Source organism: Microtus oregoni, unplaced genomic scaffold (genome assembly GCF_018167655.1).
Source record: "Microtus oregoni isolate MIOR12 unplaced genomic scaffold, Mior012 000139F_ref0000186, whole genome shotgun sequence".
NCBI classification, from domain to species: domain Eukaryota; kingdom Metazoa; phylum Chordata; class Mammalia; order Rodentia; family Cricetidae; genus Microtus; species Microtus oregoni.
In genome coordinates, this window is record NW_024544789.1 from 150,812 (window position 1) to 294,616 (window position 143,805).

Genomic DNA, 143,805 nt, shown 5'->3' on the forward strand with positions numbered 1-143,805 from the left:
TAGCACAGGAGACAAGCCGAATTGAATGCCAGCGAAGGGAACAACCGAGGCCCTGAAAGCCCACGGTTGGAGGTTCCCCCATCCCTAGAAACCGCGAAGGGTTGCCGGGAGCTCAACAGTCAATCCCTTGGGTTAAAAGAGATGGTTAAGCTGGCCGAGATGGGGACACTCACGATTAGTTGATTTGTTGTTTGGAGGAGCTGCGTCCAGGCAGATGGAAGAGTGGGTTGTTGTAGAGAAGGTCCTCGAGTCCTGATTCTGCCCCAGGAGGGAGCTCAGAGTCCTGGACGGTGCCTAAAGCCAGAACTCCAGCCCCAGGTGGAAGTCCAGGGCAGGCGAATCATCCGAGTCACGGCACCAAAATGTTGTTCTTTTTAAAATGCTGCAAGATCCCCGTGGCAGTAGGCAGCAGAAATGCTATAGGTCCCAAATGGTGGTGGCGGGCCATGTGGTGGCAGACAGCGGGCCCTGGGAGCAGCCAGTCCCAGGCAGAGACAGCTGATGGTCTCAGAGCAGTGGTGGCGGGCCATGTGGCAGCAGGCAGTGGGCCCCAGGCAGAGTCGGCTGCTGGTCCCCGAGCAATGGCTGGTTCCAAGCAGGGAGACACATGGCGGGCAGGCAGAAGACAGAAACATGGATAGACACGACATGCAGGGTGAGGTTGAATGTTTATTCAGGGGGTTATGGAGGAGGAAGGGTGAAGGGGGGGACAGAGAGAGAGGGAGAGAGAGAGAGAGAAGAGGAGAAAGAGACAGAGAAGGGGGGAGCAGAGAAGTGGGGAGAGAGGCAGAAGCAAAGCTGCCTCTCCGAGAGGAAGATGGAAAAGAGAACGAGCTCAGGCTGGAAGCTGAAGATCAGCCTGCCTCAGCGGATGGGGAGGGGAATGGGTGTGGCTTGTCTCTTAAAGGGACCAAAACCATAACATTCCCAGGTCTTCCTTATAATAAAAAGCATGCACGTCAAGGAAGCAGAAAAGGAAGGGCCCAAGATGGCGGCAGGTAGGTCAGAGGTAATGGGAGTGGGCGTGGCTTAAAGGGACAGGAAAGCACAACAACATCCACCTGTGCAAAATATGTTACAGGTTTTCAGTACGTTTTAGGAGTATAGAGGACTCTTCTAAGTCAAAATGTTAAGAGACCAACTGGCCTAGGGTGACAATAGAGACAGTGCTGCCTGGATAAAGAGATAATTAAGAGGGGACATAGCCTGAACTTCATGACCCCCTGGAAGTGGGAAGTGAGAGATGTGATATTGTTGGCTTGTCTAAGAGGGTGAGAGCCTTAGCAGAGGGGTTGTGAGTGGCAGGAAAGATGGCAGAAGTGGCAGGCTGGTTTGGGACAGGTGCGTTAGAAGTAGCGTAGGGGATCCAAACTAGGAGAGTGGCTTAACAGTTGACTATAAGGGTCTGGAACCTGGCGAGAGGGTGATGGTGGCTGGAGCTGGAAGTGTGGGAGTTATTCCTCCGCTGAGTCTTTGGTGCAGGAAGTCAGGGGGTGGGTGGATGCTTGTAACCCAAGTGTGCACATAGAGGAACTCTTGTTACCCAGGTAAGCATGCACAGGAACTCACTGCAGAATGTGGGCAAGTGGGCTGGTTTGGGTGGCACCTTTATACTCCGGATCAGGACTGCCATTGGGAAAAGACACTGTGACCATCAAACAACAGGAGAGTAAGCAGGTTGGGGAGGGCCAGCCAGATGCCAGCGGTGCCATTTGCCATGATGAAACCCACTTACGTCAAAGGACACCTTCTGGTTTTCTTTTTCATAAGTAGCAAACTTTAATACTACCCATTAATTTCATTCACAACAGGAAGCAGGGTCAGGGTTCCTACACACCTCTTCTGTAATGCCTGTGGTACAGTTCAGTTCAAGTGCTAGTACCGTTCACGAGCTTGGCAAGAGCCTGGAGATTAAAAGAACACACAGGGGACATAGGTCATTCATGAGGATATGATGCCAAATGCCGTTTATTCAAGCTTAGGAAAAACCTTATATACCTAGCTGCCACACAATGTAATTCCCCCCAGACAGGTGGGAAATTACCACACCCAAGATGGAGTAAACAATGGCCCTATAGCTAATCACCAGGGGGGCAGAGGGAGCACAGGAACAAACAGGATGTTTAGCCAGAAAATGCAACAAAATAACTGGCCAGAAACTGTCCTCAAGATGAACCCCAGGAGGAGGGGTAGACCCATGGGCCCTATACCCTTCTTCATTAAGAGTCAAGTCTGGGGTGTCTGAGCTCCTGCAAGGCCAGTAACAGCACATGAAAGATTGGTTTCTTTCCGAGGTCATCGCTGAAATGTCGGAGGGGTTCTCAACCCAAAGGATGGTTGGAGAAAGTGCCCGGACCATGCTTAGTGGAAAGTGAAAGAACCTTGGCGAAGAGCAAAGCCCAAGGATTTCCCAGTGAGAACAGAAACTCAGCTGTGAAAGCCACAAAGAGGAAGAAGCCAACAGCACCAATGTCACAACAGCGTGTGGCTCTGTCCTCACTGCGGGTAGTGGGGATAGCTCCTAACTACTGGGCAGGGCTGACTGCAGCTTGGGGTGGGTCATCTTAGCAACCAGGAGAAGAACCAGAAAAGGGGCCAGGAGGGATGATGTGATAGACAGATGAGCTTGTCCCAGGGCAACATTAGGGTCAGCAGCCCTACTGGGACTACTTTCTGAGAGTCCACCCAGGGGGCAGCAACTGGAAACGAGCGGACGGGCTCTAGGCCACCTCAGCTAGAATAGCTGTACGGCAGGACCTGCTGAGGGATAGAGAGCTGCCTGGCAGCCAAGACCTCCCCTGACTTTCCCAGCACTGAGAGTTCCTCTTTGGTGACTGGCACAGTGGGCAGGACAGAGGACTCCATAAAGTAGCAGAGGTGGCATACAGACAGGTGCTTGTCTGCGGCACCAGTCACCTCCCCTACTCCCGGTCCCACCTCTTGGTGTATGGACTTCACGGAAGTACTCCAAGCACATCCAGGTCAGCTCCACACAGGTTTGGGCCAGCGACATCAGCTTCAAGGTCCTACACAAAGCCTTCCTCTGGAAAGTCTCATCCAGTGTGACCACAATCACTGTCTTGCTCTCCTGGGTCATAGCCTCACAGAACTCCAGGATGTCAAGGAGAAACTGTCATGTATCAATGACAGCAGCATCCAGGGTTTCCTGGACCACGTTCTGGGGCAGGCAGGCTGACAGTGCTGCTGTAATGCATATCTTTGGTGTACTTGATGACCAGGCTCTTGTTCTAGGTCGTTCAAAAGCACTAGACTTGTTTCATCAGATTGGTGTTTTTATTTTATTTTATTTTTGAGACAGTGGGTCCAGCATTCACCTGGATCAGCTCCTACGATCCTTTTGGGGGAGCCAGGCAATGTGGTGGGTAGGTTGGTATAATAGCTCATTTATAGCTGCTTTATATTGGAAGTAGCTCTAGGGACTCTTGGGTCCCTGGTGGTTAATCTTGACTGTCAACTTGATGGGATTTAGTATCCCCATGGAAGCAAATCTCTGAGCATGTCTGTGAGGGAATATTTAGGCTAAATTAATCTAAGTGGGAAAATACCTCCTGAATGTAGGTGGCGGCACCATTCTGTGGGCTGGGCTCCTGGACGATACAAAAAGAAGAAATTGAACTGAACACATTCATCCTTCTCTCGTTCCTGGATATGCTCGTAATGTGGCCAGTCACCTCCTACTCCTGCCACCACAGTGTCCCCTGCCATGTACACTTGTCCCTGGGAACTGGATACCAGGATAATCTTTAAGCTGTCTTTGCCAGATATTTTGTTTCAGTAATGAGACAAGTAACTAAGAAAGACATGAAGGGCAAGGCATCAACTTTTACAGTGTGTGTCACGGAGTTGGGTGGGGCCCTAAAAAGCCAATTAAATACAGACACATGGAAAACAAATCTGTCTCCCCAGGAGCTAATCTATAATGTAGAGAGAGTAATTTTGATTGACTTCTTGTTTGCGTAGGTAATATTATATCCTTCTGGAGTCTTTGATGGAGTTGAAGAATGGATAGATAGTTATAGTTTTACTTAGTTATGATAAAAGATAAAATAGATATAAATATTGTAACTGTAATTCTTGCTTGATAACTGTTTTGTTATATGTAATTTTACTATGTTAAATTGAAAGCCTTTCTTTTTTTTAAACAGAAAAAGGGGAAATGATGTAGGTGGGTCATCTGCCTATTTGTTGCTTTCATTGGTTAATTAATAAAGAAATTGCTTGGCCTTTGATAGGACAGCAGCTTAGATAGGCGGAGTAGACAAAATAGAATGCTGGGAAGAAGGGAAGTGAGGCAGTCACCATAGCTCTTTTCTCTGAGATGGAAGCAGGTTAGAATCCTTCCTGGTAAGCCACGACCTCGTGGTGCTACACAGATTATTAGAAATGGGTTAATCAAGATGTGAGAGCTAACCAGTTAGAGGCTAGAGCTAATGGGCCAAGCAGTGTTTAAAAGAATACAATTTGTGTGTTGTTATTTCGGGTTTAAAGCTAGCCGTGCGGGAGCCAGGCTGCAGCTTGCCACACTCCACACTACACCCTTCCTTTAGCCTCACCATGAATGGCAGGAACTGAAGAGCAATTAGAGAGCCAGCTGGCTTCATGTCCCGGGGAAGGTGGTCCCAGGAAGCACCAGAAGTAGGCCACACCTCACAGGAGGCCCCCTACCTGTGACTGGTGGTGGTGGTTATGGGTGACAGTGAGGAGACATCTGAGGTGGGACTTGAGCCCACGACTCACAGCGAAACACCTAAGTGGTGACCAGCTACCTCCTCTTGTGGACAGTGCTCAGGCCGTTTCCATTTGCTGGTCTGCTCATCTTCCTCTGCTATCCCTGGATGCTTTGGACAGTGCTGTGTGTGCAGGTATCTCCCAAGCCTTGAGTGCTCTGCCCTTTGGAATCCTTTGCTCTGGATTTCCATTTGCGTGTGTGTGTGTGTGTGTGTGTGTGTGTGTGTGCATGTGACACAATGTTCATGTGGCGGTCAAAGGACAGCTTGCACAATTCAGTTCTCTCCTTCCATCATGAGAGTCTCAGGGATTGAACTCTGGTTGTCAGGCTGGGCAGCAAGAGCAGCCTTTACTGACTGAGCCATTTTGCCTGGCCTCTTCCAGGTCTCCCATGGTTTGATTTCCTCCAGCGTATCTCCATTTCTTGAACACCCTGCTCATTCATGCTAGCATCTCACAGACATTCTAACTCTTTCCCGCATCTGGGTCTTTTTGCATGCCCCTCCCTCCGCATGGCACACTCCTCCCCACCCTATCTGCCTGGCAGATCGTCTTCTCTCAGTCTTGGTGTTCACTCTTGTGGAGGTCTCTTCCTCTCCTCACTTTCATCCCATCGCACTGGTCACCTTTCCTTTGATGTGGGAGTGTCATATCAATCTGTTGATTTCATTGGTTAAGTAATAAACAAACTGCTTGGGCTCATAGCTTAGAACATATGTGGGTGGAGTAAACAGAACAGAATGCTGGGAGGAAGAGGAAGTGAGCTCAGACTCGACAGCTCTCCTCTCGAGGGCAGATGCCTCAGACAGAGACGCCATGCTCCGCTCTCCCAGGCAGACACGGGATGAAGCTCCAACCCAGGATGGACGTAGGCTAGAATCTTCCCGGTAAGCGCACCTTGGGGTGCTACATACCTTATTAGAAATGGGCTAGTCCAGGTGCGAGAGTTAGCCTAGAAGAGGCTAGATAGAAATGGGCCAAGCAGTGTTTAAATGAATACAGTTTGTGTGTTGTTATTTTGGGGCATAAGCTAGCCAGGCAGCCGGGGTACTGGGGATGCAGCCCCGCCGCTCTTATCACTATATTCCTTGGCATCCCCAAGGTACTTTCTGCACCTGTGCCTGTTTCTCTAGTCATCAGAAAATGGCTCCACATTTCTTCCCTTCCCTTTCCCATTGAGAAGAACAGAAACCCTCTCTCCTCATGCTTGACATGTAGAATGTTGTAGAATATTCTGAGGCTGGTTTGGAAGAAGCCCTTGTGTATTTTTTCCTGAGACCTGGAGTGGTCACTCCTGGACACAGCAAGACACCCTAGTCACATAAAGATGCTACTGTGAATGATGCTGTTGACAGTCCTAGAGCACCTGGAAAACATCAGCTTCCAGCTGTGTAAGACCACCATCTTGGGTATCGGCAAGTGGCACCTTCACAGGACTCCAGCCCTTGCTCCTGTACGGTTGATTGCAGTCTCACAAGAGTCCCTAAGCAAGGGCTGCTGGTGGGGCCCACTAAACCCACAGAACTGGGGGAAGTAATGCAAATAGTTTTAGACCATTCCTTTTCTGAGTGATTGGTTTTGGGTACAGTGGGGGATGGAAGCAATCAACCTCATCAGACCAAAGCAAGGATGATGTCACTGCCACTTGAGAGTTCTCTGCCAGCCCAGGGACTGGTAAGGAGCAACTTTCATCCAGTATCCAGTTCTTGTGGGAACAAATGAAACCCATCAAAATGCACTGTTCACCCTGAGATAGAATAGATTTATTAGCAAGAGGTAATCAGGAAACATATATTTTTACAAAAATGGAAATTTTTCCCAAACAAGCTGTAAGTTGAAATATTTTAGGGCTTGAAATAGAATTCTCATACCACTAGGTATTGCTTACAGCAAAAGTTGTCTGTCTGCTGTAATGGAGCATGCCTGCCAATTCTGAGTGTTCTCTCTACTGTACAATGTAAAAAAAATCATGGTAATATTCACAGAATAAGCACTACCTCACTATATTCCTGCTAGAAGGCATTTAGACAGGACTACAGTATATGCAATAAAAACACTCGGTTATTGATTTCCTAATTCTACGTCATGGGACTAATTACCACAAAGTATACAGACTCAGGGCATCTCAACATAAGCTTGTAGTGACTGTCAGGCAGCTGAAAGAGGAGAAGTGATGTTTGTTGTGTTCCTGACTTCCAGCAGAGGCTGGGCAGAGGTCGGCCAGAGTCACCATGACTTGGTGGAGTGATTCCATTTTCCTAGAGAAGTTCCAGGGTTGTGTCCACTTCTGCTGAGCCTGCTTTTCATGCTATCTGGTGTTAATCCTAGAGCAGAGGGCAGCATGGTGCCAGAAGTGGTGGCATTTGGTGCAAGGGGCGTGGTTCTCAGTTGACAGGACTCCCTTCCAGCCAGCTTTACTGAGATTTGACAGATGGGGACTGTTGAGACCTGCGGTTTTGGCTGAAGAAGCTGCTTTGGAAAGGGGCATCACCATCAGCAGGAAGGGGTGTCAAGGACTGGACTTGCAGGTATGGCTTCCCCCTCCCACCTCCCCCTCCCCCCACCCAGTTATAACAACTACATGGAACATGCTGGAGAGGATGCCTGGGTGGCCTGAGCTAACCTGGGGGCCTGCGCTGGGAGGGACAAAGCAGGGCTGGAGTTTGAGACTTGTGTCACGTGGATTCTGTCTCTTCTTCTGATTGGAGTGAGGGCCTGGGAGAGCTGACAGGGTGTACAGCTGTTTGAAGGAACAGGCTCCGCAGGGGGCGGGGCAAAGTCTGAGACAGGGCAGAAATTCATATTCCGTTCTACAGGAATCTAAGAACAAGAAAAGATTTGTATTCTCGGAGAAGCACATAGTGAAGAAGAAATCCAGAGGAACCAAACGATTATGTACAATATCATATAGCAGGTGTCCACAAGGTAGCTGGGGCAGGTTGGGGGCAGCTTCAGGTGGGGAGTTTTGGTTCTATTCGGAGAGAAGACTCATAGAGACTTTCTTCGTCCATTACAAAAGATTGATCCAGTAAGTACTGAGTTACCTGAAATGAGAGAAAGAAACAATAGAATTACGGGATGTCCCAGCCTGCGGACACTGCGTTTCTTGCAAGAATTTTTCTTCTCTTTTGCTTTTTTTTGAGATAGGGTCTTAGTCTATAGCCAAAGACTGGTCTAGAAGTCACTATGTAGCCTAGGTTAGCCTTGAACTTGAAACCATCCTTCTGTTTTAATTTGCAAAATATGAGAACTGCAAATGTATAGCACCATGCCTGGGGGAGCCAAATGCTTTTGTAGGTTCAGGACATACACCTATGAGAAATAGTGTTTTGGTCTCCCACCCACAAGGGTCTTGCTATGTGACAAGGCTAACTCTAGCCTCAAACTCAGGATCCCCTGCCTCAGCTTCTCAAGTGCTGGCTCCATCATATTTGGCTGTGCTTTATTTTAATATAACTTTTCTATTTAAATTTTGTTTGAAGATTTACTTTGTGGGTGTTGCTGGGGTTAGAATTATGGAGTTATAGCCACAGTTCCTGTATTCTCTTAATAAACATCTTAATAGTTGTAAATCACATGTGGGAAACATTGCTCTTGACTGCTTTTCTTCTTTCTTTCTTTCTTTCTTTTTCTTTATCTGATCTCTTGAGGAAATGTTTTGGACTTGAACAAAGCAAACAACTCCCTGAAAAGGTCCATTGTTTAATCTAAGCGGCGGTGCGTGGGTGTTAACACTTCCTTCAGTGTTTCAGGTTGAAGAGTTCTCCAGAATCGTCAGGTGTACATGTTTACATCCAGCAGGGCTGTCATGGGGAAGGGTCCGCGTAGGCTCCCCATGGCTGAGTCTGACATAAATGTTAGTATGAAAAACTGAGAAATGTCGTTGTCTTTCCTCCTGACTGTCCAGTCTCCTCTTGAGTCTCAGTCCTTTGCTGAGTTCCTGCACACTCAATGAGAGGCCAGAGCTCTGACCTTACAAAAATTCTCTGGACCCAAGGTTCATGTGTTTGTCAATCTGGAGCCAAATGTGTCTTTCTCCACAGAAACCAAGAGCAAGAAGGGAAAGAAATGACACCTGTGTTCTGTGCTTGACAGTCCAGTGGTAGCTGCTGAGGGGAGATGAAGCCTGTGGCCTTGGGGAATTGACTCTGTCTCCAGGAAGGTCAGAAGCAGCTGGATGCTGATTGACAGGAACAGATGAAATTATTGCTATTTCTGATTGACAGCTCACACCCTGTACCTCTAGGAAGATGATCTCAGATGTCAGAGTCTAGGTTCACCCAGCCCTGCAGGTAAAGACATGGTGACCTATGACTGTAGGAAATGAACTAGACTTTTAGCCCTAGCCGGTAGCTCCATAGAAAGGGTTCTCTCTGGACTATATCAATGCACTCAGCTCCCAAAGCAGACTGACCAGGCCTTTCCAGGGGAGCATAAAGTTCATTTCCCTGTTTTTCTTGAGCTGGAGACTGCTGACAAATCCATCAGGCCGAGCCACTCAAGGAGTTGGAGGAGCAGTGGTGTTCATACATCTTGGACATCAGAGCTTGAGAGAAGGTTAGAGTAGCGGCAGGAGACAGAAAAGAGCCCTGATATTTTGTTGGGAACTTCTGGGACTTTCCAGGGGCCATGTTAGCAATATAGTGCTTTTTAGATATAGTGTGTGATGCACTAACAAAGATCCTCCAACACTGCTAAATTTAAGTGGATAGTTATGTCTTCTTTCTTCCTTCTTCTTCTTCTTCTTCTTCTTCTTCTTCTTCTTCTTCTTCTTCCTCTTCCTCTTCCTCCTCCTCCTCTTCCTCCTCCTCCCCTCCCTTTCCCTCCCCTCCTCTTCCCTCCCCTCCCCTCCCCCCCTCTCAATGATGTGTGGCTGGGGATATAGCTCAGTTGGTAGAGTTCTTGCCACGAAGGCAATCCTGGCTCTCAGGAGACACTTTTTAAAAAGTGCTAAATATGGTGGGAGGCAGAGGAAGGTCAAGCTCTTTGAGTTCAAGGCCAGGCTAGTGTACATATTGAGTCTACATATTGAGCTCCTGGCCAGCCAGGACTTCATAGGAGATCTTGTCTTCAATAAAAAAAAAATAAATAAAAGTAACTGACAGACTACACAGACATTTTTGGGCTGGTGTGTGTGTGTGTGTGTGCCTGCGCTCATGCGCTGGAGACTAGTGTTATCCAATATACAAGTCATATTTAAATTTCGAGTGCCTTTCAAATATTTTTATATTATTATTATTATGGGTGTATATGTGTTGTGTGTGTGGGGGCATTCATGTGCTGTGGGGTGCATGTAGAAATCAGAGGACAGTTTTGAGAGTCAGTTCTTTCTTTGTGGGTTCTGGGGATCAAACTGGGTTGTTAGGCGTGCTTAGCCACCTTGCTAGCCCCCATAGCGTTTTTAAACCTGGGGTCTAATCAACCTTCATACACTGAATTTAGATGTCATGTGTTTTAGTCTCCTTTAACCTAGAGTAATACTGTGTGTGTGCGTGTGTTTCATTTAGTTTTTCTTTTCGTTGCACTATGTGGGGTTTGAACCTCACGGTCTCAATCATGCTAAGCAAGCTTTCCATCACTGAGTGTGCTGTTGTACTGTGGTTTTTACTTCTTTGTCTATTTCCCTGCAGAGTACATGCTCATGAGGACCAAGGGCCTATCTATTTTGTACACTGTGCCTTGTGGCTTGAGAGAGCTGGGAGCACAGAACTCATTCAGTGAATGTGTGACTATTGGGTGGACAAAGAGCAACATACAAGTGGCCCAGGTAATTATTCACGGATCTTCTCAACGTGGCAGAACAGAACATGGCACAGAATTAACTTTTGTTGTTTTTTTGAGACAGGGTCTCTCTTTTATGTAGCTCTGGCTGTCCTGGAACTCACTATGTAGACCAGGTTGGCCTTGAACTCAGAGATTCACCTGCCTCTGCCTCCCAAGTGCTGGGATTAAAGGTGTCCATCACCATATCCAGCAACCATTTTTTTTTTTTTGAGACAAGGTTTCAGGTAGTCCAGGCTGGTCCCAAATTTGCTATGTAACTGAGAATGACCTGCAACTTCTGATTTTTCTACTTTTACCTCTCAAGCGCTGGGGTTTCAGGCCCGGACCACTATGCCTGGTTTTATGCTGGGAATTGAACCCAGGGCACCTCACATGCTAGGCAAGTACGTCAACATCTGAGTCACATCCCCAGCTCCAACACAAGCTATTTCTTTGGGCTTGATTTGTAGCAGAGAAAGACTAGAGTGAGGTAGATGTCCATCCACATAAAGGATTAGTGAGAGGAATGGGTTTCCTGCAGCTTTAAGCGGGAATGAGGCTAGTCTGTCTCCGAAAGGAGTGGCTGCAGACACCAAGGAAAACAAGGTGATGCTGAGCAGGGGATAGCAGGTGATACTGCGGTGGAGAAAAATGTGTGGTGTTTATGAACTGGCCAGATACAGACTTGAGAAGCAGGATACCCTCATCTTTGGGAGGAAAACCTGTGGTCTTTGAGGTACAGTGCTTTTCAAAACTAGCAGCATTTGCGGCTGGGCTATGGCTCGGTTTCCTGCCTACCATCTGCAAAGTGCTGGTTTGATCTCAAGCACCAAAGAACAGGAGCGTGGAGGTGCAAGCTTGTGTTCCCAGCCCCTGGAAAATGGCTGAAAGATGACAAGTTCAAGGTCGTCTTTGGCTACATAGTGAGTCTGAGACTAGCCTGGGCTATATGAGATTTTGGAAAATATCAATCATGAACCAGCAAGATGGCTCAGCTGGTAAAGCACTTGCGGCCAAGGCTGGGGATCTAAATTCAGTGCCTGGCAGGAGAAAACTGACTTCTACACGTTGTGCTCTTACTTCCTTAGGCTCTGTGGTACATGTGTATCCGAACACACACACACACACACACACACACACACACACACACACACCCTATAAAACACAAACTAAGCAAAGCCACAGCTAACCAACCAAGCATTGGGGATGTTTAGAGCCCTGTCTCTAGCCCTGTGAAAGAGCAGACATTGTTCTAGACACCCTGTGAGATGTCAAATCAGGCAAGAATCACAAGCAAGGACCAGCTTGCCTCTGGCCAGGGAAGAGGAACGGGGTGTGGTTTCTGTAAGGGTATGACATTTTATGCTGGACCATTAGGATCCTGGAAGGCATGAGAAGAGGTGTTCCAGGAAAGAGCAGAAGCCTGTGCAGACAGCAGCACTGTGAAGGAGAGGAGAGACCCCAAGTGTTGCCCTCTTACCTTTGCCTGGTGTTCGATTTTGTAGGCAGTCTGTTGAAATTGGCGAATTTCTCGGATAATATGGGAGATCTGCGGGAAGGCAGGGGTGTTTTAGAATAGTCTGCTCTCTCATGCTGCCTTGTCGATGAAAAGGGTCATCGGTAGCTATGTCTGAAGTCACACTCCCTCCTGAAAAACTCCACTGGCTTTCTTTACGCCAGCCCCCGCTTCTGAGGTGAAACCTGTCCGTTGGGATATCTGTGATAATGTGTATGTGTGCATGGTGTGTGTATGTGTGTATGTGCGTGTGTGTGCGCGTGTGCGCGTACACGCACACTGAGCACATACCCATGCTTGATGAAGAGAACTCTTTCAGGCAGGGTCAAAGGCTTCCCAACACCGCTACAACCAAACCCTAGCTGCCAGTCAAAGTGAAAGGCTTGTGGGTGTCTAATGTGTGCGTGCCTGGAGGCGAAACATAAGAACTTCCCTCCATCACCAAGATGGAGCTTCTCGTTTACGTTGGAAAGACTTGCTTTTTATTAATGTGCAAGCCCATTTTACAGAGTGGGTGCAAAGAGAGGCTCTCTGGGGGGTGAGTAAGAGAAATGGATAACCATAAGTCTTGTGCCTGCTCAGAGTGGTCTCCTTGAGTCCTCCTATCCCTATCCTATGTTCTGAATCTTTAGGAGCAGATTTGAAACTTGCTCTCTTAGGTGTTGTTACAGAATGATTTTTCTTTAGTTATGTTAAACAAGCATTTCTGCGAACGAACATTAAAGTGTGGGCTGTGAGGAAAGCTGTGGGCTCTGGGGTCAGACCCAGCATTCAGAACCAGCTCTTCTTTTAACTTGCGTGGGAGCCTTGAGCTGGTCTCTTGATTTTGCCCATCCTCCCCTGTAGGGAGGGGTGCTGGGCTAAAGTGGGAAAGGCAGGGGACACAGGGCTAATGCCATTAGTGTCAGTCATGGTTGTTACTGGAGACCTTCCACGGGATGAACCTGGAACAGGGGCAGGCAGAACAGGCTGTGCTGGGGCGGGGTCTGGGTGGTTCAGTCTGGAGTTGTGCCCCGTCTACCCAGGGAAACATACCATCCTCATCTTGGAGAAGTTGACCAGGCCGTCCTCTGTGTAATTGGGTGTCCCCTCCTCGATGAAGGCCAAGTCAGTGAGGTACATCCCCAGGTAAGGAACACAGGGTGGGTCACAACTTGGAAACAAATGGCATCCACAAAATTTTTTCACTTAAGGAAAGGAACTTTTGCTAAGAACAGAACACCCTGCATGCACATTCTGCCTGTCTAGAGGCAACGGGATTTCTAGTTACGGAGACTCATAGGGCACATCCAGACTTAGACTGCTAGCCAGGCTGGAGGGTGGGATAGTGTGGAGTTGCTTGAACCCTCACACAGGCTGGGGAAAGGGAATCTTACTTGTGTCTCCTCCTTCTGTGACCCAGAATGCCTTTCTTTGCTTCTCTGATGTCTGTGCAATGGAGCTCCCCAGCTGTTCCCAGCCTTATGCCAGGTCACTAATCCCCCCTCCCCACCGTTACTCTGTGCTCAGGAACTTCTGGGAAGGCTGGGCCACCCCCACCCAGGTTCCAGCAGTCATACAGTGTAGCCTCTCTAACACCTGTCCTCTTACCACCTAAGTTTAGGGGCCACCTTCCTGGAAGTGCCTTCTGGGGAAGGGTGGGTGATTCTTAGGGTCTATGGTTACAAGAGATGAGACCCTAGTGTGATGGACCAGGCCTCTGATGTGTGGCTCTGAGCAGGCATTTGTAACCTGTACTATAGCAGCTTTTCTGGTGCCTTGGGAGGGTGCAGGGGAATTGGGGTTGGTGATGGAGTGAGCCACCATTATCCTCCCTTCTGCATCTTTAGGGGATGCTCGAGATAGTGGTCTGTAACTTCCTCTCAGCACAGAGATACTAGAGGAACTGTTCCTCAGACTACTTGACACTCCTGCCATGCTGGAGGAAAATGCGGTATAGACCTTGAACTAGGCCTCCTGTCTCCATCCCCCTTGGCTCCCCACACCGGTGCTGGGGTTAAAGGTGTGTACTGTCACATCAGATTTTTATTGTTATTTTTGCTTTTTTGAAAGTGGGTCTCTCTACATAACCCTGGCTGATCTGACCATCACACCTGACTTTATGTGGGGTTGAGCATCAAACCCTGTGCCTCTTGAAAGTTAATGTAAGCACTCTATCAACTGAGTTATGTTCCCGGCCCAAGATACGACATTCTAAGCTGCCATCAATCAGTGGTCATCAACAGATAACTATCTAGTAAAATTGCTCTCAAACAATGGTACAGCATTAATCCAAATGGGCCTGTCAGTCACTTGGACAGGAAAATGCTTTTCAGGAAACTGTTCCAGAGACCTTTTAGAAAGTGCGAAGCCAACCTAACCGTGCAGGTCATTACACTGGTCCCTTTGGCTACCGCTCACTCTCATCTCTTGAACATGTATCTTAAGCTCTACAATGAACTCTCTATATCTTCTTCACTGCCCTGTGAACCCTGCCTGTGTCCTTTCGATGAAGACCACTAGGACCAGAAAGCTGAGGAGAGTTCAGACTAAGAGCCCAGTGACAACAGGCTGAAAAAGATTCCAGGGACAACTGAAACAGTTGAAGACCCTCACAGGGGAGCCACGGCAAGACTCTGACTGGGTCTTACTCTTTCAGTCTGCCTAGAGACTGTTGTCAATTATCTTCTGCTTTCTGGCCCTTTTCTTGTGAAACAGACTCCCCAGCATCACTGGACATGGTTTGTTCTCCATCTCCACAGGGCAGATCTGCCTTACATAAAGATCTTGGTACCCAGAAAGCCCCTAAGCCTTCTGCCCTGTGCCACAGGCAGCAGAGGGTTCTAGGGGAGGCACTTACACAGGCATACAGATGACCTGAAAGGGAAGACAGTCAGGAGAGGGACTCAGACAGAATGGGAGCCACGGAGACAGTTAGGTAGCAGTAGTGGCTGCGGTGGATGAGGAAGCCGTGTGAAGGAGGCAGATGGAGCAACGCCCAGAGGCAGACGGACAGTTGGTGAATGCACAGTGGGGCAGCTCCGGACAAGCACAGTCCACAGGGGCTCCTGAGAGCCCGGGCGGAGGAGAGACGGCCGGACAGCACAGATGGGTTCAACATCTGTCTGAGGACATAAACAAAGTGGAAATGGTCAAGGCGATGGCACACTGAGCTAGTGAAGGATGGACAAGAAGTAGGGTGGGAAGAAAACAAGAAGAGGAGGCAGGAGAGGCTGTCTGGGAAGACGAGTGAGCAGGGCATCCCAGCCAATGTCAAGGGCTGGAGGTGTTGGCTGTCCCGTGACTATGAGTGGTGACCTCCATTGCGGCTCTTATGGGCTGTGGTCAAGAGGCCCCTTATGAAAGGGAGGAGAGTATTCCTGAAAGCTACAGGGACCCAGCATCTCCAAAGTCCATTGAGAAGCCAGCCAGCCAGCAGAGAGACAGGGACAAATGGGGGTGGGGCCTAGTATGGAAGCCTGAAGAAAGCAATAAAAGCAGTTTTGTTTTTTTAGAGCCTGTATCTCATGAATGTGCGGCCAAAGTGATCTGAGTCATGGCTTTCTTGTCAGAGGTACCTGAACCTCATAAGACAGTGCCCAAGGCACACAGCAAAGTACTGGTCTTGCAAGCCAGCTCAGGCCAAGTCCCAGGTTCTAATGCCATGGTCACATGACCTTGGCATGGCCCCTAGGTCTCTGTCTTTTGTCTAGGAAGACAGGATGGAAAGAGCTGCCTTCCAGATGTCATTAGAATCCCATGGGTTGAGGCCAGAATGTACCTAGAAATCCCACAATGCATCGGCAATTGTGTTACCAACTGTCGGTAAAATGTATTTCTTTGATTCGAAGATGCAGCTGTCAATCACACACGCACTCATTTTGATGACTATTTCTCCTCGTGAACAAGAAACACAGCCACATTAAATAAACCGACTTGACATGCCAGTTATTGGGATATTAAAATGGAAAATTGTATTTAAGAAACAAGAAATCTGGCACCAACTCTGGTCAAGCACAGATCGGTGCTCTGACATTTCCCTGGTAAAGAATGGAGGGCAAGGCTGACCCGGTGCCGGGATCTGGCGAGTCTATGGGTCTCACGGGCAGGCAGAGGGGCAGGCAGACCTCCTGCTCTGACTGGATGTGGAGAGAAGACGCCTTTGTAACATGCTCTACAATTTCAGACACACAAGGAAGAAGCAGCACTTACTTTTTCAGGGCTTCTCTGAGGTTCTTAAATCTGCCCTCTGATGACACAAGCTTTTGGAGTTTGTCAATCAAAGCTTTCGTCTAGAAGGAACCAGAAGCATTTACTAACATTCAACACACATCCAGGCCCCAAGCCCCAGGCTCTGGCCCGTGATCCAACATGCTGACCTGAGGGCTCCAGGCCACGTTTGGATCTGGGGACTTTCTGTGCCTGGTAGTCTCACCCGTGATCTCCTTAGGACTCAGGCTTAATCCCTGCCCTATGTTCCCCTCTTTACACACATCTCCTAGAGGACCGAAGAGAGTAATGACCCTGGAGACTGGTGCCATCCTGAGAATGATGGTTTATGAGGACTTGGTGGATGACTTGAGGGAGCCTGCACTGAGAGCAGGGAATATCTAAGTTAGAATTTTTATATTCATAATTGCATTTTTCAGTCCTGGGAACTGAACCTGGGGATTCTGACATATGAAGCAAGTGTCCTCCACCGAGCTATATGTCAGCCTTTAGGATTTTCCCACGAGCTGGACCGAATGGATCTGATCACTTTTTCACACCTTCACTTTGATGGACCAGGAGCACCATCAATGGTCAAGAACTGAGGAAAAGGGTGGCAGAGGAGCTGATCATCCAAGAAAGGATGGAAAGGATGAAACCCTTGGCCAAGGGTATGTGAAGTGATCAGCCAGACCTGGGCTGCATGAAAGCAGGGCAGAGGATGGGCAGCTGGGTTTGTCTGGCAGGGACTGCTACATTCCCAGGGGAGTATGCTGCCCTGGGTCTGTCTCTGTGCTCCTTTCCCTGTCCAGTCTATGGGATGTCTCTTTGAGGTCCTCAGTGCCCTCATTTATAGAAGGACATGAGGAAAGTTTTTCCTTTCCAGATATGGCCTTCATAATCCAGAATGCAGGTGAGAAACCGAGCTGAGGGCAGCCAGGCATCACAAGACCGGGAGTACTCATCGTCCCTAGAGGGACACAGTCACAGCCCATGGTGTGTGCAGTCGTAGAAGATGACAGTGTAAGTGTTGATGCTGATGGATGTTCCCTGTGTACCCTCTGAGGGGGAAGAGAGGACAAAGACATAGCTATAAGGAGAGGGAACACTGGTGTTAAATTGACCCTGCTCAAAGCACAAATGCAGTCTGACCTGATGTCAGAGCCGTGCGGCAGCAGGACAGAATTCACACTGAGCTAAAGCATCTGACTCCAAGTTTCCTTTAGAATTGGCTTTCAGCACCCTAGGAAAGCCCACATTGCCAGGCCAGTCTCTACCAGGATCTTGGTGACTACCTGTACCAGTCCTTCTGAGGATGAGGATGGTACTCCCCTCCTCTCCATGCCCACTCATCTGCAGAGGAGGGACCCAAGATGGATTCAGGTCAGATGTGGGGATTTAGTACCAGATCTGGGTCCTCCTCAGCCTCTTTCACCCATTCTCAGCCTGCACAAGAGCAATGGCCTATTCCTCAGACATTCTCTAAGGGGAAGCACTATTTCAGTTATGGTGGATTTGGGGAGACAGAAGCTAAATCACGAGGTCTAGTCATATAGTTCTGGCTTCAGAGGTCCCCATACTTTTAGGTCGTGGACACATATACAGATTATTGTGTGTGTGTGTGTGTGTGTGTGTGTGTGTGTGTGTGTGTGCTTGTGTGTGTGTGTGTGTGATTTGTAGGTGTATGTAGAGGTCAGATGACATGCCTCAGGAGTCTTTCTACTCTGAGAATTGAACTCTGGGCTCTGGGGATTGAACTCAGGTTGAACTTCACCACTTTACCTACCAAACCAGCTCACTGGCCCTATGTAGGCTATTTCTGATGTATGGGGGAAAAGCACTCTAGCTCTGAGAAGGGCACAATCTGATTCCTTCCACAGCCCCGTGCCTACTGTATACACAGACTCTCTTTGGGCTGCCACACTCAATCCAGGATACAGTGAGATCAAGGAGTTTTCCCATAGTGTTTCACTTTTAAAATCAGGTCACATGCCTAGGCTGGGCCACCTAGGCTTCCACCTTCTAACGCTCCCTGCGGGGCTAGCCCCGGGTCTTGAGGTGCTCTGGCTAAATGAGGATATACTAGCAAGAAGAAAAGGGGGAAGCTTTAGATATGGCATTGGGATCCAGGATCAAGCAAAGAACCTGTGTCAGGAGCCCTGTCAAGAAGAAAGATGCTTCTGTGGCCTCCAAAGTACCTCCCTTTCCTGCTTATCTGACAGAAACCACCGAGTGATGAAGAATGTTTCCTCCCAAAGGGACAAAGACAAGTTGTGTGTCAAGAGCAGGTTTTTGTCCCTACAGATACAACTTCCTGGGGTGAAGAACCACGGGCACATCACTCCTAGCTGCTGCCACACCAGACACCTCCCCAATGGACAGAGATGGTTTGAAAGATGACGGGTAAAGGAGCTGAAATTAGAAAAGAGGAACAAAAAATTTCAAGGTACATTTGACCCTCCTGTAGTGCCGGACTCGATCTGATGCCATGATTTGTTGAATTGGGCTGACACCCCGAAGAAAGCAATGAAAACAAGACTGTGTTTCAGGGAATGTGGCCATCTTGGTGCGTCACAAGAGTCCACGGGCTGCCTGCAGAGAAGAGATAATGAAGTTGGCTTTGTCCTTCCAGAATCCATCGGTGCCAAGCACAGGGTAGATGAATAACTACTTCACAGGCTGGAAACATCTGGAGGGCTGGCCGAGTCAGCCGATTCAGTCTACCATCTAAAGTTGTTGCCAGAGGCATCTTTGACTGTTATTAGACCAGGCCTGCTGGTTCCTGGTTCTGAATGGTGCTTTAGATTGCAGACCAGGCCACATACATGGACTGCTCTTGTTTTAGACTGTTCTTGGAAGAGAATGGAAGATTTCAGAATGGCCGTGGTGTGTCCCCATCCCCCTCAACTCCCTGAGGAGAATGACACCGAAGAATGTGGCCAAGAAATAGAGCCTGTGCATTCTAGGAAGAGTCTAGTAGGGCAGGGATCTAGTCTGGAGGGTCCCTGGGAAAGCAGCCATCAGCCAACAGTGCAAGGAGGGAGGAGTAAGATAGTAAACTGGAATGGACTTCCTATAACCCTGTCTAAATCCTGGCAAGCCGTATGGACTCAGACAACAAGGGGCTTTTCCAGGTTTCTTTTTTTTCCTGCTCAACCTCTGACTTCAGTTTATGACAGTATGTGCCTGTGTGGCCGGTAGTCCCTAAAGCTCCCAGCTTCTATTCTTTTCCGGAGTTGCTAATATTAAAGACATCTCCCATGGCCCTAATCCCGGGCACCCAATGTGCCAATAAGGATGAGGCTCAGCCTCCCTGAGTGTAAGGGGGTGGTCCTAGAGACTCAACAGCTCAGCTGTCCACAGGGGCTTGAGTGTCTGGAGAGCAGAGAGGGACAGAAGAACGAGCATCCCAGAACTTTCCTGGACTGGCTATTTATCTGTGTAGGAAGATTTGCAGAGCTGATGCCTGTTAGTGGGTAAGACGACTACCTGCTCTGGCTCAGGGAAGATAACGAGAGACAGGCGAGGAAGGGAAAAATGAAGGGGATACAGAGCACAAATCTAGGGTGTTGCAGACAGGCTTCTTGGCGGTGCTGGGTCCTGCAAGACTCTCTCACTGAAAGACCATCATAGGTGCCTTTCGAGGTTTCCCTGTCTCTGGTGGGGCTTGTCTATCCTCGTACAGGCACTTAAACCAGGGTTGGGGCATTGACCAAGTTCACCCAGGAAGTGCTGAAGTGTCTCAGAGTGTGCTCTGCTAAGGAGACCTCTCCTTTTGAGCTGTCCCCCAAGGCTCTACAGTACAGAACTTCATCCCAAAGAATTTTCAGCTTATGCCTTTTCAGAGCTTTATGAGGTCACTACTCTTGTCCCAAACCAAGAAGAGTGCCGCTACCACATTCGCGGTCTTACAGCTCCCACTGTGGAGTCTTAGCTGCCCAAGGAGGCACTGAAGTCCCCCAGGTCCATTGCCACATCTGGGGGCCTGATAGCTGGTCCCCGCTGACACAATTTTCCTGGAAATCTGGGTCCTCAGCTCAGTCCTTTGCTCACACCCAGAGATTCTGGTTTCCCTGCCCCCAACCCCAGCCCAGGCCCATCTGGCAGCAGTGCCAGCTTCCTGCCCGCACCTGCTTAGAAACTTTGAGCCATGTCTTTTTGAGTCGGAAGATTGCACTGCGGTTCATGGAGGAGGTGATCTCCAGCACGGCATTGTAGTTGTGCAGGCAGCGGCATATGTCAGCCACAGCTACCCACTTCTCAATGGTGCTCACCCTTGCATTGATATCCTCGTTTCGGATAATTTCTGAAGCAATCAAGTTACTGATCTTTAAGCCAACGCAATAAGACAGGAAAAAAGTAAGAGGAATAAATATTGTAAAGATAATATTATCATTATTTACAGACACAATTTCTTGTTAAGAGTCCCCAAAACAATAAACTGGAAAACTATTAAAAACAAATGCTTAATATAAAGAGGAGACATTTTCCTATAAATTGGCAATTGTCAATTTAAAAACACAGTGAAGCTGAGTATGGTGGCATGTACCTGTAATCCCAGCACTTGGGAGGGAGAGGCAGGAGGATGCCCAAGTCTGAGGCCAGCCTGAGCTACATGTAAAACTTTATCCCAATAAAATAAAATAAAAACAAATAAGCAAAAATATAATGACAAAGATTTCAAGAAAAAGGTTACCAAAGGATGTAAAAGGCTTAAATAACAGAGAAAGAGATCATATTACCAAATAATAGTATAAGTACCATGTATTCATAACTCTGAGTTCAACGTAAACCAATTAAACACCCAGTAGAAATTGCTTTGGAACCTAATGGAGTGATTCAAAAGTTCATCTGGAAGAATAAACTGTATTACAAGCCCAGCTCTGAGGGAACTTCCCATCGTGTCCCCTTCTGGAAGAGGACACACACTTGGTCTCACATATACAGTAGGCCAGACCTTCCTGGAATCCTGCACCCTGCCAACAATCACAATCACACAAACAAATCACATGGAGTTAGAAGTGACGTGGCTAACAGGGAGGAAGCTGGGGCCTAGACATTGGGGAACTCGAACTGCAAGGAGCTGGGAAGGCAGGAAACATCCGCTTCCTTGCACATTGCCTGAATCTATAATATTTTAAAATAAAAAGTAATGAAGTATAATACTAGCTAAATACACATGTATGAAAGCATCACAACGAAACTCATTTCTTTGTATGCTAGTCAAAAATGAATTATAAAAAATCTTTTAAAGAATAAAAGACATGATGACTTGTTATTTATAGTGGCATTTCATTTGTACTTTCATAAATAAAGCTTGTCTGAAGATCAGAAAAAGTAAAACAGCCACACTGGCCAGCCTTACAGACCAGGCAGCAATGACACACGTCTTTAATCCCAGTAGCTGCAATGACAGACATTTTTAATCCCAGTAGTCACAACGACACAGATCTTTAATCTCAGTAGCCACACGAGGTTGCCATAGAAACCAGGCAGTAATGGTGCATGCCCCTAATTCCAGAACTAGAGAGGATTATTAAACGGGAGGAGATAGCTCTCACTCTCAATCTCTTTCTTAGGTTTCCTGGAGGTAGGATCGCCATTTTCAAACTGAGGTCAAAGTAAGAGCCAGTGACTGTCGGCTTTGCTTTTCTGGTCTTCAAGTTGAACCCCAATATCTGTCTCTGAGATTTTATTAATTGTGCTTCAGTTATTGAAAGAATAAAGGTGTGAAGATGCTATTACATATAAACAAGGAGAGCTGCACCACCAAGAAACCTTCCCTAAAGTACTTGCTGTGGCATGGATGCCAAGGAGGGATGTTGAATGTGAACTTTCCTACACCTGTTTATTATTTTGTGTGTATGTGTGCTTGCCAGAGGGTGGGTGACACTCCACAGTGCATGTGAGAACAACTTGAGGGAAGGGTTCTCTTCTTCCCCCATGTGGGTTCCAGGCATGAAACTTGGGTTATCAGCCTTGGCAACAGGTTTTCCCACGGATAACATTCATGTGGGTTCCAGGCATGAAACTTGGGTTATCCGCCTTGGTGACAGGTTTTCTCACTGATAACATGTTGTTGCCTGGGACGTTGAACTTTAGTATGTACTTCTGGAGAACTAACTACTGAACTTAGGGGGGATGAGAACACATAAGACAGTGTGCGTGTGATCTATCACTAATTAAACTGAAACAGTTACATCTCTCCATATAGACAATGCTGGAATAAAAAAACTTTAAAAAAAGAATGTAAAAAAAGAAAAGAACAACTTTGAAAAAAAAGAAAAAAACCAGGTCAGTGAGATCCTCTACAGGATGGAGAAACAAAACAAATACTTGATAATTTATTCTACAAAAGCACTGCTGTGCTATGTTCCAGAGACGGACAACACAAGAAAGGAAAAAACTGGGCGCCTAGCTGTTTACATGCCGTGGCTGCCTCGGGTTTGTACTGGAGGTACACAAGAAACTATGTAATTCTCATTTACCATAGCAACATATTAAACAAGGGAAGGATCACATGACCGTCTCAGTAGCTGCAGAACAACAGCGGAGAAAGTCAATGTGTGAGTTGGAGAGATGAGTCAGTAGTGAAAAGCACTTGCCACTGGCTCAAAGGACCTGGATTCAGTTCTCCACACCATGTCATGTTGCTCCCAACCACCTGTAACTATAATCTATATTAAATCTAGGGGATCTGATGCCCTCTCTGGCCTCTGTGGGCACCTTCATGCACGTGACACACATAAATATACTCAGGCATATACACAAAGGCATTAAAAAGAAATAAAAAATTAAAAAGAAAAATTATGAACTTGTGGCAAAAATTATTGGCATTCACACATATACATTAAAATAAGAGAAGATTAAAAAGGAAAAAGTCAACATTCATGGTAAAAATGATTGATATTCAAGGAATAGAAAGGAATTTTTCTAACTTTGTCTCCTCTTACATAGGGGAAGATTAAAAGCTTCTCCTGAAAACGCAAGAACAAGGCACACTGTCTCCATCTCTGTTCCACATTGTCCTGGAGAGAGCCGGGGTGACAGAGGCACCACGGTGCATATGCGGTTGGTGGGCAGCTCCTCTGGCTGTAGGCCTGTCTCACCCAAGTCTGATCCTAGTGCTGGAGACGCTAGCCAGTGCCAATCAACAAGATAAAGACATTAGAGGCAAAGGGCTAGATAGCAGAAAATTGAGCTGTGCCGGAGATTAAGAGACCCTCTGTCGCGGAGGCACACGTTCTGAATCTGAATAGGATGACGGATGTGAACAGAGATGCCAAGTGCCAAACAGTCACAGGGTAGCCTCTGTGTGGGCTCAAAGGGGGACTTTTCTGCCGTGTCACATGGGCAGCGCCAGGTAACTGCTTTCAGCCTCAGGTTCTTCCTCTATGGAGTCAATGTCGTGGGTTAAATGAGGTGGAAAGTCACTCCACAGTAGCACACGGTACCAATGAATACACACCCTGTTTCTGGCTTGTTCTTATGCCCTTCTGGGTGCACAGAGTGCCAGGTCAGAAGGCCTCTCCCTCCCTGGCACCAAAATACTGCAACTTCCTCATTTCTTCCTGGCTGACAAGGGCCCTTCTGGATGATGTTTGTCGGGGGGACCCATTTTTTTTTTTTTCTGGAGTTGATATGTGATGCTGTCTGTGGCCAGGCAGTCAGGACAAGTGACATCATGTGCTGCCACTTCTGACCATAAAAAGGCTCTTTATTTGTGTTGATTAAACTCAGAAAATGACAATGCTGTGTGCAAAAGCTATTGGGGCTGGCACAGGCTAGGAGAGGATGAGTCCCTTGGGTGCAGAGATTGGAGCACCATATGGGAAAATTGTGGGGAGAGTTTTTTTTTCAGTGCTGGAGACTCAGCTCAGGACCCTGTATGTGCTGGGTATGCACCTGAGCAATAAGCTACATCCCTCCCCCTTGATTTTTTTTTTCTTTCTGAGATAAGACATTGCTATGTAGACTTGATTGGCCTTGAACTTGTAACCCTTTTGCTGAATGTTGGGATTATAGGTGTCTACACAGGAGTATTTTTTTTTCTCTTACATAGTCATCCTCCATCATGCAGCAATGAAAAACACATGTGCTACCTTGTGCCAATCAGCAGACCTTTCCAGAACCTCAGCATCTCCGGATCTTGAATGTCAGAGAAGCCCTCATCTCCTGGGGGTGTTGTAAGCTTTAAATGAGATTGCTATGCATAGAGAGTTATGGAAAATATTAGAGGCTACTTTTATTCAAGAACTTTGCAAGGGCCCCTTGCAGCCATGACCCTTCCTAGGAAGACTCGGAAGCGTGTTTGGCTCCCAGTCCTTTGAGAAGAGATCCTGGGAACATTGTATGCCTGTGTGTATGTCCCTGTGTGAGTGTATGTGTATGCATGTGAAAGTGTGTGTGTATGATGCACCAATCTGATCTTAGTGTCCTGATCAGAGTCAGTTCAAGCCCTTTTTGTTGAACACATGGACCACTTTTCTGCTTTTGTGTTTGGTCCCCTCTTAACCACTCTCCATCAGGAAAGTCAATGGTAGAGGGAGTTCTGAGAGATGGGGACTGGATGGGCCAGATGCAGGGCCATTTCAAGCCTGCCTAGGGGCAGTCTCAAGCCCTAGGCTCAAACCTAGCCTTTTTTTTATCAGCAACTTCAGGGTCTCTAGTCTCTTCAGTGCTGAGTTGTTGTGCAATCTTACCAATCATGAAAGGCACTGTGGTGGTTAGGACATTACATCAGCATGAAGATGAAACTCTTAGCAAACACTTTGGAAAGTCAGAGAGTTTGAACACTTTGAGTAGTGTTCATATCTGAGGGAAGATGTTTGCCATTTCCAGACTCAGTTTGCTTATTTCTAAGGCTGAGATGAGGTAAGAAAATAAGAAACACAGCAAGAACACTTTTGGTCTTTTCTGTCCAACCCTTCCTTCTTTCCATCCTTTCTGTGGCTGGTCTGCCATGACCCTACTCTTAGGAGGAGCTCCTTGTGGTGATCATAGGCCTGAGGAAGCTCCTCAGGAGCCATTGCTGGCTGATGGCTCTGGAGGACTCCCAGCTACTCTTCACACGGCCCTTTTATGTTCACCCATTAGCAGCTGAAGGGACCAAGAACGAGGCGAAGCGGGCTGGCTCTGGTTACACAGCTGAAGGTGGGGTGCAGCAGAGGGTGTGGTGCCAGCCTGCCCTCCACTCAACCCCTTGGCCGTCCTGCCAATGGAAAGCCTGGCAGAAAGCCACTGTCCACGCATGTGTACTCACGTCATTGAAATGCTTGGTGGTTTTTATGATATAAGGCGTTCTTTCGTTTTTCTCTACCTTCATCCAGCCCTGTCCGAAGAACTCCCTGCAGCGAGGAAAGGGAAACCAGAGCAGATGAAATCAGCGCTGCCTTGCTCATTCAGTGTTGGGTCACTTCTTTGCTTTTCAAGGTGATCATTTATAGGTGAGCAGCCCTTGGCAGAAGCCCAGAGAGGAAGGAACCTTGAGCTCGAGCCCAGCTCTCTGTACCCTGGGTCTTGGATGCTTTACTCATCTGTGAAATGGGAGTGTAACAGTAACATTTTCCTCATGGGACCATCATGGGGCTGAAAGGGGATGAGGTATGAGATGACTGAGCATTGCTGTGAAGCGGGTAGGCACACCAGGTTTTGCAATGGTTCTTGTTTCTACATTTTAGTCAATTGGTAGTGGCTGGTCTTCAGAACAGAGGTGATAGATAGATAACCTCTGTTGACAGAGTGTGTGCTTAGCATGCACAAGGTTCCAGGTTCAATTCTCAACACTATACAAAAGCAGTGGGTCATAAGAGGATAAATGAACCAAAAACCAGTTTCAAGCAGTGTGTTCTGGCATAGGGAACCTATTGGGGAAGCCACAGACTGCCCATGCTTCTAAGTGATTAGTAGAGGTGCTTAGGTGAAGTCCCACAGGCTGGTGCAGCCATGGGGAGGTGACACCAGTGAACATCTGTCCTGGTCTTGCTTCTGGCGGGAGGTAGGAGTAACACTGCTTCCACATCCTGGGGGTTCCTAATTATCCAGGCCAACCCTGTCATTAGGTGAGGCTGTATTCATGCCTGTGGGGCTGTGAATATGACCCTGGAAAGCAAAATAAATGCACAGAATGTTCCAGTGATGTGTGGTCTTAGACATGCTGATGGCAGTGTTGGAAAATAATTATGTAATAATTATTGGAAATTCAGAGAAATGCCTTGGTTGGGAGCATGCTTAGTTTCAGCTGTAAACGTAAAAAAGAAAACTACCTTAATTTACAATGCTAAGGAGCGCCACATACATGAACAGTGTTCGCAAATAAATGCTGGTTATTAGATGAGGAGAGACAAAGCAGGGATTACCAGGGAGACTAAAGACAGGGCAGGACAGACAGTAGCAGGCCCGAGGCTTCATTTAAATCAAGAGTCATTCTGAAATTTGTTCCTACGGCTTGTACACACACACACACACACACGAAACTCACACACAAATGCGCATACACATGAACACACATAAACACACATATGCATACACATTCATGCCTGTGTGCAAATAAACATGCATTCTTTCTGCACCCCCAGAAAGAGGAATCTCCTGGAAAAGTGTGTACATGGTGGGGGGGGGGGCTGCGCTTACAGGAGACAGGTAAAGAGAGAGACAGGGGAGGAGCATTCTTTCCAAGTTTTGGAGAGTTCAAAGACAGGGATGTGCTGAGGAGGGAGAAGGAGGGAGAGGAGGCAGGCAGCCACACCCACTTACTCATAAGGAATCTTCTTGAAGACAAGGTGATCCAGCAGGGTCAGCTGCTCTGCTATCTCCAGGGCTGAGTGGTTTTCGAAGGGCTCAGCTTTCACACCCTCTGCCTGGGGAAGCAAGGTCAGAGTCAGGCCACTGGAGTGATGCTCTGGGCTTCTGACACGTTTCTGAGGATCTCCTCTCAGTTCTGGTGGGTGGATGGGGTACCAGCGAGGAAGCTGGGCCTCACTGCTTGTTGCTCCCTGTTCAGATGTGTGTTTTGTGCTGCCAGAGGACTCTCCCCATCGGTCGCCTACCCTGTAGGGAGCCACCACTACATGTGTAGGAAGGAGTCCAAAGCCTGCCCAAGTCACTCAGGTGTAAATAGGCTTCCTGGGTTGCAAACTTGGGTATCTGATCCCAGCTGTGATGGGCCTCTTCCTCTGGGTTCTTCCTGGTCCTAGGTGGGCTCAACACAATTTTTCTTTAAAACTCATCAGTAAGTGTGATTTGGGGGTTCCGGGGTGTGATTTGCTCCGGGAGCAGTGTTCCTGCCTTGTGAGTAGAAGACAGCTGTCAGCTACCATGTCCCTGACCTATGAGGTTCCCTCATGGATATGACAGGATCTGTCACCTGGGCTTCCATCTGGAGGAACCCAGAAGTTCCAGCAGCTGGCTGAGTGCCCAAGTGGCCTGTCTGCATGGTTGGAAAGGGAAGTGGGGTCCACCCACACCGAGAAAACATGCCATTCCTTGAGGCCGAGTGCTGTTATTCACCTCCCCCCATTTCTTTTGCAATCGGTGAGGTCTGTATTGCTAGGCTGGTAGCAGACACTAGAGATATGCAGAGCTATTCCTGGGCCAGAATGTAGTGAGGCTACTGTTCTCCATGAGGGATGAAAGAAGAGAGGAGCCAGGGCCCAGAGTCCTAAGCTCTTACACTGGATACTGCTAATACATTAGTCAGCCTGGAGCTGAGCTGATGACATGGAATCCACCCCGGGCAGGTCAGAGTCTGTCTTGAACATTCCAACCATCATTAATTCAGTGGCCAGCGGCTTTGGTGGGATTCACAAAGGTACTCAGGGGATCCTAGTTTAGCACTGAAAGCACAGGAGGTCACCATTCTCTTATGGTGTATGGAGTGCAACCCCTAGCTTGTGCTCTTTCATGTTGAACACAACTCATCCCTGGGGTCCTGTCATTTCAGGGCAGGTTCAGTGAGCACACTGTGACTCCTCAGGATGCGGTGGCATGGCATAGGGTTTGAATTCTTCTCTGGGGTCAGCTGGACCTGAGTGTGAACAGCTTGCATGACTACCACTTCCCGCTGAGTGAATGATTGAGATCTCTGGGCCTCAGTGGCCTCATTTGTAAAATGGGAATAATGATACAAACTTGCAGCATTACTGACAAGAGGGTCTGGAGTCTTTCAGAATCTCATTTGGTCCAGCACATAGGTGTCTATGACACCTATGAGGTATGACAGAGAGAGGGGAGGGGTAAGGGAAAGGAGGAGGCTCAGTGGATGAAGAAAAGGGAAGTGGCAGTGTTATTGGTTGGATTTCGCTCCTCAATAATGGAACAATTTCCTAGGCCCTGGGGCTTGTCTAGAATCTTCATCAGTGTAATGAATTTACAATGAGGCCAGCAGAGTGGGCCAACATGACAGATGTCCTTGTAAGATGGGACATATGGACACAGTGGACACAGACACATACACAGAAGGAAGACAACCCAGGGATACCAGAGGATATGACCCCAGGACCATGGAGACATGAACGGGGGGAGGGGTAGTATAGTCAGAAACTGAGGGAACACAAAGCTACCAGACGCTGGCAGAGGCAAGCAAGTGTCCTCCTCTAGAGCTCCTGGGGAAGCATAGCCCTGCACACATCTTCTCTAAAGACTTCCAGGCTCCAGGACAGTGGGAGGAACACACTGCTTGGTTTGTGACACTTAGCTGCAAAGCCATAGGAAATGCATGCAGGTGATGACTTGGTCAGGGAGTCACGGAGTAAAGAGGCTGGGGAGGACGTTGCCTTGGTGATCAGGTGCAATGGTCATCCTGCTCACCATCTGTGTGATCTCTTCTAGTGTGATCTGGTTGTCGCCTGGGTCCTCCTGGGTCAGAGTCCTAGGGAGAGGAAAGCATGTGAGCCCCAGAACACCTCTGACCCTCACCTGGCTGTCTTCTGCAACCTCTGACCCTTGCTTACTGCCTTTACCCCGAGGCACTACTTCTCTCTGTTTCCCTTGTCCTCGTCTGCTTTACTGACTTATTCTTGATCCTTCTGTATGGGGAAGGTCTCTTCCCCAGCCTCCAAGCTTCCTACATACTGTTATGTATGTATATGTCAGGACCCAGAGAGACATGGGCAGGGGCCTCTGAGGTCAGGCTGGGACTGTGGCAGGCACTGCTGTGTGCATATGGAATGATGGGACACGCACCGTGAAGTAGTGCCAGACTTGGCGGATCAGAGTGAACAGGAGATGTTCCTAGATGGGATGCCCCTCAAGCCTGGCTTCATCAGAAGACAGGTGACGTAGTGGAATGGAGGCCAAAGAACCCAAGATGGGATAGTGTTGAGTGAGAAGTGAAGAAGGGTGTGGTCAAGCTAACTAGAGTGAATATGGGAATGTATGAGAATATGGGTGGGTAGGACGGTAGGCCCTTTTGACAGACTAAGGGCCAGACCTGGGAAGGCATAGGGAAGCAGAGAGAAGTCTTTAGGGATTGGCTGAAGGGAGTGGAACTTTGGAGATCAGCCCTGGGAGCCAATGTCAGACTAGGAACTGGACATTCCGAGAACTGGCTCTCCTGAGGGTCCACAGCAGAAAAAGTCCTGCTAGTCACAACCCTCCCAGCCCCCAGGAGAACCTGGAGGGAGACACCAAGAGCCTGGGACTGCTTGTGTGCATGAGTATGCCTGTAGGCACTCCACTTAGCTTCTTTCTCTCGTCTTCCCTTTTTCTCCCCCCCCCCCACATGCATGCACACAGAATATGTTGTAGATGAGGGAAGGCCAATGGTATCCTAGGACTGTGGTGGAGTGATAAGGTCTCCTATCCTTGGGATAGGAGAGGGGCTGGAGACTCGGGCTAGAAGTAGAAAATGCCTCAGCTGGATTTGGGAGAAAGTCCTGAGGCAGATGCAATGGCTGGGGTGTAGAGTTGGCTTGCTGGACATGAGGAGGAGAAACCTCCCCAGCCTCTGGAGAAGCCAGTCTAGGTGGAAGGATGAGAGCAGGAGGTAGGTTACCTTCTGAGAACCTGCAGAAGCCACATGCACCACCTCGCCTGAGCCTTACTACACCCTTGAAATCAGCGTTGTTCATTCATTTTAAATAGGAGAAAGTGAGATTTGGCTAAGGGCCGTTTTCTGGTCAACAATGAATCACTGCCTGAGGTAGCTCAGATGTTGGACTGTCTGAACCCTGACCTCTGCTAGAAGAGGCAGGCTGTGGATCATGCTCAACACAGGTCTGAGGACAGACAATTTAACAGAGTTTAAGCCAACAGACATTCCTTGAATGCCTGTGAGCATCATTCAGTAGAACTCTCTGTAGTGAAGAGATGGGCTGGCCTGTGCTGTCTAAGCTAGGAGCCTCTGGCCAACTGAAGCTATGGGGACTGAAGGACACTATTTTATTGTATTAAATTTTAGTTCACTGATATTTAAAACGTTGTATGTAGCTAGTACCTATCACATTGGATAGCACATGCTGGACAGGTATTAAAAGCCATGGACATACATGGAGAAGGAGTACATGCCCCCAGCCCCAACAGGGTCTCATGTAGTCTAGGCTGGCTTACTATGTAGCCAAGGATGATTTTGAACTTCTCAGACTTCTGCCTTCCAAGTGTTGAGATTACAGCCTGAGAGATGGAATCACAGACATGCGCCACCAAACTCAGCTTATATGGTACTAGAGATTGAACCCAGGCCTATGTAAGTACTCTACCAACCGAACTGCATGACTAGCTCCATCAAGGTCTGGTGAGGGGTGGGGAGAAAAGGGGTAAGTACACAGAGCACCCATGCTTGACTCTAGAGCAAGGGACATGGCTCCCAGACATCTGGGGCTTATACCTACCCTGATAAACTCCTGGCCAGTCTGGCTACTGTGGAGGTATAGGGCAGGACGCTGTCCTAGAAGGTCATCCTAGCAGGAGGTCCTGCCAGTCTGGCTACTGTGGAGGAATAGGGCAGGACCCTGTCCTAGAAGGTCATCCTAGCAGGAGGACCATGCAGCTCTTACCTGATAATGTTGGCTGCTGCCTTTCGCTCCTGTGTCAGCAGCTCTGGATCATGCATGACCTCTTCCAGGAAGCTGATCACCTTGCTTTTGAGCTTACTGTTGCTTTCAAAGTCCTGTAGGAAGACGGGCAGGTAGCTCTGGCTACAGTCACCAGACTTTCCTGCAGTACTGAGGCCAGGCTGAAGGAGGGAGTTTCTATTTCCGCCCACTGTGGTTGCCTGCTTTTCTTGTCTTGTCACTACTTCCAGCAAGGCCACAAGTGGGGCTTCAAGCCTCCTAGGCACAGGGCACTGGGACAAGACCAAGACCACCCCCTAGCTGTTGCACCCCTAAGTTAGGGAGGCCTAAGTCTACTTGTACTCTCCTTGCAGACAGGTGGCCAAACAGGCCCCTTGTCTTCTTGACGGTCCTTGTTTCCCTTTCCCAGGGAACCTGAGCAGGTCCTCCTGGCAAAATGGGATCCCCTTCCTGCTGTTGACCTACTACATTGTCTGCTATCACTTCCAGCCACTGGGAAACAATTGTTCCTGGAGCTAGGTCCCACTCACCTGAGAGTGCTTGGAGACCCAGTGGCGGAGCACATTCAGCACACGGTTGGTGGCAGCTCTGCGGATCACAAACTCCTTGTCGCCATTTCTCTGGTCAGGGGGAAACCCTGGCAGTGCTAGAGGTAGGGGGAGAGAAGGACAGGAGGGGGAGCTTGCTTAGCAGACATGGTTTGTCAGAGAGCCTTGGAGGGGACACTTAACTGAGTTCAGACCCAAATGAGAGGCCATGAAGCCTCAGGGGATGCAGTTCTTCAGCACCCAACCTCTTTTATACCTGCTCCATTTAGAAGGTTCAGGAAGCTCCCACCAATGAAAGTATACAGGGTACCCGAGACCAGAGCTCTCCAGGAACCCCCCTTCTAACCTTTGGTGTGGAACCGTTGCTGTGGAAGTGGGTGCCGAGGGCTCTCTCGGTTGGCGTTCTTTGCTGTGAGTAGAATTTGGCCAAGGATCAAAGGGGACTGGGGAGGGAGAATGGGACTCCAGGATGACAGGCCAGCACTGGCAGGGCCTGCAGGAAGAGTGGGAGGAAGTGAGTAACAACAGGTCAAAGTGGATAGAGAAGAGGGTAAATAAATCTAGGGGCGGGATGTGTGTGTGTGTATAAGGATAACCCTTAGGCCATCCTTCTAGGGGTTGAGGTTGACAAGCAACCCAGCTAAGACTTTACTCCACTGATGATAGGACGTGGGAACAGACTGCATACTAAACACACAGTGGCCCTGGCTACAGGCCTGGGTGTGCAGAGCCTAGCTGGTGCCGAAAAAGGGGCTCCATTCCAGCCTCCACGAGAGGAAGGATCAACAGGGCAAATAACAGAAAGCAAGGCTTCATGTCCAGTGAGTCAGGATAGCTTCCTGGAGCAGGGAGCTCTCCAGAGGAACTGTAGAAGGACCCGCTGTGACATCTGCAATGCGCATCAAACACTTGAGGAAGGGAAGGTCTCATGCCTGTGGCTGTCACCCGTGCCACAGAACCATGGAGAAAGGGGGTACCCATAAGCAGAGACGTCCACACACCTGTGGTGGCCAAGGACATCCTGCGATACTGATACTTCTCCTTGGTTGGGGTGCCCTCGTTGGCTCCCGCCGTGGCTATGGCAAAGGCAGAGGAAGCTGAGAGGGCGCTGCGGTTATTGTCCAGTTCACGACATGAGGTCATCACGACTCCATTGTTGAAGTTAAAGAGTGGGAATTCTGTGGAGAGGAGGGAGCTGATCCTCAGCCATTCCTCAGTCCTTTAGGTTGGCAGACATTCACACAGCCCAACCTCAAGACTGGAAGCTCTTCCTCTTTGCCCAGGGATGGAGAGGGGCTCAGGGGGTACTGTGTGTGTGTGTGTGTGTGTGTGTGAGGCTCTGTTCCCTGTAAGAGTGATGCCACAATAGTCCTAGAGAATATTACCTCAGGGAAGGAAGGCTCAGCTAGCCTTTTGCTGCTTAGAAGGTTGGGAGCACCTTTCTATTTCTAAGACTTGTCAATTCTTGGCTTTTCTGGGCCCAAAGCATCATGAGATGTCTGCTTTCAGGGTACTGGGTCTAATGGTTACAATTTATATTGACAGGGTTATGGGCATGGTGGGACTGAGATGATCTTGCACTTGATCTTCTACCTGGGTTGAAATTCTCCCACCTCTCACTGGCTGTGCAACTATGGGAAAGTTCCTTCAACTCTGGAGCCTCAGGGATCTCCTCTGGACAGTACAGATATGTCCAAAGGTAATCATAAAAAGGAGATTGCAGAAAAAAGTTCAAAAAGCTGTATAAACATGGACACCTGCTGAAGGTAATGATAACAATGAGCTGTGCGGTCAACTCCGGAACCCTTTGGCTTCATCTTACAGGATTTTAGAGCCTGAGGGGTAACTGGCTTGCTTTAAAGACTCTAAACTAACTTCTTCCCTTTCTTTCCCTTCTTTTCCCTTCCCTTCCCTTTTCCTCCTTTCCTTCTTTGAGATGTCTCCTTCCCTTCTTTCTGAGATCAACTCTCTTTTGCCTTTATTTCTTTGCCTCTGTCTGTCTGTCTGTCTCCCTGAGATAGTATTTCTCTCTCTCTCTCTCTCTCTCTCTCTCTCTCTCTTTCTCTCTCTCTCTCTCTCTCTCTCTCTCTCTCTCTCTCTCTCTCTCTCTCTGACTGCTTCTAGGTCAAAGACAGCTCTCAGTAAGCTGCCCAGGCTGTATTGAACTTTCTCTAGGCCAGGCTGCTTTGGCACTCCCAATTTCCCTGCCTCAGTCTCTCAATTGTCTCAGGTGCTGGGATTACAGGCATCACTTCCCCCCTGGGCCTCAATGCCTGTTTCTAAAAATGGGTTCTCCCAGGATCTACTGCTGTGTAAGAAGCCAGGCAGGGCTGCAGGGTGCTCAGGTACCTTTCCTCTAAAGCCTTGTGCCTTACTTGTTTCTTCCCAGACTTGGAAAGCAGGGGATTCTGGGATTTGAGCTGCCCCGTGTTTGGCGAGCTTGGAAATAGTAAGGTTCTTTCCTTGGGAAACAGAAAGACTGTCCTGGTAGTTGAGGAGGCCCCTGAGTTCTTTTCCACCCTTGGGTGTCCCACAGTCCTCCTGGGGGTACAATAGTCTTTATGAGGACGAGAAAGGTAGGTAGGCTGTTCAAGAATCCTGCAGAATTGTGAGTCAGAAACATGAGTGGGCAATGCCACTATTTTCTGGAGCCTTCCCTTGCCTGTGATGGTGGGGATAGAACACAGAACCATATCTATGTCAGGGAGCACTCTACTACTGAGGCACACCCCAGCTTTGCTTTCCTTATCTGAAAGATAAGAGCAATCTAGGTTCTCTTCATGTATATTGGAAGGATGAAAGAGCCCACCACACAGCCAGAAACATGGGATGCCAGGAAACATGTCCGACTTGAGCTCTCCCACATACGAGTGCTGCTGGGTCACTGCTAGGCAATGCATTCCTGCCTAAGTTGGGGTGACTTCACAAAGTCAAGATCAGGGCCTGCTCAGCCAATGTCTCAGCAACCACATCTCTCCTATCCCTGGGGGTTATGAAATAGAATAGTCACTGCCCTCAGGAGTCACTCATAAAACATAAGGCAATACCAGCGTGCCTCCCCTTGACCTGACCTGCAGCCCTCTCCTCCCCTGGACATCCAACTGCAGCTCCATGCTGAGGAGTGGTACCTGAAGAGTTTTTGCTTTTGACTGATTTTGGTGTTGATGGAGATTTCGTAGGTGACGCCTCAGCGTCGCCCTCGTCACTCTGGTTCTGGTCCACATCAGACTCTTCTTTCACGGGGACTTCTGAGCCTGGGGGAACAGAAAGACTCATGCTCTTCTCAATTATTCATCGATTGGAGAACCCACATCTATAATTCATCAAAGTAAAGCGGAGTAAATTACAAGGGCCTGGCACCCGGATGAAGACAGCTGAATAGTCTAGTTGGTGTAGGCTTATCATAACCTTCCACATGCTCATCCGCGGTGTGACTCTCCAAGACTTCTTTTTCTTTATCAGGACTTCCGAAAACGTAATGGGCACACCTAGGTTCCTGTTAGAATGCAGGCTGTGTGGCCTAATGGTAGAGCACTTGCTTAGCTTAGCATGCTTAAGGTCTTGGGTTCAATTGTCAGTGGTAGGCACCAGGGGCAGGCTGTAACACAGCTCCTCTCTACGTGGAACAAGGAAGTCTTTCTTTCCTTCATTTTTTTTTTAAAGAAAGGATCTCATGTGGCGCATGCTAGCCTTGAACTTGCTACGTAGCTAATGATGACCTTGAATTTCTGATTTTCTCTCTCTCCTTTTATTTTTGTTTTTTCGAGGCAGGGTTTCTCTGTAGCTTTGGAGCCTGTCCTGGAACTTGCTCTGTAGACCAGGCTGGCCTAGAATTCACAGAGACCCTCCTGCCTCTGCCTCCTGAGTGCTGGGATTAAAGGCGCGAGCCACCACTGCCCAGCGAACTTCTGATTCTCTTGCACCTGCCCTCTGAGTCCTGGGACTACAGGCTTGAACAACCATAGCAGATTGTATATAGTACTGGGTATTGAATCTGTGAGTCTGTGCTAGGCAGGTACCCTCTCTCTCTCTCTCTCGTTTAATTGAAAATAGATTTTTCATACAATATGTTATGATTTAGGTTCCCCCTAATTCCTCTCATATCCTCCCTACCTCCTTACTCACTCAAATCACACCCTTCCTCTCTCTCATTAGGAAACAGACATATTAACAACAACAGCAGCAGCAGCAATAATCAGAACAGGAAAAAAAAAACAGAAAAAAAGGGCCAAAGAAAAACCACAAGAAAACAAACATCTAGATTCAGAGACACATATACTAGAACACACAGAAATTCCATAAAAGCACAGAACTGAAAAACATAATATATAAACCAAGACATTATGGGATAGACATTAGGAGACAAAAGAAAACTCCAAAAATGCCACTGAGTTCATTTTGTGTTGGCCATCTACTACCGGGTGGTGAAAACTGGTTTTTCCTTTGCAAGTCATTGTTATCAATTGGAGACAGCAGCACTATCAACTGAGCTACATCTCCAGCCCCTATTATCTGCATTTCTAAGCTTCTGGTGATGCTCATGTGGCCGAGCAATGGACCACACCGAGTAGAAAGGGGTTTCTGCTTTTGGTAAGATATCTTGGGTACCCACCTGCCTGATTTGCCAAGGGCAGTCTTGTTTCCTAGCTCATCTCTTGCTTCTGGTCTGAAATAAGTATTAGTCTCCAATCATGGGAGAGTCAGGGCCTACATTCTCTCTGGACAGTGTGAGTTTTTGCTAAAAGAGGCATGTGTGTGTGAGCGCGTGCATGTTCAGGTATGTGCGTGTGTACCGGTGTGTGTAAGTCAGAAGTTGACATCTTGTGCCTTCCTTAATTGTGCTTCACTTAATCTTTTTGAGACAGGGTGTCTCACTGAACCAGTAGCTCACTAATTCAGTTAGAGTAGCTGTCAAAAGAGCCTTATGGAGCTAGCTTTCTGGCTCTGCCTGTTCAGCACTGGGATTATAGGGGTGTCCCTCTGAGCCTGGCTTTCTCATGTAGGTACTAGAGATTAATAAGTACAGGTCTTCATGCTTGTGTGGCAAGCACCTTACCAACTGAGCCATCTTCCTAGAGCCTTGACGGAGGGGACTTAACTGCTCTGGGTCTCAGTTTCCCCAACTAGAAGGTGAGCACACTTGAGCCTGTTTAAAAAACCAACTGGAAGCCAAAGGTCTCTTTAGAAAATGCACCCACCCAGCTCACAGAAGTGCATAGTTAGACAGACCAGGGATCCCTGGGTCACTCGTCAAGAACTCTGGTATGAGGTGGCTTTGTAGGACTGACTGGGGCCACATTCCTTCCATGAAGTAGCAATGGAATCTCCCTGCAGGTTTGTGCTGGGCAGAATTCTGAGCCTCACACTGTCTAAGATCTAATACATTGCACACACTGAATGGTATTTAGGTTCTCTGGCAAGCTGTTACCTTGGTTATCAACTTTTAGCTGTGTGAGCCACCACACGTTACCTATGTGTAGCATGTACTATGGGAATGTCCCTTAATGATGGAATCTTGTGTGGCTTCTCTTCTTTCTAATTACTCCTCCTTTTCAAAGGCTTGTGATCAAGTATGTGTATATACACACATGTATACACACAGACACACGTACAGACACAGGCACAAACACATAGACAGACGGACACACACACGAACACATGGCAAGACTATGCTGGTGGCTCCTAGCATATAGTCTGATCTGAGCTAACAGAATCAATGGGACCCTTCTAGAATGGCCCAGAAAGGCTGTAGATAGGAAGGCGCTGGATGCTCCAGCAGCATCGTGGGCCATTGCTACCACCTCTGTGCTCCAGATGTGCTGAGCTCTTTCCAGAGCATACAATGCCTTTCTTATTCTTCAACATTTTACATTTCATTATTTTTTTTTTCTAGAATGTCCTCTCTTTCTATTGGCGAACATAAAATCCAATGGACCCATTAGGAAGCCTTCTCCAACTCTCCTGATGGTGCCTCTAGTCTATCCTTTGCCCTCTTCTAGCACCTTTCAAATGTGCCTATTCAGTGTTCAGTCTGGTCCCAAGCTAGACTGCAAACCCTGAGGGCAGGAGTCAATGGCATGACTTGAACAGAGCAAGCAGGATGGTACTGTGGTAGGGAGAATGAAGGCACAAATCTGAGAACTCCGGCCAAGACTCATATAAAGTGTGATGATATCATGGGAGCTTCTTCTGTCCTCATCTTGGCAACCTATCTCCTCTTCATGGCTACGGGTCTGCACTGCCTGTATCCTGTACAACAGAGGCCGCCCAGTCCAGCTACAGGTCTGTACTGCTTGTATCCTGTACAACAGAGGCCGCCCAGCCCAACCAAGTCTTACTGTGATGAGTGCTAATGGGGTGGGTGGTTCTGCTCACGTATCTACTCACTCTGCTTGTTTAGGGCTGAGGACTCCTCAGGCTTCTCTGGAGTTGCAGTTGGAGCTGAAGCTGGGGTTGAGGTCTGGGTTGGGTTCCGGGTTGGGGTTGGAGCTGGGGTTGGGGTATGGGTTGGGGTTGAGGCTGGAGTTGTGGTCTGAGTTGGGGTCCAGTTTGGGGTCTGGGTTGGGGTCCGGGTAGGGGTTTGGGCTGGGGTAGGGGTTTGGATTGGGGTCCGGGTTGGGGTTGGGGCTGGGGTAGGGGTCTGGATTGGGGTCCGAGTTGGGGTTGGGGCTGGGTTTGAGGTCAGATTTGGGGTCTGGGTTGGGGTTTGGGCTGGGGTCTGAGTTGGGATACGGGTTGGGGTTGTGGTTGGGTTTGAGGTCAGGGTGGGGGTCTGGGTTGGGGTAGGGATTGGGGTGGGAGTCGTGGTCGTGGTTGTGGTTGTCGTTGTATCAGCTTCATCAGGAGTCTTGTTGGTGAAACTGCTGGTCATACAGAGCTTGCTGGTGTCCAACGTGGACTTGCTGATATCCCGTGTGGACTTGCTGATGTCCAGTGTGGACTTGCTGAAGTCCAGCGTGGACTTGCTGATATCCCGTGTGGACTTGCTAAAGTCCATCATTGACTTACTGGTGTCCAGCGTGGACTTGCTGATATCCAGCGTGGACTTGCTGAAGTCCATGGTGGACTTGCTGGTGTCCAGCGTGGACTTGCTGATATCCAGCGTGGACTTGCTGAAGTCTAGCGTGGACTTGCTAATATCCAGTGCGGACTTGCTGAAGTCCATCGTGGACTTGCTGGTGTCCAGTGTGGACTTGCTGAAGTCCATGGTGGACTTGCTGAAGTCCATTGTGGACTTGCTGAAGGGAGACATGGGTGAGTGCATGCTGGTAAAGCCGTTGGAGCTGCAGCTGAGTGCTGCCAGGTCCAGTGCCTTGCCGCCTGTGATGATGGGGATGTTGAGAGACAGCTTCCGTCGGCGGCTTGGGGATGATGTATTGATAGACAAGGGTGGTGGCGAGGAGAACTTGCGTGTGGCACGAGGTGACTTGGGGGGCTCTCCGTACAGAAGCTTGTTGTTCTGGCCACTGGCAAACAGGAGTTCCAGTGACCTGTGGGGAGGGAAGGCAAGAAGGAGAAAGAACTGTTGGTGTAGGCTTGCCCACATGGCCTGCTTCCTACAAGGCTCAGGGGGACTGACAGCAGTGTCTCCCTTATGTACATAATGATCCCTGATGCTAGGGGTAGGTCCCTGCTGTGGGAACTCCTTCAGCCAATGGCCTTTAAGATTACAGCCTACTTGGGCGTGATCTGTTATAATATAAATGCAGCCATAAAGCTCGCCCCCGCCCCCCCTCCAATTTGGTTCCTGCTCCCCGCTCATGCAGAGGACTGTGATCTGTAAGTCTATCCCTGAATAAAGAACCCTCTGTTATACTCAATTCTGATCTAGTGTGGGATTACTTTATAACATTCTTCTTCAGGTCCCTGCACAGGGTTGTGATTAAAGGGCTTGGGGACAAATGTCTATATCCACAGGGTTTGAATAGGCTGGATGAATGGTGGTGGTGGGGTACTTCGATCTGAGGTTGCTACCTTTGCCTCCTTCCTGAGGTACTAAGCCTCATCCACATGAGGTTTCTCTTACCTGCAAGTTCTGCCCTTGTCCACACAGTGGTCCTAAGGGATGCTTTGTGGCTGAGGAAGCAGAGGCTTAGGGAAAGGCAGTGACTCATCTAACGCCTCTGGCTCTAAACCCAGTGTCTACGCCATGGCACCTGAGAGGTTTTGTGTATCCACTGGGTTTCAAGAGGTTGGAAGTGCACTTAGGAATCCAAGGCCAGGCCTGCATTGAAGACCATTTCAGCAAGACTTGCGGAAAGTCTCTTGGCCTTGCTGGGCCCTACCTTATGCACTGGAGAGCTGAGCTTCAGTGAAGAAGGCACAAAAAGATGGCCTCAAAGTCAAGGTGACTAAAGGATCCTGTCCACTGAGGCTTGTACCTTGAACATACTGTAAAGGACTCCCCTTCTCTTCAAAGCATGATGGGTATACATAGAGCAGGGGTACCTTCCTGCCTATCTCTCTTCCTTCCATCCTTCCATCTTTCTGTAAAGGCCAGGCCTCTAGGGTCTTTGGACTTTGGGGAAGGGAGGGAGAGCAGAGTGATTCCTCCCTAGAGAATGGAGTCCTCCAAACAGACCTCTAACAGGTTGTATGGCTGAGGATGACCTGGTGCTTCTGCTTTTCCAACCCATAGCTTCAGAGCCTTGGGGTTATAGGCTTGTAACACCATGTCCAGTTTCCTTTGGAAAAAACAAACTTGGAAGGTACTCTCTCTGTGTTCTGGGAATGCTGTGTGCCACCACACCTTGCTTTGGGGACAGCCTCTTCTCCTGGGATCTCTTTGGCCTGGAAGATCTGTGGTTTGGGGAGGGGGTGCACTTACTACGGAATGGTGCTGATGGGATTTCTTTAAAAATATTAAGTATTTGTGTGTGTGTGTGAGAGAGAGAGAGAGAGAGAGAAAGAGAGAGAGAAAGAGAGAGAGAGCGTGTGCCTATGCGCGTGTGTATGTCTGGGGATGTTCAGGTCATAGAGTGAACGTGGAAGTCAGAGGACATCTTGCAGGAGTGAATTCCCTTCTTCCGTCATGCTATTTCCAGCTGAGCTTAGGTTGTCAGGCTTGGCAGCAGGTACCTTTACCCACTAAGTCATTTTGCCAGAACCCAGGGATTCTTGTAGATGCTGATGGCACGGGACTTGTATGCACCTGGCAGGGATGGCACTGATGGGTTTCTTGTAGATGGTGATTAGCTTGTCTAGGACCACCACAGCAGTGGTGAAGACACGGTAGGAATGCAGGAAGGTGTTGAGGAAGTCGATACTCAGGAAGCGAAGGTCCGTCAGCCGCTCTAGCAGCCGCTCCACACTGGCATACCGGATCTGCAGCACTTTGCAGGAATTCATGGTTTTGCTGAAGCGGATGTCAACATCATCACAATATAAGGAGGCATCGGACCTGTGGAGGGAGGGAGCAGGAAGAGGTGACATGTGCGCAGATGTTAACATCAGCATGATATAAGGAAGCATTGGTCCTGAAGACCAAGGGAGCAGGAAAAGATGGTGTATGTCTAAGGTTGTTTGGGCCCATGGCATCTCTTCACCAGACGAGGGCTGGGGCTACCCCAGGGCAACCCGCACCTCCCAGTCAGAAACAGTTGTACTAAATGGTCACGGGAGACTTCAGAAGGATAACACTAAGAAACAGCTGAAACTCTTTCACCCAGGTTTCTAAAACCCTTCACTATATAGCACCAATCCCCAAAAGTATAACAAGCTTTTAAAAACGTGTTTCCCAATTCCCAGCACACAAGAATTCTATTCACATAGAATATGCATATTTATGTTTACAGTGGTGTTGTTCATAATAGAGCAGATTGGAGACAACCCCAGGATGTCTACCAGCAGATGAATGGACAAATAAAATACAGTGTGATGTTACTCAGCCACGAAAAGAAATGAAATACCAACACACACACTACAACATGGATAAGCCCTGAAGACATTCCGTTAACCGAAACAGGCCACTTATGCTATCATTCCATTTATAGAAAGGCATAGTACAGACAAATCAGTAACAGGAAGCAGTCTGGTGAATGTCAGTTGCTGGGTGGGTGCATTGGGTCCCACTGTCCACACGTCTACCATCTCTTTCCTTGCTGAGTGGTGACGATAGTGTCTTAGAAGTAGGAGCCTGAGCCAGCTTTACAACATAGTGAGTACTCTTAAATCTACCGACTTGTACATTTTAAAGTAGAGAAATTTATGCTGTATGAATTATCTCAATTAAAAAAAATAAAAAATCGGGCCAGGTGAGGTGGTACACACTTTAACATCAGCACTTGGGAAGCAGTGAGGCAGATCTCTCTGAATTCAAGGGCAGTGGTCTCCATACTAAGTTTTAGACCAGTCAGGGCTACACAGTGAAAGAAAAAAGGTAATACGGGGTGTGGGAAAAGATAAAAGGGAAATTCCAGTGTTCTGAGTGAAGAGAAACCAGGAGATCAGCTGTTGTTTGGGCTGCCTGGAGGTATCTCTGGAGTTTGGAGACTAGTTTTTCTCTAGGTTTTCCACAGAAACCTGGTCTGCTCAATGAGAAGCTGGATGACATCACTGTGTCATTTCGGGACCCATGAAAGGTACACATTTCAGAGAAGGACCGTGAGGGACAAGCCTGTCCTCCAGCAGAAGGGGATGGCAGCTCTTTCTATCCTGGTCTTGAAGTCCAGTATACGGCTGTTGTGATCTCTGCTCTTCAGACTAAGGGCAAAGAGGTATCCCAGATGTAACACCCCGGGGACACTCAATCGAAGAACTCTGAAACCTTTCTAGAATGATCCCTTTCCACCAGACTCTCTATGTAGTCATAGGTAACTCCTCAGTGACAGTTGCAAATGGAGAACCAAGCAAGGACTTAAGCCCCTCGAGATAACGGATAGCTGAATGTGATGTCCCCCATATGTTTTTCCTCTTCCCTTCCCCATCTCTTCCCTTACCTTCCTAGTTTGGGACAGTGTTTCCTTGTGTAGAGTTTAAAATCCTTCTGTCTCAAGTGCTGGGGTGATGTTGTGTGCCATGCTTGGTTCCCCCCAACCCCTGACCCCTCCTTTTTATTTTTTTTTTTTTTTTACTAAATGTGAAAAGTCTGCCTTTTGGCTGCAAACTAACCAGCAGTCATTTTAAAACCTCTTGGCCTAGAAAGCCTTCAGTGCAGCTGGCCTATTGAGACCTCTCTCCTCCTAGCGCCCACAGCTACTACTGATGAACCTGGCTTTGCGAAGCCTCTCATCGCGAACTTCCAACTTACAGGCCAGTGTGAGCAGGCAGTTCAGGAGTGTGTGTTTCTTCCATCTTCCTAGCTTTTGTAGCATAGGCCATTCTACCTTGACCTCACCTTGGTTACTCCTTGAGCGTTAGTATCAGCCGCACTTTCAACCCGCTGATGGAAAAAGAAGTCTTCAGCGCCTGTCCGGCAGCCCGAGTTGGACTCACTGATGCCTTTGCCTCTGACCAAAGGTGATCACAGTATCGGTGGGAATCTGTCCCAGGCAAGACCTACCCACGGCCTTTTCTAGGACATTCCAAACTCCTCTCTGGGCTGCCAGGATGTGAGGATAAGAGTCATCACCCAGGCCACAGGGGACTAGAGGACTGAGGAAGGAGCTGTGCATGGAAACTGTATGAACCCAGCATCAATGGTGTCTTCTGGACGTGGTGGGAATCAACAGCCCCAAAGGCCGTGTACCCTGCGGTGCTAGCTGGATGCTGAACGACATCAGACTCAATTTAAGGGCAACGGGGTGGGGGAATATTGAAGCTTAAGCAATGACTCTAAAGCTGTGTTTTGTTATTCATAATCATGTTTCTTTTTTGACAACTGAAAAATCTGAGAGTGAGATGCAGTCTTCACTTGATTTTCCTTCCTTATTTTTATTGGCCTGCGTTCCCTATACACTGGAGGCCGTGTGCCTGCGTTCCCTATACACTGGAGGCCGTGTGCCTGCGTTCCCTATACACTGGGGGCCATATGCCCGTGTTCCCTATACACCGGAGGCCGTATGCCCGTGTTCCCTATACACTGGGGGCCGTATGCCTGCGTTCCCTATACACTGGAGGCCGTATGCCCGTGTTCCCTATACACTGGGGTCCATTTGCCTGTGTTCCCTATACACCGGAGGCCGTGTGCCTGCGTTCCCTATACACTGGGGTCCATATGCCTGTGTTCCCTATACACCGGAGGCCGTATGCCAGTGTTCCCTATACACCGGAGGCCGTATGCCAGTGTTCCCTATACACCGGAGGCCGTATGCCAGTGTTCCCTATACACCGGAGGCCGTATGCCAGTGTTCCCTATACACCGGAGGCCGTATGCCAGTGTTCCCTATACACTGGAGGCCGTATGCCAGTGTTCCCTATACACTGGAGGCCGTATGCCAGTGTTCCCTATACACTGGAGGCCGTATGCCAGTGTTCCCTATACACTGGAGGCCGTATGCCACTGTTCCCTATACACTGGAGGCCGTATGCCAGTGTTCCCTATACTCCGGAGGCCGTATGCCTGCGTTCCCTATACACTGGGGGCCGTATGCCCGCGTTCCCTATACACTGGGGGCCGTATGCCCGGAGGCTGTATCTTTGTAGTTGTTTTCACTTGCAACTAGTAGCTGTCTTAGACCTCTGTGTTTCTGGTGGGCTGTTACTAGAGGAGTGTATAAATAAACAAATAAATATAAGCTCCTATCGAAAGGGTAAGCTTGAAAATCTTGTCATAATGAAGTCCCAGAGCAAAAAGTACCTACAGAAAAAGGAGTTCAACCTTTGCTGACTGCTGAGGGGAGAACAGGCTTATACCAGCAATGGTTACTTACTGTGACAGCAGTGACTTAAGGGAAGAGAAATATTCAGGCCACCACAGGCTAGGGACTGGGTGGTGGCATGAGTCATGGCACTGCTAGCTTACATCTGGATGAATCCAGAAGTGGGGCCTGGTTATAACGCTCAAGCTCTTTTGCCCTCTAGGGATTCACTTCCTCTAGCTGGGTTCAGCCCTTTAAAGGTTCTGCAGTTTCTCAGAATAGTGTTACCAGTGGGGCACTAAGTATTGAAACACATGAAATAATGGGGGATACCGTATTCAAATCATAATGGCATCCTTGGGGCCAGTGTGAAGGACATAGCTTGATGCCAGCTCGGCTCTTATTTCCTAGACAACACCCATTCTTCACTTCTTAGTCTCTTCATCTGTGAACTGGAAAAAAAGGCCTTCCACAAAGCTTTCTCGAGAGTGGACTGGATGAACCAATTAAGAGGCCTAGCATGGTACATGGAACACAGGAAGCTGTAAGTAAGCCCTGGCTCTCAATTCACTGGCTGTGCAGAGGGTGTTTCCCACTCCAGGATACAGACAGAGCTCTGAGGAACTGAGCAAATGGACTCATTTTCTGGTGTGTACCATTTCTAAGGCAATTTTTTTTGGGGGGAGAGCTGGTGATTTGCTGGGCAGTATAGTACTTGCCAAGCGTGTGTGAGGCTCCAGATTCAACTCCCAAATACTTCATCTAGAAGTATGGGAGATTTGAAATATCAATAAAGAGCCTTTCCCCTAGAGTCTCCAATGAGCAGGGGTGAATCTAGAAGGTGGAGAGATGGAATAGCAGTTTCGGGTAGCGTGTCGACAAATGGCAGTCCTCAATACTGGCTATCCACTGCTCTTCTGTCTCGCTTCTCCCTGGCTGCATCAGCCTTCCCTCCCTGCTGCATGGACCAGAGGGGAAGCTGGACAAATGGGTTCAACCCATAGTATGTAGACTAAACCACAAGGCTTCCAGAGACAACAACACAAAAGAGACCATCTCAGAGAAACAGAGGGAAAGTCTTCTAACTCAGATTTGCTGTAGGACATGGATCCTTTTAGACACTTGCTGGCACCAAGTCCCCAGCTCAGCCCATTGCCTTTTTCCAGCGGATACCATTGTTACCCAAGTGCTCTATCAGAGTGCCACCAAGGGGCTGGGGCTGATACCCTTGGGGTACAACCGTACCACCTACAGAACAAAACCCAATAGCTTGCCAGATGCAATGTTGCTAACCGAGTCCCGCATCCCTCACCAGTCCCATCTTTCACCACATGGTGTAGACTGCCACGTTAGTTAATAAAGTCTGACTGTGCTATATAAAGCTCAGAGAAATGAGAAGTGAAATTAAGTATAGGAATAGCTCCTGAACGTAGCAGATACGCATATAAACTTCAGCATTTGTAGAATGAAAGCAGGAAAAGGGGCATAAGCTAGCGAGGCGGTCGGGGTGCTGGGGATGCAGCCCCGCCGCTCCTATTACAACAAACAGACCACAAGCGCGTCAAATTCATGGTATGCTTAAGATACATGAGGCGCAAGCAATGGTCAATATTCATGAAGTCTTAGGGTGGACACCTACATGCAGATGACATCACAGCTGTTGGTTAGGTTAACTGACATGCTCGGCTGTGGTTGGTTGTGAGGGCAATTGTATACCGCAAACCCAAGCACCTTCTGGAGGTTAGGCCTCCTCATCTAACTTTCACTCTGGTCTATGTAGCAGGGAAGGTTGACACGACATGGGGGAGGGGCAGGGCAGAAGAGCACTCTGTAGCTCAGCTGATGTGGGGCTGGCACGTGACCATAAGCTGCCCTAACCTCCTGCTCCTTTTCTGCACTCCTATCCATGCTTCTTAATATGTGTTTTAAATGGACTCCCCAAACCCTAGGGTGAAACATCTTAATCTGATCCCTGGCCTGTCTGCTCCAAAGCCTATGGGATAATTGGTCGAATCAGGTGCCTAGAGAACAAAGCTCACTCAGGTTATTGCCTGCATGCCAGTCTAAGTCCCACAACCCCGATGGGATTAGTCATCATTTCGCAAGTACATTGCACTGGCCTGCCTTTGTGCAAACACTCACATCGTTCCTTCTTCCCAGAATGCCTTTCGATTGAACAAACCATGACTGGCCTTCAATGTCAGCTCTGGGTTCCTTTTTCAGGGAAGCCTTTTTCAACTGTGCCAAGTGAATCAGGCCCATATCCATCCTCTGCACCCTTCCGGTACCACACAAACTGTCGGCTGGCATCCTCCTGACTCCCCATAGTGGCATTTCACTGGGTCTCCTTGGTTCACTGGACAGCTCTTCCTACTGGTCCCACTGCTCTCCCCTCTGGTCATTCAGCAATGCAGTGGTGAGGGGAATGATTGCTGACCAGTTTCAAAGAGGTTTAAGGGACCTGGTGCACCTGAAGCTGTCTCTGCTTACTCCATGGTGTAGGAGAAACTCGTGGTAATAAAACTGATGGTATAAAGGATTTACTCTAATACTTCAAAGATAAGTGTTACACTAACCAGACTTGCTAGAGATAATTCAAGTTTAGCATTGCTGGGAAAACCCTTTGGTCAATGTTTGTTCACCAGGATTGATCTGCAATTAGGCTTCATTCCCATCTCAAAGAAGATATACCCCCCAAGTTACAGCCAGGCATTAGGCTCATTCTCCCATCAAAGACCATACCTCTAAGGGGCAACTCAGGTGGGCAACACAGGTGAAAACTGTCATTATGACCCGGCACACCATAAAACATAATCCTGCCAGGTGAGCAAGACGACCCCAGTTAGCAAGTACTCAAAAAGAACACTACTGTAGCCCTTGAGAAAATATCTTTGCTGTGTAGATCTCCCACCTGCCCAAGCGGCCAGACTTGTAGTCTCCTGTCTCTGTTTAAATTGTCAAAGTGTAACCTCCAATTGGGACCTAAAAGAGACTTGAGGATAACTGTGCATTTGGAATGAATAAACTAAAGGCATACATAGGCTACTAAAAATCTGTTGGAGACTCGTTCCCTTTTGGGCATTAGCCAGAACCACATGCTATGATTAAAGGGTTTTCTTTCATTAATCTCTCAATGTGCAGAGTGACTTCTCACTGTGAAGACATGTAACATTAGCATACAGTAGGCTCATCATGTGCTTGCCTTTATCTTGGTGTCAAGTGTGAACAATGAGGGGCGGGGGTCTGGCATCTTTCAGATACTAAGTCCTGCGGTATGCACTGTCCCAAGGCACTCACTGGGTATAGCAGAGATTCATATCATATAGCAGCCATAGTCATCTAGACAGAGGCCAGTGGGCAGTGCGGTCCTGGGAGGTATCTAGTGATGTTATCAGGTTTGGAATTCACAGTTGAGATGGCAGCCAGATAGCCAAGGTGCTGCAGGGTTGGGGGAGGAGGGAGAGGGAGGAGTCCTGTCAGGTGGGAGTCACTGGAGGAAAGATGTTTTGCTCAGATTATGGAAGCTGGGTTACACGGTGGCAGTGATGGAAAACTGTGTCCAGCAGGACACTAGCTCCTTGTCCTGAGAGACTGCTCAAATAGACGCACTGGCCTGGCAGCTGCAGCCTGCCATTAGGTTTTTGTGTAGTTTTGAAATGTTTATGTATTTATTTTGTAATTAGAAGAAAAATTCTTAAGAAACGATAAGTGAAATGTTCATTCCTAATATTATATTTTAAATAGCTCAATTTAAAAAAATAACCAACATGTAAATAAAAATTTAAATTAAAAAAAAAAAAGGCAAGTTGTGCAAAGCCAACCAACCAGGGAAAAATCTACACCAAAGCAGCCATCCAAACATTCACTAAAAACATGAAACAGACATTCCAGCCGTCCATCATGAAACCCTCCAATGAGCCCCAGGGCTGACCTGCTCAGGCCTTAGCTAGCTGTCTCTGACTGGTGCTTAGCTTCTGGAGTACAGGCAGGTTAAGGGCACTTACTTGATCATCTGCGGCACCGTGACCTTGGAGTTTTCTTCAAATGCATTCATCATGAGTCCATTGCACCGGATATTATCCACACACTGGAAACAGAGGGGATCTGGGGCTCAGAACTCCATCTCTGTACTGGATCCCGGACCCACCTGGAACTCTCCCAGCCTGCACACAGGGTTGTCAGGCTTCAAGGACACTGTCCAGGCAAGGGCAAGACTAACACAGCATCATTTGAATTCTGGAAGTCAAGTGACCTTGGGGGGCTGATTTGACCTTCTTGAGTCTGTTTCCCTATCTTCCTAGATGGGTTTAACGACCCCTGCTTTACTTGGGTGTTTGCCAGGAAGATGCATCAGCTCTGGCCACTCCGCTGTATCCTTTGAGGCCAGTGTCAGGGATGAGGTTGTCCCACCATGCTCTGAGCTCTCTGGGAGGCTGCCTAGCAAGCCTCTGCAGCAGTGTGGATATACATGTGTCCTCTGTGTAAATAATCCCCTGCCCCCCGTACCAGTGCTGTGGTGCTGGAGGTGGTTTCTACATTTCCAGTCTATACATGGAGAGTGCACTTAGGAGACAGGAGGATCGCATGTTTGAGACCAGCCTGGGCTACGTAGCGAGACTCAAACAAAAACAAAACCCAACCAAATATAGAAAATTAATCTCAGAGGAGGGCTGCCCCTTTTCACCTTCCGGCTTTCTATCCTGGGCTTAACATTTCTGCTGTGGAGGGGTCCCCCCTGGACCAAGGTTTTGGGGAGCTCCAAGCGTATCCCAGAGTAGATGGCTCTGAGGTTGTGTGTGAGTGGAGGCCAGTGCTAAGGCTAATGCGAAGTGGAAGGCAGAAGACAGGGACAGTGGGCGACAGGTCTCCTAGGCTCTGTCTGTCAAAGCCAGGCCCCCAAAGGAGGACACACACAGCGGGAGGTCTCTGCCATTTGTGTTTTCAACCTGATTTCTCCACCATGCAGAGACTCTCATCCTGCCAGCAACTCCAGCTGAGGACCTCAGGAAGCTGTCAGGATGGATTTTGAAGGGAAGGTGAGTGAACCCTACTCAGGGACACCAGCAGTGTTGCTAAGGGCAAAGATCTCTGTGGATCCCTTTAGGAGAACAGCCAGCACTTTTGATTATTATGGCTCCCTGTGGACAGGAAAGGGCTGGGTTTGAACTCTCCATTTTCTCCAGGGGATGCTGGCTTTTTTTTTTTTTTGGAGGGGGGGTGAAACCCTAAAGAGTAGATTTATATACTATGTGCAATCCCATACTGCCTTGGTTCTCAGCGGATCCGAGAGGGGGCAGATTGCCTAGCCACCCGACGTCCCCTCCATCAAGCAATGTTGATACCTGCAACTTTATGGACTGCCTGGGCATTCAGTTCAATTCAGAGTTCCACAAGATGAAAGTAAATCCTTGGTATTTTACTATCATTCTTTATCTGGAATGTTCTTTCAGCTCTTTTTTATTTTTTTTTCTTCAGTGCTTGAGGTCAAACCGTGCTTTGAAGCAGGGCACAGAGGTCAGAAGGCAGGGAACTGGTGAGGGGGGCCCTCTAGGCACACTGGGTACCTTGCTCTCTCTTCCCGAGGCACAGGGAGGAAAGCCAGCCATAGCTGTCCCTTTCTGCTGCCAGCGGCTCTCCTAATACACCTGCACAGCCCTGCAGAGGGGATGGCCACAGGCAGACACCCTGGGACCTGGCTCCCATCTTTATGGGACTGCTCTTTGCCTTCTGAAGCACAAGCCAGGAGCAGCTGACAGCCCTGATACTCAACTCAACTTCCCACCTCCTGTACTTCCAGTGCCCAAAGTCACGGGCTGCTGACTTTCCAGGAGAAGCCAAGGCTTCCTGCTTAACGGTGAAATGGGGGTAGGACAACGGGAACAGCTACTGCTTGCAACAGGCAAAGGACAAAACTCCATCTTTCTCTGGCACGTGATGCTGGCTTGGACTTCAGGAGCCTGCCCTGGTTCTCTGGAATAGGTTCCTAAGTGTCTCTGGGCTGTGAAGCTCTCTCCTCAAGCTCTTCTGTATCTAACATTCTTGGATGGTACCACCAGGACATTTTGTGTGTGTGCACTGGCGATGCACCTGGAGATGAGACTGACGTGCAGACACCTTTGCCATTCACAGGTCTGGGGAGCAGGAAGTAGAATCCGGCATGCTTAAGGGATTAAAACATATTGCAAATGGCATGTATTGGCTGACTCAGTCTGGGCCGGGGCCATGGACCTGGTCTTCTCTAATAGAACAATCCTGCTATTCCCCGTCCATCTAGGTCCCCCACAAAGTCAAGCATGAAGCAACAATGTGCTCTGAGAAACAGGCAGTGCTGCTCACCTGGCTGATGTCACTGGTCCATGCTGCCTTCTCCTGCCTGGATGAGGCCACCAGGATGACTGTGAAGGGTGGGGAATCCTTTGGCTCCACCCCGATCTTAAAATCCAAGTGGTCTATGTCCGGGGCAGTTCCTTTGGCTTTTCCAGCGACAAAATATGAAGTTAACAGAGTGAGTGTGGGGGCTTGTGAGCTGGGTAAGGTTCTCTGGTCCCTGACTTAGACACAAGTAGATGGATGCCAAGCCACTGGCTGCTTCTTTTAGAGTCATAGTGTTTTATGATTTTTCTGGGTAGGTGAAAGTCACCATTTCGAACAGGGGAGAACAGAGAATCTGGCATACCCAAGTCATTTACAGGCACACAGATTCTTGATTCAGAGCCCAAGTTATGGAGTAGTACATCCTCTGCCCTCACTGTACCAATGGGTTCTGAGCCAGGACTCAGTTAAGACTCCTAGCAGAGAGGCAGCTATGCCATGGTTAGATGGGGCTGCACAACCCAGCCCTTTGGCTAACACCTGGGACAAGCAACATTGACATCTAAACTTTTATAGACTGGGCTGAACATTCAGTTTGGTTTACAGCTCCCCACTGGGAAAGTAAGTCCTAGGTATTTTATTACTGATATTTAACTCCCGTTTTCTTTTCTCTTTTTGGTGCTGGGGATCAAACACAGGGCACCACACACGCAAGGCCCTGGAACTCTGGAGAGTTTACTGGAAAGAATAAGTTCACACGGTCAAGATCTCCTCTCTGGGGACACACAATTGTGAGCTGTCTGCCCTGGTCTGAGTTGTTCTCTTGTCTTTTTGCATCTGAGTCAGGGTCTATCATCTGCTCTTTCTGCCAACCTTGATGAATGTGTGTGTGCATGTGTGTATGTGTGCATGTGTGTATGTGTGCATGTGTGCATGTGTGTATGTGTGCATGCGTGTATATGTGTGCATGTGTGTGCATGCATGTGCATGCATGTGCATGTGTTATGTGTGCATGTGTGTATATGTATGTGCGTGTGTGTGTGTGTGTGTGTGCATGCACAGAAATAAGCAGCTTGTACACTGACCTTCCTCCTCTGCGTTTTCTGGTTCCTCCATTAAGGTGCAGTCAATGAGCGATATGACTCCATTCTGAAAAAGAGCAGCAGGAGTCCATGTGCTAGAGTGGGGGTCCCAGAACATCAGGGTTGGAAGGGCATTGCTGCCAAGCATCCACACATCCACATCCATGTGTGTAGGTAGCATATGCCGAGTGGGCATTTTGCTTTTTAAGTAAAGGATGCTGGCTTCCTTTACAGATCCACAGAAGTGGCCGACATGAGATTTTTCTCAGGGAGACCACCCCTGGTAAAGGCTGGGGTCAAACTGTGGGCAGACGAGCCAGAATCTGTCCTGTCTGGCTTCCTATCATCACATCAGCATCTCTGAGTTACGCCATACCCCGAAAGCTATAAAACCTTGAAGTCCTCTGTTCTTGGGCAACCCCTCCTGCTAGCAATGGTGAAACAGGCCAACTTTATGGATCCATTATATGGATTGCTAACCCCATTATATAGATTCTTAAATGAAGTCAGAGAAGTTAAGTGGTTGGTCAAGTCACATGGTCAGCTCTTGGTGGGGTCCCGAGAAAGCCTCAGGGCTCTCGCCCCAGGCCCAGGTCAACAACTTACTTCCCGTTATCAGAAATAAAGACAGGGCACCTCTCCCTTTGACACCCGTGAGAAGGGAATCTGTGGCTGAGTGGAAGCACAACCCCCTCCCTCTTAGGCGTGGCTGGGCTGTGATCATGGCAGACTGAAAAGGATCAGATGGCCCTGAAGGTGTGCAGCATTGGGGACCACAGCCTCCGGCTTGCTCTCTGGCTCTCTCCTGGACAACCTGTCTCAAGGGAAGTGGCTGCCATGTTGTGGGGAGAGAAGAGCCGAGGCCTCTAGCCCACAGTCCCGTGAATGGACCACCTCGGTTGGGTAAGCTCCTAGAGCACTGTGGCCTGACAAACATTGCTATTGCAAACTCGAGCCCTGAGCCAAGACCACTTTGAAGTCGCTCCTGACCTCCTGACCCACAGCAACGGGCAGGCACTAAGTGTTTGTCCTACAATAACTGATGCTAATATAGACGGGGCCACATGACTGATCTTTATATAAAAATACTGGGCAGGCTGCCCACTTTTTTGTTATGAAACTCAGAATTTATTTTTAACCACCTGCCTGGATTATGGTCTCGTGTTATATTGGCTGCCACTTATGAGGAGAGCATCGGAGGGGATTCCCAGGCCCTGGGGTCTGCTTCTTGCTTCCTTCTTTAGTGGCTTTGAGAAGTTCCTAGGACTTTTGAACAGCAGCCTTGCCCTGTGATTTCACTGGGCTTACCAATCCTAAGAGCTTCCCCGCCCCAGCCCAGCTCTGACATTCCCTTATTTATTTGCAGTGCTGAGGTTGGAACCCACGGCCTTCTGCACGCTAGGTCGGAGCTCTACCACCAAGCAACACCCCAGCTGGCACTCCCTTACTGGCTTGTTTTACTTCCTTTATCTGATCTGTGAGCTGGGAAAGTGATAGTGTCTGCCTCAGAGGTATTCTAGGAACTGAATATGTGTAGAACACTTGGGGCAGGGACAGGCCACGGGAATCATTATTCGAGGCCTTGCTGCCAGTAATATGACAAGCTCATTACCATAGGATTTACAATGACTGTTTAAGTTACTGAGAATATATTGTACCAGGCACTGGGACTCCCTCAGCATTCCTGGGAGGTGTTTTCATATCCGTTATGCAGATAAGGAAACTGAGGCTCAGTGAAGTCACATGACTTGTCTGAGGTCTGCCTGGTACCCACACAGCAGTGCTCTGATCCTGTGTCCTTTTCTAGCAGCTATTCCTAAAATACATTTTATTTTAATTTGTGTGTATGTGTGTTTGCGTAACATGTATGCAGGTGTCCAAGAAGGCTAGAGGAGGAAGTCAGATCTTTTGGAGCTGGGGTTACAGGCAGTTCTGAGCTAGCTGATGTGAGCACTGAGAACCAAACTTGAGTTATCTGGAAGAGCGGCAGGGGCTCTTCACTGCTGAGTCCTCTCTCCTGCTCCCAGGCTAACCCTTTAAAACTCAAAAATAAATAAAAGAAAAAGAACCAACCTAAAATCATGAACTTCCAGCCTCAGATCAAGAAACCACTGTGGCGTCTCCAGTGCAACCTGCCCGTGCTCACCCCACAGCTGAGGGACAGGAGACCTGACCCTCCTGACCTGGACAGAGACATCTGGAGTGGAACTTGGCGCTAACAATTACCGAAAGCTTCCCTTGACACCCAGTTTGGTTGGAACTGGAGTGTTTAATATTTGTATATTAATTTCTCCATGTGCAGCCAACCCGCTAATTTGTTGACAAGTTAACATGAGCAGGGGATTCCCCTGAAGCCAGCGCTTGATCTAATAGCTCAACGGGAGGCTACGGACCAGGCCTCCAGGTCCCCAAAGGAAGGTTTCCCCGATGCTCTCACTTAATTAAGGGCACCTTCTGGCCCTTCCTTTCCAAGCTGCTGTCTGCTCACATTTGAAATCCCATCTGCTCGCACAGGATGGACAGAGTACGCAGAGAGATGGCAGCATAGAGAGACAAGGTCCTTGTAACCAGCATAGCAAATTCACAGGCACTGTCAGCTCTCTGCCAGACCCTGCATGCAGTGTTTCTGTGAGGACATTTATTTTTGTTTGACTGATGAAGTGTACACAGGACAAGGACATTTGTAGGGTCACATGTGTGACAGAGTTGGGGCCTGTTGGGGTTCAAAGCAATGGGACCAGCAGTGTTGGGGAGCAGGAGTTTTGGTTTGAGCCCCAGGCATCACAGCAGACCTGCATTTGAACCGGTCTCAAGGACATGAAGGAGGCTCGCCACAGAAGAGGGGAGCTGGCTGTGCAGTTGAGTACACAGCAGGAGCAAAGCCCTGGGGTCAGAGATGCTTCTCCCCTCTACCTACTGGGATGAGTTCAGGCCATTGAGGTTGTCCTACAAGAGGGCACATGAGGCGCCAACAGTTCAGCAGCCTCCCAGGGCCACCTGACCCGAAAAAGGCTTCCTGGGATAGAGGAGTGGGTGTCTGAGAATCTTTGCCTGGAGATGACAGAGAAGGAGGTCATGTGCTGCTCTAATTCTAGGTTGCAGGGGAACCTCCATTCTCCCCCACACCCCTATCCATATACCCCACACAGAGCCCCCTGACACACTCATACACACTTGCACAATCATATGCTCACACTTGGGTCTTGAAGGGCTCGTTGGAACTCTTGACCAGTAGCCGGAGTCTCTGGGGTCTGATGCCACCTTCCCAGTTCCCACGATTTCTCCAGTAGAAGATACCAGGGGATGTTCTGCACATTCCCACCCTTGGCTTAGCCACGGTGAGCGCGCATGTGTGTGTGTGTGTGTGCGTGTGTGTGCGTGTACAGGTGTGTGCTCACATACTCACAAAATCCCACCTAATCGCTTCAGTGGCCTCTTGTACCTTCACTCCCAGTTCTGCAGTGAGGGCGCAGCCAGTGTGCCAGAGCCCCAGGCCTGGAGCTCCTCTCCATGGCCTTACCTTGGTCAGGTGCAGTTTCCCTCCAGAGCCTCTGGTGCAGATGATGAGGTGCTTGGAGAACAGGAAGCACTGCCGCTCACCCTCTTTCTTCAGGGACAGCGATCCCAGGCGCCCCCTGGTGATCTTGCCCTTTTCTGACATGGGCACCTGGATGAGGGAACCTGTGGGAGCAGGGGTGGTGGTGAGGACGCTCTGAGCCTACCCTCAGATGACATCAATGACGCCAACCCCCTGGCCCAGCTGTGGAGATTGAGGTGCAGCCATGGGACAAAGTAGTTGAAATACCCTGGTCACTCCTCCCAGCCCAGCCTCAGAGTCAGTGGGTGGGGATAAGGAGAGCCCTATAGAGGACCCTACAACCTCCCAACCAGGGAACAGGGTCTTGGCAAGCAGAGGAGCTCTAAAAGAAAGGGAGAGCCGAGCTGAAGTCTGGAGATGGCACTGAACAACTAAGCTGAACAAATGGGGAGCTGAAGGTGGGTTCTCGTGTATTAACATGATACATTGCATAGCGCTGGCCGCAGCAGATAGCACCAATTAATCACGGCACTTAGCTTCTGAGCCCAGACTGAGCCCAGACTGAGCATGTGATCCTCAGTGTGTTGCAGTGAAAGCCATTGCTAGATTGAGTAGGCGGCTGTCTCTACTCTGGCAGTCCCATGCATCATGTGCTCTACAGGTTCCTTCCTCATTGTCTTCACTGTGTTCTCAGGGATTAGGTATTCAGGGCTCATCAGCTTGGATTGGGGGCTCAGCTCCCAGCTCTCTCTCCTCTCTGTCGCTATCTCTCTCCCCCATAGCAAATGTCATCCTAAACCGCACTGCCTAGATTATTTGGGAAAGCCTCCTTCTTTGACTCCCTTATCCGGTTCTGTGTCTACTGCATCTTGGCTGCCCATTAGTGACAGGTCTTCTCCTGCAGGTGAGGCTGGCTTCATCCTGGGGGACCTTAGAGCCCTGTGGAGACTTGGTGTGCACAGGGAAGATGTCAGAAATGGCTATGTGGCTAAAAAGTGGGAAGGGCTGGGAGGGGCTCCAGGTCCTGCTCCAGGATGGAGGAGTAAGAGCTTCTCTTGGTTGATGGAGCAGCTTCCGGGTCTGTGGGGGGACTGCCCACCCCAGGAGGGGCTTCCTTCCAGGGTTTTCTTCAAAAAGGCAGGAAGAAGCTACATGAGAACGCTTCTGGCAAAGGACATATCTAGTGCAGCTCAGGGAGACAGAGACAAAGCTGACTCTGGGCTCCAAGTGTCACAGGTGGGTCCTTGGGGACCACATGCAGGCACCGTCCTTGAAACGCAATGGATATCAGACCCTTCCCTCATTCTGAGGCCAAATTCTGAGGTACAGGCCAGTGTAAACCTCTCACAAGGTTATTTACTAGTTAGAGATTCCAGAGCTGGGTATAGGGGACGCTGGACGTCTATCCCGGGGCAGACATCCATCTGAGGCACACAAACAGTGCTGAGTTTCCCATAGAACACGAGAGCTGCAGGAGGTGACCTTCAAATGCATCACAGCTTTGACATCTCTGAGCCACCAGAAGCTCAACAGGGCCACACCTTCCAGACCCACTCTCAAGGGAAGCAGGAGCCAGAGGGGAGAAGACTCACTTCAGTGAGAACCGCTGAGTGCAGCCTCCCTCCCACTGCCTCCCAACACTTGCCATATCCAGGGCCAGTCACTATCTGTCCTCATCCTGTCTTCCACTTTCTCCCCCAAGGAACAGGTCAGTGCTTACAACCAAAAGCCAGAGGCTAATCTAGGCAGGAGACTCATATTCGTCATGAGGGAAACTGTGGAAAGCAATCATGTGTAAGTGTGTGTGTGTGTGTGTGTGTGTGTGTGTGTGTGTGTAGATAGAGTCTGCCCCCATGTAGAGCTACTGCACTCCCAGCAAACTAGAACACTTCACAGTCACAGCTGAAAGCCAGCCCTCTGGGGATGCTCCCAAGTGCTTCCAGGGACCCCGCGGTGGGCGTGCAGAGCAGGCACCCTACCTTGCCGCACGAAGGTCTGGCTGGTATCAAGGAGGATCTCACAGCCCTCGATGATCATGCGCTCGATAGCCAGGTTCTTCCGGATGTTCTCTGTCTCGCTGACTTCATCGTGCATGATCCTGGGGAGACAGAAAATAAGAGGCATGCTCTCCCGCTACCAGGGAGGGGAATGCTGTGCTCTCGCTTTGGGGTGGGACCTGCAGTTCGGAAGGTGAAGGCGATGTGTAGCTATTGAGTGCCAGCTGTATGCAGGACACTTCCCAGGCTCCATCTGGCTTAATACCCTGGCAGCCCAAGGAGCCAGGTGCTTATTTGAGAAGAACTGACATGGAAATTGGCAGCTAGGAAGCAGGCCAGTCTTCCTATCTCAGTGTTGAACATTGTAGGGTAGATAGCAGGTCCAGCCCAGGATGAGGTGTGAGCCCAGGACACCCTTGTTTGTTATTCATGTCTCATTTTACATGATTCTCATCCATAGATCAGGCAAAGTCCATTGCCTCTGTATTCTTTTCCTCAGGCTGCCCTTCTCCCCCCTCCCTGGAATTTGAACTCAGGGTCTTGAGGATGCTAGCCAAGTGTTCTACCACTAAGCTACGCCCTAGATCTTTCTCCCATATCTCTGTATGGATGCGCTTTTAATGTTGCAAGAGCCTTAGAATGGCCTGAGATTTGGGAGCTCCTGCCAGTTCTGTTGGCTGAGGGAAAGGCTGGCTTCCACCTTCTAACTTTCTGCCTTCTTGGAGGAAAAGAATTTGTTCCTTCCTGTCTTCTGCAACTTCCATAGTCTCCAGGAGATGGCGCCATTTAATTACTTTGAAAAAAATATTGCCGGCGGGGGAGGGGGAGGAGGGGGGAGGAAGGAAGGGTGTTCTTTGGCAATTTTGCCCTGGTGGGTTTCCAGGCTTCTAATGAATAGTTTTGGGAAAGGGGGAGCTCTGGAAAAATACCCCACCCACTTCAAGAAGATCACATCTTATGCCTTTCTGCTGATTCCTAAAATTCTACCGTCAGTGTCACCAAGAGGACTGGTGACCATGTATGGTTTACCCTCAGGGAAGCGGACTCTGCTTGGGTGGGCCACAAGATGAGCAAACCACTCAAGCCTCGCGCCGGCTGATACTCAGCTCCCTGTGTGCAGGATGCTGGGGAAGAGGTGGCCACCAGCATTCCAGTTTGTTTTCTTCCTGGTGGAGGACTACCATTTTAGCTCAAACTCTCCAGGACATCCAGACGGCCTCTAGTCTCTAGTAGTCTCAGCTTCCCCCTTTTCCTCTCAGAAATGCATGTCTTAGATGCCCAGTTCCTGTTTGAGAAGTGGCCAGTGGCAGAGAGAAGGTTTCTCACGGCTAGGGTGAAGCTTTGCTGGGGAATGCTTGACTCTGAAGGGCCCCAAGGGGCAACGCCACAGGGGCAGGCAGATTTGACAAGAATAGCCCAATAACTGGTCAGGACAAGTTCTGCTACAGATGGAGTTGGAGTTGCATGTGCACACATAGCTAGACGGCTCTCTGAGAAGCCTCGAGGGACTGGAACTGATGGCCTGTGTTATCAGTGGTGTTACAATGGTTGAGGATAAAACAGCAAAGGCCTGGTCCTTAGAGAGAGTGTGGCTGGGGTTGTGGTTAATCGCTGGTGTTGGCAGGAAAAGGGGGTGTATTTCCTAGCCCAGACTGGGCAGAGCTTGGCTATCTGAAGGTTTCTGTCCTGCCAGGACAACGCCATCAGGCGGGGAGGGTGAGAGAACGCTCCAATGTGCCGTTAGGGCTGGGCTCAGGTGAAGGTTCAGGAGGTAGGTGGAACGAAGAAGGGTAGGATGCATACCTAGGTCTTAGGCCAATGACCTTGGCCTCTCACGCCATTTGCAGCCCTATTTGCTCCAGGACCTGCATCTCTCAATGATGCAGAACCTCGGAGTGCATTCTAGGCTTTTTTTTTTTTTTTTCCTCCTGGGGAGCGAGGAACATGTAGGATTTGGTTCTTGAACATGAAAGATACAGAGAGAACTCTCTCTGCCTCTGGCTCTGCACCTCTGCAGTCACACCTGGATTCGGTGTCTACTCTGGTCCTCCCTCATGCCTCAGTAACTCAGCTGGGGCTCAGAAGATCAGGCTAGGCAGCATGTCCCCTGCCTATCCCTAGCCTGTCCCACTGCCTAGCTTGGAGCTAAGACCTGCCTGGCTAGCTTTTGCTGGCTTCAGGAAGCTGAGCCTCCCCACCCCTCATCCTTAGTCCCCTGTGTTAGACCACAGGGCCCATCTCATGTTGTGACCTCCACCCAGGCTCAATCCTAAGCTTTGGTGTCTTCTTGTTTGAAGTCACTCCTGTGGCAATCTCATAGCACTGGGGATGTCACTGAGCTGATGATGGCTCTTAATTCTAGACTTTAGAGCCCTTCTTTCTGGTCTCTTCCACTTGTTGTATTTAATGGTCCACATGATCCCCAGGGAAGGTCTGGACCATCTAACATACCCCATCTTGGTTAAGACCCCACAGATCTGGAATTTTTCCCATTCTCCCACCCAGTCCATCGAGAAGTCCTACTAGCTCTGCCTTTGGGCTCCAGTTCTGACCTAGATTACTTCCCACCTCCTCAGAACTTTGCAGGGTATGAAAGGGCTCCCCCTTCTCTGGCAGCTCTTGCAGAGGAAGACCCCTGCCCCCGGTCTATAGGACAGAAGGAGAGCCAGATGAGGAGTCTGGACTAGAGGACTAAAGTGTCCTGGGCACATGAAGGCTAGCCACCTGGAACCCCATCCTTGGGGAGCTCTTATCATCACAAGTTTTGCGACAGGGGGGTCATGGATTCCAGGGTAGCCTTAAAATTTTGACTTCTGGTCCTCCTGCCTCCATTTAGAAAGTGTTGGAGTTAACAGGTTAACAAGCCTGGTTTTATTTAGTACTGGACACTGATCACAAAGCTTCATGCATGCTGGGCAAGCACTCTGTCCACTAAGCTATATCTCCAACCTTGTTTTCTTTTTAAAATTTTATTTATTTATTATGTACAGTGTTTTGACTGCCTGCCACCATATGGTTGTTGGGAACTGAACTGTAAGAGCAGTTAGTGCTCTTAACTTCGGAGCCATCTCCGCAGCTGCCAGCCTTTCTTTGAAGAGAGGCAGGTTATGCCTTCCTTCAGATCCCCTCCTGAGGAAATTCGCAGCCCTGCCCTGCCCACCCTCTACCCTGTGGCTAGGTACTCACCTGGAAAGTTCCTCTAGTTTGGATTTGGCATAGTCCAGGCTGTTGCGCTCCACGTGCTCATGAGGTGTGTGGGCCAGCAGCTCGTGGAGTGTCAAGATGTATCTGGGGATCTGTGAGTGGCAGGGGACATGGAGGGACAGAACCAGAGAGGTGACGAATGGGTGGAAAGACAGAAAGGAACAGAGAGCCGAGGAAGGCCAAGGCAAAGAGGGAGAGATAGCCATGGCGGACAAGAAAGGTGGGGTAATGAGGGAGAGGGACAGAGGCAAGAAAGAGAGACAAGAATGGTCCTTTGAACCCAGTGGGCCAAGGAGGAAAGCTGGCTGCATTTCTGACATGCCTGGATATCCAGGAAGATAGGGACCCCCACGGTTCTGTCTCCGGGGACCCCCTCACCTTCCCCACTGCTGGAGTGGACAAGTACATGGGTGGTCAGCTTGTTCTCCACATGCCAGGGTTGTTGGGGACTGTGTCCTGCCAGCTGAGCCCTCAGTGCCCCCGCCCTAGCCTGCTCCCTTGAAGATCATGGCAGCCACCTGGAACATAGGGTAGGTGAGGAAGGTCTCCAGCGTGCGCTCTTCGCAGTCTGGCTTGGCCTCGTATTGCTTGAGAAGCTTGTCAAAGTCCCGGTTCTGCTTGCAGTGCGCTAGGATCTGGAGGCTGTACTGGTGGTTGCGGACGAACTCCTGGTAGATGTTGAGCATGGGCAGCAGGATGTCGAACAGGTCGGCTGCAGGGCAGGTGGGGTCAGCAGGCCAGAGGGACCCTGGGGCCAGATGTCCCCAGGCCTTTGGCCTATTGGCCTACCCAGAGAGGCTGTGAGCTGGGTTCAAATCCCCACTCCAGAGAGACCCCTCTTTGGGGATTACACTGATCTACCAACCTTATCCATGAGCAGAAGTGGGTTCAGAGATGTGAGCTGTCTTGTGACTGAAGGGGCTTAGAGAGTCAGTATAGAGTCCCATACCCTAGGGGCTGTGGCTCCCAGGGGGCCTGCTCCAACTGAAGAAAACAGTCTGGTGTAGATTACACCTTATCTCATGATGTGTCCATGTGGAGTGTGCCCAGCCCCTGCTTCAACCCAAGTGTCTCTGTAAGAGGCAGGGTGTGTGTGTGTGTGTGCGTGCGTGTGTGTGCATTCGTGTGTGTGTGTCTCTATGTGTATACACATGTGTATGAACACATGTGGTGCACCTCTGTGTGTTTGTATGTGGAAGCCAGAGCTCAACCTTTGGTGTCACTCCTTAGGACTCATTGACTTTGCTTTCTGAGATACGGTCTCTTACTGTTACCCGGGGCTGGCTCATTAGGCTAGGTTAGCCAGGAAGCTCCAGGGATCAACCGGTCTCTGCCCACCCAGCACTGAGTGGGGATATATGAGCATGCCATCAGTCCAGCTGTTAAAAAGTTTATTATTCTTTATTTTATATATGTGTTTTTTTAGGTGGCTAACTGAGGTGCCTTTTAGCAACCATGACAGACACCAGCTGCCAGATTCTCCCAGCAAGGCAGTTACTTGCTGCAGGGTCCTTGCGCTTCCCAGCACTGCTCACTCCCAGGCCCAGCCTAAAGTCTCCAGCCCCTGAGCTGCCCTCCCCTCAGCTTCTCTTCCCTATGGAACTTAGCCATTTTGGCTATGTGCTTTCTTGGGTCTCTTGGCTCCTGCTTCCTTTCTTGGCCTCCTCCTCTCTCCTCTCTTCTCTTCCTTCCTCATGCTCCCCTCCTCTCTCTCCTCTTATGGCTCGGTTCAGTCGGCTGGCTGGTTCAGTCTGGGCCCTTCCATATATCTTTGTCTGTTTTCTCCTTTCTTCCATGATAAAAACCTTCTCCCCAACCATACCTAGGAACAGCCATGTCGTCATTTTTCATTCTTATTTTGCCTATATGTAAATATACCATGTGCATGCAGTACCGGTGGTGGCCAGAAGCTTTCCTCTGGAACTGGAGTTACAGACAGTTGTTAGCCTCCATATGGATGGCTGAGAACCAGATCTGAGTCCTCTGCATGAGCAGTAAGTGCCATCCTCCAGGCCTCTGGATCCAGCTTTTTATGTAGCTTCTGGGGACTGCTCAGGCCATCATTGCTCTGAGGCAAGTGCTTTACTGACTGAGCTATTTCCCCAGTGTGACAGAGCAGGCTTTTTCACATGAAAAACATCCGAAGGGTGGAGGGGACTTGGAGAGCTAAGTCTGACCCGACAGTGGGTCTCCCCCTGTAGTGAAGGGAACACTGGTGGCCACCTTTCCTTACTAAAGTGAGAATGTGAGAAAGAGACAAAGAAGGCCAGCCTGACCCAGGTGTGGTACAATGTAAGGGTGCAGCTGTGTCTCGTTCCTGGGACCCGGCAGTAGAGCTTTCGAGGCTGTGGAGATGAAGCCAGGGCCTTTGTTCTAGTAATTCAACTTCTCGAAACCTATCCCATGGAAATGCCCCAAAAGTTTGTAACAATTTAGAACCAATAGAAGAACTAGTGGATCATGGTATGTATAGTTGGGGACACTGGAACATTATACGGCCACCAAAAATGCAGAATGAGAAAACTGGGCATGAAAAATAAAAACTTCACCTACAAAGTTAATTTAAAATGTAACAGCATTGTTTAGGGCAACTAGGGATACAATAGAGACCCTGTCTCAAAACAATAAAGAAAAAAAAACAAAAACCATCCAAACCAAAGTTTCCAGTGTAATGTAATAATCTTGTGTAAGCAAACAAATGACATGTCTGCTATCGACAGGCTTCAAACTGTTTAGCTCGCTCACTAAGTTTTTTGGCTGTATAAAGACAGGAAAATAAAACTCTCAGATGCTCAGGACCTCTGTGTAGGGAAATGTGGAAGGGAACGCAGACAGTAGTATTTGGGGTGGTTTTCTTTGGGGTACAGAATGACAGTGACCTTCTAAATGTTTCCCACTTTTCCGGAGTTTGAGACGTTTCTGAGTGTGCATGTACTTGGGTGGGCATGTTGTCTTTTGAAAGGGAAAGTGGATAGGCAAAGAGAAAAACCTCATTTTCTCCTAAGAGCACGTGGCGACCGTCTTTCTCCTCTCAGGGACTCTGGGGTCTACAGGGTGCCCCACCTTGATGATCTAGAGGTACAGAGTTGTCTCCTGAGCTGAGGATGGGGTCTTAGGGGGTGGCTACTCACCCAGCACCAGGGTGGGCCAGCTGGAGATGCGGGCCTTCAGGCCTTGGTAGAAGATCTGATGTAGGAACATGATGGTCTCACTGAAAGAAAAAGAACCAATGAACTCCTGCTTGGGTTTCCCACCTCTCTGGCGAAGACCCTGCTGAACACATTAGTGCCACACCAAACATGGGGCCCTCAGTAGGAACTTCTAGTCACCTAGTGATGGGGCATCAACCCCCACACAATCCCCTCTGCACAGAGGATGTCAGCTTACGGAAAGGCAGAGGAGACCTTGGGGGTGGGGCTCACTACATTTAGGGTTCCAGAGGCAGAGGGAGACTACCTCACTACTTCACTTGAGTCACAGAAAGCACAGGTTCTGTCTTTCCTCCTTTCTGGAATATCAGTATCTTTCTTTGGGCCATTTCCTAGGCTCTGCTTTCTACTCAGATGTGGTCTCCCCCCCCCCCATATCAATTTTTGATCTGAGGGGGTCTTGTATCCACACTACCTGAGCAGGGGAAGAGGTGGAGAGAGCAGGGAGCTGTAGATGGTGTATGTAGAGCAGGGCCCAAGGACAAAGACCCTGAGAAGATCTGAAAAGTCCTCTGGAGGGTAGAGACACTACATTTACTTACAGGGAGGGTGGGAAGGTGGAAGGAGAAAAAGAGACCCGGTGAGCCGAGGGATAGGGAAGAGAAGAGAAGGAGAAGAGAGAAAAAGGGAAAGACAAGAGAACTTAATAGTCCATGCCAAAGAGCTAAGCTGGCAACGCTGGGGTAGGCCACAGGGCTTGGAGGAGGAAAGCCAATCCTACAAAAACGAAAGCCAGCAAAACTGGGAAAAGGGGGCTGCAGAGAAAACCTTTCTGAGTGAGAATCGCATGGTTACTGACTCATCTGCCGTCTGAAAGCCTCCTTAGTGACCTGGGGGAGACTGGCTTCCATCTGATATCTAGTTGACTCTCAAACCAGGTTAAGAATTTTGATTTTCAGCATGGAAAGACCCTTGGATACCAAGAGACCAGCCTGGGGTGCATAAGAATGCACAGGAAAAAAAAGAAAGAAAGAAAATTGGTCTGTAATGGATGGCAGGGAACCTTTAAGGTTCTTGAGGAGCTTTGTGTTTGCATCCTGTTGGATGGCGCTGAGCATGCAGCCATCAGTCACAGGGAAGCCACCTCAGACATCCAGAAGACACGCTCTAGACACCTGGGCAGGTACCAGTGAGGAAAGAAAGCTCCTTAGATACAACACTGCATGGGTCAGTGCAGCAACAGACCAGGAGCATCACTAAAAGGATGGTAAAACCAGCATGAAGACATTGCAAGGGATGATCCAACTCCACACAACCAAACAAACAAGCTAATTAATCAAGTCACGAAACATTTTACCACCCTCAGTGTTTGTTAAATGTGCAGCAATGTGATGTCTGTGTGTGTATGTATGGTGTGCATTTGGTATATGCCCACCTGTGTATGCCAGAGCATGAGCCCATGTGCACGTGTGTGAAGGCCATAGGAGAATGTCCTGCTCCATCACTCTCTGCCTTGTTCTTTTGACACAGGGTCTCTCACCGAGCCTGGGGCTTGGCTGGCACCCAGCAAGACCCAGCCATCCTTTTGATTCTGCTCCCTATGGCACTGGGGTTAAAGGCATGTGCAGCCATATCAGCTTTTTATCTGAGTGCTGGGGATTTGAACTCAGGTCCTCACGCTTATGTAGCAAATATTCTTACCTGTGGAGTCATCTTTCCAGCCTAAGTATGATGCCTTAAAAATCCATATACCCTAACTGAGAATTATTTCCTTGCTGAAAGATGTTGCCTGAACCCCCAGCAAGCCAATCTTGTTGGCAGAGAGTCTTGCAGCAACACTGACCACGGCTAACGAGGTGGCTGAAGGTTGAAGAGTGGCTGTGGTCACTTCTTAAGATAAGACAACAGGGAAGTTTCCAAGATCCACTGACCCCTCCTCTTCAAGACAAGAGTTCTCAGTTTCATATTTTATGGCCAGGAGAACTCCTTCCAAACTTAGAACCTTAGACCTTGCTGCTGCCACCAGCCAGGTTTTTGTGGCATTCTCAATTCTTTGCCCCGTTAGAACAGTGATTCTCATAAAATTATTTTCATTGCTACTTCGGACCTGTAAGTTTGCTGTTGTTATGAATCATAATGTCAATATCCATAATGTAAATATTCCAAATGATCTTAGGCGATCCCTGGGAAAGGGCCATTCCACATCAAAGAAAGGAGTTGTAACCTCCCAGGTTGAGAGGATCTCAGGGTCTCCAGGAGTAAGAGCTGCTATGGTGAAGACTTCATCTTCTTTGCTTATATCCGAAGATTGCAACCCTTCAGTCTGGTTCTTTGCTGTGTCCACCACACCAGTGGCGACATTCCCTCTGTGGGAGTCTTGGGCGATTCCAAGTTACCCGTGAGAGTTGGAACCATCTCCTCCCAAGCTCCTGTTAACATCAAAATCTTGTCCCATATCTTAGGTGACCCTAGACCCAAGGATCGCCTAAGATCTTTGGAATATTTACATTATGGATATTGACATTACAGTTCATAACAGCAACAAACTTCCAGGTCTGAAGTAGCAATGATAATCCCATATCTTGGATGCTCTTCTCGCTATCTACAATCATATGTGTTTTCTAGAAGCTCTTGAATTAACATTGACCAGATTCTCCAGCAGAATCCCTATCTGTGTCAGCCTTATGAAAATCTATGATTCAGATAATCAAATCTGAGAGTTGATATTCCTCCTCAAGGCACCGGCTGCAGAGCAGACTGTCATCTTAGCAGCATGAGGTAAACATTCTCTTTGTATGTCTCCATCATAGCTCTGTAGTGACCAGGCGCACTGTCAATCACTGGCACTGTTTTGGAAGGAATCTTTGTTTTTCCTTAGCATTAGGTCTCAACAATGGACTCCCATGTTATATATAGATGTGCCTGGCTCCATCGACAGAGCACAGGTGAAGGAGTTTCAGGCTCTTGGCAATTCAGAACTCTAAATGACCCTGGCTTAGACTTCACATCTAAGCCCTTAAGAGGTCTAAACCCTTAATGAGACAGCCCATTCTCTGAAGCTCTGAAGCCAGGAACCAACTTCTCTGTAGCTGTGACAGTCTTCCATGGGGTCGCCTGTTTTGTTGGGCTCTCTGGTCCACATGGAGGATTGGGTGTGGGGTGCAGCTGTCTTTGAGGGTTATCTCTGGTCCATCTTCTGGATGACTTACTCCATTTTCCCCATCACCCGATGCGTGTCCTCGCTCTGCATATATCCCATGAGCCACTGCAAGCTTCTGCAACTTCCTCACCTTTCAACTTTGCCAGAGTTAAGGGTTGCAGCATCAGTCTGGGTTAGGTCATGGCCTCAGGCAACACCATTGCTTAGTTGGGCTTCCCTCTGGACCACTCAGAAAATGGCTCCCTGACAATTAGAGGGCTGCTAGCTTTCTTAGCATTTGTGTGTTTACTGGACCAGCACCTTCTTTCTTATAAAAAGATTTATTTTTATTATTTTAAATTAAGTGTCTGGGTGCGGGTATGTGCCCATCAGTGCAGGCACCTGAGGAGGCCAGAGGCATAGGATTCCCTGAAGCTGTAAAAGTTACAGGTAGTTGTGAGCCACCGTAGGCGGGTGCTGGGGATTAAACTTGGGTCCTTTACAAGAACTGGAGGAGTACTTAAGCACTGAGCCATCTTTCCAGGCCTGGAGTAGCTCTTTTAATTCCCCTCCAGGCCTCTCCTTTGCCTTCACAACCTGTTTATCTGTTGCAAGAAGCTTGGCTCTCAGGCCATTCAGCTCTCAGCATGCTTTTCTGGCTGAGTGATGTTTTTGCTTTTGATTCAAAATAGTATCCTTACACTGTGCTTTGCTCTCACACTAAGGGGCCACTGTAGAGTTATTGTTCCAATTTCAGTGTTTTATCTCCAGGGACGGGGAGGCCAGAGAAAGAGAGAGCAATGGCCAGATGGTGGAGCAGCCAGAACATACGTGGCATTCATTATATCAAAAGCATCACCTTAAGGTTTGTGGCACCTCAAACAGTTAAGCCATAACATCAAAGGTCACTGATCGTGGGCCATCATAACATAATAAGGTTTGAAATTACCCTAGGAATTACCAAAACATGAGAGACACAAACTGAGCCTGTGTTGTTTGATGGATATGCTCTGTGAAGGGTGGTCACAAGCCTTGCATTGTGAAAAGACACTTCTGCTCAGCACAGCGGAAGGAACCTGCTGCAGAAAATGAAGCCTCCCCCCTACAATTAGGGACTCTGAAAACTTCATGATAACCTTACAAGCCAGAAATCACCATTGTTTTTCACCCTGTAAGGAAAAAAAATAGCAATGGTTTCATCTTGACTTGATGTGTTTTAAAAAAAATTCACTGCTGGCCTGCTGGCCTGCGGAGACAGTTCGGAAGATAAGGTGTTTTCTGAATTATCATGGTGACTAGAGTTTGGATTCTTAGAACCTAAATAAGCAGGCTATGGTAGCTTACGCTTTAACCCAGCACCCCTGTGGGGAGCATACGCCTTTACCCAGTACACTTGTGGGTAGATGGGAGGTAGAGACAGGTATCCATGGTAGTAAACAACTGAGACCCTGACTCAGACATGGTGGAAGGGGAGGACAGGCAGACACCCAGCATTTTCCTCTGACTGCACACGTATGAACCCACAGTCACACATAGGCGCACACATGATTAGCACATCAGTAGAACATTTCCCAATTTGTCACATGTCTCTATTCTGGGAACTGTGATGCTCATTCACTATTTTCTCTCAGGAAGTTGAAACAATTCTCTCAAACACAGCTCTGACACGTGTGAGCCCCATCATTCACTTCAGACTTATCTCTGGTGGTGATGTGGCTTCTCATTTGACTACAGAAGGTTCTGTATTTTCTTTCTGCCTCGACCTTGGACACCAAGCCTTTCCCAACTCCTACACTGCATCCGTATTCACTTGCAGTTTATTTTATGGGAAAATAGGTAAACAGAGCTTGCTTTTATCCATCAGTCCATCCATCCATCAATCCATCCATCCATCCATCCATCCATCCATCCATCCATCCATCCACCAATCTATCTACCTATCCACCCCACCCCACCCACCTTTCTGTGTATGTGGTGTGTGCAAGTGTGTATGCATGCTTGCATGGGTGTGAAGACAAGCTGATGTAAGATGTGGTCCTCAGTTGCTTGCCACTGTATTTATTGTGGCAGGGTCTCTCACTGAACCTGAAACTTGTTCTGCTTGTCTAGCTAGCTGGTGACTACAGGTGGACCACTGCACCTGCCCCACATTTGTGTGGATGCTGGGTATCTGAATTTCAGTTCTCATGCTTGTATAGCAACTGATTTGCCTACCCAGCCATCTTCTCATCCTCTTTATGACGTATTTCAATTGCAGGTAGGGTGTGTCTTTCATTGTTCACGGAAACTTTAAAATCATTTTGTTAGGTTATACTTTGAGTAGAATTATTTTAAATTTAGAGAATATTTTTGGTGAAAGGACATTTGTGATATGGAATCTCTTTATTCTGGAATCTTTCTAATCTGGACACTGGTGCCCATTCCTCCCTCCCTCCCTCTCTCCTTCCCTCCCTCCCTCTCTCCTTCCCTCCCTCCTCTCTCCTTCCCTTCCTCTCTCCCTCCCTCCCTCTCTCTCTGTGTATGCACATGCGTTTGCAGGCGTGTATGCATCTGGAGACCAGAGGTCAAGCTTCAGTGCATTCCTCATGAACACTGTCAACTTTAAGTTGAGACAGGGTCTCTCACTGGCCTGAAGTTCACCAAGTAAGCTAGGCTGGATGGCCATCAAGCCCCAGGGATCTACCATCTCTGCCACCTCAAGGCTGAGATGACAGGCTCACAGTACCACCTTCAGAGTTCTCACAAGGCTGAGATTACAGGAACACACTACCACCTTCGGTGATTCCACATGGCTCTGGGGATGGAACCCAGACCTGACCAGCAGCGCAGCCATCTCCCCAAACCCCACTCATGTGTTTTCTGAGTCCTTCTTTGTGTCCTCATCATTTGTGTCCTCTGCTTATTTTTACTTAGTCACGCCATTGGTCCTATTAGAAGCAGGATCGTTTTCTTACATTTTTAAGTTGTTCTGTAGACAATGGAAAAACTACCTATCTGATTAAAAACTACCTGGACTCTAGACTCACTACATGTTCCTATCAATTGTGACCTCTGACTTAGCCAACACAGCGACTCCCCCATGATCGGCTTCTCTTTTCACTGAACAGCAGCTCCTGCTGGCCAGCCTCTCAGGCCTTCCACTTAACCCGATGTGTTGTAGAACCCATGCTCCGCTCTCAATAGCACCTGCCTCTGTATCATCTCTGCCAAGCTGATTGCTAATGAATTCCTCACTGGTCCTCTGCTTCCCCTCCTGTGCCCAGCTCCCCCTCTCTCTGAACACAGCAATCTTGAACATCTACACTGATTACCTGGAGTGGCCTTAGTTTGGCCTGCCCCACTCCCATCCCCCGTCTGTCTTATGGATCCTTCCCTCTTTCTCATTTTGCTTCTGCCGCTCTGCCTTTATCTCTGTCTACTGCACTCAAGGTTTTCTTGCATCAGTTTTTGCATAGGCTGCTCTCTTGGTATGCACTGACATTTTTCGGTTGGGAGAAGGAGAGTGGGAGAGAGGAGGGAATGTGAGGGGGAGAGAGTGGAGTACTATATACATGCAAGTATACTTTAAAATTCATTTTTATTTTATTTTATGTGTATGAATGTGTTGCTAGCATATATGTCTGTACACCACATGCATGCCTTGTGCCCATGGAATCAGAAGAGGACATTGGATCTCTGAGACTGGATTTATGGGTGGTTGTGAGCCATCATGTGGATGTTGGGAATTCAATGTGGATCTTCTGCAAGAGCAGGAAGCGCTCCTAATCACCACCTCTCTAGACCCAAGTATGCTTTTTTTTTTTAAATCAAATTTTTATACGATTAATTGGAAATCTTTCCACTTTGTTCAGCTCTTTCAGTTTAGGTAAAAAATGATTGATTTTAGTCAGTTCTGTCAGTTTAAGTAAAAATGATTGATTCTTTTGAACTGCTAAGCTTATTATGACTCCCTAAGGAGCACACACAATCCCGCTCCCCTAAAGCTCCTTTGAAGGTGGAAAGCTGCGAGCTGTGGGCAGAGCTCAGCCACCACACGGGCAGGTGCCAGACCAGAAGTTGGTCACTCCACATCCAGTCCCAGCAGTAGTGAAGACAGGGATTGAGCTCCTGACCCCCCAATTCCAGTGGGTATTGATCACAGCCCAGCCTGTGTCAGAGGTCAGCAATTGTGGCATCGGGGCCAAACATGATGCACCCCATCTTGAATGACTCAGTTAAGAATGACCTGAAGCCCACTATGCAGTCCAGACTGGCCTCGAACTCTGAATCCTCCTGCCTTTGCCTCCTCCGTGCTGGCGTGTTAGGTATAGGCGCAACCACATCTGGGTTTTGTTTGTTTGTTTGTTTGTTTGTTTGTTTTTACATCTTAAATGACTAGGGAAACCCTCAAAAGGATACTTTGTGATATATGTATTATATGAAGTTTATATTTTAGTGTGTATAAATAAAAATAGGACCAGTGCTGCCCCATGGGTTTATGTCTCTATTATTGCTTAGTTGCCATGGGGAACGTAGAGCCCACAGACTATAAAATATTTATTTTTTATTAATTAATTTTTTAGGGAATAAAGCAATGACATTTTATGTGTCATTGTACTTGGCTCAGATATGTCCCTTCATTACTCTCCCTTTCCTTCTGCCACGTCCCACTATAAAATAGAGGAGCTCATATCTGGCCCCTTGCAGAGGGGATAAAGCACCTCTTTCACAAATATGAGGATCTGGTTCAATCTCCAGCACCCATGGGGAAAATGGAGCATGGTGATACAAGACTGCAATTCCAGCTCTGGGGAAGCAGACAAGTAGACCCTTGGTGCTTGCCAGTGAGCAGGCAAACTGCTCAGGTCCAGTGTAGTGAGAGACCTTGTTTCAAAATATAAAGGAAAAAAATAAAATGGAGAGAAATTGAAGGAGCGAGCCAGTGAGGACCTTTGGCTTCTACATGCACACATATGCACACACTCACACATACGGAAAAGAACTGGCTGGTTAAATATAGTGAAGGCTGTGGCAGCAGAGGCCCTCTAGGTGTCTGCAGCAGGGATGTCTGCCAATAAGGTAGCAAGGGAGTCTGGGGGACACTGAGGGCCATACCATTTACCATCTAAGGAAATCAATGAGGAGAAAGAAGTAGTTCATCTGAGTCCTGTTTGCCTGTCTCCTCCTTCAGCCATCAGGAAGGAGGCTTGACCAAGGTCAGCCCAAAGTGGAGAGAGTGGGGACAGAGCTGGGCAGAAGCAGGCCTGTACCCTCTGCATTTTATGGCAGCTTTGGTGCCCACTCCTGTCCACTCTCCAGATCACTCAGACACGACAGATGGGCTGTGGCAATTTCTTCCATGGATTTCTTCATTGGCACAAATCAGGAATTCAGGCACTCACTGTCAGTCATCAGAGTGCACATCAGGACACACGCACCTCTGTCACTCAACAGAGGGGCCTCTTAGCACTACTGGGGCTTTCAGCACTCAGTGCCAGGCGTGGATTTTACCAGAAGGGAACTGCTCAGCTCTGTAGGCAGACCATCCTGGCCACTCAGAGCCTGCTGCAGCTGCTTAAGAGAGGCTCTTTCTGAGGTATGGCATGCAATTAACACCCTCCATGACGCTGCCAACCTGGAGAGTGGTCTCTTTCTTCTTCTCCAAGACCCTTTAAATGAGCACCAGTAAATTAAATCACCAAAGTGACATCAGGTTTCTAATGGGGTTGTCCATTTCCTCTCACAGGCAAGGTTGCTGGGCATCACTGTTTGCAGTAATGCCATCCAGGAAACAAGCAGGTAGCCTCACTCTTCACACGTGGTTCCCAGACCTCTGCCCCATGGGTGAGGTGGAAGGCAGGCAGGGTCAGGTTCTGGAGCCTGTCCCCAAGACACTTAAAGTAGGAGGGAGATGGGACTCACATAGAGAGGGAGACTTCAGATAGAAGGGATATTTGGAGCCCTGTGCTGTGATCTATACTCATCAGGAGAGTGGAGTTAAGAAGAGGAGCCTAGTTTTAGGCTCCTCTGATTTAACAAGATGCCCAGGGAAAGCATAAGCCTTAACATCAGACAGACCTAGGTTAAAATTACAGCCCATGTCCCTGGATGTGTGCCTTTGAACACTTTCTAGCACTGCCCTGAGTCCTAAACCAGGCTTCTGGGAAATCCCTGAGGGTCAGAAAGCACAAGGGCTGGCACAAGGAGCCTGAGTCAGGCAGGTCCCACAGAGCAGTGCTTTCGCATGGGACCTGTCCACAACACTCAACTGTGCAGCGCTTTGAGTTGGGTTAGGATAGGGGACTAGCAAAGAATTCCAACTGTTTTTTGTTTTGTTGAGATAGGGTCTCACTAGGTAGCTCAGGCTGTCTTGGACCCCAACTCAGAGAGATTAACCTGCCTCTGTCTCTTGAGTGCTAAAGGTGTTCACTGTTACACCTGGCTTGTTTTGTGTGGTCTTTAATCCAGCTGTTTGTAGGCTCACAGGGAGCATCAAGCTTAAGACAGTGAAGACAGTGCTGTATGTATCTGGCCATGTATCTAGGAGGGCGAACAGGAAGTAGGCACCAGCTCTTGATGGAGAAACGAGAAGTAAAGAGAGGAGAGAAGCTAAGTGCTGCAGGTTTGTACACACCAGTAGGACCATGGGTCTTTCTCCTTAATACACACATGGCTTTCTACACCTCTTGGCTCCACACCCACAGATTCACCCACATACACATCCAAAGTGCTTTAAATAAAACTGTGTCTGTAGGGGTTGGAAAGATGGCTTAGTGGTTAGGAGTGCCTGCTGCTCTTGCAGAGGATCCAGACTCAGTTTTGAGCACTTATACGGTGGTACAACCATTTGTAATTCCAGTTCTCGGGGATCTGATAACCTCTTCTGACCTCCTCTGGCACTGCACATACATGACATACATACATACATGCAGGAAAAAATACCCAGACACATAAAGTAAATACACGTTTAAAAATTGTGTCTGTAGTGAATATGTACAGACTTTCTTGCCATTGTTCCTAAACATTATATCATAATAACTATTTGCATAACTTTCTCTTGGTCCTGGTTATTATAGGTCATCAGTGATGATTTAAAATATACAGGAGGGCTGGGGGTGGTGGCGCAGGTCTTTAATCCCAGCACTCAGGAGGCAGGTGGGTCTCTGTGAGTTCGAGGCCAGCCTGGTCTACAAGAGCTAGTTCCAGGACAGGCTTCAAAGCTACAGAGAAACCCTGTCTTGAAAAACAAAACAAAACAACCAAACAAAAATATGCAGGAGGATGTGAGGGTTATATGCAAATTCTAGGCTATATTACATAAGGGGCTGGGTATGTGCAGTCTGCAGGGGTCCTGGAACCAGTCCGTCATGATTACTGAAGGACAGTTATAGCGAACTAATACTGTAAGTTATATTGATTAATTTTCAACATCAATTGAACTTTACCTTCCTCAAATGAATCCTACTTAGGTTCTATTATTCCTTTTCTATACTACTGGGTTCAGTTTGATATATTGCATCCACATTCATGAGAGATACTGGTCTCTGGTTTTCTTTTCTAGTTATGTCTTTCCTTGGTTTTTATATATAAAAAAGCTGCTTTTACAATGGGAATGTTTCTAACACAGATATGAAGCTGCTTTCTTTCAGGCTCTATTATTATGAGCACTTGGGATATCCTTGACTAAATGCTTAACACAAGCCAAGTCCATTTCTGTCTCTCTTGGCCATGGTCTCATGATGATGTAGCTCAACCAGTTTTGAATGCTTGGGTTACTGGTGTGGGCCACCATCTCTATAGTATGAGCATTCAGCCAAAAATTTCAGGTTAAAAGAATTCTATTGAAGTTTGAGAAGTGACCCATATCATTATTCCAAGCACTTCAGGCAGAGGCAGCCCAATCTCTGTCAGTTCAAGGAGTTCAAGTTTGAGGCCACCCAGAGCTACATAGTGAAGTTGCCAATAAAACCATGGAAAGATAAATAAAAGCAAAAAGGCAGAATTATCTCTTAGTGATAAAGTTAAACAGTACCCAAAGTTTGCAATCATGGCCTAACCTGTTAGCGAAATACAAATATCGCAGAATTACGACTGTTGCCTTGTCCCCAACAAGGGCTTAGTGATTCAGCTCCTTAAAGGTCTCATGAGGCCAGAGGCCATTTCCTTCCTCTTGCCCACATCTCTGTTTCTCTGTCTCACCCTCTGCAGCTCAAATGTCCCATCTACATACATTGTGCCAGTCCTGCTCCACGCACTGACTCTGGGCCACTTCGGACCACTCTCCTGCCTGGGCACCAGACCCACATCTTGCTGCCTCTCTCATCACCTCATGGTGTCCCATAGGCCTTTAGAACTTGTCACACTCCTTTGGCAGAAGTGGCAGGTACAGAGAAATTGACCCGTGTCCCAAGAATCCATGCAGAGAACCCAGATGAGGGTTTGATCTGTTAGTAACATAACAGAACAAAGATTCGGAAAGAAAACACAGCTACATGAACCCACGGCATCACAAGCGAACGGCCTTACTCCTAGTGACAACCATCCCAGAGCAACTGTCTAGTTCTGGGTCTTCTTTTCTGTTGCTTTTATCTAGTTTACACAATTTTGCCCATCACAGGAAAGTATACTCAAATTGTCTTCTAAGAAAACTAGTTCTAGGATGAGGCTGATGAAAAGTGTATAGTCTTCTGAAAGGCTGCAGACCCTGCACGAGGGCCGAGAGCCTGCATGTGGGAAAGAAACTATTTCCATTAAGTGAGGGGTGCAGGGTCCACAGCAGAGCTCTGGCAGTTGAGAACTGAAGTCTGAACCTGGTCTTCAGGTCACTGGGGTGGCACCAGGGTAAAGAGCATGCTTCATCGAACCTCTGATACCCTTATCTGAGCTATGGTTTGTTCCTGACAAAACTCTCTGATGGTACAGGAAAGTGGGATGTCTGAGGGGTGTGGCCTAGTGGGACTGACTTGGTCCGGGACACTCTTAGGAAGGGGTTGGGAATGGCTTTGCACTGGGTCTTACAGGCAAAAGTGTTGACAGAGGTTTCTGCCCAGTCCTGCAGCCATTCAGTCCCAAAGAAACACACAGAGGTCTACATTAATTATAAACTGGTTGACCTATTTATTAGCTCAAGCTTCTTATTAATTGTTATATCTTACATCTTAACCCATAATTCTTGCCTGTGTTAGCTACGTGGCTTGTACCTTTTATCAGCAAGGCATTCTCATTTTGGTTCTTCTTGGTCTGGGTGAGCTTTCCCTCTTCCCAGAATTCTCCTGTTCTCATCACCCTGCCCCTACTTCCTGCCTGGTCACCCCACCTATACTTCTGCCTGGCTACTGGCCAATCAGCATTTTATTAAAGTATAAGTGACAAATCTTTACAAAATACAGAACCATTGTCCCATAGCATAGGAGTGGGTTGGTTCTGGGGAGAGGGGGTTTGCTGTACGAGTGAAGTGAACCCCTCCTTCCTCTCTTGTTTCCTTGTTTACCACGGGATGCCTCTCCTTCAGGAGCTTCTGTCCAGCAAGGCTCTGATACAAGAGCCTCTCAGAGGCCACAGTTGCTGCTAAGTTCCTAAACTTCCCAAACAGGAGTGCAAAGAAGCTGTCTTTTCTTTTCCTGCCTTCATTCCTTCAGTCCTTTCTTTTCTTCAGTGTTGGGGCCTCAACTGAAGATCTCCCACATGTTGGCAAATGTGTTCCATCTGAGCTGTATTTCTAACCATTTTTAACAGTGAGTATTCAGCTTCAGGTATTTCATTATAGCAATTTTATAACTCTTAAATATTGAAAACGGAGTTTCTCAACAGTTGTGGGATTGGTGCTTTGGGAGGGATAGTTTCTGAGCATGTTAGGAAGTATCCATGCCCTTTGTCCATCAGATATCAGTAATAGCCTCCTCAAAACCGTCATTGGTAACTGTCTTACCAGTGTCAAAATGCTTTAGATTTAGACTATGTAGGCCTCAGTTTGTATTCCCCTCTCACACCCTGAAACTGCTTGACCTTATGACCTCAAATTATTTCCTTCCTCTCTGGGCCTCAGTTTCCTCAGTTGTACTTTGGGGGAAACAGATGTGGGTTTGTGTCAGGAGTCAGCTCAACATCTGTTGATCAATTCTTCCGGGCCTCCTCTCCACCTTTGCTGTCCGTCCTGCTTACCTGTTCAGGAAGATGCTGCTGACGTCATCGTGTGTGATGGGAGGCTTCTTGGAGCTGGCCGCCATGCGTAGTGGGCGCAGGAAATTATTGACAAGGATGTGCAGTTGCTGCACGTACTCAGCCTCGGCTTCCAGCATACTGAACACCACCTGGTTCCTCTTGCGCATGCTGTCGGCGTGGGGAGACCGGATGTAGTCCTGGATAACTGTCTTCCACTTCCGCCGGCACAGCCAGCCCCGAAGGAAGCTCTGTACCTGGTAAGACCAGTGGGGGAGGTTTATGTTAGTATCAGTTACTCTTGGTTTTGTGAGCTGTGTGTACCTCAAGGGCAGGGAGTACCGGTTAGTCATCCCTGCTGCTGGGAGCATAGGGAAGCAGAGCTGAGATGTAGAGCAGGCTCTGCTGCCTGTGAGATGCTGAACGTGCTCTTTGGGCCCTCTGAGGCAACTTTTCTACCTGTGAAATAGGGTCAGGGAGCATCACCACAGTATGGATTAGATGGCTTAGAAGTGTGGATTCTAGGGCCTGCTTCAGGCCGCTGCATTTGAACAAGTTCCCTGATTGCTTTAGAAGAGCAAACGGAGGAAAAGAGGACTAGCGTGGGGAGGACTGCTAGGCTGTGCTTGGCATGGTTGCGTCTCGTCTAATGACTCTTCTGAGAGCTCAGAGGTTTCAATTAAAGTTTGTCTGGAGAGGGTAATTATCAAATTGAACAGAACATGGCAAATCTGCTCATCTCCAGCTTTTCCGTGGCTTTGGAGCCCAAGTGCCAGCCTGGAGCCTCTCCCGAATCAGCAGGGAAATGAGTCGGGCACTTGCTCAGTGGCCTTGAAGTTGGCTGAGAGAAGTGGTCTCTGACAAGTGGCAGGAGCTCGGGAAAGGGTCTTCACTCGCTCCCGTGCCTGGACACACACACGGACACACACAGAGAAATACATACAGAGAACACAGACACACATAAACATACATACAACACACATACACACAGAAACAGAGAAACACACACAGATACATGCAGATATATACATACACATACACACAGCCACATACACATAGCCACAGGTCATGCATACACAGACATATAAACATAGACATGTATACACTTACATGACAGATACACATAGACACATAAAGACACACAGATGTACACTGACATACTCATACAAGCACACACATGTGAAGACCCAGATACAAACAGACATACACGCAGTTGCTGTCTAGTTTTATGTCATCTGGATGCAGCTAGAGTCGTCAGAGAGGAGGGCCTCAAATGAGAAAGTGACTCCATAAGATTAGACTGTAGGACATTGTCTTAATTAGTGATTGATGTGGGAGGGCCCAGCCCACTGTGGGTGGTACCACCCCTGGGCTAGTGGTTCTGGGTGCTATAGGGAAGCAGTCTGAGCAACCATGGGGAGCAAGCCAGTAAGCAGTACCCCTTTATGGCCTCTGAATCCAGTTTGCTTCCCTGTTTATGTTCCGTCCTTTGCTTCCTTCACTCAGTGGATTATGAGATGGAAGCAAAATATACCGTTTCCTCCAAAGATGCTTTGGTCATGGTGTTTCAACACAGCAGCAGAAACCCTAGTACACAAATATACACATAAAGGCACAAGTACACACACACACACACACACAAACACACACACACACACACACTTTCCTCAACTGCATAGGTTTCTAATCCAGGGTCATCTACTTCTTGAACTCTTGGGGCTTCTGGGCTGTGCATAAGCTCACGATCGGCTCAGGGAGGGACACAGAGACCGGGCCAGCATACTTTACTTTACCGAAGGACCCTGGCCATGGACAGCAAATACGCCTGCAGTGCAGATTCACCTCCAAGGACAAGGGGTCTTTGGAGAAAAGGGAGTGCTTTAAATCACCAAATCACCAAGAAACAGATATGGGGGTGGATTTGAGCCAGCCCCTAACAAATGCTGCAAGCAGAAAGGGCTGCCCTGAGTTGAGGGGTGCACTGACACGTTCAGGGACAGTAGCAGAGCCAGCTGTCCCTGCCTTGGTGGGACCTGGTGTCAAATCTTCATGTTTGCTGATATGAGACTGACAGCTCCTGTATCCCCATGTGGCTGCCTAGGCAATGGGAGAGGGCAACCTCTTCTGCCTGCGGCTGGCATTGCTAACTGTCCAGGATGTAGTTCAGGCTGTTACACCTCCTGCTTCTCCAGGAGGCCACATGGTCATGCAGCTGAGTGCATGGGCTTGAGAACTGGTGTCAGGGCTTGAATGTCTCCCTGCAAATATTTAGCGGTGTCAGCTTTGACAGGTTACCTGGCCTCTCTGTGTCTCAGCTTCCCCAGATATGAGACAGGGATGATGATCAAATCTTAGAGGCTTTTCCTGAAGATCCACTTAACCTGCCTCAGGCTCCCAGAATAGCATCTGGCACGCAGAAAGTGGCTAATGAATGCTGCAATTTCTATTTTTGAGAAACTAGATATCCAGATTTCCACATGAACTGTTTAGCTCTTAAAGCACTAGCAACAAATATGAACAGGAAAATATACATGGACTGAAAGCCATATGCATTGGGGAGGGCTGGACTTGGCCTGTGGGATATATTTGCAGTTTCTGGTCTGCATGTCATGGTGTCCTTCCTGAAAACCTTACAAAGAAGATCTTCTTTTTTCATTTGCTGTTCTTAGGATGAACCATTTTTTTCTTGTCTTGAGTCTGGTACGATGAAAACATAGCCAGCCCCCTTCCCTGTGTTGTGGCACTATAGGGTGGTCTATGGTATTGTTACTATCCTGGCTACTGGGCAGGTCCCTGACATCTCTTCCCTTGGGAACTCTGTTAGAGCCGAAGTAGAGGCTAGATGTGGGGTCTTATGAAGGCCAGCTCGCTTTTGAGCCCTGCTGGGGAGTGTGTAGTTGTGAGGTGTGTGTGTGTGTGTGTGTGTGTGTGTGTATGCGTGCGTGAGGGACTGAAGAAGGGACAAGCAGATAAGTGATGACGGAAAGATGCCCCAGGTGTCTTGGTGAGGCTGCACAGTACTTGGAAGAAAACTCTTAGAGGGGACTTCCTAGACCTTGGTCCTGGCCCCATCGCCTTTCTTTTCATTGTTTCTATAAAATGGGGCTAGATCACCTTCACTCACAAGGACACCCAGAAAGTATGGCAGGTGTTAAAAGAGGCAAGTGGCTTCTGGGTCCATCTCTGGAACTGAGGTGACTGGGTGAGTGACATGGCATAAGGACACATCGGATGGCAAGTGGGCACTGCCAGCCAGGGACGGTACAGACCTTCTTAATTTTCTTGATGTCACTGTCCTCGTCATTGGGGGTGACAATCTGGGTGGACTGGATGCGGTCTTTGTTCTTGAGCAAGGATGCAATCTGCAACAGAATCACAGGTCAGTAGCGGGCAGGGGACACTGACCAGCAAGCAGCGGCAGCACCTGAAGCCTGCTTCCTCTGCCACAAGAGACAATGGTGCTGTGCGCTGAGACTCCCGTCCCTAGCATTTTGTCAGTGAACCACACAGGTGCCAGATGCCTAGACAGCAGTGAACGCCACACTGGAACAAGTCCACCTTGGAGACCGTGGGGGCCATCGGAATGTGGACAAGCTTCTTCTCGGTGTGAAGTGTTGGCTATAGCTGGATCTGTGTTTCTCTTCTGTGTTTTGTAAACCACAGGCTCCTTTTATTTTTATTGTGGTAAGATATATAGGAAGATAAACATTACCATGTGAATCTTTGGTTTCCATGTATGACGTAGAACATGTGTGTGGTATGTGCATGTGTGTGCAGGAGGATGTGCACTTGTATGCTCCTAAAAATAGAGGCCTGAGGTCTTTCCTTGGTTGCTCTCCATCTTTAATTTTTGAAACAAGGTCTATCATTGACAGTGAAGCTCATAAATTTAGTTAGGATGGGTTGCCCATGAATTTCATCCATCTTCACCTAAGGCGGGGATTACAGGCATGTCTCACCATGCTTAACTTTTGACTTGGGTTCTACAGATCTGAACTCAGGTCCCTGTGCTTGAGTAGCAAGAACTTTACTGACTGAGCCATTAATTATTTTTAAACAAGAGTTTATTTATGTATACACACACACACACACACAGACAGACAGACAGACACACACACACACAAATGTGTAGATCAGAGGACAACTTTCAGGGTCCAGTCTCTCCTCCCACCACGTGGGTTCCAGGATGGAACTCACATCGTCAGACTTGGAGGCAAGTGCCTTTACCTGCTGCACCATCTAACTGCCCTCCCCAGTGAATCGTTGTTGAGAGGCTCCCCGTCTGTTTGTAACGTGCAGCCTACATCACCGCCCCTCCCTGGGGTCTTCAGGTGGAAACCCTGTGTCCATTGCACAGGAAGTCCCTCCTCCTCCAGCTGCTGTGCTGCTTTCCATGGCTGTGACTTTGACACCAGGCAGCTCATGTGGAGTTACTTGGTATTTTGTTTAGCATTGCTCCCTCAGGGTTCATTTATTTTGTAGCCTGTGTCAGAATTTTTTTTCACACATATTATCATCCCTAGTTTTCATATATCCCCTTCCTCCTGTCCTTCCATGATTCTCCACCCCTTCAGGCTGTTTCTCTTCCTTCTCCTAGACAGTCCCCTCTCTGCCTTTTGTATCCATCACTCATGTTCCTTCCAATTTCTTAAGATCTCATCTTCCCCTCTTTATGGCTGATTAAAGTTCCACGTGTGCTTTGTACCTTTTCCTTATGCATTCATCTGCTGCTTTCAGGTCCTAGCTATTGTGAACAGAGCAGCAGTGAACATGTATGTACACGGATCTCTGTGGTAGGCAACACTCATCTACTTACAGACACTGGGCTGTCCTTTGTCTGTTCAACAAAAACACGTGGGAGGATAAATCAGATCAGAGCTGGTGGTTCAGAGTTCGGCTCTGTTGGTTGGTCTCCTCCCTGGGTTACCCTGAAGTACTTCTTGGTATCAAAGTCCTCTTTGGAGCTTAACTACTTGCCCTGAAAGCTACGGTAGCCTCTAGAATATCTAAAATAACTTTCATTTGTCTTATTTGGGGATCATAGAGGATCAAGACCAAGACCCAGGGCTGGTGCCCAGGAGCCGGATGCCATAAATGTGTCTGAAACTGTCCCAGAGGACAGGCCAGCTATCATTTTGTACTGGCGTTCACATATTAAAAAGAAAGAACTTTCTATTGAAGAAAAGCCGCCCGTTTTCGCTCCCTGCTTTGCTGAGAGTTCTGTGGAGTAGCTAGAGTGGTCTCATTCATTACAGCTCCTGGTGGCTAGCACAGGACCCAGCATGCAACGGGCCCTTGTTAGCTGGAAAAATAAGTGTATTAAAAACCGATCAGAGCAACAGTGACCTCCAAACCCCCAACCACAGGAAGCTGCAGCAATCACCGAGCCCAGCACATCTAAAGGCAGAAGCTCAGGGAATTCTCTAAACACAGCTGCCGGCAGGCTGCACCCACCTCAGAACGTGAGGCCGTGTGCCCTCAAGGCTACTTGCTGAACCTCTGGATGAATGGCTCTCAGAAATGAACCATTGAAGCCTTTGAAAGTGGAGTGAGCAGTTGCAAGCTCTTGACTCCTAGGCTGCTAAAATTACTCTGGCTGGCCTTCACTTGAAGAGTGTCTGAAAACATCTAACTAGAATGTTCAGTGGAGAAATCTGTTTGCCTGTTCACTCCTTTTTCCCCCCCTCTGAAATACTTCCTTATATTTTCTCCTTCATCCTTAAGTTTAGAACACTTACATGTTGAAATAAAAGGTCAATATTTTGTCATCTAGTCTAAAAGGCTTATGGTACAGTCACACACACAGACACACACACACACGAGGCACACAAACATGACACAAGCATAGAGCTCTTGGTGAGCTCACAGGCTTCTGCTGCTGGGTCAACACCCCCCCCCCCCCCCTTGGCCTGCAGGTCTTTATCTTCATGCCATCTGGCTTTCTTCGCCAGTTTTTTTTTTTTTTTTTTGTATTTGCATGGAGGATGGTGGTGATGGTGTTTGTTGGGGGCTAGTCTGCATTTAAAACTGATGATGGGGCCTGGAGAGTTGGCTCAGTGGTCAAGAGGGCTAACTACTCTTTCAGAGGATCTGGATTCAGTTTCCAGCATCCACAGGGTGACTTATTACCCTCTCAACCTTCAGAGTCAGGAGTCTGATGCCCTCCTTTGACCTCCTTGGACACCAGGAGCACACATAGTTTACAGACAAACAGGCAGGCAACACTAATACACATAAAATAAAATAAATATAAACAAAAAATTAAAAAGCAATTAAAACTTGCAGTGTGCTTCTGACAGGCCTTCTATAGGACATTCAATTCAACCAGTGAGGACCAGGGCAGAAAATAGGTACAACCAGGCCTCACACTGTGCTGTACTGCCCAGTGCTCAGATAGCCCTAACAGTCTTAGAGTCTTTAAAACTCCTTTGTTTGTTCATTTTAGTTATCTGGGTATGTGGTGTTTGTGTGCACGCAGGCACACATGCCTCTGGAAGCCAAAGGACAGCTTCCACCAGTCATTCTTTCCTCCACCATGTGACCTGGGGATTGAACTCATAAGCTATGGTTTTATCCCCTGAGCCTAGAGTCTTTATTAAGGATCAGGCTGGGCGCACAGCTCAGGAGCGTTGGGAACTTGGATTGTTGTAGCAGTCTTGGGCTACGGCCTGTGGCAACTCAGTTTTCTCCCTCTTGCTTTCTCTGGTCCCTTCTAAGCCTGTATAACTCCTTCATGCCCACCCCATCTGAAAACCTCAACGGTGTCTCAGTGTTGGGCTCTGTGACAGGCAGGGTGCATCTAGGATTACAGGTGTGTACTACCACCTGGGGAGCTGAATCAAGAGGTTCCTGAGGCCAGCTGTGGAGGTTTGAATGGGTATGTCCCCCATAGACTCATGTGTTTGAATGCTTAACCCATAGGGAGCAGCACTATTAGGAGGTGTGGCCTTGTTGGAGTAGGTGTGGCCTTGTTGGAGGAAGTGTGTCACTGTAGGGGTGGGCTTTGAGGTCTCCTAGTTCAAACTACGTCCAATGTATCACACAATCTCCTTCTGCTGCTTGCAGATCAAGATGTAGAACTCCCAGCTCCTTCTCTTGCACAATGTCTGCCTGTATGTTCCCATACTTCTTGCCATGAGGACAATGGACGAAAGTTCTGAAACTGTAAGTCAGCCCCAGTTCAATTTTTCGTTTATAAGAGTTGCCGTGGTCATCGTGTCTCTTCACAGTCATAGAAACCCCAAGACCCCAGTCAAGGCTACACAGTGAAGAGTGGTATAAAACAAACGTCCAAAAGACCAGAACAGGGGTGTCTATCCACTATGAAGGGCAGGGCATTTGATTGGAAACATTGCTCCGAATTCCCGGCAAATAGGCCTTTCCTACCATTACACACACCCACACACCCTCACCCCCACACACCGCCACACCCCAACCCAGGCTTCTGACTGGCCTGTTCCTAGTCCCCCGGGGGCTCTGCCCTTTGCACCTGTGCCTTCTTGGACCCACAAACTAATAAACATATTCAAGGCCATCAGCAAACTGAGCTTAATATCCTCTGGCTTTTAAATACCTTGTCAGAACCAAGGCTCACACAGCACCGCTGTGGCCCTGTTCACACTCTAACACAGCAGACTAGAAAGGCAGACATCTCCACACTCCTAGAGCCTTCCAGAGCCTGCACTCACTCACTCACCAAGCCCTCACATGCTATCATGCCAGGCAAGAGGGGCTGAGTAGCAGCAGAGGCCGCCCAGCTGTTATGGAGTTTTTAACCAGGCTGCTGAAATCAAGGGCATGCAGGGAACTTTGTGCTGAGCTTCAGAAAGGCTTGTGAGCTAGGGTCTACAGCGTAAGTTGAGCAGAAGCTCCATCAGGAGGTGGCAGCCCTGGCAGAATTTGGCTAGGTGGAGAGCATGGGCATGAGAAAGGCATGGCGCCCACAAAGGAACAACCGCATGTGCAAAGGCCAGGGGCCGGGACAGTTCAGTGCTCTGGGATGCAGGGTGGGTAATGGGGCCGCAATCCTTCTCTGGTCTCATTGTGTGTTTGTGTTGGGAAGGGGGAGTTCTATTTGGATTCAGGAACCTGTGTTGTGCTATCATACACCTCAGTAGGATGGAGCCCAGGATCAGCCACTGGTGTTAGGAAAAGGACAGTCTGGAAGACTGTCAGAGGCATTGTGCAGAGTAGAAAGACTAGCGGGTGGATGGGAGCGCATGTTCCAGTTCTAGTTCTGTCATTTCTCATCTAGGTGTATTTGGACAACTGACCTGAGCTCTCTCAGCCTGGTTTCACACGGCTTATCCTACTGATGGCAATTGGGGCCGATGAAGGAAATGGGTCTGAAGCTTGCAGGACTAAAGATGGGTCAAATGTGGAACTCCAGTTAAACATAAAGTTGTAAGTTGATATTACTGCTGGTTTAGAGCTTTGCTGTCGCTGGATGAGATAGGGTTGGTGACTCCGAGGCTCTGTACTTTCTAGACAGGGCGGGGAGGTGCCAGGCTACAGCTACAGGTATGGGAAGGAGTTCTGTACACAGATAACCCTGCACCCGGGGCTTCTAGCTCTGAGGATGACATCTCCAGGTTTTTCATCCTTTTCTGTTGGGATCACAGTTTTTTGAGTGGCGCCTGATGGGATCAGGGAGCACAGCCTGGGGATGACAGGTCTGGACCACATGAATCCCACCTCTCATTGCGCCCTGCCTCATTAGGTGGGTTCTTGCATGTCTCTTCTCCACATCCTGGCATCTAGAGTGCCGCATGGGCTGCTAGGGAGAATGCCTGAGAACTTGTACTTCCAGGAGTCAACAGCATCTCCTGGCATGGTACCTAAATGCAGGTTCCCTTTTAGGAGTTCTGGGGTCGCCCAAGGCCTTGGTAACCAGTGACTGGCTAGGCTCCAGGAGGTGTTTGTAGGACTTCTGCCCAATGAGGCCACACACAATAAAACCTTGGTCTCATCATCAGGGGCATACACCAAAAAGCCTGTGATTTATTATTTGATACTTGTGTATCTGGTGAAGGCACAGAGGGAGAGTTTGCAGTAATGACTACAGGTGATATTGTACTCCAGAGTCTGGGGCTGACAATGGTGACATTTAATGTGTCCTTAATAACTTATCTATTAAACATTTCACTCATTCTTATCACCTTGTTTGGTCATAGCAAAGACCCTGCATTATATAAAGCAACTCAGGAGCACAGAAGTGGGGGGACACACTTCAGGTGGTACTTGGTAAACACAGAGGTGGGAGGAGTCTGGGGTTTGACCTGGCCTGGGGACCCCTGGCTTGCAGTCACCTCTGCCTTCAGTCGCTCGATCTCGATCTGGCCGTCCTCGATCTGCTGTCGCAGCTGCTTGGCCACCGTCTTCTCTGTCTCTACTATCTGCAGCAGGTGCAGGTACTTCTGCATGAGCGCCTCATGTTCCGTGGCCAGTGTCCTGTAGCTGTGGACAGAGGTGCATGGCAGGTAAGAAGCTACCCCTGTCTCTAGGCCCTACACACCCCATTGCCTATACACTTCTGGCTTCTTTATTAGCCTGGCTCTCTTGGTTATGTTCTCTTTCTGCCTCTTTTTCTCTCTATATATCTCTATCTTTCTCTGTCTCTCTCTGCCTGTCTCTGTTTCTCCCTATATATTATATATACACATACATACACAGACAGAAAGACAGAACACACACATACACACAATCTCTCTCTCCTCCTGAGACGTTTTCTAGGTAGATAAGCATTTTGAGACATACCCTCACCCCTTTCCTTAACTCCACGCTTCTTCTTAGGCTACTTCTGGGATTCAGCTGAGTTGCCTTGGTGGGCTCCAGGGGTCTTCTTTCAGCACCTGAGCTTCTAGTAGCGTGGTGATGGAGGTGGATACACTGTATGCCTAAAGAGTGCTCAGTGGACACTTGCTGCATGCAAGGGTCACTACAGATGCATGCCTCAGGGCTTGTGGGATATACAGAGGTCAAGTAGGCACATACATCTTATTGTTTATTTGGGTGATACCTGAAGACACTGCACAGGACACAGAAGTGGTGTGAGTCACGGGACCTTAGTGCATGCTAAGAAGGAGGGGACCAGCAATGAGGGGAAGTGTTTAGGTGGCACCAGTGCAGAGAGAGTCTCAAAGGAGGGGAGGAGGTATCTCATCATATTCCTAAATTAACATGTGGTACACAAATGGACAGAATGGCAGAGCAGGAATAGAAGTCGCCCCCCCCCCCCCCAAAGAGAGACCTCGGTCCCCTGTGCTCTGGGTCTGGACCTCTCCCTGATATAACAAGGCCATCAGAGTGCAACACAGCGGTGGAAGAGACCCAGGGTGCAGAGAGGCTTGGCGAACAAAACTCCAGCATCTCAGAGGAAGGCTCTTATCCAGATATGGCCAAGGTCAGGGCCTTGGAAGGGAAAGGTTAGAGTTCTCAAGGATAAATGAGGTCTAGGTCTATATCCCTCACATTCCTCAGATTCTTCCTCTTGCTTCATCCCAACATCACCCCAGAGCCATCTCTTTGCCTTTCCTCTGTCACCCCTACCCATTGCTCTGTCCTCCTGCTCTCTCATCACTAGGCAAGGTCTGTGTCTCCTTTCTTAGTGGCAGTGAGGGGCCCTCCTTTCCTTCCTCTGACTGGCAGAGCCCGGGATAATCCATATGCCCATTAAAGCCCTCTGCAGGGTCTCTGTCAGAGCAAACTGCCTCCGTTCCATCACATTCCATCCTAGGATCCAGAAAAGGTTCAAGTCCGCACCCTTTAGAACAAACCAAAGCTGTCCCTCCACCTCCCTAACTCTACTCGCTCTGTGATGGATAATCCTGACTGTCAAAGTGACTGGCTTGAGATGGCTGGGATGCTAGGAAAACACACATTTCAATGTATTGGTGAGAGAGTGTCTAGTGATGACTAACCAAGGAAGGGCTGGGAGGATTTGCTTTAACTGTGAGTGGCACCGTCCCATTGCTGGAGGTTCAGAAGGAACCAAAGGGGAAGAGGAAGGAAGCCTCTTCCTGACTTGGAGGACACTCTTTCTGTCTGCCTCTGGTGGCCATGAAATGAACAGCTTCCTTCTGCTACCAGCTCATATTATGGTCTGCCCTACCACAGTCAACAACAGAGCCAACGGAGGACTGAAGCTGCTGAAACATGACCAAAATAAACTTTTCTTCCTTAAAGTTGTCCTTCCAGGTATCTGTCCCCTTCTTTCCCATTTGTTCAGCATGCATTCTTGAAAGAGCATCTCACCAGTGTCTCCCAGCACTTTCTGCATCCTATCAGCATAGCATTGGTTTTTAGCACCCATAGCAACTGGCTCCTCCTCTGGGGTCACCCACTCTCTCCTACTGGTGAGACTGATAGAATGTGAGATTGATTTTAGCCTGCCAGCTTCTGGCATTATTAGCAGGCAGCCCTGCGCACATTTGGCCAGTGGGGTCAAGCCAGGGAGGAAGGTCTTTGACTCAACCTCAGGAGCCTGTCGCATGAGCTCACAAAGTGTCTGTGGCCCTCAGTGTTTGAGGTGAGACTCTCAGGAGGCCATGGCAGAAGTAACCTTGCATCAAAGAAGGGCCATGCCGAGGTGCTGAAGTAGGCAGGTTAGCTACAGAGGGTCCTATTCTCTGATGATGCCAGAGATACCTTCTTAGGAGGAGGCTAACTGTAGCCATATCTTGAGGGTGGGAGGGCATAGCAGGAAAGGCTTGCTCCATCAGGCTCAGGACAGCTGTGGCAAGGAAGGGACCTGGGGAAGAAACTTTGGTCCAGAGAACTGATCTCTTAAGTAACGGACTGTGAGAGATGCCATCCCAACATAGCACTCCGAGAAAGATTAAAATGGCGATCTGGGTGCTTCTTTTGTGAAAATGGACACAGACTTGAAGGACTTTCCAGCTTCCTCGGATACTTAGTTGTCTTCACTTGCAAGCAAAATTCAGTTGAGAGCAAGGAGTCTGCACAGGGGTACGAAGCACAGCTTCTTCATCAGTCTGGACTTACTAAGGGAAGACACTCCAGTGCTTCCAAAAGGAGTCTCTTCTGCAGGTTATCTGCCTGCGTTCCCTTCCCCATTCCCTTCCCTCCTCCTTATCCTCCTCTTTCTTTCCTCCTTTCTTCTCCCATCATCCCACTCCTTCCTCTTTGTTCCCACTTTTTCCTTCTCTTCCCTATCCTTTTCCCTCTCTTCTACCTCCCTTTCTCCTTCCCATCTCTCTCCTCCTTTCCTTCACCCTCCTCTCCTTTTATGCTTTGAATGTGAAGTCTCATGTGTCAGGAAATAAGTGCAGGGAAAGCTGGGGCCAAGAACAGCAGGGCTGCTGCAGAGATTAGCACTGTTAAAGAGGCCACTGGACAGGAGAGATGGCTCAGTCAGGGGAGCACCTGCCACTCAAGAGTGAGAAATTTAGTTCAATCTACAGAACCCATATTAAAAATATAAATAAATAAAATAGGCCATGATGGTGTGTGCTTGTAATCCCAGCACTGGGGAGGTAGAGGTAGACAGATCTAGCCTAGCCTACTTTGAGAGTATCTGCCCAATGAGAGACCTACACACACACACACACACACACACACACACACACGCCAGACTTCACCCACTACAAGCTCAAGGATATTTGAGAGTCCTTGCTTTGAGGAAGCCACAGGGAATCTATGAAAGTCCTTCCCTACATCCAATCATTAAGTACTCAGAGGCAGCTGCAGGCATAAGGCAATCTGTTTGTGGCTGCTGCTGGAGCCAGCGGCAGAATCTGGTGTTACCTATAGGACACTGGTTTTAGAGGCATGCAGGATGTGAGTTGTGGGTCCCAGAGGTTTCCACCCAGATTTCAAAAGAAGGCTTGGGAAGCTAGACAGTATGGGAGGGTCAGAGACCCTTTGGGTAGTCCCTGAGAGGATGGAGTTGTGAGAGTAGGGGATGGAGCTCTTGGAGCCCTCAGGAGGTTGGAGATACCAAGACTGGGGAACATCTGACCAGGAGAGTTTTAGGAAGTCAACAGGGCTTCTGAGAGGTGACATTGAGGAGCCAGGAGTTGACACACTACCTGGGGCATACAGAGAGGGAGAGAGGCCATGGCTAGGTAATAAAGATGGCGAACTTCCAAGAGGGCTGGCTTCTCTCTCACCCTCATGACTTGAGACATACACCTTACAGTTTTTTTAAAAAAAAATGCCTTAATGAACATTTTATCCTGTCAGTAGGGCTGACTCCTGGCTCAGGGAGTCCCAGCCTGCATCAGGACATGTTTACACAACCCCTGCAGGCCAATCAGCCGTACCTTCTTTCTTCCAACTGAACAATCCTATGTTAGGTAAGGGACTTTAAACTATCCCAGTCCTCAAGGAGAAGCCACGCTTCAGCTTCCCCAGTCCTGCTCTGCTTTGCAGAGGGGTCTTTTCTTTGTGTGCTTGCTGTGTGTGTACAAATCCTCACCCTTTCTTGACTGCCTGTATGCTAACACCCTTCCCTACCCAGCTATCTGCTTTCTTTAATCGGCCTTAACCTTCCAGTTTCTCCTACCTCCCAACAGTCCCTTCAATGATGAATTTATCCTGGGTCAGTCCACTGATTAGGTCAGAGCTGGCTTGAGAATTTCCCTGTGGCTACCTGTTGTGATGGAGAATTTTTTTCCTGACTTTTAATTCTTTAACCGACAAAAGAAATGAACCTGGTCAAGATCCCTAGATGGTAACAATATAAAGCCACAGCCAGAAAAGACGACAGGGATGGGATTTTCCAAGCTTATGGGAGGTTATACCATGCCCCAGATCCTGGGTATGCTCGAGACATGACCTTGATACCCAGACATGGAGCTACATGGTATAATGTTTGCCTGACTGGGTGTTGGCTTCATTCCTCTTTCTATGTTTCTATTCCTCTCTTTGGGAAGAGGGAGGGCCTTATCACTGTACGTTAGAAGTCCATGACTTCCTTTTTTATTTTATAGATGTTAACAGCCACTGTTGCCTTGAGTCATTGAAGAGTTTAGACTTAGCCTTCTGAGAAATTCTGGGGCTATTAAGACTGGGGACCTTTGGGGACATGGTAAATACATTTTGCACTGTGAGATGGCCATGGGCCTTTGGGAGCCAAGGGAAAAATATTATACTTTAGTCTGGAATGTTCCTCATGGGCTGATGTTTAAAGGCTTGGTGGCCAGTAGATGGGCTTTGGGGAGCAATTGCGAGGGCTCTGACCTAATCAGTGGCCTGGCCTTTGATGAATTCGTCATTGAATGACTGTTGGGAGGTAGGAGAAACTGAAAGGCTAAGGTCTAACTGGAGGAAGAGGGTTGCTGGGGAGTCTCTTTGAAGGGTGTGCTTGTCCTGCAGGTCTTGAGTCTTGCTGCTATGAGGGGAACAGTTTCCCTTGGCCACACCCTTCTGATAAGCTGTTTATATCCTAATACAGGCCTAAATTTCATGGAGCCAGCCAACTATGGGCTGAAACCATGAAGCAAACTAGGTCTTTCTTTCTTTAAGCTGATTATCTCAAGTATTTGGTAACAACAGTAGCAACAACAAGAAAAACATTACTTTCCCTCCCTTCGCTCCCTATCTACCCACCCAGCACCCCCTTCTTCACATTCTCCTCCCCTATTTCTTCCTCCTTCCAGTGGGGACTGAGCCACTCCTGGTGTGTGTAGTCTTTATGAATTCATGGACTTTCAGAACTAGAAGGAAAGTCAGGGGTCATGAAAAGCTGACTGTATGATTTACTCAATGAAGACACTGAGGTCCAGGAAGGAGAAGCAATTTGCTTAGAACAACAGTTGGTCAGTGTCAAAGCTGGAGGTGGAATCGGCCCTAGGATCTGAGAGGGCATTTCAGTCTCTCTGCCCCCTGGCCTGGCATCTAGTTCTCGCTAACAAGCTGGATATAAAGCATATTGGCTGCTTTATCTTATAAATGACTACACACATACACTACAGAGACATCCCATAATACTAGACTGTGATACACACAGAGTGAGAGAACATTGTGTCTCTACATGGCTATTAATACACCACAGTGCTTATTTTTATACACGGAGTGTTTCTATTAAGTATATGTAAATAAAACTAAATTGCGAATATGTAAAAATGCTTCATACTCAATATGGCTGTGGCAGACAGCCAGTTGTTGTTGCCACTGCTGCACACACACACACACACACACACTCACACACGCATGCGCACAGACACACACACACACACACACACACACACACACACACACTGTTGTAGAATGTGATCTTCCAAGTTGACATTCTGTCATAGAAGGAAGGGGTTGGGAGGGTCATTGGATCTTCACCAGAAACTCCAGTTGCTTCCTCATGGTCATTTTTACATGTGGCCTTGGGGTGCGGGAAGGAGTTAGCATATATTGTCTGGGGAAAGTTGACAGAAGATGGCTTCATCTCTGTGACTATGGGAAAGTCATAATCTACGCTGAATGAAGATTTTACAGTGTGGGCGCTGTACAGCCCTGCCAGTAATCCCTCACCGCTCTGTAACTGAGCCCAATAAATTTGTTCATTGCCCAGGGTGAACCCTGTAGAACCTTTGGTTTTCTGGTTGGGACTTTACAAAAACAAGGTGGACTTATTTTTTTACTTCTCCCCAGAGAAGGAATTCTTGCAATACATGCATATCCACACATGTACATTCTCTCTCTCTCTCTCTCTCTCTCTCTCTCTCTCTCTGTCTCGTTCTCAGGTGGAAGTTGAATAAAGCTCATAGTTTAAGGACCTGACCTTGATTTTAGCCTCAGAAATCTCAGTTGAGCCAGGACTTCTTATCCACAGAACCACAAAGTAATGAAAGGATATATCAAGCTGACAAGTCTGTGGTGATTTGTTATCCAGTAAAAGAAAATTGAAACATTTTAATATTCATCATTCATTTTAAAAATATGAGCTTCAATACACATAGTGGGGAAAGCACAGATCCTAACATCACAGTGCTGAGGAAGGCAAGCCTAGGAAGTAGTTGAGCAACTTGAGACCTCACTTGGCTTAGGATATACCTACACCTCTCTTTTAACAGTGCAGTGATAGCCTGAAGTTCTTACTTGCATATAATACACACACACACACACACACACACACACACACACACACACACACGTACACACAGGCACACACAGACACATACACACTCCTTTAGGAAACTCACTTGGCAACCTGTTAGCAACCCAGGACTCCTATCTACACTGGTTCACTTGCTCATCCCCCTTTGAAGAATGCAGTGTTGCTTCTCTTTTCCTTAACAACCATCAAACTTAGACAGATTCTATTCAGTCATACTCTAGTTATGTTCTGCTGTAGAGTAGGAAGGTCAATCTGGCCTGAACTAGCTTTGGGTGCATTTGCTATAAGGCCAACTGCATCCTTAAAGTGAATTTTTAGGGAAAACCCCTCATTTACCATCATGTGATCAAAATCAGATGAATTATGGAAAGGACATGTGCAGCAGAAAAGACGTCTATAACTTAATATATTGATCAAGACAAAAATCCACCCACACCCTTAAGCAACAAAATCTTGTCCTTTATTTGAGCCCCATCGAAGGTTCTAAACAATGATTGGGCCATGAATCTTGTCACTCTTGGGACCTGCTGTCTCTCTTGACAGAGTATCTGACGTCTTCTACCACTTTGCTACTTTCACAGTTTTGTGTGGACCTTTCAGTTCTTTGAAGAAGATACTAAGAGCCTGAACATACCCGGTCCAGGTCCCAAACACTGGTAACAGAGTGAACGATTATGAGAGAAAAGCATAAACCCTTCATCAAGGCAAAGCTAACTTGTAGCACCGAAGAAGCACTTCCCACTCTATTCCCACCCCAGAAGCCACTGCTGTTCCGCTTTCCCTCAACCTGTTTAGTTTTGTCTCATCTAGAATTTCATATAACTGAAATCGTACAGCACATATTTTTCACTATCTCTACTCAGCATATTGATTTTGAAATTCATCCATCTTGTAGTACATAACTGTAGTTGATTCATGTTTATTTCTCAGCAATGTTCCATGGCATGGATGCATGAGAGATTTGTTTATATACTAGCTTGTTAATGGACATCATGGCTGATGGTTTGCATAAGGCTGTTATGGAGATTTACAGAGGAGACTTTTTGTGGTCATTTCTCATCTCTTTTGGATAGGTCCCAAGGAATGGAACTAACAGATGACAGAACATATGGTAAGCAGCTGCCGGGTCATGTCTCGGTCTGGTTGTGCCGTTTCTCACCCCTGTGGTGCTGCCTTTGTCCTTTCAGCTTTCCACCAGCATTTGGTGTTGTCCATTGTCATCATCTTAGTCACCTACCTTATAGACACTGCGATTGCATTGTCTCTAGAAATTGTATTGATTCTGTACTGATGAACAGTGAATTAAAATTCTAATGCAGTGCCCATAAGCCAGCTCAGCAGGTAAAAGGTACTTGCCATATGCCTGATGACCTGCGACCTGCGTTTGACCCCTGGCTTCCACGTAGTGGAAAGAGAGACCCAGCTCCTGCAAATTGTTCTCTGACCTCCACATATACAGTGTGGCATGTGTGACTCCCACAAAGTAAATAAATAAATGCAAAATAAAGCCCCTCTAGGGCTTAAATATTTATGATATTCTTTTATGTAAATGATTTCACTTGATCTTCAAATGAAATGTTTTGGTCTCAAAATCAAGCCCTGTTTGTTATTGGTTCTCCTTTGAAGCTGGGAGGCTGAGGTGCAATTGCTCTCCTTGAACCTAGGTTTCTTTACTCAACTTCATCTTGAACAACCCAGAAATTCTTAGTCTAAATCAGATCTGGTAATGTTACTCTTCTGGTGTAAGACTTTCAGTGGCTCCCGTGGTTCATAGAGGAAAGGTCAAACATCTCAACAAGAAATTTGTGGACATTTACGGTCTCATGACAGCCAATTGTCATATGCTTTAATTTTTTTTATATATATTGTGTGTGTGTGCATGTGTGTGTGTTTATCTGTGGAAGCCACAGGATAACATTCCCTTCCACCAAGTGGGTCCCAGTGTTCAAACCCAAGCCCTCAGGCTTTGTGAGATTGTGCCTTTATCTTTTGAGCTATCTCATTGGCCCTCAACTGCTTTTTAACTTCTAAACTTTATCTCCTCATTATTTTTTAAATTGTCTTCCATGTAGGAGTGCTTTAAATAAGAGGATTTGTGTGTGTGTGTGTGTGTGTGTGTGTTTTTCTTGAGGGAGAAAGGGAAGAAGGAAGGGAGGGAAGTATTGTTGTTGAGATGCTGATATTTAAACCCATTAAATCTTCCTACCCCCATTTCCCTGAAGATGGAAATGACGTCACTCTCCAAACTCTGTTATCTCTCAGGGGGAATACTTGTGTGGTGGCCAGGTCCAGCTCCCTGGGACTTTATACTAGACCTGTGTCTATTGCCTTTTCTAATAGAACTTGATCTCTGTAGCTAAGACTGGAAGCTTTTTGTGGGCAGAAATAGAGAAGGCATGGTCTTTGGGCTAAAGCCATTGCTAGGGTCACTAGATAGGTTTCTGGGCAAGGGAGTTTCAAGGACCACAGGATCCATCTATTCATCTGTCCTTCTACCCTTTACATATACTTCAAACACTCATCCATATCATTTTATCTTCCATTCATCTATCACTAATTTTCCATTCATCACTGATTTTCAACCTTTAGCTCTGTATCCACCCTCCCTCCTTCCACTCGTCTTTGCATTCTCCCGTCTCCCATCTGCTAGACACATTTTCTGTGTTTTTACCGATCATTGAGAATGCAGAGTCACACATTGCTCCTGACCGCAGAGTTCACATTGTATAGGAAGGTAGACACACTAGCACCACATTATTTCCTAGGTCAATAAGATCAGCTGTCTAGAGGGTCAGCTGGCTGGTGCTACACATGGTGCTCCAAGTTCTTAGCTCTGCCAGGGCATGGTTAGGTGGGGACTAATTCATGCTCACACATCAACCTGGTGGCTGCACCTATAAGAGATGGGACTATGTGGTTAGAACAAAGTGGGAGTTTGCCGTATTCTCATTCTCTGGGGCAGCTAAGACTTTTACAGCATCTACACCTCCTCTTCTTCGTTCCCACCTCCTTGTCCTAAGACTTGGGCTGGCAGAAGTTTGCTTGGTCTGGTCTCCTCTGCTGCGATCTTTTAACAGGGTGAGGCATACCTGGCGTGAGCAATTGCTGCCACCCACTCGTCACAGTCCTTTGCATCCTCAGTCCTCAGCTCCAGCGCCTTCTGATTCTCATGGGTGAAGTTCACTGTGAAGTAATGCTGCGCCGAGAAGAAGACACAGACACCACAGTCATCAGGAAGTCCATAAACCCCACACCCTCCCTGCCATAGTGCTGAATGCCTGCCGCCTCTGGAGCGGGGCCCAGATGCATTCTTTGTGGTCACTGGAACACCATTCTGTTGAGTAGTTTTGAGTGCTCAATCAGAAAGGCTTTTGTGTGATGTAACAAAACCTATGCTTAGGATGTGATGAGGAGGCAAACCCCACACAGCCTTATTTGCCAACCAATTACAAAAAAGTAAAAAAATAAAAAGCCAGTTTGAAACCATCAGGCACTCTGGAAAGACAGCAGGCAGGAAAGCACACCAAGAGAACATCTCTGTGGGGGACTAGGTACCAGTTTAATGCAGCATGCCTTTAACTACTCCACAAAAACTCACTAAGCCCTCGTCTAGATGCTGGGGTGACAAAGCAAATCAATGGTACAGTCACCGGGAAGTCTCATTGTAAGTCTCTTCTATGCTGAGTCCATAGTGGGACTGCCTCCCTGAGGTCTCCGGGAAGCTGTGGAGCCAGGTAAGAGACACACAACTAGAAACCCGGCAAAGCTCTCTGAGCCACACTTGGCACCGAGTAAGGATGACATGAGCATGCGCAGTAATTAATGCCCTATGATCGCCGCCGTGCCAGAGGTGAGAGGGGCTGTGGAACACGGAGGAAGCCCCTGATTCCACCTAGGGAGACGAAGAGGAGCTTCTCAGAGGATGCGTCCTGAGTCTTGGTTCTCTTTCAAGTCAACTGGAAGACTGTGGGCAGAAATGCAGGTACCTGGAGCTCATGGCTGGCGGGAAGTAGAGAAGATACGCTGTGTAGATGGACAGAAGGCGGAGGGGTTCTCATGAGCAGGAGTTCAGGGGCATACAGCACAGGTGAGGGGAAAGGGGTGAGGGTGATGTCCTGGTTTCTGATTTGAGTAACTGAGTTGCCATAGTCAGGAGTCTATGAGTGGCAAGGGGAGGGGGCAGATGAGGAGGAGATGGACATGCAGAATGTGGGGCTCCGGGGACAGCCTTGGGGTCGAGAAAGAAGCCAAAAAGAAGTCATTTAGAGGGAGGGAGAACCCCAAGAGAGGGACTCTTTTGTCTCTTGGAAAGAAGCAGGGTAGGCTGCAAAGAGGGGCCTTCAGCCTGCCCTTTGAAAAGTGTGCCATACAGGTGTCTCTGCTTCTGTGCCTAGGTGTCCAGGTGGCAGGAAGCAGCAACACAAGGTGAAGATATGGAAACTAATTTTAGTAACTGACTTGTACTTTATTTTTAATTGCCATTCTGTCTGATAGACTCGTGTGTGTGCATGTGTGCGTGTGTGTGTATGTATGTATGTCTCTCTCTGTGTGTATGTGTGTGTGTGTGTGTGTTAGGGGGTGGAGGGAAGACTGTTGCAGAGTTAGCGTTTTCCCTTGTTTCCTAGGAAACAGATAACTGGGCCTGTAACATGAAATGTCAGCTTTAGCCTCGAACAACTGAAGAAAAAGCTCCAGTGGGCACTGGCCCTGTGGGAAGGAAGCAGGTTAAAAGAGGAGCGGCAGGTGGCCACTTAGCTCCTTCCCTATCTGAGGGAAGGAAAGGAGCCTGTAAGTGTTCATCGTAAATGATCTCGTTTTGTCCCATATTCACCAAGCGCTGCAGGCATGATCTGCTTTCCAGATAGCGACCCTGACCCTTGAAGAAGCTGAGCAAGTGGAGAGCAAAGGAGCCAATTGGCATACCTCCTACTTGGGACCTGGTCTTTGTCACTTGGATGTAGATTGCTGGGTGCAAGTTTCCTTTTTCCTCTCCAATATTGGAGCTTCAGAGAAGCACTGACCCCTGGGCCTTAGACTGCTCAAGGTCAGGGTTGTGTCTGAATGATCTGGAGTGTTCTCAGCCCTACCCTGTGCTGGTTCTGAATGAGCAGTAAATGGCTGAAGGAGTGGATGAATGGGGTGATGAGGGCTCTGCCCTAGCCTCTGGGGTCTCTGTAAGGCACCAGGAATGCGGTGCCTATTTTTTTCTTTTGACTCACATTAATAGTGACCCGACACAACTCTCCTGAGCACGTGCCCCATGCCTGTCCCAATGCTGAGTATAGCAAAGTCCCCCACCCAATAGAGAGGGCAAGACCATAAGCTCGTTGCTTTTGCTTAGTTGGAGTCTGGACCTGATGTTTTAGTTTTATTATCCCCAAGACAGGGCTCCGCCAAACACGCAGAGCCTGTGATGGACCCTGAGGGTGACTGGACTTTCTCTGGGCCAGCTGTTTCCCACCTACTCTCTATCCAGGATGGTGATTAGGGAACCTGCTGGGGAAGTGGGTCCTGCTGCTAAAGCAAGAGGAAGGGGAGGTTTTGTGGAGGTGTGAGAATGGCCGCAATGATGAATGCTCCTGGTCTGAGAATGGCGGAAGACAGGGTTTCGAGGAAAGGGGACAGAGACGGGATTCCCTTTTGCAGCTGATTGGAACCCTGAGGTGCCTGAGCTGAGAAAGCCTTAGCTGTTGCTGTCTCTTTCCCCCTACCAATGTCTTATTGAGCAGCGGGTGTTTGCAAACACTGGAAGAGCTGTATATTGTAGAGTAAAGCCCACATAAGCTGCCATCTGGGATCCTGTTGCACTCTGTAGCCCCGAGGACAGCCTTGGCCTTCAGGAGAGGTTCCTAGTGAGTAGTTACTCCAGATGGAAGATTCCTCTCGAGAGTCTGCCACAGACATCCAAGGACGGTGGAAACATCTTCCCACACCACAGAATGACTCTTGTGTGAGTACCTTGCTCGAGCTTGGCAAACGCCTGGTGCTCACTGCAGAGGTCATGAGTGGTTCTGGTTTAACTGTTTCCCCACCTCCCACGGATGTGAGCCTGAGTCTGTGACAGGTTTAGGTGTCCTGTTATTCTGGGACTTCGGAGAATGAGAACATGGAAGAGTCAGGGTTGGAATAATGTGACCTCACAGCCAGACTGGGTCAAGTAACGCATGCCTCATCTACCTCGGCACAAGGGGCAGTCCTACCTGGGACAGAGCGTGACAAAGGAAAGGGGGGCAGGCACGTTTAGTCCAGTCTCCTCTGTGTGGGCTTGAAGGAAGAGGGAGACTGCATTTGGAAGAACTTTTTTCAATTTATTTTTTGTGTGCATGTGTGTACATGTTCATGTGTGTGAATTTGTCTATATGTTCGCATTTCGTGTGTAGGCCAAATGTTTACATCTTCATCAGTTGTTCTCCATCTTAAGTTTTGAGACAGGTTTACTGAACCTGAAGCCCAGGGATTAATAGTGGTATATTATTTGCATTTTAATAATTAAACCAACCCCCAAACCAGAAAAACAAAGCAGCCAAGCCACTAGAGAAGTCTACCAAAACTGGGTGACCACAAAACTAAATAGACTAAGTCTCTCTCTCATCTCATTTTATATTTCCTCTAGTGCTGGGATCAAAGGTGTGTGCCTCCCTCAGACTGGATTAAAGGTGTAGGCCACCACCACCTGAATTTGTTTCTGCATGGCTCTTATATAGGCTGGGGTGGCCCTGAACTCACAGAGATCCATCTGGCTCTGTCTCCTAAATATCTGGGATTAAAGGTGTGTATCAGCATTACCTGACTTATAATGGCTTTAGCTTTGCTTCTGGTCTTCAGTCAAGATTTAATTAAAATACAGATAACATACCACTATAGGGATTGGCTGTGTTGGGTGGCCAGCAAGCCTAGGGGATCTTCCTACCTTCTACCGCCCTAGTGCGAGGGATTAGTCATGGGCCCCCATGCTTAGCTTTTTCGTGTGTCCTGGGGATCCAAATTCAGGTTCTCATGCTTGCATGGCAAACAATTTACTCACTGATCCACCTTCCCAGCCTCTTTATTTTCTTTTGAAGAAATGGCTATACTCACTTAGGGAGGAGAAACGAAGGAGCAGTTCATAGTCTTACGTATTTGAATGACAGCGATGAAGAGCCCAGGGGCCTTGTGTTTTTTGAGAAGTGCTATGCTGGCAAGTCTTACGAGGTAGATCACCTTGAGCGTTGTTCAGTGGGTTTTATCCCTGTTTCTTCATCTATGCGATGGGCATAAGAGACTCTTTTTCTTTTATAGTTCTCGTAAGGTCCAACAGAGAGAACACTGGTGCCATCACACAAACAAGTCCCCAGTGTGCGCTCGCTGCTCTTTTGATTTTCTCCCTATCTTCACAACATCACCCCACCCTGTAATCACCCCCCCCCGTAATCTTGTTGGCCAGCACAGCTTCTTGGATGGTATGTTTTGCTGCAGTTGGGGGATAAAAATATGGTTATCCTTCAGGCCCCGTTTCAGTCTAGAATTTATGGGTAAAGTTTGGGGCAGCATTGAATGTTCAGAATTATGGAGGTTCTCATGGGTGACTAGCAAAAATACAGGAACACATTGAAAACATGCCTTCCCCATGGGGGAGAAACCCTCATATCTTCTGCTGGCCCCCACCCACTGGAGGGCAGCCTTATCCTTAGGCTGGTTCACACTGCACTCAAAAGGAGACAAGATAAAGGCAGAGGGGATGCTTGCCACAGCAGCTCTGCCTTCAACAGTGGCTCGCAGGACTCAGCTAAGTCTGTCTCCTGTCTCTGTGTCCTGGACAGTGAGCAAAGCTTCTGGCTTGGATGAGTCAAAGTTCTGCAAAGATACTCATCTTGGTTCTTTGAGCCGGGAAAGACATCACATCTTCTTTCTGCTCTTTCCTTGCCTCTCTGTCTAGGTCTTTTCATCCTCTGTGGGTCTTGGTCCCTGTGCTTCTCTGCAACACCCACTCCTCTTCTCACCCCTCTTCCCCTGGCAGGTGGCTCCCAAGGTCAAGGTCCAGATCTATTCCCCAACCCCATCCTAGGATAATCCTTTTTTTCCCAAAATTTCTGGTACCGATGTCAATTGTCCACTGCTGAAGTCAGGTGAGAAGGACTTGTGTCCTTGGCAGCTGGGGATGGGTTGGAACTTGGAGTCCCACCTGCTCAGCCTCTCCCTGGCTTCCTGTCCTGCCCAGATGACAGGAAAAAGGGGTACACAGGTCAGATGCATTTCCTGGGGGATATGGCATGTGCTAACCTATTGAGTTCTGAGGAACGTGGAACAACTCGTCTCCAAATAGGCAGGTACGGGTGGCAATCCCTGCAGCTGGGACTCAGTCTGGCTGAGCTGCTCAGAAGGGTTATGTAGCCTTGTTGACCCTAGGAACCCTGGGCTCCTCGCTGGTTGGTAGCAGGGGCGCTTGTTCTGGTCTACTACCCACAGTGGCGTCAGCAGTGAAAGCAATGCTCACACCCTTTCCTATCTGCCGGGGCGATTCTCCATGTATCAGTATATTCACAAACACCCCCAGCAGAAGCCAGAGCACCCCATGGCCACCAGTGACAATAGGCAGGCCATGAGTGCTCCCAGAGAGGTAAGGCATTTTTCCAGATCAGCGCTTTCCAAAGTCCCTAGTGTCAGTACTAAAAACAAAACAACCTTGCATTGCTGAGATCAGGAAGGAGGAATTGAGCCTCTGAATTTGCTGAGGTGTTTGAAGCCCCCGCCTGCTCAGTTTATGCCCCTCATGATGGATAAGGTGGCTTCTATGACTCCGTCCCTCATCAGTTCTCCTTAACCTGTATGTTTATGGCTTTCTAATTGTTTCTGTTACTGTCTGAGACAGTCTCAACTCATGTTGCACATCAGTGTCATCCGGGAATTTAATAACAGTGGCACCCCATAAAGGATCCATGACAATAGAGAGGGGGTTGTGTGCATTGCTTTTTTGTTTTGGGATTTTTTTTCTTTAGAGAAGGGGAGAGAGAGAGAGAGAGAGAGAGAGAGAGAGAGAGCGAGCGCTCCAGGCACATGATTGCACACATGACTGTGGAGACAGAATACCCTCACTTGTCTGGAATTCACCAAGTATGCTTGGGTGGCTGGCCTCTGGGCAGGAATTCCCTGTCGCTGTCTCTCCAGCACTGGGATTATGAGCCTCTATCACTATGCTTTTCTAAATGACAGTCGAGGACCAACCTCAGGTCCTCTCAGTGAACTATCACCACAGCCGAGCACGGCATTGTTGAAGGGTTCCTCAGTTGGTTCTTGTGTCTGTCACTCATTAAAACTCCCACGAGAGGAGTGCTGTGCTGGTAGCAAGGGCTCCTCTTCCTGCCATTCTGTCCTCTCAGAGAACATGGCAGTGGCAGTAGGAACAGGTCCTGGGAGCCAGCGGCAGTGGGAACAGGTACTGGGGGCTCTTCGAGTTTGGAACAGGGCAATGGGAAGGTGGAAACAATGACCTAGGCAGGCATGTTGGATTCTACAGAGGCAGAGGGTCTCAGAGTATGCAGGGAGGAGATGATGCCATTTGGAGGGGTAGGGTAGAGGCAAGGCAAGAAGAACTGGTTCCTCAACCAGGCCTTGGAGACATTGATTTTCTGTGGAGTTCTACTAATTACCACTGTCATGACTGTCCGTGTCTTCTCTTTTGCCTACGCTGTATTGAGTGGGCTCCTGTTCTTTCAGAGAAGTCATTTCTGACTAAGGCACAGCCCTGCAGCCTGGCGCTGTGCCTTGTGTTGGGCATGAAGCTGTCCCTGTTTGCTGAGTGGGTGACCAAACTCATTAGACCAGTTCATTAGTTAATTGGTTAATAGCAAAAACCTCAAAGCAAGTGCTGCTGAATTTGCCCCTCAGGGGTAGGCAGTGAAGCTGGCAAGATTGACGAGGGGATAGGAGTTTCCTGAAAGAGACTGATATCGCAGGGACAGCAGGAAGGTACTGGGCAGTCCTACGGCCAAAGAATCATTGCTGGAACATATTCAATATAGGACCTTTTTGATTCATTGATTTACTTATTTTTTCATTTAGTTTATGAATCAGTATCTCGCTATGTAGCCCAGGCTACCCTCACACATGAGATCCTCTTGCCACAGCCCCCAGAGTGCTGGATTTGTGGAATACCAGCCCTATCTTTGTTTTATTCTGGAGGAAAGATCTGCTAATGTACTGGAAATCCAGAATTCCGGGGAGTCACCTTGGGGCTGTGGCAGGTGCCAGGCTTCAAATGTATTATTTTCTCATGGGGTCTTCAAATGGCTTGTCACTTCTGTGGGCTGTTTGCTCTTCCCCATGGGCTGGTTGATGCTGTGGTAGAACCAGCTCATCGTGGGCTCAGTGATGTTCTTTAAATCACTGGAACTGTTCACAAGCAGTTAAGTCCTCAGAAAGCACATCTTCCTTTCCCAGTTTGGGGACATTCATTCAGGCACCTTCTATTCGTTTCTTCTCGCTCCGTATCTCTGTCTCAACCTAAGCCTCTAAAACTAGGCTCCTTCTGGCTATAGCAGGCCACTTCAGGAGTGTCTCCTGACCTTTTCCCCAGTTTCTACAACAGCGATCGTTCACTGACACACTTCCTCCTAAGCCATCGCTGCCCCAACTTCATCTGTGAGCACAGGGGGAACCTCACCAGTACCTGGATTTTCATCAAGGACTACTGAGTCCAGGCACAATCCTCACGGGTTTACTGATGATTTCACACCAGTCTGGACAGACTGCCTGTCCTGTCCACTTCCTCCCCATCTAATCTGGTATGACTTCATATAGACACGCTTACCAGAGTCTAGTGACTTCTTTCTCCCTGAATTCTCAAATCTGAGTCTTCAGGGTCTTGCTTACTTGACCAGGACCCCGCTTTGCCCTGTGGTGGTTAATATATTGTTAACTTGCTGGGATCTAGAATCATCTAGGATACAAATCTCCAGGCACGTCAGGATCTAGACGGTGTTAATTCAGGAGGGAAGATTCATCCTAAATGAGGGCAACACCATTTCTTAAGCTGGGTCCCTGTACTGAATAAAAAGGAGAAAGTCAGCTGGGCATCAACATTCCTCTCTCTCTGCTGTCACCCTGTGACCAGCTACCTCCTGCCCCTGCCGCCATGCCTTTCCACAGTGATTGGCCACTCTCTACCTGTGAGCAGAAACCAGTCTTTCCCTCCTGAAGTTGCTTTTGTTGGACATTTTGTCACAGCAATGAAGCAAGTGACTGATACAGCTTCCAAGCTAAGCGCCTATTTCTATTGCTATGAAGAGACACCATGACCATGGCAACTCTTTTTTTTTTGACCAGACTTTGTTTTATTTATCTTCTCATCAGCTGATTGGCATTTGTTTTTTGGGGGGTATTCTGACTAATAAAGTTGTAAGTATCCATGTTCAAGTTTTTGCATGGACACATGTTTTCATGCCCAGGAGCAGAATTTCTGGATTCAACATTTGAGGATCTGCCAAACCATTTTCCAAAGTGGCTTTACCATTTACAGCGCTGCATGGCAACTCTTATAAAGAAAAACATTTAATTGGGGTGACTGACTTACAGTTCAGAGGTTCAGCTCACTATCATCATGGTGTCACATGGTAGTGTGCAGGCCGACATGGTGCTGGAGGAGGTGCTGAGAGTTCTACATCTTGTAGGCAGCAGGACTTAAATTGTGACACTGGGAATAGTTTACAATTAGAGACCTCAAAGCCCACCCCCAGCAGTGACACAGTTCCTCTCACAAGGCCACACCTACTCCAACAAGGTTACACCTCTTAATAGTGCCACTCCCTTTGGGGACCATTTTCTTTCAAAACACCACAGTGCCTGTCCCAAGCCTCTGTCTAGATTGCTGGTCTTCTACAGGGTCTAAGGCAGGTATCCATCTGGCCACACACTGGCTGCCAATACGGACTTTCTATATACCTTCTCCCTTGCTCACTGACCCTCCCTGTCCTGTCTGTGGGGTGTACCAGATCTTCAGAGCGCTACAGCAGCCTGCCCCGTTCAGCATCTGATCAGCCAAGCTTCCGCCTGCCGAATGACCATATATTTCCAGGCTCTGGGATCCCGGGCCACCAACATCATTCAGTCTATCACTGCGCCTTACCCAGCTCGACCATCACTTTCCCACCTACTGCTTCTCTAGGTGTTCACTGAATCAGGGCCAAGCTTCTGCCTGAAGTGTCTGCTCTTCACTTTCTGTCAAAGAGAAGAGAATGACCCTCGCCATGGGTATTTATTAGTTGCAGCTATGATTATAATGATATCAAGGGCTTTCAATGACTCAAATAATCCTCAAAGAAAGACTGTCTTAAAAGTCCTTAGCACACCCATATGGTGTATTCTGCATCTGTTAAAAAAAAAAAAAGAGTTCCATAAAGAACCACCGCTATGTAGCGAGAAAAACAAGGTGCGGAACAGTGGTTACAGCCTTTCACAACTGGTCAGGAAGTATGCACACATACATGTACATGTCTGATCTGTATGCTCTCTGAGAGAATGCATAGGACACTAGTGACAGTGGGCACCTCTAGGAAGCTAGAATCAGGTGAGGACCAACTTCACTCTCTGATTTTTGTCCCGTGAATGTACAGCTGTGGGATTATACTAACTGACTAATTTATAAACAAACCAAGTAGTGGCTCTTTGTGAGCTTCTCCGCCTGTCTGCTCGGTCTCCAGACTTCAGTGCCACTGTGCACAGTCAGGATCCTTGCCACTCAGACTCCTGAGTGTGGTCTTCACCAAGGGCCGGCAAGAATTGCTGACTGGGACAGAGGTTTAGCTCATCTTTGCGTCCTGCTGATGATGTTAGGCAAGCCATTCACACTTCTGCTCATTTCAACTAACAAGGCCATTGAGTGTCTCACAACCAATCTGGTTCCTTCTTTGCCCAGGCTGCCAGGGAAGCCCTTTGATACATCTTTCACCTCTCCTCATCTGTGCCTACACAGTGTGGCTCATCAGGAACTCACCCTCTTTCCCCCTCCCAGTTTCCCACAGATCCTGACCAGAGGAAAAGAGATTCTAGGTGGCAACCAGTATAGCCAGAGGGCAAAGAAGATCTTGGGAGAGCAGACTTGGAAGAGGGGAATACTGGTCAGTCTGAAAACACGGCTGGTGGTCAGGTTCTTCCAAACGATTTCGTCAATGTCTGGAGTTTACATAGCAGCCCAGGAAGCATGTAGACAAGCTGACTACATTTTACGCCTGTAGTTGGAAACGTTGAGAGGTTTCTCTGCATTTCTCCAAGGTCTTTGGGAATCCCGGTGAAGGCTGATACAAATCTATCTACTCACTTTTCCAAAAGTAGTGTTGAAAAGGTTTTATTTTAAGACACGCGTTGGATTTTCCAATGTGAAGAAAGACAAAGGTCAACTGAGAGACGTCTTCTAGAAAACGATTATATCATTTTGTGGAGAGAAGATATTGCCTTAGCCCGAGAGTTAGTAAAACCTGTTCTCAAAGGCAGACATCTCTGGATGTCCCATCAGTCTAGGAGGTCTGGTTCAAGTTCTGAGCTCGGCATGTGGCCTCGAGAACTCAGAGCCGGCCAGCACAGCACGGACTCCACAGGTGGTCTTTCTGCACTGAGCCACGACTTTAGGCAGTGTGTCACAGGGTAGGTGAGAATAAAGGGCAGCCTCAGTGTTCCTCGGATTCTAGCCTTTACCAATGCTCACTTCTGGTGGTGTAGTGTTAGGGACCAAACAGCGGACCTTGAGCAACTGCCTTCCCCTTTCAGGGACAGCTTATTAAGAATTTCAGGAGCTCCCAGGGTCACTTCACCTGGCCCAGCCTAGGGTGTCCTGGGTTACTAATTCACTGAGGATAAGTTTGGTTGTCAAAAAAAAAAAAAAAAAAAAAGCAAGCGTGGAAGAGGTAGCTACTACAATGCACTGGCTATACTTTCCAGGTTGTTCCATAGCTTCCTATGCTGTGCCCAGCTTAACACAGTGATGGGGACACTGAGGCCCAGAGAGCTTAAAACTCATCCTAAGCTAGGGGATGACAGAAACAGAGCCTATAGCTAGGCCGAGAGTCCCTAATGCTATCTCTCCTGAGATGCTGGGAATTCCTCCATGTTCAAGGCTGGATCGTGTTTGAGGGACTATGAATTCCCCTCTGGGGAAAAGATGTGGGGGTGTCTGGGCCTCTCTGATGTTCCCTGCTTGGTAAGGGCCCTCATGGGAGCATTTGAACATCGGCAGTGTTCTGGGCCTCCGTCACGTTCACAAGTCACTGGGGCGCCTGCATATACATTGGGGACTGCGTTGTGTTCTTGGCTGTGTGTACACCACACCAGTTCCAGGCTCCTACAATTCCAGTGAGTCAGGGCTGTGGGGCGTGGATGCCTGCCTCGTGTTTTCCCTTGATCATGGCACAGCTGCAAGGTTCCCACCCAAGCGGAAAGCAAAGCCTCCTTCACAAAAGTCACTGGAGTGGCCATGATAATACTTTTACTTGTTACATTTTTTTTCACCTTGAAAATAAGTCTCTCTCTCTCTCTCTCTCTCTCTCTCTCTCTCTCTCTCTCTCTCCAATAGTTTTGGCTGGTCTCAAACTTGCAGCTAGCCTCCTGTCTCTGCATCTTGAATATTGGGAAGACAGTTATGTACTGTCCTGTAGCATATACGATGCTGAGGATCAGCCCAGGGTAGATTAACCAAACCACACCCCCAGCACTGCTGTTGATTCTTTTTTCCTCTCCTTCTATTCTGACAGGCAGAGGGCTCTAGGCGGGTACCCAGTCAGAGTCTCTGTTCTGTGTGTGGCTCCAGAGCTCAGCTTTGAGAGTTGGATCTGGGTGCCACCTTCTGTACTCTGCAACTTTGAACAAGAGAAGTAGACGTCGTGGAGCTCCAGGTTTTCCATTTTGAAAATGGCTTAACATGAGCAGTGGTGGAGCACACCTGTAATTCCAGCACCTGGGAGGCAGAGGCAGGTGTTTCTATATGAGTTCAAGGCCAGCCTGCTCTACAGAGTGAGTCCTAGACCAGCCAGGGCTACATAGTGAAACCCTATCTTGAAAAACAAAACCAAATGAACAAACAAATCAAAAACCAACTCCTCCCACAAAAGGGTTAGCAGTGTAACCTTACAAAGCTGCTGAGACCATTAGAGAAGTGTATAGTCACACTCTGGGGCTCAGGGACTAGTACTCATTCTTCTTATTCAGAGTTTTCTGGTAAATTGTTTGAAAGCACCATGCCACAAAATTATATACATTTAAAACTGGGTATGGTGGCTCATGCCTGTAATCCCAGCTACTTGGTACCTGAGGCAGAAACATTCAAAGTTTGAAACCAGCCTGGGTAATTTAGCAAAACTGTAAGTGTGTGGGAGGGGGCAGGGGGTTGTATTTAAACAGCAACAATAACAGAGCGGGGTAGATGTGTGGCTCAGTGGTAGAGCACTTGTCGGGCATCCTCAAGGGACTTGGTTCAATTCCTGCTACTGAAAATAAAGAGAAAGTAAAAGTGTAGACATTTTCATCTGCATTTAGAACATGCCGGAGCTGAGCTGAAGGGCATTTGATAATAATTTGTAGTGAAGGTCAAACGTTTTAAAGCATTAATATAGATGATTTTTTTATGCGGAAGCCCAATTAATATATAAAACAGTTAAGAGCAGACCACTTTGACTGATGTTGGGGTGTGACCCCGCAGGGTTCCTCAGAACGAGGGAGAAGAACAACAGACGAGGAGCCAAATGATCAATCTGTAAGGATAGTGGGCAGGAAGCTTCAAGTCTGCCCTGTCACACGGCTGTGGCAACTCCTCTGGGCTTCCCATCCTTGTCTGAAGCTGGAACAACAGTGCCTGGCTGGCCGTCTGAGCTCACACCCTGCGCGGCTGGCTGTTCTCAGAGCACACCAGGAAGAGGCTAACAAGTCATGCCAACTGACCCTAAGGGACCACACAGGGTCTACCCAGCTGGCACAGTCTTCTGTCCTCCCCTACTGTGCATCTGCCCAGGACAGGGAGGCCACCTGCCAAGCATCGGACCATGGCTTTTCATTGTGTCCATCCATTTATGCACATATTCCTGCTTTTGTCCATTAGGCACAAGGGTCACAGTCTCTATAAGCATCCTCTTCACAACTGACCAAAACCCTTTCCTGTCCCCCAGCATCTCCTACTTGACCTCCTGAGACAGCACCATTTCTCACTGTCATGAGTCTGATCCCCCCTTAGTTGGCTGTTCGCTCATAACCACTGTCCTCAGGCATAATGTGGACAACATATTTTATCCCCACCTCTCCATTTCATCCAGTTCCTGCCGGTCCTCAACTAGGATCTCTTGATAAAGTCTATCACAGACTTTCTCTCTCTGTTGCTCTCGATCTTCCTTCCCTCCCCCTTCTCCCTTCCTTCCTTCCTTCCTTCCTTCCTTCCTTCCTTCCCTCCCTCCCTCCAGCGCTCCACATCTGTGACCTGGGTACTTAGTTGTGTAATTCCTGTCTCAGCTGTCTGGCACTACCCTGGCATCTGGATTTAGTGGGGAAAACGTCCATCTCCAAGCTACCAGATGGGTATAGGAAGTAATCATGAACTGTAATTGCAGATATAAATGGAGAAACTAGACACACCACCGTGGCTGGAGCTGGGGCTGTGCTGGCTCCTGGGTAGGGTAGAGGGGTCTTCTCTTCTGAGAGGTCACTTTTAGGCTAAGACCTGCGAGGGGACTAGAGGCCACATCCCACAGGTGTGGGATGCGGTGAAAGTCACTATGTCAGAGGGAAAAGCTGTACCTTGAGAGCCGGAAGAAGGGCTGTAGAGGATGAGGAGTTGTGACCTGAGCAAGAAAGAGAGAGAGAAGGGGTGGCGGGGATGGATTAGAGGAGCCAGCAGACTTGTGCTCCAGGAATCATCTACTCAATGACAGGCTGGAGGAGGAATTTGAATGCCCTCTGGGGTAAGAAATTTGAAAGTCAAGGTAATGGATATAGCAGTTACCCTATGCTGATCAACACTTAATGTAGAAGCAAATCAGAACAGAATATCATAGCTTATTAATATGTGCAAATAGTGTTACGTGTCAATCACAAAGGTTAAAAGTGACATAAATACAAAAAGAAAAGAACACTGGGACTGTTTGTTCCCTAGACGGGGACCTGGAATAGGATGCGGTGGATGGAGATGAGGCCGAGTTCCTAACCGCAGAGGGGCTGGTGAGAGAGTCCTCTAGGGGCTCTTTGGGAGGGAGCCAGTATTTCTTGTCCTTGGCAGGTACTGTATGAGACACAGCTCTGTGAGTGCTTAGAGGGTAATGTTCTCTCCTCGGCACCTGTGGGATCGGAACCTGGTTCAGTGTGGAGTACCAGCCTGAGCGAATCAACGACAGTAAGAGTTTGAGCTTAAGTTTCCATATCATCTGTCCCTGACCCTTGCCCTACTGCCAGCAAGTGTGTGGCAGGGAGTGGAGCCTTCTTTGTCCCATTCTTATGAGAGGCATCCTCTGGGAGCCACTTTGGTCTTATTTTTGCTGAGAGGGAGGGTGGGTAAAGGAGTGCTCCACACGGTGACTTCAGGGCCAGTGACCCCCACGTGCTGGCACCCCAGCTCAGCCTTGCCAGCTCACTGCAGGCAGGAGCCCTCGAGTTGGAGCTGCCCTCAGCCGTGGTTTGCTCAGACCACAGGAAGCTGGGTGTGAAGGGTGTTGCCTTTAGAGGAGCCTCATTCTCTCAAACCCTGGCTACCTTTTTTTCCTGGCTGGTGCAGGAGTTTAATATGTTCCAGATCTGGAGGGTGGGGAGGCTGACATAGCTGTAGAGAGGGGGAGCCCGAGCAGCAAGTTTCATGTTCGCTGCTATGGGGAGTGGCCACTGCAGAGGCTGTCTCCTCACCTGTAAACCTGGTGCATTCAATCTACCAGGGTAGCCAGGAATATTCCCTATAGATTAGGACCTTGAGTAGCACTTCATTTAGGAACTAACAGTGGCCTGGTGGAGGAGAGCTGTTCTGGGAGGTTCCCAGCTCATTGAGCCTAAGCTTATATTAGGTTCAGAGGCTTTGGCATCTGTGTGGATCCTTTCTCTCTCTAGGGAATCAGAAGACACCTTCTGTCCACATTTGGGCCCTCCTGGTTGGAGGGAGTGCAGTCAGTACTGGGGTTGGTTTGGAAATATCTCTTACTGAGGACCTGGCACTAGAAGGTTTATTTCAGTGGTTTGGAAAAGCTGAATTCACTCTATTCAGAAGCAGGGGTTGGAGCCCCCAGAGCCAATCTCTAGGCATGTTGAACCCAGGCTCTGAGTTCATATCACCCAGGCTTTGGGGTTTAGTTTCAGGGACAGGAAGAGAGGAAGTCAGGGTTGTGTAAGTAACATGGGAGGGGTACCCTGCAGCAGCAAAGGAGGGTGGGGGACAAGATGTGTCTATGTCATTTCAGGAGACCCTGGAGACCCAGGCCAGAGGCAGTGTGGGACAAAAATCCTCTTGCTTTAAACATAGTCCGACCAGTCTAGGCATAGCAGGTGAGAGGGCGCCAGATCAGCCTTGGCTCTTATAACACCTTGCCATCCAGCAGGCCAAGGTCTTCACATGGTGTGTTATACCTTCTGACTTGTATTTATCTTCCCTGGGATCCCAACATCTGCATCATTAGCTTCTGAGACCTAGTGCCCAGCACTCAGTCAGTCCTCAGGATACGACATATGGAAGCAACATATGACACCTCAGACATGTGCAGCTCAAAAAGTATTTTCTGTGCATCTGCTCGGTTCCTAGCTCAGACTCAGTCTCTATTCCTGTGGGTTTAGACTTAGGCAAAAATGAAGTCTCCTTAAGACTGACTTCCACCAGATACCACCAGATAGTCTTGTCAAAATGGTTGCATTTTCTAGACTTGTTAATTTGGGTGCTTGGGCCACATGCCCAGTGAGTGTGAAGTCAAGGTTTGGTTTAGGTCTAAACTTGGTCACAGAGTGGCCTGAGGCTTCTATCACCTTACTCTCTAGTTTATTCTATGGGGTTTCCTTGCCCAAAAGAAACAGGGAAGCAGCTCTGAGGGTCACAGATTTTACTAAAGAGCTGCGGGTGAGCATAAATTGTGTACACAAGAATGGGTCAGAACAGTGAGAACTATGACTCCATAGCTGTGGAACTTGCTTTGGAGCTGAAGGGAACTTGGATATGAGTGTGTGAAATAAAACAGGAGTCTTTAACAAGAACCCCCCAAACTGGGCCACAGCAGATCATCACCCACTGCTCCCCATTTGCCCTCTTCTCTTAATAAGCCCCAGTGACTGAGCGTTCTGAGAAATGGCTCACAACAAGTGCGCAGGACGCTAACTGGCCTGCAGTCCCATCTGTCCCATGGTCAGTGTCCAAGATGAGAGCTGGCTGACGTGAGCTCAATGTGGGACCCTATTTTCAGTAGGTTTTAGATACTGGGTCAATTCTAAGTCTTATTCTGCCAGGCTCCTTGATGTTGGACAACTCCCTGTCTGTCTATGGTCCTCAGTTTCTCAGCCTGAAAGAAATGGGAAAGGTGGATTGACATAATTCTAATCCAGCTAGGATCCCACTTAATTGTATTGTGAGAATCTTTTCATACACATAATTTGGCTGTGTGTTCCCAAAGGCCTAGGGAAGGTCCGTGCCATTATTTTTTGTATTCAAAACAGGTTTAGAGGACGCCTGCATGTTAAGCAAAGCCACAGATCCCAGAAACCATTCAGCCGAGATTCAGCCTCCAGCTTGTCAGTTTTCTAGTTCAGGGAACCTGAGAGCAGATGCTTTGGACCTCAACCAATTTAGCTTCCCTGCTCCTCCTGCCTTCCTTCCCACTCAGGAACTCAGCTCCTACTGTGCTGTAGGGAGCTGGGACATGGAGGGAGCCCTGACCGAGGGTGCAGTCACCTGGGAGATACAGGTGTGCTGTGGCTGTAGACAGCAAGTGGATAAGAGAGGCTGGCAGCCTGGGTCTGACTGTTCTAGCTGAGCCCAGGAGGCTCCATTTGGCTATTAGCTAAAGAAACTGCTGTTCTTTGCCATCTGGGAGCTCCTGTATGGCCTCCTGATTGGTCACTCTCAGAGTCTTCCCTTTTCCCTCAGAAATTGTCACCTAACACTGGGGGCTGAGTGCAAGGTATAAAGAGACTGCTGAAGGGACAGAGTGCAGCTCTCTGTCCTAATCAGGGAGGAGACTTCAAGGGAGGTTTTCAGCCCAGTCAATTCAATCGCCACCAGGCTGTATGCTTTTGAGATCCCCGTTGTTGTCTTCCCAGAACCTTGGGTGGCTTTGATTCCTGCTATGACACAGGGCAAGAAAAAATAGCTCTATCCCCGGGCCTCAGTGTCCCCATCTAGGCAATAGCCAGGTTGCTGAGTCCCATGGATATCAGGCCTCTCCCAGTGATGACATTTTTGGATACACTGTCATGTACTTTTTCTTTTCTTCCTAGAGGCCAGGGACCAGATGCCTTAGGGAGAGACATCAAGCTTAAAGATAGCTCTCTCTGTCGGAGTGTTCCCACTGGGCGGCTGCAGGTGACCCTCCTCCCTCAATGCTCTTCTATCAATCAGGTCCAGGCCCCATGGCAGATCGCGGCCTGGCCCTTTAGCCCTGTTGTTTGGGCAACGCCAGCGAGAGAGTAAAGGAGCGCCGCGCTACAGCGGCGACTGCGGCGGACGCGGCGGCGCAGGGGGCGGGGGAGGAAAGCAGAGCCCACTTGTCCCATGGCTCCCCAGCAACCCTGGCCCTGGTCCCGGCGCATCATAGCGGTCTTTGGAACCCTGGGGTTCGTTAGTGGTGCCAGAACCAGCTAGGAGCAGCACACCATCACTCGATCGCACAAACGACCCCCCTCCCCCCAGGCCCCGCAATCCCCAACTCGGCCAGGCTAGCACAGGTTATTCTCCGTCCCTAGCTGCGGAAGGCAAGGTACGGCGACGCTCCGACGTCTGTCTTACCCTTTCCAAGCCTAAATGCAAGGAATTCCACGTCTCAGGCAGAAGATTACAGCTATCAAGGCTGGGGTGGGGGTGGGGATGGGGTTAGGGGCACCATTTTGGGTCGGACATTGATCAGATTCCTCACCAGTGTCGGCCCTTTGGACCCCATCTCCATCGCTATCTCCAAGTTTCAGCCTCCCTGTCCCCGCCCACTACGGGGCTCACCCCGCCAAGGGCGGCTGCAGCTCCTAGCAGCGCCCAACCCGCAGTCCCTGTCCGCCCTAGGGTCACCCTCCCAGTTCGGTCCAGTCGGTCCTGCCAGTGGAAGATGCTGAGCGCGCCCTAGATGCTTAGAGTAGAAGGGTCAAAGTTCGGTCACCGAAGCAGGGTGGAAGGCCCTGAACCCGCAGGGCCTCAGCAGGGGCGCGGGAGGTCAGGACGTGGAGCTCCCTCACCTGTTTCTCCGCCGGCTCCTTAGCAGAGACCGCGGGCTTGGGGGAGGGCGCGCGGTCGCAGACGCAGCCCTCCAGCAGGTAGAGCCCCGAGGGCCGAGAGCTTGAGTCGCTTTCGAAGTAGAAGAGCAGATTCTGCAGCAGCGCGAACCACTTGGTTTGCCATTTTGTGTTGTCCGAACTCCGCTTGCTCAGGTAGCCTTTGCGTGTGCCGTCCTTGCGCGCCAGCAGTCCCAGGGACGCGACGTGGCCATCGTTCAGCCGGATCCCTTTCTGCATGGTGCTCGGAGGCCAGCGAGACCCCACGCGCTTACATCTTCTTCGCGCGGCACCCGGCAGCCCCTCGTCGGTGCGCGCAGCGCTGCCTCTCTCTGGCGCTCGCTGGATCGCTCCCTCTCTTTCCCCCACCCCAACCCCCTCAAGATTTACACTCCAGGACCTGGCTCCGAGCTAGGGTTTCTTGAACCTAGAAGGACCATTCCTTGCTGGAACCTATTCTCCTCTCCGCAGAGCCCCAGGGCCCCGGGAGATGTCGACCGACCCTCCCCCAGCAAACTGAGGGACGGGCGGTCTGCACGCTGGCTAGGGGCAGGCGGAGTCATGTGACGCCTATCCCTCGAAGAGCCCGTTTCAGCAGCGTGGACAGGGACACACGCACGCAGCCCCGCCGAGGCGCAGAGCCGCACGCAGGCTGCACCTTGGCGCCTCCTCCCCCTCCCTGGACACACACACACACACACACACACACACGCACACACACACACACGCACACACGCACGCACACACACACACTTCTCGTCCTCCCTCCCTGTCCCTGTCCTCTTCCTCTAGACTTCGGGTGTTCTAAACCAAATCAGATCAATTTTCGTTTAATCCAATGGAACCCCGGAGACTCACCATCCCCGGAGTTTGCGTTCTTTGCGCCCAGCCTCGGCGCACTCTAGACCTAGGGTAAGCCCCATTTGTCATTTTGTCTCCTAAAGCCTCCCCTCACTTCCCTTCCCTACTTTATTTTTCTAATCCAAGGTGGACGAATAAGAGAAAGGTGAATAGCGAAGGAATAGAATATGTTCTAGTTTTTGCATAACCGTTCGGATTTCACTCCTTTCAGTTTCTAGCCCTCTTCCGCCACGGCTTCGCCAGCGATCTGAGAATATAGGGGGTGAGGTTGGGAGGCTAGAGGTGACCGTTTATTTTATTTCATTTTGAATGTTGCCATAATTGCCAGCGTCACCCGGTGAACCTTAAGGTCTGGCTGGCAAGCCGCTGCTGGGAGTTTTCAGCAAATACCCCTGAAGCCTGAAGGCGGGCTTCAAACGCAGGCGCCGGGGACCATGGGAGCCTTCAAATAGCTGCGCTGGCGCAATGATACCTTAATGATAGATTTTCCGTTCTTATTTTTAGCTCCCATTCGCCTACACAGTTACACGGCATTTATCCGAGAACGTCACAGCGCCCGCATGCTGCACCGGCAGAGCGCGCGGGCTGCCGGGCCAGCCTGGTGCTGGAGTGGGGAGCGCGCACCGCCGTCTGCCGCAGAGGGCAGCGGCCTCGCTGAGACCTGAGATTGGGAGCAGCGCCGGGCGCTGACAGTTTGCAGCCGCAGCCGGGACAGGTGTCCGCGCAGCCCTCTGGAGAAAGAACACCATCTTTCCTCACAGAAGCCCTTCCTCCTTTCTCTTTTAGATCACACACACACACACACACACACACACACACCATGCACCATGGTCTGGAATGGAGAGCTGTCCCTATTCAGGACACAGTGATCCAGGCCGGTGTTCCTCTGTAGCGCTTATCCTCCCCCCCCCCCCCCCCCCGCAGGTAATCAAAAGAAAAAAAAGGCAGAGAGCTAAAGCCCCTTTAGGCATCCTTGACTTGCTCAAGAGAGATCTTGTGGGAAATTGTGATCCTTTTCACATGTTATCTAACTTTCTTCTTTCTCTTCACTTGCTCTTCTCCTCCTTCCCACCAAGACCCTCTCTTCTTTTCAGACACGACGTTATTATATCACCCATGCTGGCTTGAATTCCCGATCCTCCCCGCCTCAGCGTCCTGAGTGCAGACACATGCCCAGTTTCCCCTGCTTTCTCGATGGAAGCAGAATGTCCAGGATTGGGGTTTTTATGTGAATTCCTATTAGGAAGCCTCTTACAGAGGAGGCCAAGGAAAAACCCTGGTAAAGGGCACTGTTAACAAGCGCTTTGCCTCAGTTAGGACATTACACCTTCCCTAAAGCCTTCTGAATAGTTTGGGCTTTGGTTCAATCGCTTATTACCACTTTCATAGAACGCGGCAGAGGTGGGATTTGAACCAGGTCGGGGTTTATGTAGAATAGGGTTTAGGGTTGCATCAAGGTTGGCATTCATCCCACCAAGGAACACGATAGGGGAAGAGGGTATCTCTAGGTGAGCTGGAGCCAAGGTTTAGCGTGTGTGGTAGGCAGACCCACAGGACACGCTTCTTCTGACCTGGGCTGAAGGTTTATGGGCAGGTTATGCACTTTCACACACATTTTTATCTCAGGAGCTTGGGAGACTCCCTAATATACTGCAGAAACGGTGATGCTGCGTGGGGCACACCAATGCCGGGGGTTGCTGTCAGAGCGCACATTCTCCTTCGGTGGAGGTGGGCAGGGTCTAAGGACATTTCTGACAAGTCTGGCAGCGATGCAGCCTCACAGCTTTGCAGCTCATTTATTAGATGTTGGGCACTGGGAGGTGGGAGAGGATGGGGCTCACACATTTGTTCGCTCACTCACACGTTTTATTCTGTCGCCTGGGCCCTGGAGGCACGATGATAAGGAAAACATAGTCCCTGCCTTCTGGAGCTTGCAGGAGCTTAGGAACTCCTTTGCTGTGTGGCTCTAGGAGAGCCAGAGGAAAACCCACTTTCTCATGGGGCACGGGAAGACAAGCTAACCAAAAGTGCCTGTCAGGATCAGAATTGAGCCCACTTCAGAGGCTCTGAACTCCGGTGTACTTTAGAGATTTAAAGTCTGTATTCAGGCCTTCCTCTGGGCCAGTGAAGTCAGAATCACTGAGGCTGGACATGCATATCCTACTTAGGAGCTTCTGCGAGATGCCCACAGAAAGATCCCCCTGCCTCCTCCTGCCTGGGTCAGCACTGGAGCGGTGGAGGAGTCACGTGCTCTTGCTAATCCTGGGATTCTGGGATTTCTTGGTGAGCTAGACCATGCTGGAAGAGTGGCCCTGGCTCCTGTTGTGTTTGAGGGAAATGGTCAGCGTCCCACCTGGCAGTTTGATTACTCTTATCTAAGTGGTGTGAATGGTCAGCGTCCCACCTGGCAGTTTGATTACTCTTATCTAAGTGGTGTGAATAGTGTGTGTGTGTGTGTGTGTGTGTGTGTGTGTGTGTTTCACCACAGGCAGAAACCCAAGTCTTACCTTTGGTCTCTTGGCAGTCATTGGCCTGGAATCAAGTTCAAAGCTCTTGGAAGCCACTTAATAATGTTGGTTAAGGAAATATTATTTACGAAACTGGTCACTCCTTGCCTAGTATAAGAGGTGCCAGAAAGAAGGTGGGCATGTGTTGTGTAGTTAATTCTTCTGAATTGAAATATTCTCTCTTAGAAGGAGGAGGAAGGCTCCTAAGACACAAGAAGTCCAGGAAACTTACAAGGCTCTTCTCTCAGTCAATGTTTTATTGCTGAAGACACACCATGACCAAGGCAACGCTTATTAAAAAAAAAAGGATTTAATTGGGGAATGGCTTAGAGTTTCAGAGGGTTAGTCCATCAGCATCGTGGTGAGGAGTGTAGCAGTATGACAGACATGATGCTGGAGCAGTAACAGAGCTCTACATTCTGATCCACAGGCAGAGAGAGAGAGAGAGAGAGAGAGAGAGAGAGAGAGAGAGAGAAGAGAGGAGAGAGGAGAGAGGAGAGAGAGGAGAGGGGAGAGAGAGGGGAGAGAGAGAAGAGAGAGAGAGAAGAGAGAGAGAAGAGAGAGAGAGAGAGAGGAGTGAGAGGAGAGGGGAGAGAGAGGGGAGAGAGAGAAGAGAGAGAGAAGAGAGAGAGGAGAGAGAGAGGAGAGAAAGAGAGAGAGAAGAGAGAGAGAGAGAGAGAGGAGTGAGAGGAGAGGGGAGAGAGAGGGGAGAGAGAGAAGAGAGAGAGAGAAGAGAGAGAGGAGAGAGAGAGGAGAGAAAGAGAGAGAGAGAGAGAGAGAGGAGAGAGAGAGAGAGAGAGAGAGACAGAGAGAGAGAGAGAGAGAGAGAGAGAGGAGAGCGACAAACTGGGCCTAGCTAGTGTGGACTTTTAAAACCTCAGAGCCCACCCCCAATGACACACCTCTTCCAACAAGGTCACACCTATTCCAGCAGGGCCATAGCTCTAATCTTTCCCAGTCTACTAACTGATGACTAAGTATTGAGCCCATGGGGGCCATCCTCATTAAAACCACCCCAGGGAGAGATGAGCAGTTGCAATTGCTGGGATTCCTGGTGGTACTGGAGGAGGAAATCTTTAGGAGAGCTGCTTGCAAGTCGGGCAGGGAACTCCAAGGGTGCACCCATATTTTGAAGGCGGTATAGATTAGGAATATAGCTGTTTTGAGTTACCCATGCCCTGTAAGTAACCCCAAAAATCTCATTGGTTCACCAAGCCAGATTTGGGTGAAATTCTTTGGTCTATCATGGCTGCCCTATCTGTAGTAAATAAGTTATAATTTATATCACCCCCCTCCCCCGCCCGCCGCTGCCACTGCTAAAACCACACAACACAATACCTTGGCATAGTTGGTAGAAATGAACACACTCTTTTCAGGGCAAGAACTTAGCCTCTCCTTCAGGGAAGGACAGGGGCTGACAAACCACAGTGCATTTGTGTGTGCGCACGTGTGCACAGATACACTTAGAGAATTTTTGCTTTTTTGGTAACATGTTTAAAATGAAAAAGGTAACCCATAAAGCTTTAGAAAAGAGACATTCAGTTTATTGAACTTTTGGACATGTGTCCCTTGTCTGTGGGAGCTTTGATTCTTTTTTTCTGGCTCCGTTGATCACCTTGACTGGACACCTAGTGTGGAGCAAGGGACTTATACTTTTCGTTTGTGTTAGCCATGTTATTCTGTCTGCTTCTAAGAGTAATTTCTTTGTAAAATAAATAATGAATAAGATCACACAAGGAATAAAGAGATAAAACCACCAAAGATTCTTCGTAAAAACTATTAAATTTTCTATAAAATTCTTTTGCTCTCTTTTAGACACAAACATTCACCAAAATAGCTTTCTATAGTATCTGATATTTTATAGACTCAAGCTCTTTCTGTAGCTCCTTCATATTATGTGGGAACATTGCCTTTAACTACTACAAGTTTAATTATCTTCTTCTTATAGACACTTGAGTTGGATCCAGTTCATTGCATGGGCAGTGAAGCACAAAGGTTATGGTTGTATGTGCATCTCCAGTCTCAGTCTGGGTTTCTTAAGAGGGACTTCTGGGTGAGAGGATATACACTTGAATGCTGGTTTGTATTGCTTCATTTCTAGTAGGTTAGCTCTTCATCTTTACTGTGAGTCACCAACAGAGGAGGAGAAAGCCAGTTTCTTTATCTTATTGTCAAGGTATTGATGTTGTCCAGTTTCTTAAATATTCGCTCAGTAGAAAGCCCCCCAAATAACATCTCATGGTGTATTAATTTTCATCTATTTTATTAATTTATTGAATTTTAATTGCATAAAATCATGGCATTCCTTCTTTTTATTTTTTGTTTATATTAAAAATTTAAGTTTGAAGATGAACTTCTATTTTCTTGTAGATTTATCCATATTTCATAAATGTGTAACCAGTGACTTCATGCATGATGCATAGAGCTTGCATAGTGTCTTGCTTATCTTATTAATCATTGCAGTAAAATAGGCATGGCCTAACTTCACAGAGATCCATTGCCTCTGCCTCCTGAGTGCTGGGATTAAAGGTGAGTGCGACCACACCTGGGCTTTACAGTGTTCTTAAGTATTTTCATTTTATCAAGCTCCAGAAAAATTTTGACTGGGATTATAGAAAAATATTGTGATTATTTCTTTTATAGCGTTTTGTCTTCCTATCCAAAAAGTTCATCTCTTAAATTCTTTGTCCTTAATGTTTTGGTAGGATGTTATTCTTTTTTTGTTGTTGTTGATTTTTATTGTACTCTACATTTTTCTCTGCTCACCTCCCTGCCTCTATCCTCCTCCCTTCAACCCTCTCCCAAGGTCCCCATGCTCCCAATTTACTCTGGAGATCTTGTCTTTTTCTACTTCCCATGTAGATTAGATCCACATATGTTTCTCTTAGGGTTCTCATTGTTGTTTAGGTTCTCTGAGATTGTGATTTGTAGGCTGATTTTCTTTGATTTATGTTTAAAAACCGCTTATGAGTGAGTACATATGATAATTGTCTTTCTGGGTCTGGGTTACCTCACTCAAAATGATGTTTTCTATATCCACCCATTTGCCTACAAATTTCAAGATGTCATTTTTTTTCTGCTGTTTAGTACTCCATTGTGTAAATGTACCACATTTTTTAAATTTATTCTTCTATCAAGGGACATTTAGGTTGTTTCCAGGTTCTGGCTATGACAAACAATGTTTCTAAGAACATAGTTGAGCACATGTCCTTGTGGCACGGTTGAGCATCCTTTGTATATATACCCAAAAGTGGTATTGCTGGGTCTTGAGGAAGATTGCTTCCTAATTTTCTGAGGAATCGCTATACTGATATCCAAAGGGGCTGTACCATCTTGCACTCCTACCAGCAATGCAGGAGTTTTCCCTTTACCTCATATCCTTTCCAGCTTAAGTTGTCATCAGTGTTTTTGATCTTGGCCATAGAATGTTATTCTTTTCTTTTATAATGCCTTGCAATTTTTTTCTAGATATTTTTAATTTAGTGGCTGCTATTGGGAACATGTGTTTTCAACTTAATTAATTTTTTTGAGATGGGTGTTTGCTGGGCTGTGTAGGCTGGGCTCAAATCTCGAGATTCTCCCTCTCCACTCTCATAGTAGCTGAGATTACAGACACATCCCCTTACACCTTGTTTATTAAAAGTGAACATTTTGGCATGAAAAGGAAGTTATTGCTATTTATGTATTAATTTTAAGATACTAATTTAAATTGAATTTTTCTGATTTTAAAAAAATTTAGCTCATCTGTTTAAATTTGCTCGTTAAATGAGTGGAATATATCAATGTATTTTTTAACACAGAAATGATATACTATCTTTTAGACAAGCCCCCACTTAAACATGAAAGATTTTTATATTAATTTATTTAGTTTATCTTTTCTTGAGTCAATCTTGGTGATATAATTTCCAAAATCGTTTGTTCCCACTTTTCAAGTTACCATATGACTGTTTTACTATTTTGTGGAGGGGAGGGTCTCATCACATGGACCTGACTAGACCTGGCTGGTCTTCAAAGCAAAAGATATATACAAAGAGATATATAGAGAGACTAGGCAGAATCAAAGAGATGCCATGTAGCTGCTGAAGGAGACAGATTCTGGACCCTTACCAGTAAGCCATAGCCTCGTGTTGATACACAGATTACTAGAAATGGATTAATTTAAGATATAAGAGTTAGTAAGAAGCTTGAGCTAATAGACCAAGCAGTGTTGTAATTTCTATAGTTTCTCTGTTATTATTTGGGTCTGGGCAGCCGGGAAATGAATGAGCAGTCTCCATTTCCAGCTGGCTTTGCATTCACCAGGACATACCTGCCTCTGCCTTCCTAGTGCTGGGATTAAAGGAAGACATGCACGACCATGCCTGGCCATCTAGTTGTGATCGAATGCCTGTTGACAATCCACGCCAAGTTTTTGCATGCTTTGCCTATCTCTGGCTTTGTTACATTGCACTCAGAGAATGTACTCTGCGTTATTTTACACATATTGAAATCGATGGCTGTTTTTGTTGTGTTTTGCAGCTGGTCCATTTGTGATTGCTCAAGGGATTCTGGGAAACACACACATCAGGTTCACAGGGTTTGGAGATTGACATAAATCTAGAAGCTCAGTTCAGTAAATTAACAGACACTTGACACAGCTCTAATTGTGACCCGCAGTTAGCATCGCTACCTGGCAGCTGTGAGCAGAAGCGCATGGGGGCTCTGAGGGAAACAGGTGTTCTGGGTTAATGCCTCCAGTGTCCTGGTGGTGCAGGAACTTGCTAGGGTCCTGAACTCAGTTGCAGACTAAGAAGCAAACATGGGGCAGACAATAGAGCGTCGCCTTGCTCATGTGTTCCCAAGCTCTGATCCCACCAGACTCAAACCTCTGGTGCTGTATTTAGCACATTACCTGCTGCAGTTTGCACCCCACTGTTGTGGTATCAAGGTGTGGGCTCTTTAAGAAGTGTTGTGCCATGGGGACTCTGCTCTTATAAGCAGATTAACGCTGTTATCAATGGGAGTGGGTGAATCATCCTAGGGATGGGCTCCGGGGAAAATAAGTGGGTTCGACACATGTTTCTCTCTCATATATGCTTTCTTGCCTTCATACCCTGTTATGACCAACACAAAAGGCCTTTGCCAGATGCTGGTCCATGGTTTGCCCTTCTTAGTCTCTAGAACCGTGAGTCAAAATTCTGCTGTTTCTAAGTTACCCGCTCTGGCTTTCTGTCACAGCAGCCAAGAGTGGACTAATTCATTCCCTTTACATCCTCACGGCACAGTGACTTCCAGTGACCTGCTGATGAGACCACCCAGTCCTTCCAAAAGCCAGAGCAAAGAATTCACAGATGACTGAGCCAACTGTAACTCACACTAAATGAAGGAAAAGTAAACACGTCCCCATTGATCACAGCTGATACAGGGAGAGGGTAGTGCATTCATCAAATGCGGTGAGCTTGTGTCTGGGCTCCTGCCTGCTACCGCAGGCTTAGCCTGAGCTCCTCTCCACCCAGCCCTGTGGCCCTGGTGTCTGGTTTTAGTCTCTGGTCTCCCTTAGACAAAAGGCTTCCTGTTGGGTTTGGCTAAAGAGGAGCATTTTCCTGGACTAAGTGGGGGAGAGAGAGGTTGGTGTTGCAACCTCATTGCTTAGGGCTCTCTCCCTGCACTGTCTCTATGCTCCAAGCCCTGTTCTCCATCCTTCTGTTCGGGAGGAGGGGAGGAACTTATCCCAGGGCACTGTGATAGCTTCTGTGTGTCTCTACTTCTTGTTCAAACCTTTTAAAATAGCCTTCCATAAACTCCTTTTTGTTTCTTTCTTTGTTGTTTGAAACAGGGTTTCTCTGTGTAGCCCTGGCTAGCCTCAGACTTGCTCTGTAGACCAGGCTGGCCTCGAACTCAGAGATCCGCCTACCTGCCTCTGTCTTCTGAGTGCTGGGATTAAAGGCGTGACGACCACTACCTGACTCATAAACTGTCTTGATTACCAGTTCCAATGCTCTGTTTGATGTTGGAACTTAATTCATACCGAGCTGCTAAGAAATTCAGATAATTCATCCCTAACTTCTTACCATTTGGATGCAACCGTGACAAACTCAAGGTCATAGAAGTCATGGCTAGCTAGACCTTCATCCAGGACCCTAGCGCTTCAGTCTGCCATTCTTGTCTTTCCATTGTTCACACGTTTGGATCAAATTCTGTTACATATACAGAGTTGACTTATAAGCACAGAATAATATAAAAAATAATTCCAAGATTTGCCACCCCCTTCATTGGAGACAGGCCCAGCTAATCTGATCTTTTGAATCATTTTAGGAGAGTAGGAGGGAGGGAGGCATATGTGCACTGTTTCTCATTTAGATTCAACAGTCTCTCTTCTTTCTTATCTGTATTTTCTACTTTTTAAAATTAAAAAGCAGCGAGTTAAAAAAAAAAAGAAATAATAAGACAGGGAGGGACGTGCAAAGACCTTTGAGAAAATATTTCAGTCAAAAACTATTGGAGGGCTGGTGTGACGGCTCAGCAGGTGAAGGTGCTTGCTGCCGAGCTAGACAACCTGCATTTGATCACGGAGCTTGCTTGGTGGAAGGAGCGAACCAACTCCCACCAGCCGTTCTCTGGCTTTCAAGCTTGTATCCCCCTCCCCTTGTGTGCTAGATTTTCAAGTCTAAATAGTCTACTCACTGGTGTCCCTCCCTGCTGTGGGTTTGGCTTCTCTCCAGAGGTAAGAACAATAGCTTCTGATAATAGCCCCTGAGCTACTCTTAGGATGAAATTTGAAGTCACCTGAACACTATTCAAGGCCCAGGCATCTTCTGCTCTGCACCATCTGTTGGGTTCACGAGGAGCTGTGTGAGCTCTTTCAGGCTCGGGTCCATTCAGGACTCTAGTGTTTGTGCTGCTCCCTCTGTCCAAAGCAAGGGGCCCTCACACCAGGCGTTACCTTTCACCTACAGCTCATCTCATCTTTCTTCGAATCACCTTTCCCATCTGCGCCTTGCTACCCTGCTTTCTGACAATGAGGTCTTGGTAGTTTCGGAGGATTGTGCTCCGGCACCTTGACAGTGTAGCATGGAAAAATGGTGTGGCTGCTGAGGGTGTCAGAACCTCCTGTGTTGGGAAGCCGATTTGTTTCCCAAGATTTGGGAGATTTTGTTATTATCGTATTGAGTAGATTTTCTATGTTCTCCTTTTAATCTCAGTGGCTTCTACCCTTTGGATTCTTGTTCTCTTTCTCTCTCTAAAGTTTCATTTGTTTTATTGATGATTAGATGTAGCATTTTCTCCATCCTGGATATTTTTGTTCTCATGTGGTCATCTTCTCTATTTTATACTGTCCTATTTTATTTGCAGTATCTCAATGTTTTATTTTTATTAGATCATTAATCACTTTTACAAATAATCTTTTGAGTTCTTCATCAGGCATTCAATCCATTTCAGTCCCTAAGTAGTCAAGGCCTTATGAGCTTTTGGAGGGCTCACGAGTTGGTTTTGTGTGTGTGTGTGTGTGTGTGTGTGTGTGTTGTGTTCCTGTGATGCAGTTTTCACATCTGTTGGATAACCCTTCTGTTGTCATGGAGGAATCTTCTTAGTGAAGAGCCTACTCTTTTCTACTCATGGGCGTGTGGGCTTGTGTGGGCATGTGTGTGCACATATATGTAAACATGGAGTTGACATAAGCAAGCTTCCCTGATTGCTCTCCACCTTGATCATTGAGGTAGGCTGTCTCAAATGAACACACTTTACCAACATGGCTAGTCTAGCAAACTAACTTTCTTTGGGGATTCCCTGTCTTTGCCGTTGGAACACCAGAATTACAAATGGGCTGCCACATTCAAGTAGCATTTACAAGGTCTGAACTCTGAGCCTCAATGCTTGTAAGCTCTTTGTCCCCTTGAGCCATCTCCCCAGCCCAAGCAGCGCACTCCTGAAGCACCTCAGTCCCCAGTACCACTTATGGATGAGTTTTCTGCTTCATATCTCCAGCTGGAAGCTATGTAGTTGGAGCAGTGTGGGGCTTTCTTCATTTCACTAAGTCACCAGTGCTGCGTGGGTGAAAACTGGGAGAAAAGTCTCAGGAAGATGTCCAGGGCTCCACTTGGGCTATGAGATCCAGGGTTCCCTCAGCCTTGTTCCCTGGTAGAGAAGGTTTCTCTCATTTCCTTTTCATAGGGTTCACCTTTGCAGTGGAAACAGGCCCCCTTCTTGGTACCTATTCCACCTTCCAAGTCTCCTATCTTCTAGCACAAAAACTGGATAATAGGAAAAATATGCCAAAGTACATGGTATCTGAAAAGAGTGGTGAGGGTATGGGGAAAAGGATGAAAATATTTGCTTTTTTTTTGATGATGATGATGATTGTTGACAGAGGTTTCTGTCCTGCCCAGTCCAGCAATCATTCAGTCCCAAAGAAATACACAGAGGCCTACATTGATTACAAACTGGTTGGCCTATTAGCTCAGACTTGCTTATTAACTAACTCTTACATTGTACATTAAGCAATTATTCTTGTCTGTGCTAGCCACATGGCTTAGTACCTTTATCAGCGAGGCATTCTCATCTTGCTTTCTCTGTGTCTGGGTGAGTTATCCTGTTCTCATCACCCTGCCTATACTCCCTGCCTGGTTGCCTTACCTGTACTTTCTGTTTGACTACTTGCCAACCAGCATTTTATTAAAAGAATACAAGTGACAAATCTTTACAGGGTACAAGACCATTGTCCTGCCTGTATATGTGTTGCTTTTATTGGTTAATGAATAAAGAAGTTAGCTTAGCCTGTGATATGGCAGAGTAGAGTTAGGCAGGGAAATTAAACTGAATGCTGGGAGAAAGAAGGCAGAGTCAGTGAGCCTCCAGAGGAGAAAGATGCAAGCCGTCAGTCAGAATCTTGTCGGTAGGCCATGAGCCTTGTGGGTAAAATATAAAATAATAGAAACAGATTAACTAAAGATATAAGAGCTAGCTAGAAATACACTTAAGCTATTGGCCAAACAGTATTGGAAATAACACAGTTTCTGTAAGATTATTTCGTGTCTGGGCAGCCGGGAACAAAAAGCGACAGATGATGATGATGATTGTGTTGCGCTCTCTCTCTCTCTCTCTCTCTCTCTCTCTCTCTCTCTCTCTCTGTGTGTGTGTGTGTGTGTGTGTACATAAGGATACCTGTGGATGTTAGAGACATCAGATCCCCAGAAACTAGAGTTGTGGGGGATTGTGAGCTGTCATGTGGGTGATGGGAACCCAACTTGGGTTCTTTGTAAGAGCAGTACTCTTAACTACTAAGCCCTAGCCCTTTGCTTTCTTAATATTATTTAAAATAGATGCTACTTATCAAGCTGAGGCTGTATCTCTGAAGTTTTCATTTCTGGAAAGATCTTTTTCTTAAAAACTATAAAATGGTGAATTTCATCAAAAGATTTTTTTCTGCATATTATTATTGAAAATTTAATTTTCTAACCCTATAAATATGGTAGATAATAAATATGTCATATCATTCATATGACTGATAAACTTTTGTTACTGAGCCAACATCAAAAGATTGCAAAGAAAAATCCTGAGAAACTAACTCCATATAGTAATTACTGAAAGAAAAAGTTAAGTTTCATTAAGTGGTAGATTTCATTGTGAACAATTTTGCCAATAATACAATAAAATGGATGGGATAAAAACATGCTATTGAATAAATCCTACATTCAAAAAAAAAAAAAAAACAAAACAAAGCCCAAACCAAAATGCTTGCTCCCAGAACACTGTGGAAATCCGAGCGTCTTTGTTGTCGGATCCTTTCTCATTGCTCATGTGCACTTTGCAGAGGCAGCTGTGGCAGGGGGGAGTTCTGTGTGGTTAAAAGAACATTTTTCCTTTTCTTTTTTGAATAATTGTATAAATTCTTCACTGATAATATTATAATGAAGAAAAATATTATAGAAGTCAGAAATAAAAGAATGGGGCAGATACTAAAAGAAAATCCTAAGACACTTCATTTAGTACTAGTTTGTATAGATTTCTGAATTCTATGTATTGGTATTTTATCAAAGATTTAAAATTTTGTACTCATAGATTTTATTTTCTTATTCTTTTTGAACTTCATTTGTTTGACTTTGCTATCCTGGTAATGTTGGTATTAGGGAGTGATTGAGAAGTTGTTCCTAATCTGTTTTTTAGAATATATTGTGTAGAGCAAATGTTAATTTTTCTTTAAACAATTAAGGTGATGTTGGAAGCTTTACTATCTCATAAAGGAAGAAAATAAAGGATATGCAATCTAGGAAGGAAGAAATGAAACCGTACCTATTTTCAAGTCACATGATTAGCTATGTAGAAACATCCCAAGGAGTCTACAAAGTAAAACCAAAATACCAGAATGATGAGGTCAGCAAGGAGGCAAGCCAAAGTACAAACACAAACATCAATATCACTTTATATAGTAGCAATAAACACACAGAAATCAAAATTAAAAGTACAAGAACTTGGAGGGGGTGGCTCATTGGTTAAAGTGCTGACTGTGCATGTAAAGACCCGACTTCCATTCCTGGTGTAGAAGATGGCTTGACTGCTGTGCACAGCTGTGATCCCAGTGCTGTGCACAGCTGTGATCCCAGTGCTGTGCACAGCTGTGATCCCAGTGCTGTGCACAGCTGTAATCCTAGAGCTGTGCACAGCCATAATCCATCCCAGTGCTGTGCACAGCTGTAATCCCAGTGCTGTGCACAGCTGTAATCCCAGTGCTGTGCACAGCTGTGATCCCAGTGCTGTGCACAGCTGTGATCCCAGTGCTGTGCACAGCTGTAATCCACCCCAGTGCTGTGCACAGCTGTAATCCACCCCAGTGCTGTGCACAGCTGTGATCCCAGTGCTGTGCACAGCTGTGATCCTAGTGCTGTGCACAGCTGTAATCCCAGTGCTGTGCACAGCTGTGATCCCAGTGCTGTGCACAGCTATAATCCCAGTGCTGTGCACAGCTGTGATCCCAGTGCTGTGCACAGCTGTGATCCCAGTGCTGTGCACAGCTGTGATCCCAGTGCTGTGCACAGCTGTAATCCACCCCAGTGCTGTGCACAGCTGTAATCCACCCCAGTGCTGTGCACAGCTGTGATCCCAGTGCTGTGCACAGCTGTGATCCTAGTGCTGTGCACAGCTGTAATCCCAGTGCTGTGCACAGCTGTGATCCCAGTGCTGTGCACAGCTATAATCCCAGTGCTGTGCACAGCTGTGATCCCAGTGCTGTGCACAGCTGTGATCCCAGTGCTGTGCACAGCTGTAATCCACCCCAGTGCTGTGCACAGCTGTGATCCACCCCAGTGCTGTGCACAGCTGTGATCCCAGTGCTGTGCACAGCTGTGATCCCAGTGCTGTGCACAGCTGTAATCCACCCCAGTGCTGTGCACAGCTGTGATCCACCCCAGTGCTGTGCACAGCTGTGATCCCAGTGCTGTGCGCAGCTGTGATCCCAGTGCTGTGCGCAGCTGTGATCCCAGTGCTGTGCACAGCTGTAATCTCAGTGCTGTGCACAGCTGTAATCCCAGTGCTGTGCGCAGCTGTAATCCTAGTTCTGTGCGCAGCTGTAATCTCAGTGCTGTGCACAGCTGTAATTGCAGTGCCGGGGAGGTGGAGACCTGTTTGCCAGCCAGTCTAGCCAAATTGATGAGCTCTTGGTTTAATGAGTGACTCCATTTCAAAAAATAAAGTGGATGGTGATTGAGGAAGGTACACATCAACCTCTGGTCTACACACACACACACACACACACACACACACACACACACACACACACTGTGTGCATTCACCAATTCAATATTCTTTACAATTGCTCAAAAATGAATTTCTTAGGTATAACTGCAACAAAATACATAACAGAACCAAGCAGCTTAAAGTGTAGAAGCTAACTGAGGAAAGAAAATACCTAAATAAATGAAGCCTTATTGTGTTCCCGGGTTTAAAATTTCAGCCAGCTTAGAATGTCAGTTCTTCATACAGTTCTAAAGCAATTCCCATAAAAGTTGTGGCAGAATTTTTTTTTATCATAGATAAGAGAATTCTAAAATATGTACTTAGAATAGCTGAAGAAATTAAAACAACAAAAAAGGAGAAAGGTGTCAGGAATCTCTCCAGGGGTCACCTGGCTGTATGATATTGGTGGAAGGATAAACCAGGGATCAGTGAGACTGAAAAAAGATCCTGGAAGCAGATCCAGACAGATGTAGAGCACTTGAGGATGGCAATTCTTCCAGTGAGGGGGCTGGAGCAATCAGATCCCCGTGGGCAATTATATAAATCTCTGGCTAAACCTCCCTATATGCAAAAATCAACTCAGAATGGATCCCAGATACAAAAGCAGTGTGAAAACTCTGAAATAGAGAATCAAATCACTGGGACCTAGGCCTGAAGAGTAAGTATGTACAATAATAGAAAGATGAGATCATCTACTAAAGAAAAATACCAATACTTACACCTAGTGGAAACTAAAAATGACCTTGTCAAGAAGACAAGAGGATAGTTACATATTGAGGGAAAATATTTGTAAGCCACATATCTTGAATCTGCATCTTGAATATGAGATACGTGTTTATAGATATTTATATGTATGTATACATGTCACTCAAGACTCAGCAGGAAAACAATTGTATTAGAAATTAGACAAAACCAGGATCCATGGATGGCAAATGAGCATACAACAAGATTGTTCAAAGTCACTAGCTGTTAAGAAAATAAAAATTTGGCCATGAGGAGCCATCATTTCATATATAAAGGAGATGGGAGAAAAAGAGACAGTGCTAATTCTGGTAAGGATGCAGGCAACTGAAGCTTCTACCCATCGCTGGTAGGCATGCAAAATTGTACAGCTGCTGGGGGAAAGCTTGACAGTTTCTTCTGCAGCTGAGCGTGTGCTTACTATGAGACCCCCTCAATCACACTTCTGGGCTCTTGCCCAGAAAAACGAAAATTTATGTCCATACAAACTTGTATGGAAATGCCAATAACAGCTTTATTGCAGCAGTCAAAAGTTGCAAAGAGCTTGAATTATCGTTCAAGAGGTGAATGGACAGCCTCTGTGTGGTATGTCTGCACCCTGGAAAAAGAAAGCTGACCCTGTGAAGTTTTAGAGATACTATGCTGTTCAATAGAAACCAGTTTCCAGGGGTTAAATCTGACACGATTCCATTGGTAGAATGCTGTGTTTCCTGTTAGTTTGAGCTTCCCCCAGACCATCACAGAACCTTTGCCTATCTAGGGCAAGACATCTCAGCACCCGGTGCCTCCACGCTAGCCAGTAATAGCTTGGTGCTGGGTGTGGTGGCATATACCTCTAGCCTGTATGTTCCCAGTACTTGGGAGGCAGAGGCAGTAGGATCACAAGTTTGAGGCTAGTCTTAGCTACCCGGTGAGTGTGAAGTCAGTCTAGGCTGTAAGAGACCCTGTCTCAAAACAATAGCAATAAAAAAGTCAGGTTCTCTCCCTCCCCCACTGAATATAGAGCCCTCCTGGGTCTCCTCAAGGAGGGAAAGGAAGGATCGTTCTGCTTTCTTCAGCCGTTCCTTTCAAAGGGCTGAGGTACAATAAAGTCACATTTAAATTTGTCCCTGCAGTGTCTGCCCTGCACTCCTGTTCAGAAGGACGAGTGGACGAACTCCTCGCATGCCCAACCCCTGGTGAACCAGGCCACAGCAGCAGTGGCCCAGCATGGACACAAGGAATGTGGCCCTCAGGAAGCGCACAGGCTTGGGCAGAGGCCCACAGACAGCCGTGCTGCAGTGATGCTCTGACCTCTTGGCTGCTGCAGCTCTTTACATAACAGAGCGCTAGCTGCTCTGTGGGGCAGCTAGCTCCGAGGGATTTCTCATTTTCAGATATTTATGCCTTAAACCGAAAACCAAACGCTGCTGGTTTTTGTCTCCCGTCTCCTCACGGCATCATTAGTAGCTTTCAGGAGCTTCGCTCTGTAAGTGAATCTGCCAGCTTGTCACTGGTGAGTTTTAAGTTCCCCATGACACTTGAAGAAATGCCCAGAATAGCTCCAGCCAGCCAGCCAAACAGAGCTTGGGAGACAGCGGCTCAGAAGCCTGCATTTATGGAGAGCTGTGGGGAGCCCATCCAGAAACCCCATAACAGTGTGTATCTTGCTAAGGAGCTGAGCACACAGCGTTGCTCCCAGCCCCTCTCTCAGAGCTCTTGGTGGGGGGTAGGGACCCTGAACAGGCTGGTGTTCCACTGCACAGGTTATGCTGTGGGGCTAGATTTGCAGTTTGCACTCATTCCTAATCATGGAATATTCCCACCCTACCAAGGTCAGGGAAACTAGGTGGAACCCCGGTAAGAGAGGCTTAAGTGAAGCTGTACAAAGGGCAGCTGCGAACTTGCAGAGAAAATGTGTTTTACTCAACTGGTAACCCATAGATCCTTGTGCTATGCTTTTCACTAGGGATGGGGCAGATATAAAGACTAAGGAAGCAGAACTATTGATTTCAAAAAATTCTACATCTTATAGACGCAACAGACTCTTAAGCAATTAGAGAGTTACCCATGCGGGCCACTATGGACAGCTGTTAGTTCATTGCATAAGAGCTTAAGAGGCAAGTCGGTCTGAAGCTGCATTGTTATGGCGCTGGGTCTCTGAGGAAGGGGCACCTTTTCTAGTGGGGAAACCATGTGTGGACACAAGCCCCAAGTGTAACATTTTTCTAGGATTATTTTCTGCAAAGTCTTTCAGATACTAACCACTGGTGGCTAGCCTGATGTGAGCCCTTCCTTCCCTAAAGTCTTGGTACTTGCCTCCCGGAAATGTGTGTAGAAGTCTTTCCTTTGGGATTGAGGAGCTGGTTTATTCAGTAAAATGCTTGCCTTGTAAACGTGAGGATCAGAGTTCAGGTGCCTAGAACTCAGGCAAAAGAGTTGGGAGACAGCCAGGAGGATTCCTGGGGCTCACTAGCCAGTGGTGTAGCCCACTCTGTGAGCTTCAGGCCAATGGAAACAATGATGAAACCAAACACCGATGTTGGCGGCATCTGAAGATGCACATCTGAAATAATCTTTGACCTCTACATATATACACAAACCTGCATGTGTGCTGGGCACAAATATGCCTGCTCATTCTAACATAAACACACGTGTTCTCTCTTTCTCTCTTTTGCAGATACACACAAACACACACACAGACAGACACGCACACACACAGACACGCACACACACACAGACAGATACGCACGCACGCGCACACACACGCAGGTGTGCGTGCACACACACACACAGAGGAGAGTGGGAGCTCTGCTTGGCAGAATGGCTGTGAGCAGTAATGGTTTTGAGTGTTAGGCTAGCAAATATAGATATTAATGAAGAATAGCAGCTGAGTGTGGTGGTATAGCCTATATCTCAGCACTCCAGAGGTTGAGGCAGGAGGATTTCCAATCAAAAACCAGGCTGGACTGGACAGTAAAGATAACCTATTGAAAATAAAAGTGGAATAAAACAGTAGCTTCCTAGTATGCTGAGCAAAAGGGCCTGGGTGCAGGACCACACACAGAGATGCTTCACAGCATAGGAAGGGGACACGCCACCTATTCAGCAGGGGTTAAAATGCCACCTTCCACCACACATCTGGATGAAGGCCCTTGACATTCAGCTTCTGAGACTCCTTGCTTTGCTAGAAAGAATCCACAGGGCCCTTGTCACCACGCTGTCTTAGCAAGACAGTGACGAGCCCAATCCAGGCAGCTGCAGCGGGATTGCTATTTCAGTTGCTGACAGTGTCAAACAGATGCCGGCAACATGCTGTCAAATTGGACAAAAAGGACAGTACTATGAGCTTAGAAAAAATTCTCTTATCTTTGTTGAGGGGCACAAAAGAAAAAAAAATAAAATTAATTAAAAATATCCGGCGGGGCAGATCTGCATAATCACGGTGTAGCCGCCATCAGGACTGTAGCTGGGGAGTCTCAGAGAAGTTGTTGATGACAAGCAAGGAATGAGGGCTGTCACTGTCAGATGATGACTAGAATGGGGGAGGAGCAAGTCAGAGTGGAATGCACTGTCGTCTTTAGGGGGCATCCCACTAGGTTTTCCTGAGACCGTGGGGGGAAATGCCACCACCCCTCCACTGGGAGGAAAGCTTGTCTCAGACAAGGCAACAAGTTACCAGGTGATGCAGTGAGCAACAATAATGCCAGGCCCAAAGCTCAGGCTTGACTTCAAAAGCCAGGCCATTTCTCCAGAGACATCATGAGCCCCGGCCAGCCATGCAGACTGTGTACCGTTGTTAACCTGGCCTTCCCCCATCTTCTTTGTTTTTTACTTGCTAGAATTTTCATCTGTGGTGTGGAGATCCAAATGCCACTAGGTCCTCTGCCCACCTTTGTTGAGCCCCCTCACTGGCCTTGTCAAAAGGTCATTTCCTTGCATTTCTTTCATGAGAACCACACGTGGGGAGAAGATCCTGTTGTGTTCTCAGTAGGCGTCAGCAAGGACTGAATGAAAGTATAAGCTTTCTGTGGAGAGTTCTCTGTCACTTTTAGCATTTCTGCTTGGGGGGCCATTGGCTCAAGAGTGCAGGGAAACAGCAGGTATTGTATATTCCATTGCCTTAATGAGGAGAGCTTTGGGGCTCTGTGTTGTGGGAGCTGCGGGTTGCATTCCTGCCACCCCAGCTCCTGGTCGCCTGGCTAGCTTATGCCCCGAAATAACAACACACAAACTGTATTCACTTAAACACTGTTTGGCTCATTAGCTCTAGCCCTTACTAGGTAATTCTGATATCCCCATCAACCCATCTCTAATAAACTGTGTAGAACCGGTCTTACCGGGAAAGATTCAGCATGTCTGACCTGGCAGCTTGCTTCATGGCGTCTGCCCGGGAGAGGGGAGCATGGCCTCTGAGCTCACTTCCTCTTTCTCCCAGCATTCTGTTCTGTTTACTCCTCCCACCTATGTTTTAACCTATGAGGGCCAAGCAGTTTCTTTATTATAATTAACCAATGACCTTCCTCCATCAGCTCTGGGCCTACGGGAGGCTCAGGATCCATGGGGTCATTTTACTAGCTTAGAATGATGGCTGGATGTCTCATTTCATCGTCACAGGTTGGAGGCTGCTAGAAACGCCACTGTCACAAACCTGAACTGATCTGGCAGCTGCACTATCACTTGGCTGCATCTGCTGAGAGCTGCATAAGAAGCCTGGTGTGGCCTTTTTTGTATCTTCTTAAAGTCAGGATGCTCAGAGTGTGGGAAACAGGATCTACCGGCAGCAAGGAGTGGTTTAGAGCAAACGATTGCTTTAACCCTGCTCCTTGCCACAGGGCCTTTGCCAAGAGCCTTTGCTGTTCCCATGTCTTCCCCCATATAACTAACTCCTTCGTGTCCTTTTTAGGGCATTCTTTTAGTAGATTCATCTGCCTGCTTCTCCTATCCTTTCTCATATTTGTTGCCTTTATTACACATATTAGAAGTTGGAATAATTTTATTGCTTTCTTATAGTAGTCAGAATTTTCTGAAGGAACAGAACTGATAGATCATATGTATGTATGAGATTTATTAGATTACCTTCCAAGATGCTGTCTGGGTGGCCCAACAGCGGCTGTCTCACACTGGCTAAGAATCCAGTAGTCGTTCAGTCCATGGGGTTGGTGGTCTCAGCAGCTCAATCTGGTGCAGAAGGCCTGGAGAATTCCCGGAGATCTGCTGGTCTCCAGTTTGCCGGAGTCCTGAAGAGGTTGGTTCTGATATCTGTGGAGGAATATTGCAGGAAGGGGACAGAGGAACTTGCTAGGGAAAGTGAGGGCAATGAGGCTTAAAGCCATATTTTTTTCCTCCGTGTCCTTTGATCTGGGCTGCGATTGGATGGAGCCACCACATTTACGGTCATTCTTTTGCTTCAAATAATCTGAGCAAGAAAATCCTCACCGTAGTGCTCAGAAGATTGTGTTTTAGTTGACTCCAGATCTAGTCAGCCAAGATGAGCCATCACCCTTGCATTTTGTATATGTGTGTGCTGTCTGTTCACTTGTGTGGGGGCCATGTGAGCCCATATGTATGCAGAGACCAGAGGAAGATGGGTGATGTCCTGCTGTCTCTCTCTCTCTCTCTCTCTCTCTCTCTCTCTCTCTCTCTGTATTTTATTCTCTTGAGATGGAGTTTCTCACTGAACCTGGCACTAACTTGGCAGAAAGCAAGCTCGTGTTTTGGTCTCCATCCCCGACAGCACTGGGGTTGTGGCTGTGTATGACCATGCTTGGTTTTGTATGTGGGTGTCAAGGGGATTTTAACTCAGGTCCCCATGCCTGCAGAACAAGCGTTCTCACCATTGAACCATCTCTCCAGATCTGTGTACATGTATATAAATATATATCGAAAACTATCTTCTTGACTTAAACATAAGCTCTGAGAAGACAGGCATCATCTCTGTATGGTCGTCATCCGTTTGTGAGCATTTATATTGGCAGTATGTTTGGTTGATGAGCTAAGGAACTTTATAATGAACTAAGGCTCTCTTTCAAATTGAGATAGCTGAGACTCTGCAGTTGTATCTTAAGACCTTTTTAAAAATTTAAAAATGTGTGTGTGTGTGTGTGTGTGTGTGTGTGTGTGTGTGTGTGTTCGAGCAAACTCAGGCTTAGTGGCAAGCACCTTTACCTACTGACCCATCTCTCAGGCCCTGCAGTTGTATCTGTGAATGCGGTCTGGGAAAACTGCATCTTTTGAGGCAATCTGAGCCCAATGCTGCATTGGCCAGGTAGCTTTTGCCACCTAGATGCTTAGTTGTGCAAGCTAAGTGCTGATTGGGTGACTCTCCCTGCTCACCCCGAGTTTCTGTTAGCCCAACATAATTGATATTAACACCTGTGAGAAGACCTGACTCTCCCTCATGATTTATGCTTCCGGGTCACACACTGCAGGCCAGACATATACGCTGTGAGACAGAATGACCCAAGCCAGTCAGCTTGCCTGTGATGAACAGCATTTGCTTTACATGGGCACTAGGATTGAGGTCCTGGCAGCCTTGGGCCTTGAGTCTGCCAGGAAAGTGCTGTGGTAGGCAGGATTCTGCCCGGCTCTAGCTGACCCACAAGGGTCTTTGTGTGAATTGGAAAAGGGTGCCTTTGGGTGTGTGCGGCACTGTGCAGGGACAAGCAGTGTGGCAAGTGGAGAATTGGCTGGATTTCAGTTCCTTCTTGACCTTTGGGCTGAGCGTCTGTGTGGTAAACAACCTGAACCACTGTACATGATGACCCTGAGAGGAAAACAACTTTAAGGCTTGGGACCTTTCTCCATGTCTTGCTAATTGGACCCTGTGCTGGTTAGTTTGTGTCAACTTGGTACAAAGTGGGGTCAACTGGAAAAACGAAATCTGTTGCGGGATGGCCTCTATCATTTTGGCTTGTGGGGCATTTTCGTGGTTAATGATTAACACGGGAAGGCCCACCGTACTGTGAGCAGTAGCATCTCTGGACTGGTGGGTCTGCCTAGTATATGAGAGGCCTCAGGGAACAAGCCAGTAAACAGTTTATTTCTCCGTGACCTGGACTCATGTTCCCGCCTCTGCTCCTGCTTGAATTCCTACACTGACTTCCCTTGGTGACAGGTGTCCCCTCAAGTGTGTGTCAAATAACCTCTTCCTTCCCCTGTGTGGTTTGGGGTCAGACTGTTTTATCATAGCAATAGAAACCAAACCAGGACTGAGCGTCTCTGCAGGGCCTTGCTATAGCCCATCATTTCTTCTCTCACCCACGCCAGAGTCAGCTCGACCCTTTTTTGAACGGCAGGGGCTAAAGGGCTTGAGAGGCAGCTACATTCATCAGGTGGCTGGTGTGTACTAACTAGCAGGTTAGACACTGGTGTACAGTGACGAGTGTGACTTAGTCCTTTCGGTCTCCTTTAGGCCTAATGCAGAGGAGAGGATCCTGGGCTATATAGAGTACCACGATTCTTCTTCCAGACCTATGGATGGGGACAACTGTGAAGATAAGCAGGGATCCCCATGACACAGGAGGGTCGGACTCAGGAGAAGGGAAGCGGGGGCTGTTTGCTGGGGGTGGGAGCCAAGTGGGGAAAGAAGCTGTGAAGTGGTAGTTGGTTCGGGCAGAGAAGACTGACAGGAGAGAAGTGGAAAGGAGGTCTTCACCTGGTGATGGTGGCAGAAGAGATGGTTGCAGAAGACCATGAGAAAGGCTTTTCAACATGACCCCAACTGTCCCCTCAGGAGCCCACTCTGGCTGTAAGCCAAAAGATGGGCTTGATAGCTGAGCAGTCTGGCCCAAGCCCCGGAGGGGCAGGTGGCAGTGAGGTCTGCTTTGTGGGAGGGCGGCTGTGAGGATCCTGGAGCCTGCACAGGCTGTTTCTAACACTCAGCCCACACAGCACCAGGCACACACTTGTACATGCTCAGCCTTGCCACTTGCAGTGTATACTCTTCAGATGGTACCACACAGCTCTGGGCATTAGAGGCAAGGAAAGGCTAGGTGCTTATCCCGGTAGGTGCAGGGCATTGTCCGAGGTCCACCTGCCCCCTGCTATCTCTACTCAGACCTCTTCAAAGCTCTCTGTGCCCACTACTCCACCAGGTTGCCAGGACAGCTGGATCCTAGTTGGCTGCTCTTGGTGTCTCTCCAATATTCAGTTTAGCCAGCAGGGCACAGGGCTAGATTCCAAGGGTGGGGATGATCAGCTTTTAAAGTCTAGTCTTAGAAAACTCAGAAGAGTACTTGGATTTTCTAGGTCCATGCAGAATTCATGACCAGGCAAGTTCAAGGCTATCTCAAAAGCAAAGAAAAGAAGCATCTGCCACTAGGTCCTCAGTTGGTGGCATCGTTTGGGGAGCTGATGAGGCTTGGAAGAGGTGGGATCTTGTGGAGGAAGTGTGTCACTGAGGGTAGCCTTTCGGAGTTTATAGCCTTGTCCCACTTCCGGCTCATTCTCTCTGCTTTCTCCGTGTGATTGAAGATGTAACCTTTCAGCTTCCTGCTCTGGCTGCCAGCTGCCATGCCTACCCTGCTGTTACAGACGATCCCTCTGGAACCATAATCCACAACAGCCTCTTTCTTCTGTAAGTCCCCTTCGTTCATGGTGTTTTAGCTCAGCAACAAAAAGTAACTAATACAGTTGGTGGTCTCTTTATCTGGAGACAAAGCTCCACAGAACTGGGGAGCTGCAGAATAGGGGCTCAAGATCAAGCCCATCTAATTCCAAGTCCATACATTCAATTCGGACCCTTTCCTTAAGGTCAGAGTAGTACAGCCTCTACCACAGCTTACCCTAGGTCTCTTCAGAAGCAGGAGACCAGTCTGAGTCCAAGTGACTTACTGGCAAGGTCACTCTCTCTGCTTGGACTTCTAGCTGTCCCCAACTTTCCCATCCAATAGTGTTTCTGGCTGCAAAGAGCTGTGATTAAAACTTGTGGTAGTAATTTCAGTGCTTGGGAAATGAAGGCAAGAGGATCACACTTCCAATCTAGCCTGAGCTACAGAGCAAGGCTTTGTTCCAAAAATCAGCTCTCCGCTTCACATGTGTGCATATGTGCACACATTGCTCCTCTCCCATTTGTGGTAGAGTTTATTTTGGTAGTTGCACAGAACCATATGGCCTAGTCTTTGTTCCCTGTGAGGTTCCTCCCATGCTGACTAGAGAATGGCCCCAGATTTATTCAAGTAAAGGGGTTATTAGTAAACTTAGGCAGGGAGAGGTTTAATGAGGACTTGCTAGTGTATCCTTTCTCTTGTAGCCCAAATGCCACATCATCAGAAAGCTCAGACCATCCTCAAAATAACACATTTGATTTATTAATAAAATAAATATCCAGATGAGAAATATCCAGAAAGTTTACAAGAAGCCCCAAGCTCAGGCCAGCTCTTTGCTCTCCACAACCGGTGTGGGCTGGAAGACTCACCTCATCTGGAGATTGTGCTAGGGAGAAAACATTTGGGAAGTTGCTCTATAAGTTCCTTTGTAGAGTGGGGGCAAAATCATTACTGAATCACAGTGTCATGCCTGGGCCATGAGCTTTGTACCAGACGCTGTTTATGTAGCAAGACTGTGGAGAAAAGGAAATTAATCCCCATAAAATAAGTGAAGTCACTAAAATTTGTTCCCATTCAAATAAAGATCATCAAGTAAATAAATCCCCCCACACTAAAGAACGCTTTGAATTCCAATTCTCTTAAAAAGCTTAATTTTCTGCCAAGTTTATTGGTACATTTCTCTAGTGATGCTATTTATTTCTACACCTTTTAACCTTGAATCATAAAATAAATGTCAGTTTCAAAAATTAGATGGTGAATATTCATTTCCCCCAAAACTATTGTGGGTAGGAGACTTTCTCCTGATTTAGAAGGGTAAAACTAAAATTCCAATATGAAGTATACCTAACGGAAAAAGAAATTGAAAAGTATTACGGTGCTGTCTCTTACAAATTCCCTTGTGGAAGCCTCCTTCCTTTCCTTGACCCCTCCCCCACTGAGGACACCACTCGAATGCATTCCAGGAGCGCCGTTTCATTTGTGGGTCTTCTTGTGTGCTGTTCTAGGGTGTCTGGAATAGTGAGTCTTGCTGCTTCTCACTTCTCTTCCCTTCGCATCGCTCGCTGGAGCTCTTCTGTCCACGTCGCCTCACCACGTGTCTGCTGCATTGACGCTAACTGTGCAGTGCACATCACAGAGCCTGCCTGGCATATTTCCCTTTTTAATCCACGCAGTTGGCCTGAGAACCCTGGCTACTTTCAGCAGCACGGTACTCAGCGTCTGCCTCCCTGTTCCCTTACAGACCCGATTCTACCAATGTTCTTGCGTTTTATCCACGGCCGTGTGCACATTCATGTGCCTTTATTGGGAGAAACACCCAGTGTGCACATGGATCTATAATGCCGAATTTAGGTTTTCTATCTCCTCTCTTCATTTGTAATGAAAATGCCCGCAAAGATCAAACTGCTAATACTGTAGCTTTGAAAACAAACGGAGTCCTTGTAGAAATCAATTGTTTCCTAATTAATTAGTAATACCCCATGAAGGAAAAATAGAAAGTTAAGTAATTTGTTCAAAGCAAAGGCACTCTCATGGTGAAACCTCCCTTGGTTTGTACAGCTAGTTTATTTATTACCCACTTTCACCATTGTGCAGATCATTTAGATAGAAAACTCATAAGGGACAGAATAAGCTGCATTTTAAACTCAGTGAATTGAACAGGTATTTGTAGGATGTTCCATCCACCAGCAACAGAGCACACATTCTTCTCAAATGTGTAGAGAATGCTATCCACTATGGATCATATATTAGGCCACAAAATAAGTATTAATAAATGTAGGAAAGCTAAAATCATATCAAGTATTTTTTTTGATCGCATAGTATGGAAGTGGAAGTCAATAATAGGGGAGGAGAAATATAAAAATTGATAAAATTAACCTACAAGTTTCTGAACGACTGATATGCTGAAGAGGAAATTGAAAAATAAATTTGGGACATGTGTTAGCCCAGATGTGATGGTACACACTTGCAATCACATCATGCTGGAAATTGAGGTCGAAAGATTGCGAGTGTGAAGCCATCCTGGTTGGCAAAGCAAGAACCTATCTCAAACAAAACAAAATAACAACAATAAAAAACAAACAAACAAAAGACCCAGAACAAATCTTGAACAAAGATGGAAGTATAAGTTATTCAAATAATACCAGGAAGAGGAGACGTTGCAAAGGATGTCACAGAAATATAAAGAATTGTAAGAGACCACTGTGAACAATTATTCACCTACTCAGAGAACTGGATGAATTACTAGATTCTTGCAGTCTACCAAGACTAAATCAGAGGGAATAGAAAAGTTGTACAGACCAGTGACAAGGAAGGACAAGGAAGGATACCACACAGAAAAACCTAAGGTCAACAACTATGATAAGCATAAATGAACAATTTTTCACAAAACACTAGCAAAGTGAATTCAATTCTTTTGTACAAAAACCATTCATCATGATCAAATAGGATTTATCCCAGGAATATTAAGAGTGTGCAGCAGCCATGAATGAATAAATGTGGTACATGATAAAAAACAAAAATGGTCACATTTTTACATTGTTACTTTAATAATTGCATAAAAAGAATTTGACAAAAATTTACATTAGTTTTGATAAAAAAATCTCTCAACAAGCATGCCAGGGATGTGGCTTAGTTAGTAGGATGCTTGGCTAGCTTGAACAGAGCCTGGAGTTCCATCTCCTGCACTGTATAAGGCAAGCATGGTAGGACACGCCTGTGATCCCAAGGTGGCAACATTATGAGTTCAAATCCCTGCCTTCCATGAAACCCTATCAAAATAAATATAAAGCAATGTTAAAAAAGGTCTAGAAGGCAATATGTGAGAAGCCGTAAGCTAACATTATCAAATGATTTGAAAATGTTTTCTCTAGGGTTAGGAACAACACAAAGATGGTTCCTACCACTGTTTCAAGTCAATAGTGTCCTAGACTTCACAGCCAGAGAAACCAGGCAAGAAAAAAAAGGCATCTACATGGGTAAAGAAAAGTTGCCCAGTTACTCACAGGTGATCGTGTATCCAGAAAACTTTAAAGACTCCAACAAAACCCTCTAAGGACTGACAAATAAATTCAGCTAAGTTCAGGCTACAACAGCAACAAAATCAAGACTGGGGCTGGGGAGAAGGCACAGTTTGTTGAGTATTTGCTGTGTAAGTTTAGAGACCTGTATAAAAACTGGGCTTGGTTTTGTGTATCTAGAGCCCCAGTGCTGGGATCGGGCGGAGATAGAGAGATAGACACATTATTGGGACTTCCTAAACATCCAGCCTAATTTTTAGCCCTAGCCTAACAAGGATCTCCAGGCTTAGTGATTGTGTGTGTGTGTGTGTGTGTGTGTGTGTGTGAGAGAGAGAGAGAGAGAGAGAGAGAGAGAGAGAGAGAGAGAGATGGAGGATGACAATGTCCAAATTAATTATATACATGTATAAAATTGTCAAATCAAATAACTAAGGTGAAGAAGTAATTGAGGAAAAGATTCCAGTGCCAACCTCTGGCTTTCACACATCCCCCACAGATAATCATACCTGTATACATGCATACATGGGTACCCCCTTGGGTACACAAACTCTATAGCATGTCTAAACACCAACTGTACAGTGTTTGATAAGGAAATTAAGGAAACAAATTCCATCAACAACATAAAAAGAGAAAATGCTTAGATGCAAATTCAACCAATGAAGTGAATTATCAGGCCTCTGAAATCTCTAAAACCTTGATGAAAGACGCCAAAGAAGATGAGAATGAAGGGACGTGAAGCTTGTGCTCACAGTTTGGAAGGATTAATATTGTCAGAATAGTTAAGCTACACAGGACATCTGAGCTGACATGATTTTATCAGAGCATCAACAACATTCTCCGCAGAAAGTGCAAAGACAATCCTAAAATCCACATGGAATCAGGAAGATTCTGCGAAGTGGAAGCAAATTTGAGCAGAAAGAACAAGCTTTACATCACCCTCCCTGATCTCAAAATGTATAATGAACTAATTAAGTCAAAACAACATAGGCCTGGCATAATAGCAGAATTAGTGACCAGTGGAATAGGATAGAAAGCCCAGTGGAACAGGAAAGAAGTACCATGAAAAATCCATATATTTATGGTTGATTAATTTTATGTGTATAGTGTTTTGCCTGCATTTATGTCTGGGCACCACTTGAATGCCTGGTGCCCACGAAGGCCAGGAGAAGGTGTGTTGGATCCCCTGGAACTGTAGTTATGAATGGATGTGAGTTGCCATGAGGGTGCTGGAAATTGAACCTAGGTCTTTTGGAAGAGCTACAATGATGGAGGAAGGTCATTGGCTAATAAAGGAACTGCCTTGGCCCATTTTATTGGTTAGAGGATAGGTGGGAGGAGTAAACAGAACAGAACGCTGGGAGGAAGAGGAAGTGAGCTCAGTCTCGACAGCTCTCCGAGAGAGACGCCATGCC

The 143,805-nt window shown here is 47.7% G+C and overlaps 1 protein-coding gene across 1 annotated transcript; it reads right to left on the bottom strand.

The window, feature by feature from the left end:
- Positions 1-6,500: 6,500 nt before the first annotated feature.
- On the bottom strand, positions 6,501-115,181 carry Rasgrf1 (Ras protein specific guanine nucleotide releasing factor 1). The gene is made up of 29 exons (XM_041646654.1): positions 114,494-115,181; positions 96,235-96,341; positions 86,379-86,526; positions 80,340-80,432; positions 77,074-77,327; positions 63,777-63,856; positions 61,164-61,357; positions 60,628-60,737; positions 57,424-57,542; positions 55,427-55,587; positions 51,910-51,973; positions 50,849-50,985; positions 48,517-48,599; positions 40,927-41,175; positions 38,604-39,265; positions 38,163-38,207; positions 34,904-35,029; positions 32,777-32,953; positions 32,122-32,268; positions 31,758-31,873; positions 31,210-31,322; positions 29,024-29,084; positions 26,972-27,075; positions 25,479-25,563; positions 20,347-20,544; positions 16,220-16,299; positions 13,064-13,181; positions 11,993-12,061; positions 6,501-7,793 (listed from the first exon to the last, which is right to left on the bottom strand). Exons 1-29 carry the CDS (start codon positions 114,767-114,769, stop codon positions 7,701-7,703), a joined length of 4,269 nt encoding a protein of 1,422 aa, XP_041502588.1. The 5' UTR covers positions 114,770-115,181; the 3' UTR covers positions 6,501-7,700.
- Between the last annotated feature and the right edge of the window lie 28,624 nt (positions 115,182-143,805).

Coding starts and splice junctions, on each gene's coding strand:
- Rasgrf1 (XM_041646654.1), bottom strand. CDS start 114,769: ATGCAGAAAGGGATCCGGCTGAACGATGGCCACGTCGCGTCCCTGGGA. Junction 57,543..60,627: donor AAACTAGAGGAACTTTCCAG/GTGAGTACCTAG, acceptor CTGTCTCCCCAG/GATCATGCACGATGAAGTCA. Junction 51,974..55,426: donor GGAAACTGCACCTGACCAAG/GTAAGGCCATGG, acceptor GCTCTTTTTCAG/AATGGAGTCATATCGCTCAT.